The sequence below is a fragment of the Leucopleurus acutus genome (genome assembly GCF_964270905.1).
Source record: "Leucopleurus acutus genome assembly, chromosome: 2".
Classification (NCBI taxonomy): Eukaryota; Metazoa; Chordata; class Mammalia; order Artiodactyla; family Delphinidae; genus Leucopleurus; species Leucopleurus acutus.
In genome coordinates this window covers 22,179,807-22,309,697 of record NC_139143.1, presented here as the reverse complement: position 1 = coordinate 22,309,697, position 129,891 = coordinate 22,179,807, and the positions used below count along the sequence as shown (strand labels likewise).

The following is a 129,891-nucleotide window of genomic DNA, read 5'->3' as shown; positions in this document are numbered from 1 at the left end:
TCCCACAAGCTGTGCTTTGCGGCCAAAAAAAATTTTTTTAAGTGATTATTGATATAGTTGGACCAATATTATATTGGATTCATATTTGTTACTGTTTTATTTTCATATATATATAAATTTATTTATTTATTTATTGGCTGCATTGGGTCTTCATTGCTGTGCTCAGGCTTTCTCTAGTACAGCAGTGGGGGGCTACTCTTCACTGTGGTGCACGGGCTTCTCACTGCTGTGGCTTCTCTTGTTGTGGAGCACTTTTAAATAACACTATACCATTTTGTGGCTAATGCAAGTATCTTATAATAAATTATTCCTAACTCCTCTCTCCTGTCCCTTGTATCATTTTTTTCTTGAGTCTTTTTTATTTTTTATTGAATGAAACAATAGTGCTTTACAATTTTCAAAAGTTTCACACACGTGATTTCATATAATCCCATAATAACCCTTTTTTAATCCCATAACTCTTTATTGCCCCTCCCCCCTTCCATCCCCACTGATAACCCCTAGTTTGTGCTCTGTATCTATGAGTCTGCTTTTTTGCTTGCTTTCCTTTTCCTTTTTTTAACATCTTTATTGGAGTATAATTGCTTTACAATGGTGTGTTAGTTTCTGCTTTATAACAAAGTGAATCAGCTATACATATACATATATCTGCATATCCCCGCCCTCTTGCTTCTCCCTCCCACCCTCCCTATGCCACTCCTCTAGGTGGTCACAAAGCACCGAGCTGATCTCCCTGTGCTGAGCTGCTTCCCACTAGCTATCTATTTTACATTTGGTAGTGTATATATGTCCATGCCACTGTCTCACTTCGTCCCAGCTTGTCCTTACTCCTCCCCACGTACTCAAGTCCATTCTCTACATCTGCATCTTTATTGCTGTCCTGCCCCTAGGTTTTTCGGAACCTTTTTTTTTTTTTTAGATTCCATATATATGTATTAATATAGAGTATTTGTTTTTCTCTTTCTGATTTACTTCACTCTGTATGACAGACTCCAGGTCCATCCACCTCACTACAAATAACTCAATTTCGATTCTTTTTATGGCTCAGTAATATTCCATTGTATGTGCCACATCTTCTTTTATCCATTCATGTGTCAAAGGACACTTAGGTTGCTTCCATGTTCTGGCTATCGTAAATAGAGCTGCAATGAAAATTGTGATACATGACTCTTTTTGAATTATGGTTTTCTCAGGGTATATGCCCAGTAGTGGAATTGCTGGCTTATACGGTAGTTCTATTTTTAGTTTTTTAAGGAACCTCCACACTGTTCTCCATAGTGGCTGTATCAATTTATATGCCCACCAACAGTGCAAGAGGGTTCCCTTTTCTCCACACCCTCTCCAGCATTTATTGTTTGTAGATTTTTTGATGAAGGCCATTCTGATGGGTGTGAGGTGATACCTCATTGTAGTTTTTGATTTGCATTTCTCTAATGATTAGTGATGTTGAGCATCCCTTCATGTGTTTGTTACAATCTGTATGTCTTCTTTGGAGAAATGTCTATTTAGGTCTTCTGCCCATTTTTGGATTGGGTTGTTTGTTTTTTTGATATTGAGCTGCATGAACTGCTTATAAATTTTAGAGATTAATCCTTTGTCAGTTGCTTCATTTGCAAATACTTGTTCCCATTCTGAGGGTTGTCTTTTCGTCTTGTTTATGGTTTCCTCTGCTGTGCAAAAGCTTTGAAGTTTCATTAGGTCCCATTTGTTTATTTTTGTTTTTCTTTCCATTTCTCTAGGAGGTGGGTCAAAAAGAATCTTGCTGTGATTTATGTCATAGAGTGTTCTGCCTATGTTTTCCTCTAAGAGTTTGATAGTTTCTGGCCTTACATTTAGGTCTTTAATCCATTTTGAGCTTATTTTTGTGTATGGTGTTAGGGAGTGATCTAATCTCATACTTTTACATGTACCTGTCCAGTTTTCCCAGCACCACTTATTGAAGAGGCTGTCCTTTCTCCACTGTACATTCCTGCCTCCTTTATCAAAGATAAGGTGACCATACGTGTGTGGGTTTATCTCTGGGCTTTCTATCCTGTTCCATTGATCTATATTTCTGTTTTTGTGCCAGTACCATACTGTCTTGATTACTGTAGCTTTGTAGTATAGTCTGAAGTCCAGGAGCCTGATTCCTCCAGCTCCATTTTTCATTCTCAGGATTGCTTTAGCTATTAGGGGTTTTTTGTGTTTCCATACAAAATGTGAAATTTTTTGTTCTAGTTCTGTGAAAAATGCCATTGGTAGTTTGATAGGGATTGCCTTGAATCTGTTGATTGCTTTGGGTAGTATAGTCATTTTCACAATGTTGATTCTTCCAATCCAAAAACATGGTATATCTCTCCATCTGTTTGTATCATCTTTAATTTCTTTCATCAGTGTCTTATAGTTTTCTGCATACAGGTATTTTGTCTCCTTAGGTAGGTTGATTCCTAGGTATTTTATTCTATTTGTTGCAATAGTAAATGGGAGTGTTTCCTTAATTTCTCTTTCAGATTTTTCATCATTAGTGTATAAGAATGCCAGAGATTTGTGTGCATTAATTTTGTATCCTGCTACTTTACCAACTTCATTGATTAGCTCTAGTAGTTTTCTGATAGCATCTTTAGGATGCTTTGTGTATAGTATCAGTCATCTGCAAACAGTGACAGCTTTACTTCTTCTTTTCTGATTTGGATTCCTTTTATTTCTTTTTCTTCTCTGATTGCTGTGGCTAAAACTTCAAAAACTATGTTGAATAACAGAAGTGAGAGTGGACAACCTTGTCTTGTTCCTGATCTTAGAGGATATGGTTTCAGTTTTTCACCATTGAGAACAATGTTGGCTGTGGGCTTGTCATATATGGCCTTTATTATGTTCAGGTAAGTTCCCTCTATGCCTACTTTCTAGAGGATTTTTATCATCAATGGGTGTTGAATTTTGTCAAAAGATTTTTCTCCATCTATTGAGATGATCATACGGCTTTTCTACTTCAATTTGTTAAGATGGTTTATCACATTGATTGATTTGCGTATATTGAAGAATCCTTGTATTCATGGGATAAACCCCACTTGATCATGGTGTATGATCCTTTTAATGGGCTGTTGGATTCTGTTTACTAGTATTTTGTTGAGGATTTTTGCATCTATGTTCATCAGTGATATTGGCCTGTAGTTTTCCCTTTCTGTGGCATCTGGTTTTGGTATCAGGGTGATGGTGGCTTCCTAGAATGAGTTTGGGAGTATTCCTCCCTCTGCTATATTTTGGAAGAGTTTGAGAAGGACAGGTGTTAGCTCTTTTCTAAATGTTTGATAGAATTCACCTGTGAAGCCATCTGGTCCTGGGCTTTTGTTTGTTGGAAGATTTTTAATCATAGTCTTAATTTCAGTGCTTGTGACTGGTCTGTTTAAATTTTCTATTTCTTCCTGGTTCAGTCTCGGAAGGTTGTGCTTTTCTAAGAATTTGTCCATTTCTTCCAGATTGTCCATTTTATTGGCATAGAGTTGCTTGTAGTAATCTCTCATGATCCTTTGTATTTCTGCAATGTCAGTTGTTATGTCTCCTTTTCATTTCTAACTGTTGATTTGAGTCTTCTCCCTTTTTTTCTTGATGAGTCTGGCTAATGATTTATCAATTTTGTTTACCTTCTCAAAGAACCAGCTTTTAGTTTTATTGATCTTTGCTATTGTTTCCTTCATTTCTTTTTCATATATTTCTGATCTGATCCTTATGATTTCTTTCCTTCTGCTAACTTCGGGGTTTTTTTGTTCTTCTTTCTCTAATTGCTTTAGGTGTAAGGTTAGGTTGTTTATTTGAGATATTTCTTGTTTCTTGAGGTAGGATTCTATTGCTATAAACTTCCCTCTTAGAAGAGCTTTTTCTGAATCCCATAGGTTTTGTGTCTTCGTGTTTTCACGATTGGGTGACCCCTATAATTTGAATGTTCGTGCATTTAATGTTGTCCCAGAGGTCTCTAAGTCTGTCCTAAATTCTTTTCATTCTTTTTTCTTTATTCTGCTCTGTGGTAGTTATTTCCATTATTTTATCTTCCAGATCACTTATCCATTCTTCTGCCTAAGTTATTCTGTCATTGTTTCTAGGTAATTTCTGATTTCCTTTTTGATTTCTTCAGTGACGTCTTGGTTATTTAGTAGTGTACTGTTTAGCCTCCATGTGTTTGTACTTTTTACAGATTTTTTCCTGTAATTGATATCTACTCTCATAGCATTGTGGTCAGAAAAGATACTTGATACGATTTCAATTTTCTTAAATTTACCAAGATTTGATTTGTGACCCAAGATATGATCTATCCTGGAGAATGTTCCATGAGCACTTGAGAAGAAAGTGTATTCTGTTGTTTTTGGATGGAATGTCTGATAACTATCAATTAAGTCCATCTTGTTTAATATATCATTCATTTAAAGCTTGTGTTTCCTTATTTATTTTCATTTTGGATTATCTGTCCATTGGTGAAAGTGGGGTGTTAAAGTCCCCTACTATGATTGTGTTACTGTCGATTTCCCCATTTATGGCTGTTAGCATTTGCCTTATGTATTGAGGTGCTCCTATGTTGGGTGCATAAATATGTACAATTGTTGTATCTTCTTCTTGGATTGGTCCCTTGATCATTATGTAGTGTCCTTCTTTGTCTCTTGTAATAGTCTTTATTTTAAAGTCTATTTTGTCTGATATGAGAATTGCTACTCCAGCTTTCTTTTGATTTCCATTTGCATGGAATATCTTTTTCCATCCCTTCACTTTCAGTCTGTATGTGTCCCTAGGTCTGAAGGGGGTCTCTTGTAGACAGCATGTATACGTGTCTTGTTTTTGTATCCATTCAGCCAGTCTATATCTTTTGGATGGAGCATTTAATCCATTTACATTTAAGGTAATTATTGATATGTGTGATCCTATTACCATTTTCTTAATTGTTTTGGGTTTGTTATTGTAGGTCTTTTCCTTCTCTTGTGTTTCCTGCCTGGAGAGGTTCCTTTAGCATTTGTTGTAAAGCTGGTTTGGTGGTGCTGAATTCTCTTAGCTTTTGCTTGTCTGTAAAGGTTTTAATTTCTCCATCAACTCTGAATGAGATTCTTGCTGGGTAGAGTAATCTTGGTTGTAGGTTTTTCCCTTTCATCACTTTAAATATGTGCTGCCACTCCCTTCTGACTTGCAGAGTTCCTGCTGAAAGGTCAGCTGTTAACCTTATGGGGACTCCCTTTTATGTTATTTGTTGTTTTTCCCTTGCTGCTTTCAATATTTTTTCTTCGTATTTAATTTTTGATAGTTTGATTAATACGTGTCTTGGCATGTTTCTCCTTGGATTTATACTGTATGGGACTCTCTGCACTTCCTGGACCTGATTGACTATTTCCTTTCCCATATTAGGGAAGTTTTCAACTATAATCTCTTTAAATATTTTCTCAGTCCCTTTGTTTTTCTCTTCTTCTTCTGGGACCCCTATAATTTGAATGTTCGTGCATTTAATGTTGTCCCAGAGGTCTCTAAGTCTGTCCTAAATTCTTTTCATTATTTTTTCTTTATTCTGCTCTGTGGTAGTTATTTCCATTATTTTATCTTCCAGATCACTTATCCATTCTTCTGCCTAAGTTATTCTGCTATTAATTCTTTCTAGAGAATTTTTAGTTTCATTTATTGTGCTGTTTATCATTGTTTGTTTGCTCTTTAGTTCTTCTAGGTTCTTGTTAAACATTTCTTGTATTTTCTCCATTGTATTTCCAAGATTTTGGATCATCTTTCCTGTAATTACTCTGAATTCTTCTTCAGGTAGACTGCTTATTTCCTCTTCATTTGTTTGGTCTGGTAGATTTTTACCTTGCTCCTTCATCTGCTGTATATTTCTCTGTCTTCTCATTTTGCTTCACTTACTGTGTTTGGGATCTCCTTTTCTCAGGCTGCAGGTTCGTAGTTCCCATTGTTTTTGATGTCTGTCCCCAGTGGCTAAGGTTGGTTCAGTGGGTTGTGTAGGCTTCCTGGTGGAGGGGACTAGTGCCTGTGTTCTGGTGGATGAGGCTGGATCTTGTCTTTCTGGTGGGCAGGTCCACATCTGGTGGTGTGTTTTGGGGTGTCTGTGGACCTATTATGATTTTAGGCAGCCTCTCTGCTAATGGGTGGGGTTGTGCTCCTGTCTTGCTAGTTGTTTGGGATAGGGTGTTGAGCCCTGTACCTTGCTGGTCGTTGAGTGGAGCTGGGTCTTAGCATTGAGATGGAGACCACTGGGAGAGCTTTTACTGTTTGATATTACGTGGAGCTGGGAGGTCTCTGGTGGACCAATGTCCTGAACTCGGCTCTCGCACCTCAGAGGCACAGGCCTGACACCCAGCCATAGCACCAAGACTCTGTCAGCCACACGGCCAGGTATGTGGGAAGTTTCTTGCCTTTTGGGAAGTCTCAGGTCTTCTGCCAGCATTCAGTAGGTGTTCTGTAGGAGTTGTTCCACAAGTAGATGTATTTCTGATGTATTTGTGGGGAGTAAGGTGATCTCCATGTCTTACTCCTCCACCATCTTGAAGGTCTCTCCTCCCTTGTATCTTGTCATTCATTTCACTTACACATAAGCATGTATATATGTATATATATATATTTGAATACATTGTTGCTATTATTATTTTGAACAAACTTAGAACAATCAAGAATAAGAAAAAGGTTTTATTTTCCTTCATTTATTCCTTCTCTAAAGATCTTCCTTTCTTTATATGCATCCGAGTTTCTGACTTATACTGGCTTCCTTCTCCCCAAAAAACTTCTTTTAACATTTCTTCCAAGGCAAGTCAACTGGCAACGAATTCTCTGTTTCTGTTTGTCTGAGAAAGTGTTTATTTCTCCCTCACATTTGAAGGATAATTTTGCAGGATACAGAATTCTAGGTTCGTGGTATTTTTCTCTCAACACTATTACTATGCTAACACTAATCAAAAGAAAGCAGGAGAAGCTATATTAATTTCAGACAGAGCAGTCTTCAGAGCAAGAAAAATTATCAGATATAAGAAAGAGCATTGCATGATGATAAAAGATCAAATCTCCAAGAAGACACAACAATATTTAATGTGTATGCACCTAATAACAGAGAATCAAAATATGTGAGCCAGAAATTGACAGAACTGCAAGGAGAAATACATGAATCTACCATTACAGTTGGAGACCTCAACAGCTCTCTAACAGAAATAGATACAGCAGGCAGAAAATCAGTAAGGACATAGCTGATCCCAATAATACCATCAATCAACTGGATGTAATTGATATCTAAGATCACTTCAAGAGCAGAATATACATTTGCTTCTCAAATTGAACTGTTCCCTCACTTGCTGGATGGCTTCTTTCAGTAGATTCTGGAGAAAGGATACATGGATGTAAGGATACATAGAAGCATAGTATGTCTAAGGATAGCTTCGTTCTACTCCTACCTTGAATTAGTACAGAATTATAGGTTGAAAATTATTTTCCAGAATAATTTTGACACCATTACTCTACTGTTTTCTAGCTTGTATTAGTGCACACATTGAAAATTTTGTGCCGTTCTAAAATTCTTGATACTATGGATGTATCCTATTTGTTCTCCCTGGAAGATTTAGGATCTTCTCTTAGCCCTGACCTGCTAAAATGTCATGATAACATGTCTTCTTCATTGTGCAAGGCACTCAGTAGGCTTGTTGAATATAAATACTCATGCCTTCCAGTTCTGATACATTTCAAGGGTTGCTTCTTTGATTATTTTTTAAAATAGTTCATTTGTTTTCTTTTTTTATAAATTTATTTATTTTATTTATTTATTTTTGGCTGCACTGGGTCTTCGTTGCTGTGCATGGGCTTTTTCTAGTTGTGACGAGCAGGGGTACTCTTCGTTGTGGTGCGCAGGCTTCTCCTTGCAGTGGCTCCTCTTGTCGCAGAGCACAGGCTCTAGGTGTGTGGGCTTCAGTAGTTGTGGCATGAGGGCTTAGTAGTTGTGGCTCGCGGGCTGTAGAGCGCAGGCTCAGTAGTTGTGGCTCACGGGCATAGTTGCTCCGTGGCATGTGGGATTTTCCCGGACCAAGACTCGAACCCATGTCCTCTGCATTGGCAAGCAGATTCTTAACCACTGTACCACCAGGGAAGTCCGTACTTCTTTGATTATTATTTTTTATTCCTGCTTTCTCCCTTCTAGCTTCATAAAACTTCTTTTAATTATAATTGAGACCTCCTAGCCTGAGGCTATTTCCTCTCCTCTTTCCATCCCTGCGGTATTTTGTGTTTTGTCCTCTGATTGTTCTTTTTTATAGCATCCTCTTCTTATTTCAGTGATACAGAATCTTTTCATTTCTATGAGGGTATAAATTTTAGTATACTTTAAATATTTTGCTCTGTGCTTTGCCTCTGTTTCCTCTCTTCTCTTCCCCCATTACTTTGTTTTGGTCTCTTCAGTTCATGTTGCTGATTACTGGCAAGCACACTTTGATCCTTGACAGTCTTTGCATACGTTAAAAAAAAACCCAAACACTAAAAAGGTGGTTGGGGGAATTCCCTAGCAGTCCAGTGGTTGGGACTCCACGCCTTCACTGCCGAGGGCCCAGGTTCGAGCCCTGGTCAGGGAACTAAGATCCCACAAGCCATGCGGCATGGCCAAAAGAAAAAAAAAGGTGGTTGGAAGCTCAGTGTGGATGGGCAGGGCTGGTTGATTAATGGTTTCATGTGTGTTGATCAGTCATGACCTAGTTGATCAGTGGTTGACTCTCACCTCCTCAAATGTGGATCTTTTCCCTAGGGCCCTGCAGTTATTCCAGAAAAGAATCCAAGCTCTTGACTACAGTAGTATAAGCCAGGCTGCTAGTGTTCTGAGAGACAAATGGGGAAATGGAACTGTGGTTTCATATTTGAAGACTTTCACTTAATCTTGTTTTCAGTGTTGTGCCTCCTTTCTGTTCTCTGCTATGTCTAGTCAGTACAATAAGGGAAGAAAAAATACTTACGGGCTGGAAAGGAGGATATTAATTTTGTCTGTGTAGATTGTCTTATTGACAAGGTTGGAGGACACAAAGTCAATACACAAGAACCAAGTGCATTTTTATATACTACCAATTAACAGTTAGAAATGAAAATTTAAAAACAGTACCACTTACAATATCACCAGAAAAGCATGAGATATTTTAGGGATAAATCTAATAAATTATCTCCAGGATCTTTTTGTGATAATTACAAAACATTCATGAAATAAATCAAACATTTAATGAATAGAGAGATAAAGCATGTTGTGGATTAGAATACTCAAAATGGTTAAAATGTCAATTCCTCCAAAACTGGTCTATAGGTTCAATGAAATTCTAATCAAAACCATAGCAGGGGGACTTCCCTGGTGTCACAGTGGTTAAGAATCTGCCTGCCAATGCAGGGGACACAGGTTCAATCCCTGGTCGGGGAAGATCCCACATGCCGTGGAGCAACTAAGCCCGTGTGCCACAACTACTGAGCCTGTGTGCCACAACTACTGAGCCTACCTACCTAGAGCCCATGCTCCGCAACAAGAGAAGCCACTGCAATAAGAAGCCTGTGCACTGCAATGGAGAGTAGCCCCCGCTCGCCACAACTAGAGAAAGCCTGTGTGTAGCAACGAAGACCCAATGCAGCCAAAAATAAAATTAAAATTAAAAAGAAAAAATAGCAGGATTTCTTTTATAGAAGTATCAACCTTATACTAAAATGTATGTGAAAATGCAAAGGAAATATAATAGCCAAGACAATTTTGAAAAACAAAGTTGAAGAATTCACATTACCTGATTTCAAGATATGTTAAAATCTATAGCAATCAAGACTTTGTGGGACTTCCTAGTGGCACAGTGTTAAGAATCTGCCTGCCAATGCAGGGGACATGGGTTCGAGCCCTGCTCCGGGAAGATCCCACATGCTGCGGAGCAACTAAGCCCGTGCACCACAACTACTGAGCCTGCATGCTGCAACTACTGAAGCCCATGTGCCTAGAGCCTGTGCTCTGCAACAAGAGAAGCCACTGCAATGAGAAGCCCACGCACCGCAACAAAGAGTAGCCTCTGCTTGCCGCAACTAGAAAAACCTGCATGCAGCAGCAAAGACCCAACACAGCCAAAAATAAATAAATAAATAGATAAAATTTTAAAAAAGGACATTGTGATATTAATAAAAATAGAGACACATAGGTAAACGGAACAAAATAGAATATTCATAAAAGACACACATATATGTGGTCAATATATCTTTTTTGATAAAGATGCAAAGACAATTGAATAATCTTTTCCAGAACATGTTATTCAGTAACTATTGGATATCCATAGGCAAAAAATGAACCTTGGCCCATAATCCTCACCTCATTCACAAATTAACTCAAAATGGAACCAGACCTAACTATAAAACCTAAAAGTACAAAAGGAAAAGACTGGGATGAAACTTTTCATTGGTGACCCCATACGCAGTAAAGCAGGAACGCAACATCCTCAGTCTTCTAAGGGAAAAATTCAACTAATATTGATTGAACATTATATCAATTAACCAAGCTGACATATAACTTACATGTCTTCCATCTAGTGCCAAACACAAAGAAATGTCACAGAAAATGAAGCATAAAAAATAAACACTAAGGTAATAAATTAAAAGGTGGGATTACCCTAGTTTCATAAACCCAAATCAGAGTAAAGCACTAAAACAGGGCTGAAAATCTCATGAGAGAATTTTAGCTATGTATAGACTGCAATCATCACAAGCTGAGACGTCAATGTCCAACTAGGAAAGTAAATCTAAGACCAAAACCTCATATGCAGGAGAGGAATGGCATAAATTACAGGAATCCTATAGAACAGCTCCATTTATAAGCAGAGTTGAGGATTAATAGAGACATAAAAAGCATATGGAAGTATCAAGGAAGCTTTACTTTGGATAGAAAAAAGAGTCACCCAAAAGGAATCAGAATTCCCATTCAGGGCCATGCTTGTATTTGATCTCATTCACACACACATTTACACTACACACACAGGATAGATTTCTAAGGTCTGAACTTAATAGGGAAAAAATTTGTTCATGAATGAGGGAAGCACTGACAGAAGCAAACTACCAACTGAACAAAATAAAATATAAAGAAAAGACATTCGAATATCTGAGGTAATGTAATATTAAAAAGGTGCACTCTAAAATAGTGGAGAGGGACCTCCCTGGTAGCGCAGTTGTTAAGAATCCGCCTACCAAGGCAGGGGACACGGGTTCCAGCCCGTCCGGGAAGATCCCACATGCCACGGAGCAGCTAAGCCCGTGAGCCACGACTACTGAGCCTGCGCTCTAGAGCCCATGAGCCACAACTTTTGAGCCAATGTGCCACAACTACTGAAGCCCGCACACCTAGAGCCTGTGCTCCGCAACAAGAGAAGCCACCGCAATGAGAAGCCCGTGTACCGCAACAAAGAGTAGCCTCCACTCGCCGCAACTAGAGAAGGCGCACGTGCAGCAACAAAGACCCAATGCAGCCAAAAATAAAAATAAATAAATAAATAATAAATTAAAAAAATATATATATATAAAATAGTGGAGAAAATAAAAAAAATAGAAATCACCCAACAATTGTGAATAGACAAATGGGTAAGAAAAAATTGTGGTGTAAACATATGATGGAATACTACCCAGCAATAAAAACAACAAACTATTGATATTATGCAAAACATGGATAAATCTCAAAGATATTACATTGAGCAAAAGAAATCAGAAACAAAAGAATACATACTATATGATTCTATTATATGAAACTTGACAAATTAAAATCTAATATAAAGTAACAGAAAACATTTCACTGGTGGCCTATATCTAGGGGACAGTGGATTGACTGGGATGAGGCATAAGTTAACATTTCAGGGTTGATAGAAATGATCTCTATCTTTGTACTGATTATACAGGTCCACATATTGTCAAAACCAATCGAATTTGAGTGACATCAGTAAAGCTGGTGGAGTAAGGAACTCCAAAAATATCTCTCTCCACAAAATATCCAAAAATAAACTGGCAAAAACTGTCAGAATCAACTTTATCAAAACCTCAGAAACTAGTCAGAAGGTTACAGCACTGAGACAAAAACAACAAGAAAAAAACAGCTAAATTTTGGCAGTTAAGAAAATCTCTGTTGAATCACTAGCTGGTCACTAAACTAAAGGAACAGAGACCTTAGTTGCCACACACAACAAAGAATACAGACTTAATAAAATTAGTTCAGAAAAGTACTAAACAAGCAAATAACAATTACAACAAGCTGAAACAATAAAACCTGGGGAGGGAGTTGTCTTATTATAACATTCAAAATGTCCAGTTTTCAACAACAACAACAAAAAAAACGAGGCATGCAAAGAAATAAGAAAGTAGGCCAATACACAAGATGCAAAGAAATTAACAGAAACTGTCTCTGAGGAAGCCCAGACACTGGATTTAATAAACAAAGACTTTAGGGACTTGCCTGGTGGTGCAGTGGTTAAGAATCTGCCTGCCAATGCAGGGGACACAGGTTCGAGCCCTGGTCCGGGAAGATCCCATATGCCGCAGAGCAACTAAGCCCATGTGCCACAACTACTGAGCTTGTGCTCTAGAGCCTGTGAGCCACAACTACTGAGTCCACGTTACAAATACTGAAGCCCGCGTGCCACAACTACTGAAGCCTGTGTGCCTAGAGCCTGTGCTCCGAAAAAAGAGAAGCCACCGCAATGAGAAGCCTGCACATCACAACCAAGAGTAGCCCCTGCTAGCTGTAACTAGAAAAAGCCCGCGCACAGCAATGAAGACCCAATGCAGTCAAAAGTAACTAAAATAAAATAAATAAATTTTTTAAAATAAATAAAGATTTTAAATAAACTATTTAAAACATGTTCAAAAATCTAAAGAAAACCATTTACAAAAACACTAAAGGACACTGTGAGAATGATGTCTCACCAAATACAGAAATTAATAAAGAGATAGAAATTATGAAAAAGAATCAAATAGAAATTAAGGAGTTGAAAAGTAAAATAACTGAAATGAAAAATTCACTGGAGGGTTTTAACAGCAGATTTAGGTAGGCAGAAAAAAAAATCTGCAAACTTAAAGAATAGTCAATTGAAATTACCTACTTTGAGAAGCAGAAAGAAATATGAATAAAGAAAACTAGTCAGCTTATATGAAACCTGTGGGACATTATCAAAGGTACTAACATGTATAATGGTAGTTCCAGAAGAGGAGAGAGAGAAAAGAATAGGAAGTATATTTCAAAAAATACTGACCGGGCTTCCCTGGTGGTGCAGTGGTTGAGAGTCCGCCTGCTGATGCAGGGGACACGGGTTTGTGCCCTGGTCCGGGAAGATCCCACATGCCGCGGAGCGGCTGGGCCCGTGAGCCATGGCCGCTGAGCCTGCGCATCTGGAGCCTGTGCTCCGCAACGGGAGAGGCCACAACAGTGAGAGGCCCGCGTACCACAAAAAAAAAAAAAAAAAAAAATACTGACCAATGACTTCTCAACTTTGACGAAAGACATGAATCTACACATCCAGGGACTTCCCTGGTGGTGCAGTGGTTAAGAATTTGCCTAACAATGCAGGGGACACAGGCTCGATCCCTGGTCCAGGCAGATCCCATGTGCCGCGGAGCAACTAAGCCCGTGTGCCACAACTACTGAGCCTGCACTCTAGAGCCCGCAAGCCACAACTACTGAGCTCACGCACCACAACTACTGAAGCCCACGTGCCCTAGAGCCTGCACGCCACAACTATTGAGCCCACACACTGCAACTACTGAAGCCTGCGTGCTCTAGGTCCCACGTGCTGCAACTATTGAGCCCGGGTGCTGCAACTACTGAAGCCATGCACCTAGAGCCCGTGCTCTGCAACAAGAGAAGCCACCACAGCACGAAGCCTGTGCAACACAATGAAGAGCATCCCCCACTCACTGCAGCTAGAGAAAACCCACATGCAGCAACGAAGACCCAACACAGCCAAAAAAAAATACACATTCAACAAGCGCATCAAATACCAAGTAGAAACTCTGAAAGAAAACTCAAAGAGATTCACACCAAGACACATTGTAATCAAATTATTTAAAGCCAAAGGTGGAATTCCAAAATCAGCAAGAGAGAAGTGACTAGTCTTGTACAAGGGAGCCTCAATAAGATGAACAGCTGATTTCTGATCAAAAAAATCACAGACACCAGAAGACACTGGGATAACATAATTAAAGTACTGAAAGAAAAGAAACAAAACACAACAAAATTCTAAATGAAGAATTCTAGATCCAACAAAACTATCCTTAAAAAGTAAAACATAAGACCTAAAAATATAAAATGCCTAGAAGAAAACATATAGGAAAGCTTCATGACATTGGATTTGGCAAAGATTTCTTGCATATGACACCAAAAGCACAGGGAAAAAAAGCAAAAAAATGGAACTATATCAAACTTTAAAACTTCTGTGCTTTAAAGGAAACACAGTGCATCAAAGGAAACAACAGAGTGAAAAGGTAACCAATGGAATGGAAGAAAATATTTGAAATCATATATCTGATAAGAGATTAACATCAAGAATATATAAAGAACTGCAAATCAACAACACAAAACCAAATAACCCAATTACAAAATAGGCAAGAACTCAAATAGACATTTCTCCAAAGAAGATATACAAATAGCCAACAAGCATATGAAAGGATACTCAACATCATTAATAATCAGTATATGGCAAATCAAAACCATAATGAGATATTTCTTCACACCCACTAGGTTGACCACTGTCAAAAAAAAAAGAAAATACCAAGTATTGGTGAAGATATGGAGAAAATGGAACTCTTGTGTACTGTTGATGAGAATGTAAAATGGTGCAGCCCTTATAAAAAATAGAATGGAGGTTTCTTAAAAAATTCAAAATAGAATTACCATATGATCCAGCAATCTCACTTCTGGGTATATATACAAAAGAATTGAAAGCAAAATCTTGAAGGGATATTTGCACACCACTGCAGTATTTTTCACAGTAGCAAAGAGGTGAAAACAACCCAAATGTCCCTTGACAGATAAATGGATAAAGAAAATGTGGTATACAATAGAACATTATTCAGCCTTTCAAAAGAAGGATACCCTGTCACATGCTATGACATGGATAAACCTTTAGGATATTATGCTAAGTTGAAATAAGCCACCACAAAAAGACAAATACTAAATGATTCCACTTATATGAGATACTCTAGTAGTCAAACTCATAGAAACAGAGAGTAGAATGGTGGTTTCCAGGGGCTGGGTTGAAGAGGAAATGGGGACTTTTTGTTCAATGCATACAGAGTTTCAGTTTTGCAAGAGGAAAAAGTTCTAGAGATGTGTTGCCCAACAATGTTAATATGACTAACACTACTAAAATGTACACTTAGAAATGGTTAAGATGGTAAACTCTGTTACACGTTTTTTACTGAAATTTAAAATGTTTTTAAATGAAGCAAGAATAAAGACATTCCCAGATAAACAAAAACTGAGAGATTTCTTTGCCAGTAGACCTGCCCTACAAAAAAGGTAAAGGGTGTCAGTCCTTTAGGCTGAAATGAAGGACATTAACTTGAAACCATATGAGGAAATAAAGAATTCCGGTAAAAGTAACTACATAAGTAAATTTAAAATTAATTTTTAAAATTAAAATTTAAAATTAAAATTTAATTTTGGTTTGTAATTCTTCTTTCTTTCCTATATGATTTAAAATACAACTACATAAAACTATAATTATAAAGCTATTGATGGGCACACAATGTATAAATATGTAATATGTGACAAGGTAATGAGGGGGACAAAGCTATATATATAGTAGCAGCAAAGTTTATTCAAAGTAAATTGTTATAAATTAACATGTTTAATTGTACTTTCCAGGGCAGCTATTAAGAAATTAACTTTAGGGAAATGCAAATCAAAATCACAATGAGATTATCATTTCACACCCACTAGGATGGCTGTAATTAAGAAAATAAAAAGACAGAAAAAAGGTTTGGGCAGGATATGGAGAAACTGGAACCTTCATACACTGCTGGTGGGAATGTAAAATAGTGCAGCTCCTGTGGAAAACAGTTTGGTTGTTTTTCAAAAAGATAAACATTGAATGCCCACATGACCTAGCAATCCCAATCTTAGGTATATACCCAAAAAAACTGAAACCAGGTATTCACAGAAAAATTTGTATACAAATGCTCATAGCAGCATTATTCTTACAAGCTAAAAAGATGAAATAATCCTAAATGTCAACCAACTGATTAATTGATAAGTAAAATGTGACATATCTATACAATGAAATCTTATTCAACCACAAAAAGGAATGAAAAAAAAAAAAAAAGAATGAAGTACCAGTACATGCTACAACCTGGATAAACCTTGGAAAGAAACTATGCTGAGTGAAAGAAGCCAGACACAAAAAGTCACATATTGTAATGTTCCATGCATATGAAATGTCCATAATAGGCAAATCCATAGAGATAAAAAGTAGCTCAGGGCTCCCCTGGTGGTGTAGTGGTTAAGAATTCCCCTGCCAATGCAGGGGACACAGGTTCAAGCCCTGGTCCGGGAAGATCCCACATGCTGCAGAGCAACTAAGCCCGTGCACCACAACTACTGAGCCTGTGCGCCACAACTACTGAGCCCATGTGCCACAACTACTGAAGCCCGTGCGCCTAGAGCCCGTGCTCCGCAAGAAGAGAAGCCACTGCAATGAGAAGCCTGCGCACCGCAACGAAAAGTAGCCCCCGCTCGCCACAACTAGAGAAAGCCCGCGCACAGCAACGAAGACCAAACACAGCCAAAATAAATAAAATAAAAAAAATTATTAAAAAAAAAAAGTAGCTTAGTGTTTTCCAGGGGCTGGGAAAAGGGAGGAACTGGGAGTGATTGGTTAAGGTATATGGGGCTTCTTTTGGGGATGATGAAAATGTTCTCGAACTGTGTATTCATGATACTGGCCCAACACTGTAAATATACTTAAAGCCACTAAATTTTATCTGTGATATAGTTTAAATGGTGAATTTTATGTTAATTTTACCTCAATTTTAAAAATATTGAACCATACACTAAAATGGACACATTTTATTATAGATAAAAGATACATCAATAGAGTTTTTTTAAAAAAAGAGTAATGATATTGAATTCTTATTCAAGAATCTTTTGCTCTTCTTGACCATTTGTTCTTTCACATTAATCTTAGACTCAACTTTTGAAATTCCTCCAAATTACCCATATCCACTCAAATTAATGTTGGTTGTGAATGACAGAAACCTCAAATACTGGTGATTTAAACAAGAAAGAAGTATATTTTCTCTCTTTCTCTTCCTAGAACAGGTCAACATCTTTCCTGCTTTAGGGACTTTGCACACTCTCTCTATCTGAAATTCTCTTTCAGCAACCAGTTCAGCTATCTTTAAGGTTCTCACATGTCACATTCTCAGAAATTCTTCTGCTAACTACTGCGACTGAGGTAGGCTGCTTCTGCTATTCTTTATCACAGTACCCTGATTATTTATGTCACAATTTTCATTCATTTACTTAGCAATCATTCACTGAAAACCTATATAAAAGGTACAGCTCCAAGGGCTATGAAATCCTCATTATTTTTCATTTTTGTAATTATATGTTAATTGTTTTGCCAGCCCACCGCTTGACCCTCTCACTAGAACGTAAGTTCCCAGACCATATCTGTTTGATCATCACTGTATCCTCTGACTTTAGCATAGTAACTGCTATATAGTAGACAAACGTTTGTAGGTCGAATGCATAAAATGCCAGCTCAGATATTATTTTTATTCTATTCAAGACTAGAGACATGAATGAGGCATTCATCTCAAAGGAGAACAAACTTGATTAGAAATCAGAATTATTGGCCTTTACAAAATAAATCAAATCAAAGATTTTTTTTCTTAACCTCAGGAAACATGGATACAGACTCAGTCTCCAGCTCCCAGCAAGCAGGCAACCTCCTTTTTGAACCTTGGTAAGGAACCTCGGTCATGCACACTCTCACCGTTTTTCTCCATGTTCCTATTATACATTGATGACCATATAATTAATTGTCCAAACTGGAACCCTTATGAGAGATAAAGATGAGAAACTGAATATACAAATAAACAATGGCCAGACCCCGTAAAAAAAATAAAAAACAAAACAATACTCTGACTTATAATCTGCAGCAACCAGTCCAGGAAACCAACCTACTATCTGCAGGTACCAAACCAGGAAGCCAGCCTGCTATCTACAGGTTGGACTTGTAGGAAGTCAGAACGATATCTCTAGCAAACAATCCGGGAAGCCAAACAATAAACCCTGTAGCATTGGCCCCAAATGTCCAGAACTCCATTGACAGCTTCTCTAATTTTCGTCCCTGCTTCAAACTTAGGACTCACCAGAGAAAGCCAAATATACTCCCCTAACTAGTCACATAGGATGCCCTGCTTTTAGTTAGCCCTCCTACAGCTTCCCCATACCAACAGTCTTCAATCAGGGCATATCTGAAACCTTCCCTTTTTCAGCTATAAAGCTTTCCCAATCCTTTACCTGCCTTTGAGTGTCTGCCAAAATGCAAGTGATGGTGGCCAACTCCCTTGCTATTATTGCAAGCTCTGAATAGTCTTTGCCTGTTCTCATTTGGGTGACTTTCATTTATTTCCACAAAAGGAATACAGTGCTTGATCAGGAGGCAAAAATCGGGACTGTCTTGAGTAAATCAGGACATAGATCACCCTAATTAAGAAGCACAATTAGACAAGGGGCTGTTTGCTAGTGAGATACAAAATTTGGGAGGGCAAAGGTATGATGAACAGAAGGTGAAATGTGCCACTACCACTAGGTGGGGTTGCACCATTAAAGAATGGAGGACAATTCAATTACTGCAGGAAGTTCTTGAGATGTATATGCACTCAAGTTACTATTCAGTAATGTTTTTGGTTTAGGTGTATGGTACTGTAAAATCTAAACCCTGGAATTAAGGTAAAATTGTCTTCAGGGCAATGATTACTGGAAATAATTCCAATGGAAAATGTTCTAGCCTACAGTTATTGATGCCTAGTATTAACTTACTTTCAGTTATCGCCTACTGCACCTGATGCAGTAAATAGGTGAAAAACACACTGCTTGCCCTTAACAAGTTTGCATTCTAGAGTACTTAAGGTCCAAATGAGTTACATAATTTTCAGGGCCCAATGCAAAATTAAAATAAGGGGCCACTTGTTCAAACAGTATTAAGAATTTCAAGATAGCAACTGCAGAGCATTAAACCAAGCGTGGAGCCCTTCTGAGCACAAAGCCCTTTGCGGCTGCACAGATCACACACCCATGAAGCTGACCCTAAGTGTAGAATAGTACTCTCCAACAAATTATAGACTAGTACACTATGCTGCTTGGTATATGTTGTAATGCTGCTGGGCCCTTTAGCCTGTTTTATTCTATGTGGTACATTTGGTATGCACAGAATAAAATTACATTTAAAAAGTTACTGGGCAATGAGTATATTTGTGCTATTTGCTGTAAGGAATCTTCACTAAAGTTTAATCAAGCACGTAAATACTTAATCTAATTTAAAATATTATAAAAGTTACAATTATAATTATTTTGCTTTTCCCCACAAGACTCACGGGCAGGGCAGGGACTTATACTGGTAGGTATTCAGTAAATACTTGTTGAATGAATGAAAGGAGGCTTCACTGGGTGAAGATTTTAATAAAAGGAAATGTCAGGAAAGGCTGTAAGGGAATGGTTAGCTAGGATGCTGAAACTCATAGGCTGGCCGGGAAGGACATTGTAGATAAGAGGAAATGTCAGTGAAAGCAAAGTGCTGTGTATAATTTATTTATCTGTTTATCATTATTACCTTCCAATAGAACTATAAGTCCCATAGAAGCAGGAATCTTTTCTGTTTCTTCATAGCTGTACTCAGTGCCTGTGACATAGTAGGTCTTCAGTAAATATTCATTGGCTGAATAAATGCAGGCAATGCTGCTTAGCTAAAAGCAGAGTACCTATATAGTGAAGAAGTAGGAATTGAAGTTGGAGCCACGTTGCCCAATGTTTTGAATATCAGAGTGAGAATCTATACTGCATCCAGTGTACAGATAACAACCATTAAAAAGAACAGTGTTATACTCTAAACTCTGAACAGAAAGTAAGTCAGTGGTACCCTGGCTAGAAGATTATCTGTTGTCGACTGAAAAAATGCATACCCTAAAAGTTGAGGATTATGTTTTATTTGGCAGACTTACTGAGAACTATACCCCTGGGAACCAGCCTCTGCGATAGCTGTGTGATCCAAAGAGGTAAGGGAGGAGCCAGGATGCATAGGAAGTTTTGCTGAAAACAAAAACAAAAACCTTTAGTTGAACATCAAAAGATTACCGCTAATCACAAAAAATAGACATCTCAAGTCAATGATTTTAGTGCTTTTTTATGTACGGGAAGATGCAAGAGTCTGGCCTTATTGAAATTATACCTTTGATATGCACCTTAACTATCTAGGGTCAGTATCCTGTTTTTCTCCATCCTGAATTCCTCTCAGGGTGCACCACTGGGGGCAGCAAGAGTGGCTGATGGCTTTATGGCCACAATATCCTTTGTTTACTAAAATGGCAGGCAACATGCTTTATCCACCCTGTCAACATCTCACCATCTTCTCTTAATTCCATCACTACTTAGGCCACACTTAATATTGTCATAAGCCAAGTAAGACCTCAAATAAGAATACTGAAAACACGATTAAAACAAGCAAACAAACAGAAACTAAAGCCAGTAAATTTTTTGATAATGGTTCCTTTATTTGTGTCTCCTTCGCTGCAAGATGATCTTCTTGCGGGCAAACACATAACGTTTAATAAAATTCTGGGCAGTTTCTAAGCCAAGATGGAGTCTGCCACTGGATGTGCTCAATGAATTATCTGTCGAACATACCATAATAGCAAGTAATTTCCAAATGTAACAGATGGTTTGGTTATCTGGGTAAGCTAATCTTTCCTTCTCTTTTGACACCAAGCCCCTTTGTCGGGTCTCAGTAATGCGCGTCACTGGGTGGGAAAGCAAGCAGCAGGGTGGCGGTGTGTTTTTATCCTGATCTAATCTTCCCAAGTATCTAGTTTTTGTTTTGTTAAGATTCTAAGTCAAGATTAACTTTACATTCGCAAACGGTGCGCCTGGAACGCCTAGAATCTGACAACCGAAACCGGCTACAAACAGATGCGTGGGACCAGGCGCCCGCACTAACCTCCCCGCAGCCGCCTATGCGCTTTCACCTCACAGTTGGGAACAATAAAGTTGAGCGTGTTCAAACGGGTCCTTGTCTTCCAGGGCCTCTCGGACAAGCCTGTAAGATAAGACTCCTAGAAACTCCCTACTGCTTTCAAGTCTTCTCCGTGTGTTTTCGGTAGTTTTTTTCCTCACTCGCCACACAAAACTACTGAGGGGAACGGCACGGGCTAGGCCGGCGTGGGGAGCATATCTCGGGGAAGCCGGCCCGGCGTTCGCCGCGGGCAGCCTCGGGGAGGCCCTCGGTTCACGTGAAGCCCAGGCTGCGGCGACGGAAGCAGAAGCGATGAAGCCCAGGCCCGCGAGGTTTGTGGATAATAAGCTGAAGCAGCGCGTCGTCCAGGTGTGTATCCCAAACGGCCAGGCCTCACAGTGGTCCGCGTTCGGTGCCCAGGGTCACCGCAGGCCCCTTCTCGGGGGGCTCCCAGCTCGAACCCGATTAGCCGCCTGCTCTAGTCTGGGTGCGGGCGTGGAGCTGTTGACAACTCCGCTTCTTTGCGAGCGGTTCGAGGCCTTACCTTCTCACTGCGGGTCGGGGTTTCACGGAGCAGCCCGAGACCGTGGGAGGCTGCGGCTTGATGGGGCCCAGCCCGGATCTGCTTGACCTAAGTGCAGATCAGCAAGGAGAGTGCAGATGGCCTTTGAGTTTAAATCTTCCTGTCTTGTGAAGTAGGGACGGAAACATTCTTCGAAAGCCCGTGTGGGCGAAGCGCTTTGGGGGCCATGAAGAATATGTTAATTTCCATTCTCAGGAAATTTGGGGTCGGGTTGGGACACAGTAAAAACAGGTACTCTGGATCTGACTTTATAATGGGCACTTTACCTACGGTTTTTTTTTTCATTTTCATAATCACCAGTGGAATGCATTGTGTGGTAAATGTCTTGGAATGGTATAGTCAGCACGCAATCTTAGTTAGAAAGAGAGACAGATACTTTAAGAGCTATATACTCTCCTTCTGTCTCTTTTACTTTTCCGGCCACTGTACAGTCTTCTTTTTGGATCTGCCTCTTCCTACCATCTGTTGGAAGTGCCTTTGAGCACCTGTGCTCTTACCTTCTCTTTCGTTATCCTCGTACTTCTCTCTTATCCATCCACACTTCTAGGTGATCTCATGCAGTCTAGTACCTTTAAATACTATTTACACATTCATGACTTCTAAATTTATATTATAATCCAATGCAGATTTTATCTTGAATTCCAGATTGATACGTCTAGCTGCCTACTCAACATCTCCTCTTGAGTGTCTGATAGATATTTCAACTTAACGTATCCAAACTAAACTTTTGATATTCTCCTCCAAACCTGTCCTTTCTTAGTGTTCTTTATCTCAGTAAATAACATCCATTTGTTAAGGCCAAAAACCTTAAGACTCATTCTGACTTTTGCTTCCTGTAACCAATTAATCAGCAACCTATTTGGCTTTACCTTCAAAATATGCTTCAAACCTAACCACTTTTTACCATCTCCTCCAACATGCTAGTCCATACCACACTCCCTATTAGAGTATTGCAGTAGCTTCCTAATTGATCTCTCTGATTCTGGTTTTACTTAAAGTCTGTTCCCCACAGAGCAGCCAGGAAGATCCTTTTAGAGGGAAAATTGGAGTTTGCCAGGGCCCTGCTCAAAACCCTGTGGTGGACTTTTCAGACGTTTGGAGTAAAATCCATCCGAAATAGCCCTATGTACTTTGGCCCCATCTACCTTTTTGTCCCTTTTGATCTCTCCCTTGATTACCTTGTCTTACATACACGGACCTTCTCAAACATGCCAAGCACAGGACTTTCGCTGTTGTAGTTCACTCCGTCTCAATTACTCTTCCGCTGGATGTTTGCAGAACTTGCTCCTTCACTTTATTCAGGTCTCTGAGCAGTGACTCCTAATGGCTAAATCCAGTGGCCTCTTCTCAGTCCTTGCCACACTTGACTGCCCTTCAGCATTTGACATTAGCAGTTTTCCTCTCTTGCTTTTACTTTGGTTCATTATAAAAGTAGTAGGTTCTTATGGTTTAAAATAAAACCATAAGAGGGAGGGTATAAAATGAAAAGAAAGAATTCCTTTCATCTCCACTCCATTTCTCCACAGGTAATCAGGGAGAGTTTCTGTTGTATCTTTCTTAAAATTTTGTATGCATATATGCACTTATAGATGTATTAATTTTTTTTAATCACACACATGGGCTCATCTGCATCTATTCTGCTGCCTGCTTGTTTCACTTAGCAGTATGTTTTAGACATCTTCCCACAAGTAGTACACTTGCCTCCTTTTAACTAGCATATTAGTTATCTATTGCTGTATAACAAATTACTCTAAGACTTAGCAGATTAAAGTGGGTTTAGTTCTGTTGCGTTTTGGTTTGCAGTGGGTATGAGATATACATGTATATGTATAATTCAAGATTAACTGTGGTAAATGACAGCATGTTATAGGCGTTCAGAGAAGGGGAAGATTAACAAGAACGGTCCAGCTGTGGATACCTAGTCTCTTGTCATTGGAGGCATTTATGCAGAGACTGTTCTTATGTGTTAGGGATCCTTGACAAGAAATTGCTGTATGAAATGGGGAACCTAGACTGGATAACTAGCAAGTAGTGAAACTTGAGGGTTGATGGTTAGACATTCCAGGTTTGAAATCTGGCCGTGTAACTTATGTGCTGGTGAGCAAGTAGCTAACCTTTTAAAGCCTCCTATAAAATGGGGGGAGATTGACATCTACCTCATCGCATTGTGAGTACTAAAAGAGACAATGTGTAAAAGGCCCCTAGAACAGGTTTACCAGGCCCTTAGTTTCTTAGTAATTTTTTTCACGATGCTCCTAGGCCCAAAGTAATACCTAATGGGTTTGTTTATTAAGTAGTTAGGTTCAAGCAACTTAATAACTATTTAGTCCAAATAACTTATTAGCTTTTTGAACAAATAATACAAAAAGTGCAAGGAAAGTTAATGCATTTGTATTTCATTCTTAAAATAACCACAGTTATTTACTGGTGGGATTTGTGAGTCCATTGGGCACAGCACAACTTCTCATACCTTCGGATCAGATTGACACTGCTCCTCTCATTTCGTGTTCCACCTTGATTTTTTTCTTTTCTTTTTTAAAATTAATTAATTAATTAATTTACTTTTGGCCGCATCGGTTGTTCATTGCTGCACGTGGGCTTTCTCTAGTTGCGGCGAGCGGGGGCCACTCTTCGTTGCGGTGCGCGGGCTTCTCATTGCGGTGGCTTCTCTTGTTGTGGAGCACGGCCACTTTGATTTTTATTACAGCAAATGCTTAAAAAGCCAGTTTTGCAAAGATATGACATCATCAAAAGGTGATTTAATATTGCAGCTGTGAATTGTTTCAGGCTGGTACAGTGGACCCTGGAACAATCCGGGGGTGTGGTGCTGACCACCTCCCCCCACCCCCACCCCTACTCAGTTGAAAATCTGTGTATAAGTGTACAGTTGGCCCTCCATGTGTGGTTCTGCGTTGACATATTGAACCAGCCCTGGGTCACCCAGTACTGTAATACGTATTTATTAAAAAAAATCTGCTGTAAGTGGACTGGTGCAGTTCAAACCCGTGCTGTTCAAGGGGCAACTGTAGTTCCTGCACTGTTGGACAGATACCGAATATTACTGTGTTCCCTCAAATTTAAATTATCCCTCAGTGCTCTCACAAGTTGAGTGCTTTGTTCTGGTATATTTGGGAACCTAGGGTATAAGAAGCCCTCACCTACTTACTGCCTTATAGCTATCCTAGTTATTATTGTTGTGTTGTCATAGTGATTAATAATGTTAATTAAATTCTTTGATTCAGATTTGATAATTATATGGTGATTTTTATTTATATTTCCAGTATACTTTATTAATGGAGAGTTTACATTAACATATGACATGTTTGAGTAGCTCAGTCGCTTACTTGTCGATTAAAGTCACTGAGTTTGAACTATTGTCTTGTATTTATCATGTTTTCTGTTTTAGTACCTCACCAGTAACCGATGTGGCAAATATGTGGACACTGGAGTCTTAGCATCCGATTTACAAAGAATGTACAGGTAAAGAAATGTAGTCTCCAGATTCTTGCTTTTCTTTCCTACCATTTTTAAAGTTTACATCCTGCCTAAATTTCCAACCGATATTATTAATAGCCGCTGGCAGTAGTTCACCAGTCCATACGTTTAGAATTCAGTTTATCTATACAAACATTTATCAGGCACTTGTGATGTGTAAGGAGCCGTCCTTGTTGCTAAGGAGAATGGCTGCTTCTTATGTTTAGCACACGACTCTCTGGTCAGGAGTATACTGCTTTTCCTGCTTCATTAAAAAATTAAAACCATTAGGCATGATCTCCCTCAGTCTCCTGACTATCTAAAAATGTGTAGTAGTCTTTGAGTAGTCTTTCCACTGAAGATTAAATCCTCCTTTTGTGCCTCTAATCCCACTTCTTCTGCTCTGTTGCCTCTCTAATTGTCTCTGCTTTGTGTATTTCACTATTTCTATTTTCTTGACTTCCTTAGTCTGTATATTAGTTTGCTAAGGCTGCTATAAGAAAGTATCACAGAGTAGGTGGCTTGAACAACAGAAATTTTATTCCCTAATGTTGTGGAGGCTCCAAGTCCATGATCTAGGCATTGTCAGGGTTGGTTTCTTTCGAGCTCTCTCCCTGGCTTACAGATGGCTGTCTTCTCCCTGTGTCTTTACATGGTCTTTCCTCTGTGTGTGTCTGTATCCTAATCTCTTATTCTTATAAAGACACCAGTCATGTTGGATTAGGGCCCACCCATATGACTTCATTTTACCTTATTTACCTCTTAAAAGGCCATGTCTCCGAATGCAGTCACATCCTGAGGTGCTGGGGGTTAGGACTTAAAACATACGAATTTTAGAGGGACACAGTTGAGCCCATAACACTCTGCCCTCTTGCCCCCCACATTCATGTCTTTATTGTTTGCACATATACTCCCTCCATCCCAGCGACCCTGGAAGTCTTAACCAATTTCAATATCAACTCTAAATCCACAGTCTCATCTGAATATCATCTAACTCAGGTATGAGTGTGACTGGAAGTATGATTCCTCCTGAGGCGAAATTCCTCTCCAGCTGTGAACTTGTGAAGTCAGGCAACAAGTTATCTGTTCCCAAAATATGATGATAGGACAGTCATACGATAGACATTCTCATTCCAGAGCGGGGAAATTGGGAAGAAGAAAGGGGTCATGGTCAAGGAAGTCCGAAACCTAGCAGGGGAAATTCCACTAAACTTTAAGAATAATCCTCTTTGACTCAGTGCTCTGTCCTGTGGGCTCACTGGGATGACTGCCCTGCCATTTGGAACCGAGTGGGAGACTGTGCCTCTCCCTGGACCTGTGTCTTCTGGGCACGTGGTATCAGTGGCAACCCTGACACCTTCGGAGCCTCCTTTGTAGCCATTGCTTTTTTTGAAGGATAAATGTATTCGCAGCTGCATTCCTCTTTTGGCCTGCCCTGTGGAATCCAAGAAGTCCAGTGGCCTTCCTTCATTTCATCCCTTCTCTGTCTTCTTCAGTACAAGCTGGCAATGTTGCTGCTGCTATAACCCTATTTCTAATCTAGAAAAATTACACAGTTGTAAAAATATAAACTCAGAAGTTGTTTGAAAATAGGTTTATGGTCAGTGTGAATACAGTGACATAATTATATATTCATGCAAATTTATGTTCTCAATTTAGATTGAGCTTAATGGGAAAATATTGGTGGAGACCACTGTACTAAACTTCTGGTTATGTTTTTCAGTATAGACTATGGTCGAAGAAAAAGAAATGCTTTTAGGATTCAGGTAGAAAAAGGTGAGTCTTTTAGTGTTAGAGCTGCATTATTAATAAAGTCATAGAAAGAATTGTTTTAGCTCATGGCATTTTTCTTTTCGTTTCAGTATTTAGCATAATTAGTAGTGAGAAGGAACTTAAGGATCTACCAGAATTAGAAGATGAACATCTGGCTAAAAGAGCAAGACACGGTGAAGAGGATAATGAGTAAGGATTATAGAACGGAGACATTTTTCCTAAAACATGAACCTGATCACGTTACATTCCTACTTGTAAAACTTCAGTGGCTCTTCATTGCCAGTGAGGCCCAGCATAATACTTACCTGTCCAGACTTTTACCTCAGACCGCTGAATGCTCACTGTTCCCCAGAGAGGTCAGCTTCTTTCTTTGTGCCTTTGTGTGGGTGGTTTTCTGTAGCTGGAGTGTTCATTACCCCCTTTGGAACTTTCATTCAGCTTTCAAGAGTTAGCTTTCTTTTTTGGGGTGGGGGGGTTATAACATCTTTATCGGAGTATAATTGCTTTACAATGGTGTGTTAGTTTCTGCAGGAGTCAGCTTTCAAAAGGCTATGTTATTGCTTTTTCACGCCTTTTTGGACTCCTCCTTTCTCAGCATTTCCTTAACTCCTAGTTATAGATATTTAGTGTAGCGTGTCTATCATATTATATTGAGAGTATTTGTTTACGTGTTTGCGTTACTAACAGAACTGTCTCATTAGCTCTCTTTTTCTCTGCCCTAATACAATGCCACGTACATAAAAAGGTGCCAATTAATTTTGTGTTTAAGAAGTAATATTGTTGGGGCTTCCCTGGTGGTGCAGTGGTTGGGGGTACGCCTGCCGATGCAGGGGACATGGGTTCATGCCCCACTCCGGGAGGATCCCATGAGCCGCGGAGCGGCTGGGCCCGTGAGCCATGGCCGCTGGGCCTGTGCGTCCGGAGCCTGTTGCTCCGCAACGGGAGAGGCCGTGATGGTGAGAGGCCTGCGTACTGCAAAAAAAAAGAAGAAGTGATATTGTTGAGTTTTTTATGACTGTGTTGCAGTAAAATTGACATACAGTAAGCTGTACTTTTATTTTTAAGTTCCTTTACTCTTTTTTTAAAATTTTATTTATTTAGTTTTCGCTGTGCTGGGTCTTGGTTGCTGTGCGTGCGCTTTCTCTAGTTGCGGCGAGCAGGGCTACTCTTCGTTGTGGTGCGCGGGCTTCTCATTGCGGTGGCTTCTCTTGTTGCGGAGCACGGGCTGTAGGCACGTGGGCTTCAGTAGTTGAGGCACACGGGCTTAGTTGCTCCGAGGCATGTGGGATCTTCCCAGACCAGGCCTCGAACCTGTGTCCCCTGCATTGGCAGGCAGATTCTTAACCACTGCGCCACCAGGGAAGTCCTAAGCTCTACATTTTTAAAATGTACAATTTGTTGGGTTTTGACATGTGTATATACTCATTAAACCATCACCATAAGCAAGTTATGAACATATCCAACCTCACAGGTTTTTTTTGCCCACTTGCAATTTGTTTCTCCTTGCATCCCTGTTCCGAGACAGCCGTTGATTTGCTTTCTGTCACTATATGTTTACATTTTCTAGAATTTTATATAAATGGAATCATAGAGTATGTACTTTAAAAATTTAGATTCTTTCAGGATAATGATTTTGAGGTTTATCAATGTTGTGTGTATCAATATTTCATTGCTTTTTATTGCTCTGTATGTGTGTATATGCCACTATTTTTTTACCCATCTACCTGCTGTTGGACAGTTGGGTTGTTTCCACTTTTTGGTTATTACAGATAAAGCTACTGTGATAACTTATGTCCAGGAATTTGTGTGGAAAGTGTTTTCATTTCCCTTCGTAAATACCTGAGAGTGGAATAGCTGAGTCACCTGGTAACCGCATATTTAACTTTATAAGAAACTGCCAGACTGTTTCCAAAGTGTGCCATTTTACCTTTATATCAGCAGTATGTGAGAGTTCCACTAGTTCCACATATTACCAACATTTGGTATGGTCAGTTTTTAACTTCAGATAGTCTGTAAGTATAATGTTAGCTGTAGGTTTTTTAAATAGGTACCCTTTATCAGATTGAGAAAATTTCCTAATATTCCTAGTTTGCTCAGAGTTTTTATCATGAATGGGTATAACATTTGTCTAATGCTTTTTATGCAGGTATTGAAAGATTTTATTATTGGCTTTCTCCCCTTATTAATTTGGTGAATTACATTGATTTTTGAGTGTTAAGCCAGTCTTGCCTTCTTGGGATAAACCCTACTTGGTTCTAATATAGTATTCTTTTTATATATTTAAATTTTTTAAAAATAAATTTATTTATTTATTTTTTGGCTGCATTGGGTCTTCATTGCTGTGTGTGGGCTTTCTCTAGTTGCGGCAGGCAGGGCCTACTCTTCGTCACGGTGCGCGTGCTTCTCTTTGCGGTGGCTTCTCTTATTGCGGAGCATGGGCTCTAGGCGCGGGCTTCAGTAGTTGTGGCACGCGGGCTCAGTAGTTGTGGCGCAGGGGCTTAGTTGCTCCACGGCATGTGGGATCTTCCCAGACCAGGGATCAAACCTGGGCCCCCTGCATTGGGAGCGCGAAGTTTCATCCACTGTGCCACCAGGGAAGTCCCGATTTTTGCCAGTTTTATGGGCAAAAAAATTGATTGTATTATTTTTATTTGTAATTTTTTGAAAACTAGTGAGGTTAAGTTTTTTGTTTGTCTCATGTTTCCATTGTGAATTTCTTGTTTATGGGTTTTATCTCTCATCTGAGAGCTATTTGAATTTTCCTTATTAGTTGTCAGAGCTCTTTGTATAAAATAGCACCTCTTTTTATATGTATTACAAATGCTTGTCACAGTTTGCCATTTGCCTTTTATTTTTGTTTATGGCATCTTTTAATTAGAGGATTTTTGCATCTTTACCTAGTCAAGTCTTTCTACCTATTTCTTTATGGTTTGTTTATGCTGATGTACTTAGAAAGACCTCTGTCACAAGAGTGTATAGAATAATTACCTATACATTTTTCTTGTGTCTTTATGGTATTTCATTTAACTCTTTATAATTAATTTTGTTAACTTATAATTAATTTTATTTGTAGGGCACGAATTGTAGAGCAAAACATTTTTTTCCCAAGTATTTGAATAATCCACCTTTTTTAACTTGATTAGAAATGCCCCAGATTATACTAATTGAACTTAATGAATAACAAAAGAATTAATGTCTTAATTATAAAGGTGGGCGTAGAATTTATATAAATCTTTTTACTTAGGAAAGGTCCATTTCTTGTTTATTTTCTAAAGAAACTATATTAAATGGTAACAGAGTCCTGTAGTTACTTGAAGCTATTAGATATCAGCTGTCAGTTATAATGAACTGAGATTGCAACTTCAGTTTGTAGTTACTAGGATTTATAGGTGTTTTTGGCCGTATTATATGAAAAACTCTTTGTACCTTCATTTCTCATGAATGGACTTGGAGAAGTTGCATTTGGTTACATGGCTTGGTCCTGTTGAATTTGTTACTCAAACTGCTTTACCATGGCTTGCTGGAATATTTCTTCTACTGGCATCTCACGTTCCTAAATGAGACCCTTGGATCTGATGGGAATTTGTATGTCACTTTGCTAGAATAAAGATAACCACAACTTATTAAGCATTTACTATGTGCTAAGGACTTTGCAAGCTTTCATTTAATCCTCTGTTAAGCCAGTGAGATAGACATTATTTATTATCTCCATCTTATAGATAAGGAAGCTGAGACTCAGACAGGTTAAGTAGAAGCTAGTAACTTCTAGAAGCTAGAAGCTAGTAAAGCTGGATTTTGAATCCAGATTTCTCTGATTCCAAAGCCTGGACTCTCACTACCATAGTATTTTGCCTCAGTATATTTTCTTGTTTTGGGAAGTAATTTTTTTGGGATGTGGGAGAAAAGCCTTTACAATGTTTCTTTTCTTCTTTTTACTGAGGTATAATGAAAGCTATTCTGATGATGATTCAAATATGGAAGATTACCCAGATCCACAGGTAAGTCAGATATTTAATGGACCAACTTTGATTTTTAAAAAATCATTATGAATCCTTCTTAGAAAAGATCAATAAGGAATAGAATAAGAGACTTTGAACATCTTCATCAGTAAATAATTGACTGTTTCTGTGTACAGCCTTGATGAACCCTTGGATTGGCCATCCTTCCAGTATTTGTGTGTATAGCCTATTATATAGTGGAAAGAAGGGAAGAGAATGGCCAGAAATATGGGCAGACAAGAAAAGAACGGGTAATTAATAGTAAAAATGGAGAAAAGAATACCTTTTCTGCCAAAGAGCTGGCATTGACAATAAATAGGCTTGGATTAAAGGGAAGTATGGGAATAATATGTGAAATTATTTATAATTTTCTTTTTTTTTCCATTGATAATTAAGCTTTTGAATTTATTAACTAAGTCATGATGATACTGTTATATTTGATCCAGTTTTGAATTGATATTTGATCCAACTCATTTTCATTATATTTCATTCTATTATATTTTTTAAAAACAACCATTCTTATTTGGTTTTATTTAACTGCTAATTATGAATTTGTACATTAACTTGGAGTGGAGGGGGTACATCTTTTTGAATAGTAAATGTTTGTGAATTATCCTATTGTAAACACCTGTATTTTCTGACTGTAGTTGTTTTGAGAAGAGATGTTGAGAGGAAAAAGTAGAAAGCTTCTTAATATAGGTAATCAAACTTTCATGAGTACCTATTGAGTAATTTATGCTAAAATCATGTTTCTACAGTCAGCAAATCAGATGAACAGTTCCCTGCTCTCCTTATATCGGAAAGGAAATCTTGATTCTGTTTCAAGTACTCCTGACATGGAGCGAAGAGAAACCATGATTTCAATACCACGGATAACTTCCAAAACAGGCTCCATTCCTTTGAAGACCCCTGCCAGAGGTTCTGAAGGAGGATGGTTTATTGACAAAACCCCGGGTGGGAAGAAAGACAGTTTTTTCTCAGACCTATCAGATGAGAAAAGTAATGATAAGAAGCCGATCTCTGAGATAGAGGTATTTTTATAGTGGAATTTTAGCCCCACGTAGTTGGAGCACATTATACCCTTTTCATTGAACGTAATATCAGGCAGATTCTTGTGTTTTGTAAAAGACTTAGGAACTTTGAGATACATGTAGAATTTGATCACTTCCCACTACCGTCATCATTTTCATCCTAGTCCAAGCCTCTACTCTTTCTTTCCTTAACTATTGAAATAACCTTCCAACTGGAGTCTGCTTCCATTCTTGTTCCCCTAGTTTATTCTTCACACAGAGATAACTTTTTTACAAGTTAAGTCCGATCATTGTCATTCTTTCATTAAAAACTCTCCAGTGGCTTCATTCATTCTACGGTCAGAGATCTTGCAGTTGCCAGGAAAGCCCTGTATGATTTGGCTGCCCTGCTGCCCTCCTCCCCCACCTCCCAGCATTGCTTCAGCCACAGCTGGGCTGTTTCTAGAATATACCAACCAGGGGACTTCCCTGGTGGCGCAGTGGTTAAGAATCCGCCTGCCAATGCAGGGGACACGGGTTCGAGCCCTGCTCCGGGAAGATCCCACATGCCACGGAGCAGCTAAACCCGTGTGCCACAACTACTGAGCTTGTGCTCTAGAGCCCACAAGCCACAACTACTGAAGCCCGTGTGCCTAGAGCCTGTGCTCTGCAGCAAGAGAAGCCCACAACAAAGAGTAGCCCCCGCTTGCCACAGCTAGAGAAAGCCCGCACACGGCGACAGAGACCCAACGCAGCTATAAATAAATAAATAAATTTATTTATTTTTAAAAAAGAAAGAATATACCAAACCTTCTCTCACTTGGGGCATTCATACTTGTACTTTGTGTTTAGAACATCTTTCCTGAGATTCCTGTGGCTCACTCCATCATTTCTTCACATCTCTTTTCACATGTAATCTTTGCAGAAAGGCCTTCCCTGACATGTAAACTAGCACATCATTGGATACTCTGTTTCCTAACCCTGCTTTATTTCTTTTTTTTTTAAAGTACTTAAAAAATTACTTATTAATCCCTTGAGGGATTAATGACATAAATGGATACACTATGAAAATGGACAAAATAAGTAGACACTTTTTTTTATCTTTTTAAATTGAAATATACCATATATAAAGAAGAGTAAAGCTTGATGGATTATCACAAAGCTAGCATAATTGGACATAATTCTTTTTTTTTAAATTAATTTATTTATTTTGGCTGCACCGGGTCTTAGTTACAGTATGTGGGATCTTTAGTTGTGGCATGCGGACTTCTTAGTTGTGGCATGCAGACTCTTAGTTGTGGCACGTGTGCGGGATCTAGTTCCTCGACCAGGGATTGAACCCGGGCTCCCTGCCCTGGGAGCATGGAGTCTTACCCACTGGACCACCAGGGAAGTCCCCTGGACATCATTCCTACCTGATTCTTTTAATGCATGGCAAAGAGGGGGTTTAAGGTAATCTGTCTCCCGGTAGAGTGGCTGTCTGTGCTCTGGGGCTTGCTGTCCAGTGTGGGAGACATTAGCTACATGTGGCTGTTGAGCCTTTGAAATGCGGTTAGTGCAAATGAGGAACTGAGTTTTTAATTTAAATTTAAAAACTAATAGTTCAGTTATTAGAAAACTTCTAAGTATACTTAGAATAACTTCTACTTTTTCAGCTGTAAATTTTATAAAATCTAAATACAAATCTAAATACAAAGTATTTCCCATGAAAATTTAGTGTCTGACTTGAGATGTGCAGTAAGCATGAAGTATCCATTGGACTTTGACGGCTTACTACAATGTTTTACAAAAACAATGTAAAACATCTCAATAATTTTTATACTGACTGTATGTTGAAATAATAATGTTTTGAATATATTTGGTTAAATAAAATAGATTATTAATTTCCCCCAAAAATTATTTTCCCTTGTTTCTTTTTTCCTTTTTTAAATATGGCTACTAGAATATTTAAAATTACATATGTGGATGGTATTATATTTCTGTTGGATGATGCTGCTCTAAGTGGTTTTCAAGCACCAAGCCCTTTGATTTGGCAAAACCTCTCCCCTCCCCTTTTGAATTATTAGTGGGCCTTTTCCAAATCTATTTACTTTAGTCATTTGTCTCTAAAGAACATTATTATCGTTGGCAAGGTCAAGGGAAAAACTTGACCCTTATGTTGAATTATACTGTTTTATGGCTGTCAGAGCAGTTCTGTCATCATATTTAATTTAGTGATTGATCAGACATCAAATGAACACCAACTGTGTAAAAGGCTCAGTGAGAAATAAAAGATGAACGTTAGTGTCTTAACTCCAACTCCAGAAGCACACAATTCAGTGACGGAGACATAGACAGGTGAGTCACTCAAATACAAGGCCGACTGTGGTAGGCTGTACTACAGTTGCAAATTTAGTGTTCTGAGTGTGAAGAAGAGATTAATTCTAATTAGAAGAATCAGGAAAGGAGGTTTTCAAATGTTAGGATGTAAAATGAGAATTAAGGCTATGGAAAAGGACATCCCCAGCAGAGATCAGCCTTAAGCAAATAGGTTGGGAATAGCTAACAGGTGAAAGTGCTAGGGCAGGAATGATTTTTTTAATAATGCCCATCTTTTAAAAAAATATATTGGCATTATAATTCCAAGCATGGCACATTTAAATTTCCTTCTCCCCCCCACCCCACCCCCAGAATTCAAAAGATTCTTCTCTTCTGGAGAGTAATAAAAAAAGAAAAGGCAGGCTAAACAGCAAAAGAGGCAAAAGGAAGAAAGAAGATCTTCAGGAAGTAGATGGAGAAATAGAGGCTGTCCTGCTAAAGAAAGGTGAGACGCCAGTCTTGTGGGTGGCGGCAGCTGTGTTTGCTCTGAGAGAGGCATCATGATTCCAAGCTATTTTGCATGGGGGACCTTCTGTGTGCAGAGACATTTACTAGAATTGTTTACTTAAAGATTATTCAATGTAGTTCTGATTTGCTACTGAATCACTAATCCTTTCACCTCCTTTTTTGTTTACCAGCTAAAGCCAGGGGGCTAGAATTGCAGATCTCCAAGGTGAAGTTTGAAGATGTTGGAGGCAATGATACGACATTAAAAGTTAGTTCAAATTCAGAATTTCTACCTTAGATGGATATGGCCAATCAGTTATTCAAACAAAGCCTTTCTCTTTTTATCTAATAGGAACTGAGTATAGAAAAGGAAGCCAGGAAGGTGAGAAGGGCAAGCATGGCTGTACTCTTCAGGGTAGTGAGGGATAAAAGAAACATGTCTTCAACTTTTTTCACCATTTTATTTATAGTGTACATAAGATACATGCTTTATAAGGAGTATTACTTTAACAGTTGTAAAAGTTACTATTTTTTGGTGTTTGTTTCAGTTACAATCTAGTTACTATTCACTGTATTTGCAAGGTAGATATTATTATAGCTTAGGAAATGGAAGCTCAGAGAGGGTATTGCTAAAGTCACAGGACAGGTACTAGAGCTGGGATTCAGTCTCAGGTGTAAGCCTAACGCCTGTTCTCTGTCTACTGTACTTTGCTGCTCCAAAGAATAGGTCCTTTCATTCCACATTGATCCTTTCTCTTTGGGGCTGTGAAGATCATCGTTCCTATTTATTCCCTAACAGGAGGTCTGCAAGATGCTCATACACATGCGTCACCCAGAGGTGTACCACCACCTGGGCGTCATACCCCCACGCGGAGTTCTTCTTCATGGACCACCGGGCTGTGGGAAGACGTTGCTTGCACATGCAATTGCTGGGGTGAGGTTTGCTGACACTTGTTTGCTTTTGTAATTTTTGTTGTTACTCGTTTTTATTTTTTCTCTTTGGTCACCTGGAACCACACTTGGCATATTCTCAGGAGGACTGATCCTTTCTTCATTTTTTTACCTCTTTTCATGCTGCTATGTGTGAGATGCTGTTTTAATGTATCCAGTTATTTATATGGCAGGGGTTGGGTGGGAAGCAAAATAATACAGCTGTAAACAACTCTTTTTTTAACCACATAGTTTACATTTTAGTCACTTCTCTTTCTCTTTAAGCCAGTGGTTCTCAAGAGCAGTAAATTAAGAAAACGGAAGATTGTATTGTCCATAGAACTAAATATTCAGAATTTCCATTCAGAGTCATGTTTTTATCCTTTTTAGTGTTAAAATATCTTTTCTAAAATGGTGATAATAGGTACTCACTTGGCAAAATAAAAAGCAATCTTAATTTTAGTCCCATCAGATTTCTTGGAAACTGTGTTGGATGGTAAAATGCAAAATGTCCAAGTAACTTCAGTTTGAAGAATAGCATACTATGCCGATCATTAACAGATAGTGCTCTATGAAAGCAAATTATTTTTATAGGAGAACTTGATTGATTTACCTCATTTATTCATTCATTGAATAAATCTTTTGTGTGACTGCTGCATGCCAGACATTGAAATATAGTGATAAGTAAAACAAACTCAGTTGTTATCTTTAAGGAGTTTTTCAATCAAATGAGAGACAGACATTAAACAGTCTTTCACACAAATAAATGTTGCTCATGATTACAATTACAGTGAGTGAGTGGGAGACACAAGTGCAGAATTCTATGTGGTATGTTGTTGGTATGTTGTCTTAAGCCAAGTTAAGAGTTAGGATCAAAGAGAATATCATTGAGGAAGTGAAATTTCAAGATACCAGAAGAATAGTAGGGTTTAGGCAGGGTTGCTGCCATTTGTATTGGTGGGACAGTGGTAGTTTCTCTTCCTTTACTTTAAGAACCTGCCTCCTCTGACTGGTAACTGGCTATTTCTATGGGTTCAGGGAGGGAGAAACGCCGGTGGGGTGTGTGGGAGACCACTGTGTCACACCCCCCTGCTATTTCCTTTCCAGCAGATAAATAACAGATGAAGTTGTTTTGGCTCAGCTCTAAGTGGGGGCAAATATATTTCTTAAGATTCAAGACCCTTTATTCAGAAGAGATAATAACAGTTTTATAGTGATATCTACAGAGTAAAAACAAGTAGAAGGTATCCAGTCATAAAGAAGATGTGGCACATATATACAATGGAATATTACTCAGCCATAAAAAGAAACGAAATTGAGCTATTTGGAATGAGGTGGATAGACCTAGAGTCTGTCATACAGAGTGAAGTAAGTCAGAAGGAGAAAGACAAATCCCGTATGCTAACACATATATATGGAATTTAAGAAAAAAAAATGTCATGAAGAACCTAGGGGTAAGACAGGAATAAAGACACAGACCTACTAGAGAATGGACTTGAGGATATGGGGAAGGGGAAGGGTGAGCTGTGACAAAGCGAGAGAGAGGCATGGACATATATACACTACCAAACGTAAGGTAGATAGCTAGTGGGAAGCAGCCTCATAGCACAGGGAGATCATCTCAGTGCTTTGTGACCGCCTGGAGGGGTGGAATAGGGAGGGAGACGCAAGAGGGAAGAGATATGGGAACATATGTATATGTATAACTGATTCACTTTGTTATAAAGCAGAAACTAACGCACCATTGTAAAAAAAAAAGAATAAACCATTTCTCTATCATCAAAAAAAATAAAAAAAGGTATCCAGTCAAAGTGTTTGGATTAAATTTTAGATTTTTAGGTAATGTTTTTCATTGGACCAACACAAGATGAGGTTGCTCAGAAAATTGGTCATTTAAAAAATGTAATTTTGAGAGAGGGACTGAGTGAGGAAAAAGTAGGGAAGTGAAAATTTGACAATTTGGTCATTCTTTTATATATTTGTGCATAGGAACTTGACCTTCCAATATTGAAAGTAGCTGCTACAGAGATTGTATCTGGAGTATCTGGAGAATCGGAACAGAAGCTGAGAGAGCTATTTGAACAAGCTGTGGTGAGTCAGCTAATGGCTCTAATTTTAGGTGTTCAAATATAAGGCTATGTGGAAGATCCTGTTTTCTCTTACGCTGGTATTTGTTAACCTGTTCACTGGCCATTCTTTTCTAAACATGGTAGTTTGTTACTCATGGTGGCTAAATGTTTAAAGTAGATTAACTAACATAGACTGTTGGATAAAATAATCTGTTTAATCTGAAAATAATGTAATTGGTGAGACGTTCTGGGCTGTCATACCCAATAGCGATATGCTGAAAGGAGATTATCTTTGTGATACTTTTTTCACTTTTACTTTCCTTAACTTAGGTTTGACCGAACAACCTGTAAGCAGTGTGAACATTTTTAACATTTAAGGATTATCACATTATAAAAGCACCCATGGACATGCCAGGATAAACTCTTCTCTATTTGTATAATTGAAGCTGTGAAAAGAAAATTCTGTTACTAGAGAAATTACAGATTGGATTTTATTCTGATTATAATTCATGTTATCAAAATTTGGATGCTTAAGAACTTATGAGGAAGATGACATTTGTATCTCATGAAAGTTTTATCTTCAGTGTAGTGTTATGGTTTGTTTGTTTTGTTTTTTTGTTTTGCGGTACGCGGGCCTCTCACTGTTGTGGCCTCTCTCGTTGCGGAGCACAGGCTCCGGATGCGCAGGCCCAGCGGCCTTGGCTCACGGGCCCAGCCGCTCCGCGGCATGTGGGATCTTCCCAGACCAGGGCACGAACCCGTGTCCCCTGCATTGGCAGGCGGACTCTCAACCACTGCGCCACCAGGGAAGCCCGTAGTGTTATGGTTAAATGTACTTTCAAGTCAGAAACATGGGTTCAGTTCCTTATGCCACCACATACTAATTGTGTAATCTTGGGCAAGAGATTTAACCACTCTAACCCTTAGTTTCCTTACTAATAAACTGTTAATAATACTACTTAAATCTCATGAGGTTGTTGATTGTATTAAATGAGAGGGTTCATATAAAATCTTTAATGTAGTGTTTAGCACACAGCAAAAGCCAAAAACGTTAGCTATGACATGCTCACTTGAGCAGTCACTAGTCATCACTGGTTGAAAACTAAAAAATAGCAAAAAGTTTAAATTTATGTTGTCATCATTTGCACCCCAATTATATAGGGCCTGGTGAACGTGGCCAATGCATCTGAAATGCAAAGCTGATGGGAAATTAGAAGAGAAAGTGTATTTTATCAGTACTTGAAAATGTTTTTTTAAATGGCAAGAATGTAGCAAAATTCGTTACCTAGTCCAAGCTAGTATTGTTTGCTGCCGTAGGCCAGTAAATGGGGAGACAAGTTGTTGGAGCAAGGAGTAGAGACTTTATTTGGAAAGCCAGCCAACGAAGAAGGCGGCTTCTTTTATTCTAAAATGGGGAAGAGGTAAAGTCCTGGTTCTGGTCAGACCCCAGAAGGGATGTGTTGATTTTTTCCTTCCTGCGGTTATTCACACAGGTGAGCCTGGTCAGGATGTTTCCTGTGACTTAAACATAGACTGTCATTGGAAAAGCTGTGGATGCACAAGGAAGGTGCAGAGGAAGGGTGGGAAGGGTACTGTGCAAAGCTAAATTCTTTCAGGTGTTACCTGTTTTCCAAAATGAGCTTGATTTGATTGTTAATTGGCATACAGCTGGAAGACAAGTAATAACTTTCATGTTTATGGTAAACACAATGATGAATGAGGATAAAAGAGACAAAGGGCAAAATTAGGTTGTTAGTTGTGTGTTTATATCTCTCTGGAACCAGTACTGAGCTGGTACTGTGCCTAACAGCAGATGCTCAGTAAATGTATGGTCTGGCTCCCCTCTTTCCTGGACCCCCTGTTTCCTAATGAAAGTCAGTACAATAAGGTATGTGTGAGTCAGAGAACAAAAAGGTAAAATCAGATCAAATGGCTCTTTGTTGAAAACTGCATGCTTGCTTTAGGCTAAATTCTGATGGCCATCATTTATTCTTTTTTCCTTTTTTTCTCATTCAGTTTTCCAGAACATTGACAAATACTATTGCCCGTGCTTTCTGAGACCTTTGCTGTCTGTAACTTTACTCTTTTGTAACTGGGTAATGTGTTGAGCAGTCAGAGGGTCTCCTTTGCAAACAGTATCATGAAGAGGATTGGAAAGAGAGGCAGCTAGTGGCAGGCCAAATTTCTTTCGCTTTAAAATGCAGTGGTTCACACACTTTTTAGATATCTTAGCCAGGCTGACAGTCTGACTCTTAGCATAATCAGTGTCGCTCCTAACTAAATAACTAAGGATGAGCTGTGCTTTAGATTGTAAATCTACATCTTTTTATTTAAATTTCTCATTTTAACTGATTCTTAATCTGTTTGTTTTTTATTGTGGTAAAATATATTTAACATAAAACGTGCCATTTTAAACATTTTTACAGTTTGGTGGCATTAAGCACACTCATATTGTTATGTGACCATCACCCCCATCCATCTCCAGAACTTTCCATCTTCCCAAGCTGAAACTCTGTACCCAGTAATCACTAACTTTTCATTTTCCCCTGCCCCTAGCCCCTGGCAACTGCTGTGCTACTTTCCGCCTCTGTGAATTTGACTATTCCAGGTAGTTGTTGCTTATATTGTATCTTAACTTAACTCTCTCTGAACTCTATCTAGTTTATTTTTAAAAAAAGACTGAAGGTGATCGTTGTCCACACTGAATGTATTGGAACTTTATCCTCCATTCTTACTCAATGTAGTCTTCAAACTAAGCCTCTGGTAGTTTCAGTTGGGGATGATGAAAACAACGTAAACGTATTTAATGCCACTAAACCATACACTTAAAATGGTTAAGATGGTACCACAATAAAAAAAATAAAAGCAAAGCCTCTGGTGCTTCTTAAATTCCTCTTATAGCAGATTCTAGGGAAAAGCTTGGATGTTTTTATGTTGGTAGGAACATTCATGAAACGTTTGTAGTGAACTTAGTTTTTCTAGTTTAAAATTTATAAACTTACTATTTTTAAATTTCAGAACATAGCAAATGTGCCTAATTTACGAAAGAATTTCAGTAGTTTTATCATCACAGAACATGGATTGATGAGAAGACTATAACATGGATTGATAAGAAGACTATAAATGTGTTATCCTATATGTAGTCTCTTACTGTTCTCTTTTAATCCTTTCAGTTCTCCTAAGTCAGATAAAAATCAGAAGTAAATCACTGTGAACTGCCTTCTTTAGGGTTATTCTTTTGGTGAATGATCCTTGAACTTTAAGATTGAAAAAAATGTATATACTTAACCGTGCTGCAGTACAGGGAATACATTTATGATTGTCTTTTTGTGATATTCTTATTTCTAGTCAAATGCACCATGTATCCTTTTTATTGATGAAATTGATGCTATTACCCCCAAAAGAGAAGTTGCTTCAAAAGATATGGAACGAAGAATTGTAGCCCAGCTCCTAACCTGCATGGACGGTCAGTTTGAAATAATTCATTTTAGGAAAATGAATTTTCTTTTTTTAGTGTAAGATGTGAAGATATGAAACATTCAAGTAGCATAAAAGAGTAAAAGCAGAAATCTTTCTTTTCATAAAAGATTGCATCGTTAATTTTTGGAGTATATCTTACAGTTATTTTTAATGCATTTACACACATGTATAAATACAGTAACGTTGTTTTGCTTTTTACAATACTCTGATTGCACCATACACACTATTCTATAACCTGCTCTTTGTATCTTAATATTTCTTGGAAATGTTGCCACTTTAATGCATTTGTATCTACCTCTTTTTAATTGTTGCTTGGTATCCTTTAGGATAAATTTATCACATTGTACTTAAATATTTCCATTTTGATGGATATTCAAGTTGTTTTGGTTTTTGCTTTACAACAAGTTGTAGGGAATATCCTTAAATGGTCCTTTTTGATACACATGTATTTTTCTAAGACGAAGCAATGGTTAAAGAGTGTACATTTAAAATTTTTATAGGAAATGGCAAATTGCCTTCCGAAAAGACTTTGCCATTTACATCTTTACCGGTGCCATACTAGAATCACTCTTTCTCCAGATCCTTCACAACATTGAATTGTTTTAATTTTTGCCAGTCTGAGGGATGAAAATTGGTATCTTTGTTGTAATTTGCATTTCCCTGATTACCATTGATGTAGATCATCTTTCCATACTTTTTTGCCTATTCATATTATTTCCAAAGTCCCTTTTCTCATCCTTTTCCCATTGTTCTATTGAATTTTAAAAAATATTTGAGTGAATATTATATTTTAATATATTATGGAAACAAATCTTTTGTTAAATATACTGCAGTTACTTCCTATCTGTAACTTGTTTTTCAATTTTGTTTAATGGTTTTTGGATACAAATTTGGAGGAGAGGACTCAGCACGAGTGGAACTTTTGGAACTAAATCTTACCTACTGTGAAATAGCATGTTTTATGTACATAAGAAAATTTGAAGTAATACATATTTTGCATTCCTTGGGATGCTAGGTTGTAGATTGCTTATTCTGCTGTTTTGTTTTTATGTAAAATTTTCTTGCCATGTTTTAAGGACTATGTTCTTTTTTTAAAATATCTGCATCAATTCTTTTTTTTTAATTAATTTATTCATTTATTTATTTTTGGCTGCGTTGGGTCTTCATTGCTGCACGCGGGCTTTCTCTAGTTGCGGCGAGCGGGGGCTACTCTTCGTTGTGGGGCGCGGGCTTCTCATTGCGGTGGCTTCTCTTGTTGTGGAGCACGGGTTCTAGGCAAGTGGGCTTTGGTAGTTGTGGCACGTGGGCTCAGTAGTTGTGGCTTGCAGGCTCTAGAGCGCAGGCTCAGTAGTTGTGGCGCACGGGCGTACTTGCTCCGCGGCATGTGGGATCTTCCCGGACCAGGACTCGAACCCTTGTCCCCTGCACTGGCAGGCGGATTCTTAACCACTGCACCACCAGGGAAGTCCCAGGACTGTGTTCTGAATTATCATTATTTTATTGAAGCTAATTTGTTATCAGTTATAAGATACACCATTATTTTATGTACCTCTGAGAAGGAAAATGGCAAAACACCAATCAAAGTATGACATAATGCTTATCACATTGATAGAATAAGCATTCTGATTTCAGAGATATTAAAATGTGCAAAAATGAACAAGTACAGGAATTAAGCAGACTACTTATTACCAGAACATTACTGAAAGCCCTGTTAGTTGGGATTTTTGGTGTGTCTTTTAAGTTTCCCCTTTATAAACCAAAGTAAGGAAAACAGTAAATAATTCAACTTACATAGTCATCCTTTTACTGAACTGAACTTGGATCCAGTTGCCCAATGCCCAGCAAAGCCAGTTTACTGACACTGGGTTGTGGTGAAGGAAATCACAGTGTTTATTGCAGGGCACCAAGCAAGGAGAGTAGGCAGCTAATGCTTAAAAGACCCGAAGTCCTGATGCTTTCAGGCAAGGTTTTTTAAAGGTGATATTAGGGGAGGGTCTCAGGGTATATGATCAGCTCCTGGGCATTTTTCTGATTGGTTGGTGGAAAGGTAACAGGGTGATGTTTTGGGAATTTTAATCACCAGCCAGTCTGGGGTCTCTGTGCTTGTGGTCAGCATGTAGTTACCATCCTCCCCTGGGTGGAGGGTCTTAGTTTCTGTAGAACTACTGAAAGGTATGCGTCAGATTGTTACCTATATATCCCTTCTGGAGGAACTACGAGTCCTGTGACTCTGTTGTTGTAATTGTTAGCTGCTTGGGCTCACTTTTTAGAACTCTGCAAAGGCCAAACAAGAAGCAGAGGACACAGAGGGGCTTGTACGCAGGAGGGCTCTGCAGAGTCCTGCTCGCTCTCAGTTCTCCCTTTTCTTTGATACTCCTTAATCCTGAGGGGAACAGGGGTGGGACAAGAAAGGGAATAAAGTTTTGCATAGAGATGTTAATCATAAACTCAGTGGAGGAACTCGGTTTTGAGGGGACTTGTTTCTTTCTCTCTCCCCAAATAGCCTGTACCATGTGGTCATTTTTTTCCCTACGGTTTGAGAATTTTATAAAACCTTATTATTAAATCAGAGTTTATAAATCTGAAATTGTAAGAAGTTAACGCTTTTAGGTAAATTAATATGAACAAGATAATTAAGGAGACCACTTAAAAAAACTAATTTCACCTCATTTTAAAAACTTAAACTCAGACATAATTCTAATTATTAAGAGCTGCGAAGGATCTTAAAATATCATCATTTGTTTATGAGGAAACTGATGCACAGAGAGCTAAGGGCCAGATACATACAGTGAGTCATTAGCAAAGCATAGGCCAGAATCCAGATGTTTATTTATACATATGCAATTAATGAGCTACCACAAATGCTTTATTTATGAGAGCTATTATCCCAGAAACACATTAACTAGTTTCTGTTTTTGTTTTTTTTTACTCTGTGTAAAAACAAGTAAAACTTCATTTTTTTAATAATCAGAAATTCATACTTTTGACTAATGTAACTTCAATTTAAAATGATCACATCCTCTAAAAGTGAGAAAAAGAATGGGATTTATCTTGTAGTAAGTGGCCAGTCCTAGCTAGGGTCTGATGTTTATCTTTCTAGCTTTTGAAACAGCACTTGTGTTACTAAGTATTGACTTCCTGTGGAAGGATATTTTCATTACTGAAGATTTAACAGATTTCCATGATTGTTCTTGTTGAATTCTGTTATTAACCCTTGCTATGTTCAGAGCATATCACCAAGACTGTAGTGTCTGAGCAACGTGAACTAGAAAAAGGAAGCAGACTCCTACCCTTGGTCATTGTTTTAGCTGTGAGACGGAAAGCATCCCTGAATCAGCAGTGGAACAGCTTTGGCTCTATACCAGCATTAGTGCAGGGAGGGTTCAGCATAGGAACATCTTCCTGTGACTGCAAGTTTGTAGCTCGTGGTGCTACGTCAATTCTGAGGTGTCACCTCGTTTTCTGTAAAGTAGTTCTGCTTGTTCAGGGATCTCCTCTTGTAGCGTGAGTCTCTTTTTTAAGCTGATTCCTTTTATTCAGTTTTCAAAAAGTATTAAAGAGCTTTTTGTCTCGCTCAAACGTATACCTTATGCCTCTTTTCTTTTCAATCCAAATTTATCCAAAGAGTAGTCACTGCCAATTAAATATGTTTCTATTTCAGTTCTATTCTGTAACCCCACCCCTACAGTTGTCTCTCTGCCTCTACCATTCCACTGAAACAGTCATAGAAAACCCGTTGATGATCACCGTTGGCCACATCTTTTGGTTTGCTCTTAGCCCTCACCCCTCTGAACCCACCTCTTACAGTTGTTATCTGGGGGTAGCGATTGTACCTAGAGTAGTTCCTGGCACGGGGTGAGCACCCAGTGAGTGTTACTGGTGGTGGTTGAGAGCATTTGATACTGTGATCACCTTGTCCTTGTCGTTGTTATCACACTTGGCTTGAGTAACACTCTCTGTCCTTCTGTTCTCTGACAACTCCCTACTGCTTTCCTTCACTTACTTGCCTCCTTTTCTCCATCCCTTAAAGAAAGATATCCCATAAGCATTTACACTTGATCTTCTTTTCTTCTTGCCCTCACCACTTCCCAACTATCTCCTGTTCAGTGCATTGAAAAACCGTCAAATTACATTTCTAATCTTCATTTCTGGTAGGCTTGCAACCCATCTTCGCAGCTGCCTGTCAGATACTTGCAGGTGACTGTCCCACGTGCCCTCACACTCGGTGTGTCCAGAGCTCCACTGGCTTCCCCTGTGGCCCTTTCTGCATGTCTGACGTCCCTCCTGTATTCCATATTTAAGTTAACAGCATCCAAACTGAGTTGTCTTTGTCTCTTCCTTGTCTTCCGCCTTCACATTGAATCATTTGCTTAGTGCTTTTGATTCTATCTACAACTTGGACCTTAAACTGGGCTTTTCGTTTTCATCTCCTGTTCCTGCCTTCACTCATCTCTCACCTGATTATTGTATTCAAATCACAACAAACTCTTTTTGCATTTATTCCTCTTTAGTCGATTCAAAATTATTATTAGAGTTATCTTTCTAAAATACAAGTGTTACCAGAGGAACCTTTCATGGCTTCCTGTTGGCAAAAGAATATACTCTAAATTCCTCACTACTTAGGCTGATAGAGGACTTAGTTACCTGTGAGGAGGTGTAACCTCAGACTCTCTGCTAGTCACCCCTGGTTCAGTTGAGAGAAATAATACTTGTGGAAAATACACTTTAGGCCCTGCATTCTGTCCATTAATAAAAATCTGTATCTGGATTAGGCCAGAGCAACTGGAGACTATATTGTATTCCCTGATCTCAGTGCTGTGAGTCTGTTTTGAGATACATACTACTCTGTCTTGCCAAGGCTCCCTTTTGGTGGACCACTCACCTTGTCTTAACATGCCACACCTGTTTGTACCTCTGCACTTTTTGCTCATTCCATTTCTTCCATGTAAAATTGCATTAACCTATGTTTCAGCTCATCAATATCCTATTTACCCTTCAAGCCTTTTCTAGAATGTTACCTCCTCCCTAAGTTCTCCCTGATTCCTCAGTCTGAATTCATATCTTCCATTGTATCACTGTGGTGCTTTGTTTATGCTTACTGTGCTTCAAATAGATTGAGCTGCTTGAGGACAAAGTTTGTATTTTCCTTACATCTTTCCCATACTAGACATTTAGTGAATGTTAGTTTTATATACATATATATATATTGCTATCAGTGTGTAATACTCTCTCTCTAACCACGTAAATGACTTGTGTAAGCATTATTATCCTTAATGTCAAGTGTCTTGTTCACCACTCATCCTGTGTCTGGTTCTTACTAGATCTGAATGACATGGCCGCTACAGCTCGGGTCCTAGTCATCGGAGCTACTAACCGACCAGACTCCTTAGACCCTGCTTTGAGACGTGCAGGAAGGTTCGACCGAGAGATATGCCTAGGTATCCCAGATGAAGCATCCAGGGAAAGGTATACTCTTAGAGAATGAAGTTTATATGCCACTACATCATCTGAACTGAATGCTTTGAAAATGAGGGTTGAGAAATATGATGTAGCCTTTTCTTTCTCTCTCTCTTTATGTGTCAGTGAAATTGATTTGGAAAGGAAAAAGCCCACATTAAATTAATGCTTAAGAAAACAATTTACTCATTAATACGGCAGTTGTTTCAGGCTGCTTTTTTCAATAGTGATATTGGACTTGTGTATCCATACTCATTTATCTGGTCTTATTAGAAGTGTCTTGTGTTTTTTAGGTGGCCGATCAGCCTAGGGAGCGTGTCTAGAGCTATGGAATAGTGCTCACTGGTCCACATGCAGGCTAAATCTGAGTTTAACAAGTACTTTAACTTGTTGCACTAATCTGCCTAAGGTCACAGGTTCCCTGACAAATAATTAAATGGTAGCCAGAGAGTTGAAAGCTGTCTGTTTGCTCTAGGACCAACCTTTCCTAGTAATTGGGGTTGAATGTCCATAGAGCAAAGAAACACCCACCAATATCTCAGTAACAAAAATATCTCGGGAGGCACTGTTCAGGCAATGGAGTAAAGAAAATCTAGTAATGTGCTGAAGTACCGTATTTTTTTTTTTTTTTTTATTAGCTGAGTTGGGTCTTCATTGCTGCGCGCGGACTTTTTCTAGTTGCGGTGAGCAGGGGCTACTCTCCATTGCGGTGCGCAGGCTTCTAATCGTGGTGGCGTCTCAGATTCTTAATCACTGTGCCACCAGGGAAGCCCTGAAATACCGTATTTATAATGACTTTCGGCTTAAGTTAGACACTGAGTTGCTGTACACGATCGCCAGTGGCTTTTAGAGAAAGTGGTATGTAGTGAAAGGATAGTTAAGGGGACAGTGGAGAAGGGAAGAGGTGAAGGACAGGAGACTTCATGAATGCAGGACATAAAAGTGATCAGAAGACACTTTGGACAGGAGAAAGCATTCGAAAGGAACAGGTCATCCTTACCTTCTTCCCAGTGATTAATGTGACTTCAACTTTTCATTCATTGACATTTTCTTCTTAAGCTGTTGTATTCAGTGTCATCTATAGGTAGGCTCATTGCATTCTCACATATATAATCTTTAAATAGTTACTCAACCATTCAGGTTTCTTTACTAACGTGTTTATACCCACAGCAAAATAATATTATTTAGTATTTAAGTTGTTTGTATTTATTCAGCAAACATGTATTGAGCATATAGTATATGTATATACCACTGGGGTAGGTAATATGAGGAATATAAAAAATTGTAAGTCCTTGCTTTCAGGATGCTTACAGTACAGAAAGAGAAATAAGGCCTGTATCCTTTATCAAGCCTTTTTTTGATTAAGTGCCAAACTTAATGGTAGAGACATAGACACAGTAGAGCCCATCATCCCTGCTAGATAAAATCCTTTGTCCATTGATCACTATTCCATCATCAACAAAGTTCTTAAAGGGCTTTCCTAGATAGCCATATTTTGAAAATTTTCAAGCCTATGGAAAAGTTGAAAAAATAATACAATAAATATCTGTCCTTTAGCTGAATTTACCACTTGTTAACATTTTACCATATTTACTTTCACTCTGTATATAAAAACATCAGGGCTTCCCTGGTGGCACAGTGGTTGAGAGTCTGCCTGCCGATGCAGGGGACACGGGTTCGTGCCCCGGTCCGGGAGGATCCCACATGACACTGAGCCTGCGCGTCTGGCGCCTGTGCTCCGCAACGGGAGAGGCCACAACAGTGAGAGGCCCGCGTACCACAAAAAAACACAAAATGTCATATATTTGTGTGTGTGTGTATATTTTATTTTATTTATTTTATTTTATTTTTTTATTTTATTTTTTGCGGTACGCGGGCCTCTCACCGTTGTGGCCTCTCCCGTTGCGGAGCACAGGCGCCAGACGCGCAGGCTCAGCGGTCATGGCTCACGGGCCTAGCCGCTCCGCGGCATGTGGGATCCTCCCGGACCGGGGCACGAACCCGTGTCCCCTGCATCGGCAGGCGGACTCTCAACCGCTGTGCCACCAGGGAAGCCCTATTTTATTTTCTTTGCCAGCCCATTTGAAGGATAGTTGAAGACATCATGACACTTTAGCTGTAAATACTTCTCCTGTGTAACTATCATACCATTTTCCATACTAAAGCAATTTAACACTGACAATAATATTATTTAATACACAGTCTATTCTAATTTTCCCAGTTGCCCCAAAACTGTCCATTGTACCTTTAATCTTTCATTTTGTTTAGCTTTTTTTTTACCCTAGATTCAATAAAGAGCAAACCTGCTATGTAGTTGGCATGTCCCCTACCGAAGAGTACAGTTCGGTAGTGTTATGTATACTCACATTGTAGTGAATCTCTAGAACTTTTTCTGTCTTACAAAACTGAAACTCCATACCCATTAAACACTAATTTCCCCTCCTAAGGAAGTGTGTCTCTCTTTTTCTTTCTTTTTTTTAATAGTTTTAAAAAATTAATTTAATTTGGCTGCGCTGGGTCTTTGTTGGGGCTCTCGGGCTCTTTGCTGCAGCGCACAGGCTTCTCTAGTTGCAGTGCGCGGGCTCAGTAGTTGTGGTGTGTGGGCTTAGTTGCCGTATGTGGGATCTTAGTTCGCCGACCAGGAATCGAACCCAGGCCCGCTGCATTGGGAGCGCAGAGTCTAAACCACTGGACCACCAGGGAAGTCCCGGAAGAGTATTTCTGATTGAGTCTGACAAAGGCAGAATACAGTTTTCTTATTTTTATACTTTTGTCTAGCTCTGAAGGCAGAAGCAAACTAGTTATATTATTATATGCAGATGTTAATGAGTTAAATTCTAAGATGGGGAAATTATATAAATAGAATTAATATATTAGTAGAATTACATCAGTGTTTATTTTATCAATAATTCTTAGAAATAATAATTCTTAGGAAGTCATTAATTGAAGAAATATTTAAGCACCTGTTGTTTACCAAGGAGACACAATGGTTGGCACTTCAGTCACCACTTTAAATAATCAGAAGTGTGATGAGTACAAAAAGACAAAGACAGGGTCTTAGGGAGGATATATATATCAGGCAAAGCTAACATGGTCTGGAGGTTCTCTTTTTTTTTTTAATTTAATTTAATTTAATGTTTTTTTAATTTATTTGTTGTTTATTTGGCTGCACCTGGTCTTAGTTGTGGCATGCAGAATCTAGTTCCCTGACCAGGGATCGAACCCAGGCCCCCTGCATTGGGAGGGCGGAGTCTTAGCCACTTGACCACCAGGGAAGTCCCGGTCTGGCGGTTCTTAGGTTCTTAAAGGCGTCTCTGAGGAAGCTGAGACTCAAAGAATAAATAGCAATTAACTGATCACATGGTGAGAGTGATGAGAGTATTGGTAGGAATAGCATGTGTAAAGGCCCTAAGGTGACTGAGAGCTCAGTGTGTCCAGGGAACTGGAAGAAGAATATGGCTATAGAAGTAGAGATAGGATGTGGAAAGGCTGCAGAGGTGTACAGAATCCAGCTCACAGATACCTTGGTAAGGGTTTTGGACTTATTCTCTAAGTGGTAGGAAGCAATTAAATTAAGCAGGACAGTGATAGAAACAGATTTTTGTTTTGAGAAGGTCGCTGTAGCTGCAGTGTGAATAAGGAATGACAGGAGAGCAAGATGGGTTGTGGTAGCCCAGTGAGGGAGCTGTTGTGATATCCAGAGGCAATGGTGGGTGGGCTTAAAGAGGTGGGAGTGCAAATCGAGATAACTGGAGACATTTAGGAAGTAGAATCAATAAGTTATGTTTATCAATAGAATATATGTGTGGAGAGGTGGGGGCTATGAACAAGAGGGAAATATTCCCAGATTTCTCGCTTAAGCACCTGATGGTTTTCAGGTGCTTAAGGGGTAGGAAATACTGGAGGATAAGCAGATTTTAGAAGAGGATTTAGGGATAGATGGAGTTTAGAGGCAATTGCAGGATGTCCAAGTAGAGATGTCAAGTTGGCAATTGGACAAATGAGTCTGGATCTCCACAGAAGCCAACATTTAGGAATCATCAATGTATTGATGGCAGTTGGAGTTAAGAAAGTAGATGAGATTGTCCAGAGATTGTGAAGAGAACATGTCAGAGGTTCTGGGACAGGCCTGAAGAGGCTAACAGGCTCAGGATGTAGGAAGAGCAGCCAGAAGCATTGGGAAAATGAAGAGAAAGTTGTGTAATGGAAGCCAAGAGAAGTCTGTTTCCAGAGGGAGGAATGAGAGGTCCAGGGAGAGAGGGCTGAAAAAGTGTCTTTGAATTGAGCAGCCTAGAGGTCACTAGTGACCTTAACAAAAAGCTGTTTGAGTGGAATGGTAGAGGTAAACTCCAGGTTGGAATGGTTGAGGAGTAAAGGGAAACTGAAAAAGCGAGAGCAGCAGACTTCCACGGTTCACTCAGGAGAGTCTGCAGCGAGGGAGAAGGCAGAAGGTTGTGGTGGCTTCATGAGGTGGTAATGGGGTGTCTAGAGAGGACTTTTCTAAGGTGGGAGAAGCTTGAGTGGTGTCCTTACGGGTTGATGGGAAGGAGAAATGGGAGGAGCAGGGAGTCAGAGCTTATGTATCTGTGCTGGCCTTAGAATGAGGGTTAATTTGTTTACATGATAGTAAAGGGAGAAAGAATGGATATGCAGGCAAGAAGGATTATCAGTTTGGTACTAGAAAATTGAGGGCGTTGTCTCTATGAATTAAAAAGCGAGATCTTCAGATGAAAGTGAGGCTCATGATGGATAGGTTAGAGGTTTGAGGAGGATGAAGGTCTGAAGTTACTTCCTTGGCTAATTTGAGATGAACTGGCTGGGGTAACAGGATTTTCAGGCAGTGTTTAGGATTGGGGTATGGAATGGTACCAGTAGGGCTGATTTAATGATTTTTTTTTCCCATAGCAATGCTCAACATTCTAGGTTCAGGCACAGAGAAAGCAGAGATTTAGAATTTAGATTAAGAAAGAAAAAAAGAGACGATGGACTCTTAATTGTAAAAATAGGACTATTTGATGAGGCGGTGGTGAATCCGAGAACCTACTGAGGTTTGAAAACAGGTGTGTGGGAGACTGAGCAAAGAGGAGATGCTGGAGCTAGTGATTTCAGAGGTGGGACAGATCCAGGTGCTGATAAGGTCCAGGGCATGACGGTCCATGAAGTGGAGAAGAGGGCAGAGGCAGGTGAGACGGGGGTGCAGAGGCCTTCAGTAGGTGCTGGAACTTTGAGTCATTGAAGGAAATTATCTGGGAATCCAAGCGCTGCCCGTATGTCCTGTGCTTTTTTCTAGATGTTTAACATTTCCCAGCTTTAGTTTATTTATCTGAAATACAGTAATAGTAATAATAACAAGACCTTACTTGATCTGTAAAATGATAATAATACTTTAACTTGAAGGCTTCTCGTAAGAATTAAATCAGTGGACCTAGCATAACATTTGGCACATAGCAAGAAAAGAAGTTTTTGAGGTAGTTATTGGTATTTTTCTGAACTTTAAAAGCATTTTATTATGTAAAATGTGTACACAGAAGGAGTCTAATATAATTGTTTCGGTTTCTCTTCTTGCAAAACAAAGCACCCCCACGTTTATTTTTATTGTTTCTCACCATTTCTGTGGATAAAGAATTCAGAGAGGCTCAGCCAGCTGGTTATGTCTCAGGGTCTCCCGTGGCTGCAGAGACTCTAGCTGGAGCTAGAACATGTGGAGGATTGGGGCAGCGGGGCTGTGCTTGTCTGCCTACTTAGCTATCTGTATACCTATCATTTGATCTTGTCTGTTCCTTGCCTCCTGCTCCCCCTCCCCCCAACCCCTTTCTCGTCTTGTCCGCTGAAGGCCTGTCACGTGGCACCCTTTACAGGGTAGTGTGGGCTTGCTCAGAGTCGGGCAGCCTCAGGGTGGAAGGGTTCGTCCATGGCAGGTTAGGGCTGCAGCATGAGGATTGCAGGAAACAGGCTGAAGTGACACTGCTGTTCATTTTATGTTATGTTATGTTTTGTTATGTTTCGTTATGTTATGTTATAGTTGTGCTGGGTCTTAGTTGCAGCTCGTGGGGTCCTTAGTTGCGGCTCACCGGTTCCTTAGTCATGGCATGCAAACTCTTAGTTGCAGCATGCATGTGGGATCTAGTTCCCTGACCAGGGATGGAACCCGGGCCCCCTGCATTGGGAGCTTGGGCAGCACTGCTGTTCTTGACCTCAGGATTTGTAAAACATTACATCAAAGAGAGGAAAAAACAGCAGTCAAAACCAGCCACTCTTAACACACCCCAGCCCTGTCACCTGGGCGTGTGACTCTCCCCCAGGAGGCCCAGGAAGAGGCAGGTCCTGGGAGCAAGGATCTGCATCCTCCGGTCACCAGTCCACCCGGGGCCATGCCGGAGGGGGTGGCCTGGACTTGGACATTGAGGTCTAAGCTCTTTCTACAGCAGATCTTCTAGCCTTGGAAGCGAGGTCACATAGCGTCAATTCCACTATTCTCTGTTGGTTGATTGCTCACTCAGGTCAGCCCAGATTTGAGAAGAGGAGTCATAGCCCCACCTCCCACTGAGAGGAGGGTCGAGAATTTACAAACATGCTTTTTAGAACGGTCACAATAATGAACCCCCATGTTTTTATCACCCAGTTTCAATAATTATCAACATTTTCACAGTTTTATTTTATTTATCCCCCACTTTTTTTTTCTTGGAGTGTTTTAACGCAAATCCCAGGCATTATATCATTTCAGGTATAAATACGTCCATATCTAATGAATAAAGACTTTTTATTTAGCATTGCACAATGCCTTTATATACCTAACAAATAATAATTTATCTGATATCCAAACGTGTTCATATATTTGTACTATGTAGTTGTATTATGAAGTTTGACTATATCCATATTTAGCATTTTCATTTCTCATCTTTATAAATATTGTTCCTATATGAGGATCACATTTCATTTATTCACCTTTGTAACTTTTCTGAAATTCATGATTGCCAATTTTTTTTCATTTGCTAGCCCTCTTACAATTTTTTCTGCACTGTTTCCTCCAAGTTTTTTTTTTTTCTTTGTGTATGTATATGTGTTTGTTTGGGTCTGTATATTATACTGCAGTGAGAAATGCTATCTTTATAAAGTCATAATAACAGGACCTGGCATGTGGTAAGTCTTGACAGTTGAGAGCTGTTAATATTACTATTTCATGCTGGCAGCTTAAGAGTGAGGCTGATTGCATGTGTGCAATACAGGCTACTTTGTTGAAGTGTGAGTGCCATTGTAAAGCAGTCATATGACCAGCTAACTTTTGAGCTAGAAAACTCCAAATATCTATTTCTGTAGATTCTTTTTGTTGAACCAATTCAGATTTTTCAGAAAAAGATCTTCAGACAACACCATGGGGCTGTCCATCTAGCTGCTGGTCTTCTGACAGGGGCAGGGGCAGGAGGTTGAGCGACTGGACACAGACTTTGACCTTTTTTTCTGATGGAGTTGATCTTACTGTTGTGCACAAACCTGGGGCTTCCCTCTCCTGGTTCAGTTTCACCAGAGGGTACATTGCTGGTCTCCTCCTGGTTGACAGGGTGGAGGGTATGTGGCGTCTTCAGACTTCTTATGCAGATTTTCAGATAATTTCTGTGTTTTGGCTCCCTGCTGTGGCCCTGGTTTCTGTAGTTCAACACTTTGGTGCCTCTGGTTCATGGTCTTTGAGGTTCCACCAGACAAATATACTTCCTTCTCAATAGCGCACCTTTCTGCAAAACGTTAATTTTGACTTTGTGCCCTCTGCAGGGTCATTTACCATTCTCCACAAGTTTCTTCATAAATTTTGGTTCAAGATTACAGATAGTCAAGTATTTGTTAGTCTATACTGATAGAAATAAATGATTGAATAAATCAATGGGTGAGAATAGGCAAGTCTCTGGTGCAAAAGAATTTCAAATAATTTATGTGGTTGCATTGCCCTTAAGGAGGTGGAGTATAGCTCCCTATTTCTTAAATGTGAGCCAGACGTAAGTGACTTACTTCCAGAGAGTGTAGTATGGAAAGGGAGGGAAGAGTAACTTCAAAGTGAAAACCCTTTCAAACACTGTCTCAAGGTAGTCAAGGTTCACATCTACAACAATAAGTCGTGTTGACAGTATGTATCCTTGATAATGAATGATATGATGAGAATGACACTTTACCTCTGTGGTCTTCTTCCCAAAAATGCTTTACTCTAGTCTAATCATGACAAAAATATCAGACCAATCCCAGTTGAAGGACATTCTACAAAATACTGGGCCAGTAATCCTGAAAATTTTCCTTAATGACAGGAGAGGTGTATGAGGTGTACAGAGTTCTCTGAACTATCTTTGCACTAATTCTATAAATCTAAAACTTTATAAAATAAAAGGTTTATTTTTTAAAAATTAGTTAAAACTCATCCCATTTACAGTCAACTATATTATTAAACCTGAGTTTTTATTCTGGGAATTCCTAATACTTGAATATAGGGATTTATAGTTCTTAGGGCACCAGCTAGAGCTGACACAGAGAGACCCATGTTGGGTGGCCTTTGTCTTCTTTGGTAGTAAAATATGCATATATCAGCACCCCCCCCCCTCCACAAATATCTGTTTCCTTCAATATCTCACATCAGTGTAGATACCTGTCTTTATTATAGAGCCATACTGAAGCCTATAGCCTAAGACAAGTGTTGATAGCTTTTTAAAGACCTCATGGAGATAAAGACTGATGCTCTGTTGCAAATTCTTTGCCGTACTTCCAGGATAGGATGGGGGGGTTTGGGGTGAGGGAGTAGAGTACAGATAATTTCCTAGGTTCTTTGACCATGGAGTTTGTGTTCCTGTTTGTTGTTCTTGTTTTGTTTGTTTGTTTTTGTTTTGGAGGTGTGGTGGGGAGGAAATATTGCTGAAACACTTTTACTCAACCGTGTTGAAACTGGAAATCTCTTACTGGTTATTTTCTCCTCCTGTGGAGTTATAGTATGATGACCAAAATTACATTTTTTCAGGAGTAGACTGTAACTGAAAAAAAGGATGATATTTATTTTATCTTAGCTAGTTTTCTTAACATTCTAAATTTCTTAGTATTCTTATGCATAGCAGAAAATCAGGTCTGTATCTTTAGGAAGTAGTTCTATAATGGGACTTCTTCTTGGCTCCTATTGTTTACAGTATCAAAGTGAAGTGTTTTTCATTTGTCAGAAATGTTTATCTGCTTCTATTCTATTCACTTACATGATCCCAAATGACATTTGTATAGTAACTTATTCTCCAGTAACTTGACATTTGAAAATATTAGTCTCCTACAAATTTGGAAATTTCAAAATATATTTTCTTGTCCAAGTTAATTTATAATATCACAATATGTAATTAATAATAATAATAAACATTTATTGGGCACTTATTGTGGATCAGTCACTGTTCTAGGAGCTTTGCATGTATTCACTTAACATCCCTACTATTAAGTGCTACTGTAATATATATTTAACAAATGGAAAAACTGGAGTACAAAAATGAAATAACAGAGAGTGACAGAGCTGGCATTCAGACTCAAGTGGTCTGGCGTCAGACCTTTTTTTTCTTTTTTTTCCGCTGCCTTGGGTCTTAGTTGTGGCATGTGGGATCTTTCGTTGCAGCGTGTGGGCTTCTCTTTAGTTGTGGCACATAGACTTCTCTCTGGTTGTGGCACGTGGGCTCTGTAGTTGCGGCATGCGGGCTCTCTAGTTGTGGTGCATGGGCTTAGTTGCCCCATGGCCTGTGGGATCTTAGTTCCCTGACCAGGGATCGAACTGGCGTCCTCTGCATTGCAAGATGGATTCTTAACCACTGGACCACCGGGGAAGTCCCTGGCATCAGACCTTTTGTCCTGAATATCTTTACTACTTTTAAGTTTTATTCAGTAGATCTTACCAGAAATTGTTTAAGATATTCCTTTAATAATAATAATTATCCAGAGTCCATATTTCATTGACACATACCATGTTGCCAGTTCAGTTGAGCAAAATTTTTCACACATAAGTACAAAGGATGAGCAGTAAATAAAGATGAAGTTGGAGAAATAACTGTCCTAATATAAAATTGGATATTAAAGTTTGTATCAGCATAACTTTTCATGATGAATAAAATTAATGGTTGATTTTGAGTTTAGAGACTTTTTTATTGCTGGCAGATGTCCATTTAAACTACTCTAAAAGTAGAATTTATCTTATATCCTCATAAATCATTTGTCTTATTTCCTCTGTAATATTGTAAAATTCTTAAAGGCAGAATATTTTTTAAAAACCAATTTTTTATTCTTCACAGAATTTAATATAGTTTCTAAAAAAGCAGGTATGTGTATATATTAACCCCTGTTGGAATAAGGTAGGATATATTATAGCAATTTAGCATTTGCTGAATGAGTGAGCTATTTGATCTTATTACCTGTTATGATACCATTGACAGAGAGGAAAGACTTCAAATAAATATATTCCGTGACTTGTTTTTACTAGTAGGTTAGGAATCTGAATTTCTTTTCCTTGTCTTTTCTACAGAATACTTCAAACTTTGTGCAGAAAAGTAAGACTTCCCGAAACTTTTCATTTTCGTCACTTAGCACACCTAACGCCGGGCTTCGTTGGTGCTGACCTGATGGCACTCTGCCGAGAGGCAGCCATGTGTGCAGTCAACAGGGTCTTAATGAAGCTGCAGGAGCAGCAGCAGAAGAATCCTGAGATTGAAGGTTTGCCCTCTGAAGGAGGCCAGGAAGAAAGGATTGGAACTGAGCCCACTTCTAAAACACAGGTGCTTTCTCTATAGGTACCTTAAACTGTCATTTAAACATTTTTAATATGTGTTATCTTACAAGCAGGCAAGTGTCAATATAGTTGAGGTTTATGATTTTGTTTCATTGGCATTGTATCTTTAGAGTAATTATCAGTTACACCCAGAGTGTCTATAATTTCAAAAGTACAAGTTGTTTTACTTTTTTCAGTTGATTCTGAATAAATTCTTTTTATAATAATGATTATGAAATCTACAGCAAGTGTTGGCAAACTATGGCCCACCTGCTTACTGCCTGTTTTTGTAAATTAAAGTTATATTGGAGCACAGCCATTCTCCTTTATTTTTTATTTTATTTTTTAATACTTTTTTTTTTCTTTTTGGTTGCACCAGGTCTTAATTGCGGCTTGCGGGCTCCTCAGTTGTGGCATGCGAACTCTTAGTTGTGGCAGGCATGTGGAATCTAGCTCCCTGACCAGGATCCAACCCGGGCCCCCTGTATTGAAGCGCAGAGTCTTAACCACTGTGCCACCAGGGAGGTCCCCATGCGCCTGTATTGACACGGAGTCTTTTTCTACTTTCACACTTCACAGCTGAATTCGCATAGTCGTCCATACAGCAGAGACCGCATGGCCCATAAAGCCTTTGGTGTTTACTCTAATTCTTTACAGAAAATGTTTTCCAGCTCTTATGAGAACATTGGCATTTTGTTATATTTCCAGGTTACCTTTTGGTTTGATACTAAGATAGTCTGCTGATGCAACCGTATCCTTGTCCCTACCTGCAAATGGTGCTGGAGGACAGTGCTGAGAATGTGAGAGGGACATTTATTATCCAAGATCTGTTAAAATTTTGAGTTTTGTGAGTCATGAAAACTCAGTATAACATTTATATAGCATTTTATAGCTGGCACAGGGCGCTTTTACATATTATATAACTTGCTCCATATAACTTTGTTAAGTAAATATCATTACTTTTCCCATTTCATAATCAAAGAAACTAAGCTTAAGAGATTGTGACTTGCCCGAGGCTACACGGCCTCTACTTTCCAGAGCAGGAACTTAGATCTAAGTCTTTTGTTTTCAGATCATTTGTTTGTTCCGTACTCCTTTGGAACCACAATGATATCTGTTAAAAATAATAGTAAACTCATTCCTTTTATAATATTGCATGTAAATTAGGCTTTTATAAGTTGAATTATTCAGAGTTACTTTCTACACCTGTTCTTTCATTTTCCTCGCAAAGCAAGAAATCTGCCTTTGAAGTTCCAGATTCATTCGTACTAGGAAAATTGCCTGCTTTCTGTTTAGTTGATAAACTATCACGGAGCCATATTATGAAATTAAACTGCCAGCAGAGTAACTTTGTTTTAATTTCATCAAAATTCAGCTGTTTCATGAATATTTGTAAATGAAGAATGGAAGTAACATGATTGTTGAAATGAATATTTGCCAACTGCTTATGTTTGCTATAGCTAGCCCTAGTAGAGTAAATAAAAATCATTCTTCTATAGTTGATGATAGTCGATGTATTTTTGCTTGACTAAATCAAATAATCCATTTGGAGCAAAATAAGTGACCTCTGTCAATAGAGAAAATTATTTTAATGCATAGAAGTTTGTGTAGTTTACAGAAATATTGGAGTAATAATTTTTTAAAGTACAAACAATAACGTTTTCAACAAACTTTGTGGTTTTTCATTTTTTCCCCCTCATTTGTTCCCTTTCAGGATGAATTGCAAAGGCTCTTGGGGTTGCTGAGGAACCAAGATCCCCTCTCAGAGGAGCAGCTGCAAGGGCTGTGCCTTGAGTTGGATGATTTCATTGTTGCTCTATCCTCTGTCCAACCCTCTGCTAAAAGGGAAGGCTTTGTCACTGTCCCTAATGTGACATGGGCAGATATTGGTGCCCTGGAAGACATTAGAGAGGAGCTCACCATGGCAATATTGGTAGGTATATCTGCCGCTAACTGTTGTTGGCGTGTGTGATGGGTAAACGACCATGCGTGTGTACTAGGTTGTATGTCTAAATTGGCTTAACTATATGTTTTCTTTTATCTGTTGTATTATTATTAAGCCCCCAATGATGGTTTTTCATTCTTCTGAGATCTGCTTTAGATTTTTTCTTTTGGTTGTGCTTGAATTCTATGGCAGTGAGTTTAAAGAAGAAAAGAAAAGAAAACATTTTAGGTTTTAACTGAGAATAAATTATTTGAGAAATACTTTCTGAACTTGATCATGCTCATAAGGGTCAAAGCAGTTTTAATGCCCGTGAAACTTTGGATTTTCATTTACTCTTACTTTTCCACTTCCCTGATCATTTCATGGTTCATTAATGATGTATGATCCATTTAGAGGTGTGTAACTACTGAAAGAGAAAATACGTGGAGATGATAGTGAACAGGTGTCTCTTGCTTTCGATTACACAGAGTACCGCTGCTTCTGATTTCTTAAAGGGGGCCATTGCTTAAAATCTTTATAACCTAGAAATCTAGGTTATAGATTTAGATTATAGATTTAGAAAATCTACGTTTTCTAAAAATTGAGTTTAAAATGTTGAAATACTGTATCTAAAATGTTTTCAGAACTTACATTTAAGTATGAATTTTTCAAGAGCAGGGATTTTAAATTTATCACCACTTACCTCATGCTTGAAACAGAGGTAAGCACTCTGTGGCAGGCACTGTTCTTATCTTCAGGCCTCACAATCAGTGTTGAAAATAGGCATCTAGAGATGATTTGAGTATGCAGTAGAAAGTGGACATTTGTAACAGATTGATGTTGGGATTGTTTTTTCCAGGCACCAGTACGTAACCCAGATCAGTTCAAAGCTTTTGGGTTGGAGACTCCAGCTGGAGTCCTCCTTGCTGGTCCCCCTGGCTGTGGGAAAACTCTGCTGGCAAAGGTATGGAATAATTCAACTGCATGTATTTTATTTCTTACTATCAGTTAGGATAACATGGATTTAACTTTAAATGTTACAGTGAGATATTTTTGCATATTTTCATATTATTAGAATTTCATTTTGGAAAGACTGACAATTTTCTTCAGGAAAGTTTCCCACTTTAATTTTAATTATACAAGGTATATCATTGCAAATTTGGAAAAGAAAATTTTAAATCTACCATAACCCCATTGATTTTAACACAGAAATTTTCATGTTTTCTGTGTATTACATTCTGAGTTTTTAATGAACATCATTGCATAGTTGTAGTTTATAGCTGACCTTGTTTCCTGCTTTGATATAGTTATTATTTATAAGTTAAGTATTTTACATTCCTTATTACAAATGTTATTTTGAAAAATTAGTTTTTTACAATAGAAAATATAGATAAGCAAAAGGGAAAAGCATTACTTATAATCCTCTCACTATTGCCTACTAGTAACCACTGTTTCATTTTGTTGTTAGTCCTTCCAGATGTTCTTTTGTACATGTATATCAAGATAATATGAATAACTTTTATACATATATTTACAACTATAAGGTTTTTTAAACATGCATTTCTCACTTATCAATATTTCTTGAACATCTTCCCATGTCAGTATATGCAGATACATATCGGTATTTTTAATGCCTGCGTAGTATTCTGCCATAAAGATGCTCTATCATTGGGCTTCCCTGGTGGCGCAGTGGTTGAGAGTCCGCCTGCCAATGCAGGGGACACGGGTTCGTGGTCCGGGAAGATCCCACATGCCGCAGAGCGGCTGGGCCTGTGAGCCATGGCCACTGAGCCTGCGCGTCCAGAGCCTGTGCTCCGCAACGGGAGAGGCCACGACAGTGAGAGGCTCACGTACCGCAAAAAAAAAAAAAAAAAAAAAATTTGGATTACTTGTAAATAAGAAATCAAAATTAATGGCATTTTTAATAAGTTTCACAGCAGCCGAATAATCTGCGGCTCCTCAGTAAATACCAAATATCCACAGTGCCATTTGCCCATGTATATATATACACCTATATAATATACATGTACATTTTTAAAAACATTTTTACTTATATTACGAAATTTCCTTGCTTAATGCTTTCAGTACTCTTACAAGGCATTGCTGTAAAGGAGTTTGGAAACAAAGGAGGGAAAGGAGAACACCACAGTTGCTGGCCTATGTTTTTTCACAACAGTTTTAGAAAATCGTAGCCAGAAAGAAGGTCCTGCAAGCTAATATGTGAATTCACTGGGTGGATGCAGTTCCCTTGCCTGAGAGCCTTGTAATGTTTGTTTGTGTTTTAGTTATATCTACCTTTGACTAATTCTGCTCACAGCAGAAAGGAGATAGCTTAGATCATTTGAAATCCCTGAATAATGTTAAGGCATCATAGATCACATTTTTCCTCTTCTTCCCACCCTCTGCCTCCCCAAATTGCCAACATTTTGGTCCCTCTCTGTTCAGTCAGATTTCTGGTATCTGACCATTTAGAGCAGGGAATCTTACCTAGGACTCCATGGATGGACTTCAACAGCTCACTGGATCCATGAGCCCAGGCAATATATTATGAGTATATGTATTTTTTCCAGGGAGAGAGTTCACACTTTTGTTAGATGCTTCAAGAGATTCATGACTACATGCCCTAGAATCTAGAAGTAATAGAAAATGTCCTGGAATGGCAGAAGCAAAGTGTTACTGGAGTAAAGTTATGGAACCACTTATGAGTCAGAACCTGGCAACCTAGAATTGGTTATAAAATTAAGATTTTGGATGACCTTGGTTGTTTTGTTTACTCATGATAACAATAACATAATGAAAAATTTCTAAGCACTAGCACATATTATATAAATAGCATCAAGTAAAGGCATGTGATTGCTGGGGGCCAACACACTGAAAATTGGTGACTAATAAGAAGGAAACTGGAAAGAGAACAGTAAAAATCATTCATCTGCAACTATATAGTATGGAAGCAAACAGCTCCTAACACTGAGTACAAGATTCATGATGATATCCATGAAAAAATTAAATTATATTCACTGTATTTCATTTATCAATAGAAGACAAAAGATTTCTGATAATTTCAGGAACTCTGTTGTGTGTTTTAATGGGTGAAATCTTAGTTATCTCGCGTATGGATGTTGAAAACCTAATGTAGATGAATCATGCTTTATTAGATGTGTATCCTGACTCTACTTAGAACGTGAGAGGTAGGAAAGTTAAGAAATTGGCAGCCGGAAAGACAGAGATTTCGAGATGTGGATAAGCTACATATTGAGCAGTTCTTGCCTGGCAGCGCCTGCATGCATTCATTTATTCAACCAGTATTTGTTGAGCTACATACACTTTGCCAGAACTTGTGCAAGGTGCTAGGGATAAACTAGTGAACATGACACCTACTCTAATGGAATTTATTGTCTGTCTTGAAGAGGCAGGCAGTAAACAAAACAATAAAATTGCAGATTCAGCTAAGTTATGATGGAAATAAACAAACTGTTGTGGCTATTTTAGGTTTGGTATTCAGGGGATGGTGATATTTAACAGAGTCCTGAAGTGCTAGATAGCCACATGAAGAGGCAGGGAAAGAAGGGGAAGAGTCTTCCAGATAGAGGGAACAGCAGTTGCAAAATCTCTGAAGTGGGAAAGGGCTTGGTGAATTCTAGAACCAGAGAAAGATCTAGTGGCTGGGCTAAGAAGAAACTGTCATGTCACAAAATATAGGCTTGCAAGCCATGGTGAATATTTCAATTTGTACTTGAAGATAAATGAGAAACATAGTAAAACTATATGATCTCATTTACATTAAAAAAAAATCTTTTATTGGATTATAGTTGATTTACAGTGTTGTGTTAGTTTCAGGTGTACAGCAAAGTGAATCAGTTATACATATATATATATCCACTCTTTTTTTTTAGATTCTTTTCCCATATAGGCCATTACAGAGTATTGAGTAGAGTTCCCTGTGCTATACAGCAGGTTCTTATTAGTTATCTATTTTATATATAGTAATGTGTATATGTCAGCCCCAATCTCCCAGTTTATCCCTCCCCCCTTCATTTACATTTTTGAGTTAAGTGGAGAATGGATTGGAGGAAAGCAAAGAGAGAGAGGAAACCAGTTAGGGTTTTTTTGGTTTGGTTTGGTTTGGTTTTTTTGCATGTCCAGGCAGTAGGTGATGCTGGTCTGGATGAGGATTGTGGTATAGTGGAGAAATAGGAAGTATCAAACTCACCTACATTTTAGCATTAGAGCTGATAGAACTTACAGATGGATTGGCTGACCTGACAAGACAAGAGATCAAGGGGAGACACTGGTTTTGGCTTAGAAAATATATTTACTGGGATAGGGAGAAAAAGAGTTTGGGGTATGGGATTTGGGGAGAGTTGGGAGAAATTCAGGAGTCCTGCTTTGGAAACGACAGATTTGAAAATCCTATGAGATCCAAATGCGAAATGAAAAAAAGAAAAAAAAAATCCAAGGGGAGATGCTGAGGAATGCGTTGAACATAAATCTTGAGCTCAGATATCAGGTTCTAAGAATGGGAAAGAACTTTATTCCCTGATCATTTTGAAGTTGTGAGTGATTTTATTCGGGTTTCATCTCTACATTCTCAGTGTAATTTTTGTATTCTTCTACACATATAACCATATATTTCTCCTTTGTTATTCTCTTTGGCTTTCAGCCATGCAGTTTAATCTTTATTTATTAAACAAAATAACCTGTAAATACTGTAAAGACTGGTACCGATGCTTTTGACTTCTGGTTTATGAATGAATGAATGAATGATTGCTTTCATTGGGCACAGCATTTGTTTATATAGAGATTATGATTTCACTAGAATTCTAAGCTAGGGCTACAAATATACTTACATATACCATGTTTATGTAAACAAAACATTTACATAAATGTTTCAAGTCATTTCCATCTGATTTCTAGTCTGATTTCTAGTCTGTGGAAAGTTTTAGGTTCACATTTACTTCCTTTGATTTTCTTTTTATTCCCATTTGTCTCCTCTCCTTGAGAAAGAGGCAGCTATAAAAAGAGGAAACTAGAGTATAAGCCACAAAAAGTCCTTGCATTATCACAAATTATTGTTATTATTATTTTATTATATGTTTGTCTTGTGTCTTTTTTCTCTTACTAGGCTGTTGCAAATGAGTCTGGGTTAAATTTTATATCTGTCAAGGGGCCTGAGTTACTAAATATGGTAAGTTGTTGTGGCATTAGCCATTATTTTTGATTAGGAAAAGTAATGGTCTTTCAAATTACAGGGTCCTCAGATCATTGAAACAGTCGAGCTTTTTGGTAAAATCACTGCAATAGGAGTGAAGAGATTGAGCTTTGCTCTGCTGTACTATTTACTGTGTATAAATGCTTTCTTAATTAAGTCTGTTAACCTCTAAGCCTAAGTTTTCTCACCAGCAAAATGGAAGTAATCAAAATAGTCAACATTAAAAGTGTTAACTCTGAATTTGTCAAGCCCTTTATATATATTATTCTTCAACACCCTGTGAGATACAAATTGTTTATTTTCTCTGATTCACAGATGAGGAAACTTAAGTTTGGAGGGGTCGTATAACTTGGCCAATGTCCAACAGCTTGGGGATAGTGGAGCTGACATTTGATCTGCTTTCCTTGTCCTGTTGTTGTATAGCTCAAATGAGTTAAGGATTAATAAATAAAAATACTTGGGAAAGAAATCACTAAACTACTATATAATAACTTCTTTCTGCATTTAAGCAGCTTATATCTTAAATTTAAGAGACTTTGAATTTCTTATTTCTTGTTCATGCCTATGCAGAGTAAAATGCCATTCCATAATATTCAAACAAAGAAGAAATGAAAGTGGTATCATTTGTTTTAAAAGGCTTTTTCAATTTATCCCCCCTCTAATTTTTTTTGTTTCCTATTAAATATGTTACTTTGCTCCTAAAATAAGGATTTGTACTTTTATCTTGACTCTTCTTATACTTCATTTTGGCTTTCTAGTGGAGGAGGTACTCAAAATAAGCGCTGAGGGGAAGGGGTTGATGGGGGGTGAAGGGTGAGGCTGAAAAAAAAGTAATAGCCAGGCAGTGCAGGGCCTTCATACCAAGCTAGAGTCAAAATGTTACCTTTAGCATATTAGAGAGCTAACAGAGTGTAACTTTTTTTTTTAAGAGTGTAATATTTTTAAAATTTTACTATGAAATATTTCAAGCATATAACAAGTTATAAAGAGTAATATAATGACCGCTCCATGTATCTAACATCCAGCCTTAAAAAAAAAAAAAATGAAATATACTCAAAGCCCCCTGCAAACCTTCCCTAATCACGTCCTCCATTCTCTTTCCCATAGAATTTACTATAATCCTGAATTTGGTGTTTATTAATTCTGTACACTTCTTTCTACATTTACTGTAAATGTTATATATTTATCCGTAAATAACATGTAGTATTATTTTACATGTTTCAAAACATAAGTTTATGAGAATTGGAAATGTGAACACCTACTGGACACTTTATATTAAGAAAATAACTTTTAAGTGTGATAATGATGTAGTTATGTTAAAACCATTATCTTTGGACTTCCCTGGTGGCTCAGTGGTTAAGAATCTGCCTGCCAATGCAGGGGACACAGATGCGAACCCTGGTCCGGGAAGATCCCATGTGCCACAGAGCAACTAAGCCCCGTGTGCCACAACTACTGAGCCCACGTGCCACAACTACTGCAGCCCATGCACCTAGAGCCCGTGCTCTGCAACAAGAGAAGCCACCACAATGAGAAGCCCACGCACCACAACAAAGAGTAGCCCCCGCTCACCGCAACTAGAGAAAGCCTGCACACAGCAACGAAGACCCAACACAGCCATAAATAAATAAATAAATACATTATAAATGATGGGATTTTTAAAATATATATATATTTTAAAACATTATCTTTTAGAGACAATAAAATATTTACAAATAAAGTTATGATGTCTGGGCTTTCCATCAAAATATCAAGTAGAAAGAAAAGTGGACAGAGTATAGATAAAGCAAGTTGATCATGAATTGAGCTGATAATAATGAAGCAGGGTGATGGGTATATCTGGGGTTTATTAAAGTATTATATCTACTTTTATTATATGTTTGGAACTCCTTTTATAAATGGTAAAGCAAAAACAAAGCCACTTTATATAAATGGTATGTGTTCTTTTGTAACTTGATTTTATTGTTATTTTTGTTGAACATTATATTTATAATATTTATCTTTATTGATATATTTATCTCTAGTTATTAATTCTTTGTGCAATAGTCCATTGAATGAGTATAACCACACTTCTAAAAAAATCAGTTTTTTTTCTTTTTTTTTTTTTTAAATATTTATTTGGTTGCACCAGGTGTTAGTTGCGGCAGGCGGGCTCCTTAGTTGCTGCTTGCCGGCTCCTTAGTTGTGGCATGCGAACTCTTAGTTGCAGCGTGCATGTGGGATCTAGTTCCCTGACCAGGGATGGAACCCAGGCCCCCTGCACTGGGAGCACGGAGTCTTAACCACTGTGCCACCAGGGAAGTCCCTTAAAAACATCAGTTTTTTTCTTGATTCATGTTTAGGTTGAACATTATACACATATGTCCTTACGCATATTTGTGAGATATTTTCACCCTAGGGTATGTACTCAGCAGTAGAATTGCTGTATCTTACAGTATATACACTTTCAAAAATATTAAGTATTGCCCACTTTTTTCCCAAAGTGGTTCTTACTGAGTTTTACTTTCACCAGCAGTGAATGAAAGTTACTTACGTTTTTGCCAGTCTGATGAGTATGAAATTTTATCTCATTGTCATCTGGTTTGTTTTTTAGAGGTAAATGTGGGAAGAGTTCTGTGGAAGAGTCCAGAATGACTCTGAGAGATTAAGTGATCTAATGAGGAAGATAGACATCTTGGGGTTAGAAAATGAGTTTGCTCTAGGACGTTTTAGATTTAAAGAGCCATTTGGAGGGATTCAGCAAACTATAGGAAATGTGAATCTGGAGCTCTGAAGAGATTTGGGAGTAAGTATCAATCTAAATGGCACCTAAAACCTAGGGAATGGGTAAGGTTGAGTAGTATTGTAAGGTGGTCTCTGACAGAACCTTGGAAGACACCAACATTTACGGGCCAGGAAAGGAAAAGCTGGCAAAGGAGACTGTTCTGAAGGTGGAGGACGCCCGAGACTTTCTAAGCCTGAAAACCTAGGGAAGATAATTTTTTCCACCTGTCAATATAGCCATACAATAGAAAAGAAATTGAAAGAAGGGCTCTGGGTTTAGCAATTAGAATGTCACCAGTGACTTTAGGGAAAATATTTTCAATAATTATGTTTGCAAAAGCCAGATTATAATGGTTGAAAACTGATGGCAAGTAAGGAATTAGAAATAATAAGTATAGGATCCTTACTTGAAATAGCTCTTAAAGGCCAAGGTAGTGGGAATTTTAATCATTGTTACATTTCTTAAGATGAATTGATTTTAATCTGTCCTTTTGAAACTTTAGGTTTACCTTCCCCTAAATTAAATTTCCTTTTACTTAGTCATTTTGGTTAGCTATATCCAAAGTCCCTTTGCCGGCTATATTGATTCTTCTCTTTCATCCCTGTTTGAAACTCTCTGTCCCAACCCCCTGATACCTTTTCTTTAAAAATATCTACTGAATGTCTTTTCAGCATTCCAAATATAATTTTTGCTGATTTAGATTTTTCAGGAAACTAAATAGGTGTGCTGTATTTGTACACTGAGCAGGATGTTATGATCAGAGAAAAATTTGAAACTGTCATGACTTCTGCTTTCCAAGGACTTTATGATGTAATATAGTGAAGGTAGAATAGCTCAGAAGTTATAATAGTAGGAAGTGCTGCAAGAGCAAAGAAGAGAGGGTGGTAGGAAGAAAGACTAGTGATCTTGATCTAGAATGCAAGAGCTGTTTTAGAGGTAGGTTGGAGAAGCAGTTCAAGTGAGAGAAGCAGAATAAGCAAAAGTACAAAGAAAAGTTACAGGACAGATCTGAGGAAAAGAAGTTCTACTCAAATAGAAAATAAAAGTAATCATTGTCATCTGTGATGTATTCTATGCCTTAATTACTTTATTATGACCATATAGTCATAACATAAAAATAACCTTATGATATAATTGGCACCATAAAGACATTTTCAAATTGTCTTATTTAGCAGTATTATTATGAGAAACAAAGCTTTTCTTAGTTAACTAATTTGAAATTTTACAAGAACAATTTCTTGTGCTTAGCTGAAAGTAAAGCTGTATTTTTACATATAACTTTTTATACTAATTAGTCCTCATGTTATAGCTGCTTGTGAATTGCTTTGTGTTTTGATTTTACCATACATTATGCATTATGAAACCTGGTAGCTGTCTCACTGGCTCAGTTTGCCTCCTCTGGTGTTGTATGACCGTTAGCTCTTCCTTTAGCAAGATGACTTGTGTAGAAACGGCAGTAGAACAGTAAATTGTCTTGTTCACATTTAAAATACTGTTGAATTAATGAAGATTACTGCTGGGTATTTTATATGCATAAAGCTTTGATCCGTTCTAAAATACCGTATAATTGTGGAATTCTTTTGAGCTAGAGGAGACCTTTCATTCTATTTAGTCTTCATTTTATAAATGAGGAAATTTATAATAAGCTTAAGTAATAGCTAATCTTACTAAGTTGAACCACATATAACTGGCTATTTTTGACATAATACTTTTTGGACTCTGACATATAAATGTCATTTAAAACTAGTACTACTATAATTTGGCCCAGACTCCAAAGTTGAAACATCTCTACATTTTATTTCCTTTCTGTATTTGGCTAGTATGTTGGTGAAAGCGAGCGTGCTGTGCGACAGGTTTTTCAGCGAGCCAAGAATTCAGCACCCTGTGTGATATTCTTTGATGAAGTGGATGCCTTATGTCCTCGAAGATCAGTCCGAGAGGTAGGTATCATAGTTTGGTGATTACAGATTTTTTTTTTTAAGCACCATAAACCTTTTGTAAGTTCTTACAAAGTTACGTAAAGTTCAAATAGTTCTTATAAAGTCATTCATTGAGAACACTGAGACTCTTTAAGTGAAGAAACCTAGTAATTTGAAAACAGGGCCTAGGGATAACAATTGTATTTTTATTAGCCTCTGTATCCATTTTTCCTTCTCTGTATTATTTTGCTTGCACATATCTGATTCACACAAATGAGTTTTTGGGAATGGAAATGATTATTAGTTTTGGATAGCCTACCTTGTAATCGTATGATTGTCTTCAGAGTTCTTGGAGAAAATATAATTTAAGACACCATGCACTCAAAGTAGGGTCAGATGATATGCTTTAAGACGCAGCACCATTTCTGTCTGGGGAAGATATAAATTGGTGTGCATTAAAGACCACTTGCATTACTACACTGAGTCACCATTCTTAGAAATTTTGGTACAGTGATTACCTGGAAAACAGTTATCAGGAATACTGTTTGAATCATAGTGAAGCATAATATAAAGAATATATTTTAAATATATATATAACCTTTTGAAGAGGATAGCAAAGACTGTGTAGTAAGTACATTTATTACAAGATGATTGAGGAAATGATTATATTTCTTATGTGATTTGTTTTCACATAGTTACTCTGTGTGTGTTCTTGGGTTGTGAAACATTTATTAGGTGCCTCGTTTTGCTTAGAATTCCCAGCATTCAGAAGTTGCAAAACAAAACTTGACTAGGATAAGTGTGCTTTATATCATAGCAATTTTGTTTGCTCACCCAGCAGTCAGCAATATCACAGAAAATCCTTATTACAGTCTTATCTCTGATAGTGATGTCAGTGGCCAGGGCAGAGATCCTTCCCGGGTTCTCCTGCCGGCCGTCACGTTCCAAAATCTATTGTGGGATCCAGAGCAAGATCCTACACACTATATCCAGCTGGTGGGGGCATGGTATGCTCTGGAATTTACTCCTTTTTATTTATTCCCTTTTGCTGTGAATTAAACCCTTTGTTCATTGATAGCCCATTTCGTTGGTTTGCATCTCTCTGTTATCAAGTGGTAATTTAAATTAGGAGGTATATCCAGTCAACTCCTTGCCCTCAGAGAAGTCTGCATTCTTATGAACTACATTTCTAACTTCTAGGTTATCTCTCTTGGGTGTCAGCTACCACACATCCCTGTAATCAGATATATGTGTTTTGCTTTAACATTTTCACCTGAAGGGGATTCTGAAAATATTTCAAAATTGAACATATTCTTTTTTTAATGATGCAAGTTATTCATGAATACATGCTTGTGAAAAATGCAAATAAATACAAGTATAGAGTCAAGTCTTTCTTCCAGTTCTCCTCCCTGTTACTCTTCTTGGAGGTTACTTCTGCTGACAGTTTAGTGTTTTGCATTTGTGGTCTAGAACTTTTTCTATAAGCTTAAAAACATGTGTGATTTAAACTTTTTTTTTTATATAAATGTGGTCATTCTATCTGACACTTTACCCATGTACTTAATAACTTATTTTGTAACTATTGAATAAATATTCCACAGTCTGGATAGGGAAGAATTAATTCAACAATTCCCCTGTTTTGGACATTTACATTGTTTCCAGTTGTTTCCCCTATAAACACAACTGTATTAAACATTCTTATCACATATTTTTGTGCACCTGTGGGAATATGTGAGAGTTTTGGAAGTAGAATTTCTGGGTAGAAGATGTATACAAATATTTTGAAAGCTAAAACAGTCATTCTTTGCAAAAACTACCAGTTACATACACCTACCAACTAAAAATAACCATTTTCTACACCTTTGTCAACAATGGGTAATACCCATCTTTTTATTTTTCTCAATTTTATTGGCAAAACATGATGTTAAATTTTAGTATTCATGTCTCTGACCCTTTTGCTGTTGAAATGTTTTTCTGTGCTCACTTTGGCAGCACATACACTGAAAATGAAATGTTCCCCCCTCCCTTTTTTTAAGATTTTTTTTTTTTTTTTTTTTGGATGTGGACCATTTTTAAAGTCTCAATTTATTGAATTTGTTACAGTATTGCTTCTGTTTGATGTTTTGGTTTTTTGGCCCCAAGGTACGTGGGATCTTAGCTCCCGCACCAGGGATTGAACCCACACCCCCTGCATTGGAAGGCAAAGTCTTAACCACTGGACCGCCAGGGAAGTTCCATCTTCCCCTTTTTTTGTTGTTAATTTATAAGAGCTTTTTATATGTGATGGAAATTAGTCTATTGTCCAATTATGTGTGTTGGTACTATTTTTCCCAGTTTTATCACTTATCTTTTTTTATTATATAAAATTTTATACATAGTAAAGTCTGTCAGCCTTTTCCTGAATTGATTGTGAGGTTTTTGTCTTGCTTAGGTAGGACAGTGTTTTGGGGTTTTTTTGTTTTTTTTAAAACCAGTACTTCTTTATTTTTTTGAGTCCTGATTATAATTCTTTTAAGCTCCTAACTGTTAATACTGTATCTCCAAGGGGTGATAATAAGGTGCACCAAATTTTTTTTCTGGAGAAATCAGTATGTTAAACTCATTACCACCTCTGTACATGAAATTTATGTTGAAGAAAGGCAATTAATGACAAAAAGAAACACAGCACCACTTTTCTCATTTCCTACATTGTGCATTTTAAAAATTTCTGCATTTAAGGGATAAACATCCCCCTATTCACCAACTCCTTGAACGTCTTGGATATTGCCCTGAGGTAGTTCAACTTTGTACTGCATGCTTCAAGGAAAAGAGAAAAGGCCTCAGTGTCCCAGCTGAAAGCTCTGGAATATCCAGTATCCTGGGGAGTCTGATCTGGCATTCAAAAGCTGAGTCTAGATTTGCCCAAAAGGAAATTCGTTGTGGCTATTAGATCTTTTTTTAAAAATTTATTTTATTGGAGTATAATTGATTTACAATGTGTTAATTTCTGCTGTACAGCAAATTGATTCAGTTAGATACATATATATTCTTTTTCATATTCACTTCCATTATGGTTTATCACAGGATATTGAATATAATTCTCAGTTCTTAGATCTTTGGATAGCTCAGAGGCATAAGACTGTGGGATCAGCTAAGCCTGAGATTGAATTTCATCTCTACCCTTATGTAGCTTTGAGACCTTGGACAAATAGCCTCTCTAAGCCTCAGTTTCCTCATCTGAATTGTGGATGATAGCAGGATTGCTGGGGAAGCACACTGATGAGAATATGTTTTGCACAGTGCTTAGATATAGTGACTTCTCAGGAAATAATTGTTCTATCTTTTGACAAAAGCTTTCATTCAAGTTAGCAAATGTATTATTTTGCATGGAAAAAAAAAAACCGGTGATGTATTTTTCTTTTATTGGGAGCTGATGTAGCTGTATTTATTTGTTTTTAGACAGGGGCAAGTGTCCGGGTGGTAAATCAGCTACTTACAGAGATGGATGGTCTGGAAACACGTCAGCAGGTTTTTATTATGGCAGCCACTAACAGACCAGGTAAGAAAGAAGAATATAAAACAGATGAGTCTAAAAACTTACAGCGTTTACGAACAGTATAATTTATATACGTCCTAGTAAAGGAAGAATAAGTTTGGGAAATCCCTTTTTGGTTCATAAGTTGGAATAAAACCTTAGAAAGCTTTTATGTAAGCTATAGTAAAAACAAAAAAAAACCAGTATAAGATTATTGCTTGGATTCTGTAAGATTTTTTTTCTGTGTTGGTGCATAGAAAATTGTCTTGTTAGCAGAGAACCCTTGTAACATACACTTTTGACCACAAAGTATTATCAGTATTTATGTCCTATGGTTTCTCTCAAGCTTATAGGAGACAAGAACCAGTCTCTTTTTCAGTGTATCTGAAGGTTAAAGATAGGTTTTTAAGGTTTTATACTGGAAGCATGTCCATATACCTGCACTTAACTATTTTTTTAAATTGTTAAAAAGCCTAAGTACTAGTGAGGGATTTAGAAAAAGTCTCAGAACTTCGAAAGTACTGAAGGTGGCTTTTACTTTGGGTCCTCAGTTCTCTTCATATTGTTTAATACTTTGCCATCCACATGCGCCGCTGTATCATAGCTGCTCCTGCATTGATATCTGTGTTGACTATGTCTACCGGCAGTGACTTGGGACTTTAATTGCTTAAATGGATTTTTCAGTTTTCAAGCTGATGTAATTTTTCTTGTAAGTTAGTACAGATACTAAAACCTTCATGAATTATATACCATTTCATTTTAAAATGAAAAATCGAAAGGTTTGAGTTAGACTCTTATCTTTGAATTAGAAATACTCTGAGTTAGGCAGAACTGGGTTTGAGTCCTGGCTCTAGCACTTCATTTCTTACTAACTGTTCTCTTTCAACCCTAACTAGTGTATACCAACTGAGTAGATTATAATTCAGGTCTGACACTAACCACCTGAAGTTAATGTCAGAACCTGCAGGTTAAGGGGTCAGTTGTCTACAAGACTGCCCTACTTCAGATACCAGATGCAAGTGGTGTCTCCAGGACACACGCACTTCTGACCAGCCTGCTACAAACTTGGGGATTCCCGTCACCCCTTTCAGGTTCACTAATTTGCTAAAAAGACTAACAAAATGAAGAAAAGCACTATACTTACAATTACAGTTTATTATAAAGGGTACACTTAGGGCTAGGTCTCAGAGGGAGTGCAGAGCTTCCGTGCCCTCTCTCCATGGAATCAGGGCACATCACCCTCCTGGGACATCACTGTGTTCATCAGCGAGGAATCTCCCTCAAGTTTGATGTCCAGAGTTTTTATTGGGATTTTGTTATGTATCCATGATTGGCTGACTCATTGGCCATGTGATTGAACTCAGTCTCCAGCCCCACCCTACCTCCCCAGATGTCTGGCTCCAAGTTCCAACCCTCTAATCAGATGGTAAGTTGTTCTGGTAACCAGCCCCATCCTGAAGTTATCTGCAGGGCCAACCTTGAGTCATCTCATTAGCACAACAAAGACACTCCTGTTACTCAGAAAGCTCTAGCCAGGAACCAGGGGCAAAGACCAAATGTATTTATTCCTTATTATGCCACATTAATCCTGGGCATGTATTACTTCATCTTGCTAACCAGTACTTCTTCATCTATAAAATGAGGATAATAACACCTAATAGGCAGTATTGTCCCAAAGCTTAAGTGATATTGGTAATGTATCTATCATAGTGCATGGCAAGTAGCTGTTTAGTATTATTATCATTATCATGAGCACTTTTGGTATTAGCAGTAGGAGCAGTCATTAGGTCATAAAATCAGAGAGTCATCCTCGAAGAAACCTTGAAGGTCTGTCAGATTTGGATAGAATCACATCCTACCTTTCCTGAGCAGCTACAGATTTTTCTAGTAGATTTCAAGAAGACAGTCTTTGGTGTGCTCTAATAACCTATTCTGTCTTTAACCGTACTCACCATTTTTCATATTTGTTTATTGTAAACACTCTTATCTTTTAGTTTAATCTCTGTAGATTAGAAAATAACAGGTCCTTCAGTGTTACTCAAATAACAGGTCCTTAAATGTTACTACTAGGTTTTACTTAAAGCCCTTCCTTCAAAAGGGTTCAGGTACGTTACCTTTCCTCATGGGTTTTTTTTTTTTTTCCCTCCGATCTCTTTATTCATCTTTGAATTCCTTAGGATTCTCCAGATTCTCCTTAGTTGTAAAACCCAGAACTGAGTACAGTAGTCTCTTGAGTTTAGCCAGTGAATGACAGGATGAATATGGTACCTCTGTTTTGTTCTTTCCAGTGTTCTTGAGTATTGTCTTCCTCTCCACTGTACCTCACCCATCCCTTTCTCCCCATAACAAACCCCATTACGTTGAGGATCGACATAAATTTAAAAATAGATGTTTTAGATCTTTTCACTTGTATTGATGCCTGTTTGGCAGTTCTGTTCCATTGTATTCTATCCTGTGACATTTTGTTTGATTGTTTATAACTTGGATTCTGCTCAGCTTTAAGAAACCCCTTCTTGCCCGATGTCCTGGTCAGCTCTTGCTGCATGGTGAACTACTGCAATACTTAGTGGCTTAAAATCACCATTTTTGCATTTTTCATAATTTTGTAGGTCAGGAATTCAGGGAGGGCTTGTCCAGGTGGTTCGTCTCTGATCCACATGCCACCAGCAGGCATGGCTGGGCCAGAGGATCCCCTTTCAAGGTCACTTCTTTACTCACATGTCTGGTGCTTTGGTGCGCCTCGGCATTCTGCACACCCCCTCCCCCCAGCCCATCCCCACCACCAGTTGTCATCTTCCAGGGCCTCTCCATGTGGCTTGGCTTCCATTGGAATGGTTCTCTGAGTACTCATATTTCGTACTTGACAGCTGGATTCCAAGAGATAAAGGTGGAAGCTGCCATTCCTTTGAAGGCAAGGCCCAGAATACACAAATTCTCTTGGTCAGGGCAGTGACAGGAAGGGCCAGAAAAGAAAGGAGAGAAGTAGAAAGGTAAAAAAAAGGGGAGTTTTCTTTAATCCTTCTTATGTATATTTTTCTTTTATCACATTCTTTGTTTTATGGTGCAAGTTATACATTCCGCCTTACAGCTTGGTGTTGTAGGTCAGTCATACCAGTATAATTTTCTTTAGTCTCTCAGGTTTACTCCTTCACTCATCAGATATTTATTGAATTTTTATTATATACCTGATCCTACTGAACTTTGGGAATTCAAAAGTTAACAATTCAGAAAAATTCTTTGCCTGCATGTATTCTGATTTGGAGCTGGGGAACAGGGGGTAAATAATAGACAATCAAATAAATAAAATAAAACAGAGTAAGAGGATGGAGAATGACAGGTGTTTGGGGAGAGGAATGCTACTTTAGATATCATAGTCCGGGAAAGCTTCTTCTTCAGAAGTAATGTCAGCACGCACCCAAATAATGTGAAGTATCAAGCCATGCAAAAATCTGGGAGAAGGCATTCCAGGCAGAGAACAAACAATAAAGGCCCTGAAGTAAGAAGAAGTTTGGAGAACCAGCAAGAAGGCCAGTGCGTCCAGAGTGAAAAGAGTTGGGGGACAGTGATGGAGAAGTGCAAGGGGCCTTTTAGGCCACAGAAAGGGGTGTGGATTTTATTCTGCCATGAAGGGTTTTTAAAATAAATTTATTTATTTATTTATTTTTGGGCTGCGTTGAGTCTTCGTTGCTGTGCTCGGGCTTTCTCTAGTTGCGGCAGGCAGGGGCTACTCTTTGTTGTGGCGTGCAGCCTTCTCATTGTGGTGGCTTCTCTTTGTTGCAGAGCATGGGCTCTAGGCATAACACGGGCTGCAGTAGCTGTGGCTCGTGGGCTCAGTAGCTGTGGCTCGTGGGCTCTAGAGCTTAGGCTCAGTAGTTGTGGTGCACAGGCTTAGTTGCTCCACGGCATGTGGGATCTTCCCAGACCACCTGTGTCCCCTGCATTGGCAGGTGGATTCTTAACCACTGCACCACCAGGGAAGTCCCATGAACGTTTTCTAAGTGGGGGAGTGAAGTGATCTGATTTTCTTTTTCTTTTTATAAAATATGTGACTTTTATTTTTACTTTGTATTTTGAAACAATTATAAATTCACAAGAAATTAGAAAAATAATGCACAGAAGTTCCATGTACCCAGTTTAACTCAGTTGTTACATTTTACATAACTGTGGTACAAAATCAAAACCAGGAAATAGACATTTGTGTAATTTGTCTATTTTGTTGCCATTTTAGCACACGTGTAGATTCATGTGATCACCACTGCAGTCAATACAGGAACTATTCCATCACCACAAAGATCTCCCTCATGCTATCCCTTTATAGTAACAACCACCTCTCTCCCACCATGTCTAACTCAAGGCAACTGCTAATCTGTTCTCCATCTCTATAATTGTGTCACTTTAAGAATTTTATATAAAAGTAATCATACAAAATGTGACCTTTTAGGTTGGCTTTATTCACCTATTCTAACGCCCTTGAAATCTATTCAAATACTTGTGTGTATCAGTAGACTGTTCCTTTTCAGTACTGCGTAGTATTCTGTGGTGTGGAGGTTCTAGTTTGTTTAACCATTCTCTTCTGGGGGCATTATGATCATTTCCAGTTTTTGACTGTTTCATATAAAGCTACTCTGAACATCTACATATAGGTTCTTATGCGGACATAAGGTTTCAATTCTTTGGGATAGATGCCCAGGAGCATGATTGCTGGGTCGTATGTTAAGTATATGTTCAGTTTTTTAAAGAGGTTGTCAAAGTCTTCCTGAGTGGCTATAATTTCTATCAGTAATGCTAAGGGAGATTCAGTTTCTTTGCATCTTTGCTGGTATTTTGTATTGTCACTGTTTTTATTTTACCTTTTCCAAGAGATGTATAGTGATATCTCATCATGGTTTTATTTGTATTTCTCTGATGGCCGATAAGAACTTCTTTTCATGTGTTTCTTTACCATCCTCATATCTTCTTCAGTGAATTGTCTCTTTGTGTCCTTTGCCCATTTTCTAAAATTGGAATGTGTATTCTTTTTTATTGTTGAGTTTTAAGAGTTCTGTATATATTCTAGATGTGAGTCCTTTGTCAGATATGTAATTTGCAACTTTTTGTCCCAGTCTGCATCTTGTCTTTTCATCTTCTTAATCACAGAGATCCAAATTATTAATATTTCCTTTTATTTTAAATAAAATAATAAATAATTTAAGGTTATTTCCTTAAGAACTGAGGTGTCTTCTGTTCTAAAGTATCTCTAAAAGGGGGTGAAAGTGAGTCCATCCCATTTTCTTTACTTAAAACTCATCAAATCAACTATACTCCAGTAAAAAAAAATTTTAATTAAAAAAAAAAACTCATCAGTGATAATAACTGGAGTTCATGGAGCCTTGCTAAATAAATGCTAAGCACTTTGTTAACACATTTTTGACCAGAGATGTATTATGGCCACAGGCAGCAGTTTCTGCAAAAATCCCCCAGTCAGTAATGTGTTAAGTGTTCACCTTGTTAAACCTCACAACAGCCCTGTGAGGAAAGTACCATGATGTATATACTTACTGTTGCAAAAGTTAAATTATTTTAATTTAATTAAATTAGGTTAAATTATTTGCCCAAGTAGAACTGACAAGGGTGGAGCAGCAATTTGAATCTCAGTCTGCCTGAGTCCAAATAATCATAATTATCGTGTGAGCACTTGTATTCCAACCACTGCAATGAGTGCTTCCCATGTTCTGTCAGGTAATCCTCACTGTAAAGCTCACAGTAATTAGTAGATTCCAATTAGTTTGCCACCAGATAAGTTAGCAGTGGCAAAACCAAGATTTGACCCTCAGGCACCCACCGAATTATATTTTCTTTAAAGCACAAGTTCATTTCCTCTACATTCTGTACCATAGTCACCTCTGCATACTGAAGTTTGTTTTGTTATGTCTCAGATTTTGAACAGTGTTTGTTTTGTGTGACACGGCTCTGGTAAATTGACAAACTCCGTAAGAGAATGGCCATAATAAGCCGTGAGGTTGTGGATCCAGTTGGTGAATGGCATGAAAAAGAAAAACCCACACAGGGAGATATCAGTTAAACATCAAATGACACCGAAAAGCTGGGCTTCCCTGGTGGCGCAGTGGTTGAGAGTCCGCCTGCCGATGCAGGGGACACGGGTTCGTGCCCCGGTCTGGGAAGATCCCACATGCCGCAAAGCGGCCGGGCCCGTGAGCCATGGCCACTGAGCCTGCGCGTCCGGAGCCTTTGCTGCGCAACGGGAGAGGCCACAACAGTGACAGGCCCGCGTACCGCAAAACAAAACAAAACAAAACAAAACAAAACAAAAAAAACCAAATGACACCGAAAAGCTTATAACAAAAACTGTTGGTCCTCTGTGTCCCCCAGCCCCCATCCCAGAGGCTTCTACTGGTAAAATCCTTGAGCTGTTTTTTTTTTTGCTGTGTTTCCTCCATATTTTCAAATAATATGCTCATACTGCTATGTCTTATCAATTTCACACACTACCCATTAACTTCTTTTCAATGAATGAAGATTCATTATCTTACATTCACCCTTTCTCCACACACATAGCCCAGCCCACCATCACTGCCACACCATGCCCACCATCTGTTCTCGCCACTCCAGCCTCCCAATATTATAATATAGATTTATTATAACTTCTGGTTAAATCACTAGTCAACACTTACATTACCATGACTTTGAAAAAACCTCTCTCCGCTGACCCAAGAATCACAGCATGATTAGGTTTCCTTCTCCTAAAACCTTTTTTATTCTTAGATTTAGTGACCCTCATTTTTTTCTTTTGCTTTGTTTTCTGTGTTCCCATTCTTCATCAACTATGTTATACATCAGTCAGTATTATTTATCTAGATGATGTATCAATTCCATTTGACGTTTTGTTTGCTTTTGGAGGTCTCCCTTCTGGAGCTTTCTGTCATGCTCCAGTCTGGACTGGTGCCATCTAGGTCTGTGATATAAATGGCTGTCATTTCAGGACTTCCCTTTCCTGCTTTGCTTTGTTTTGTACTGTTTCTGATCTTATGTTTGTCTCTTGCTTTACTCTTAAATTTTGCTAGAGCTTATCTTTCAGTGGCTTTCTTAAGAAAGGTCATGTAGGAGGTAAATTTTTTTTGAATCCTTATATATGTGAAAATATCTTTATTCTAGTCTCATTATTGATTGGTAGCCCATGTAGGAGGTAAATTTTTTTTGAATCCTTATATATGTGAAAATATCTTTATTCTAGTCTCATTATTGATTGGTAGCCTGGCTGGATATAGAATTTTGAGTTGAAAATTTTGTTTTTTTGTAATTTGTAGGCATTGCTTTTTTTCTTTTAAAAGTTCTATGTCATTCTGATCCTTTTTATGTGACTTTTTTGTTTGTTTCACTTGTATGCTTCGCACTTGGTGGGTTTTAAACCTCTTGAATTGATCTACTCAAGTTCTTCTTTTCACCTATTTTCCATCTCTGTCTTTATCCTTTTTCCCTAATTTTTGAGGTACTGATTTTTAGGAAGTAAATTAAAATCCTGTCCTCTCACCATTCTACCTCTGGTTGTTCTGAGAAACTGTGACAGCCTTCTTCTAACTTGTGGTATACCAAAGTCCATACCCTCTTCTGGAAATAAACCAGTTCCCTGTGCTCAACCAAAGGAGATGGAGCTCCTGGTGCAAATTACATCTTGAGCACAGATGCCCTAAATTTAACTCTCCTGTACACATCTGTGCATTGCATTTTTCAGATACCAAGTCCTATAAAGGATGTTCTCATTTGAGGAACAGTTCCCACTTAACCCCTGTCTAGCTGGTTGAAAACACTCCTGAGCAGCACGCATAGGTTATGTAACCCAGATGGCCACACTAGCTTATTACTTTTTCTTCTATTGAGTAGGTGTCTATTTCTTACCAGTAGCAATTCAGTATCTAGAATGAGTTTCTGCTCTCCATCTATGGTGCAGTCCAAAAAATAAATAAGTAAATTATGGTGTGTAAGCTTCTTCTAGGCAAGGAGTAAGTCTGCAGTCTTATATTTGAGAGAGAGCTTCAAGTTCAGGGTTTCTACCTATTGTAAGCCCACAGTTATTTGTCAGATGAAAGAGTGGGTGACTTAAAAGAAGATACTGATTTTATTATAGTAAGATATTCAGCCACTTAAGTACCAAGTCAAATGCAATGCTCCCTTACCTATTTATTCTGAATGGCCTTGGATTATGGTTGAATGCTTCTTGAAGGCAGTTGAACAATGACTTGGTGCCATGGTCAAGCCAGTATATCTTGCCCTTTGGTAAGTACTGCCCTTATAAAATTAACGTAGGCCCTGGCGTTACTTCTGCTGATATACAGGTACCCTGGTGCATCCTGGAACTCAGTAAATATTTGTTTATGAATCATAAGAAGAGATCTACTTCTGATTCATGAAGGCTGTATGATCTTATAATAACTTTTATTTCACTGGACATACTGATAATCTCTTTAGTCTGAGGATCTAATTTTTTTTAAAAAAACAGCTTTATTTAGATATGTGGTGTACCATAAATTTTCCCCGTTTTAAGTATACAATTCAGTGGTTTTGCGTATATTTACAGAGTTGTGCAGCCATACCAATAATCTAATTTTAGAACATTTCCATCACCCTAAGAAGAAAATCTGTGTCTGTTAGCAGTCACTCCCTATTTCTTCCCCCACTGCCAGCCCTAGGCAACCATTAGTCTACTTACTGTCTCTGTAGATTTCCCTATTCTGGATATTTTATGTAAGTGGAATCATACAGTATGTGGGCTATTGTATCTAGCTTCTTTCACTCAGCATGCCTTCAAGTTTCATCCATGTTATAGAATGTATCAATACTTCATTCCTTTTTATTGCTGGATAATATTCCAGTGTATGGATATACCACATACTATTTATTCACCAGTTGATGGACATTTAGGTTGTTTGTACTTTTTAGCTATTATGATAATGCTGCTATGAACATTCATGTACAAGTTTTTGTTTGGATATATGTTATAATTTATCTTAGGCAGATACCCAAGAGTGGAATTGCTGAGTCATATGGTAACTCTATGTTTACCATTTCGAGAAACTGCCAAATTCTTTTCCAAAATGCCTGAATCGTTTTATATTCGCACTAGTAATTGTGACAAGGCAGTGTATGAGGCTTCCAGTTTCTCCACATCCTCACCAACACCTGTTATCATTTGTCTTTTTTATTATAGCCATGTAGTAGATGTGAGGAAGTATTTCATTGTAGTTTGATTTGCATTCTCCTGATAATTAATGATGCTGAACATCTTTTCTTTTGCTTGTTGGCCGTTTATATATCTTCTTTGGAGAAATGTCTGTTTGAATCCTTCCCCCAGTTTTTAATTGGGTTAATGCCTTCTTGTCATTGAGTAGTAAGAGTTCTTTATTTATTCTAGATACAAGTCCATAATCAGATATGTGATTAGCGTATATATTTTCTCCCAATCTGTGAGTTGTCTGTTTACTTTCTTGATGGTATCATTTGAAGAACAAAAGTTTTAAATTGGTAAAGTTCAATTTATTTATTTTTTTTAATCACATGTACTTTTGATGTCATACCTAAGAAATCACTGTGTAACCCAGGGTCATGTTTTCTTACAAGAGTTTTAAACTTTTAGTGCTCACATTTAGGTCTTTGGTCCACTTTGAGTTAATTTTTTGTATGTGGTGAAGAAGGTGTCCATTCATCCTTTTGTATGTGGATAGTCACGTGTCTCAGCATCCTTTGTTGCAAAGACTGATCTTTTCCCCATAGAATTGTCTTGGCACCATTGTTGAAAATTGAGGGTTCATTTGTAACAAAATACTGTTTTCCTAAAGTTGAAAGTTGCTACCATTAGCTCTTAAATTTTAGCGCTTTTTTGGTACTTAATAGAATAGTAGTTGCTTTTTAATCAGCAGATCTGAGGGAGAGTTCCTCCTCTTCAGGCATCTGTCTCATTTGTAAGTGAATGGATTTTGTCCTTAGATCTTTGGAATTGTTGGTGACTTCTTCATTGCAAAGATAAGAATTGTTATCTTGAGTCTTCCACCTAAAATTCTGACACAATTAGGTAGGGAACCACTTAGGAAGCTGTAAAAATAATCTAAGTGCTGCAAGATACTTTGAACCAGGTGACACCTGGGAATGTAGAAGGAATCTGAATATACTGTGTCATACAGTTGACAGGATTTGCTAATGGATTGGATATAGATGTGGGAGAATGAAATCAAACATGACTCCAAGTTTTAGGCCTGAAAAACTGGAAGGATGAATTGCCATTAACCAAGATGGGAAGAACAATGGTAGGGCCCTGTTTGGGGAGGTGATGGGAAAAGATCTGGATCTCAGTCTTAAATATGCCGTGTTTAAGATGCCTGTTAGTGGGCTTCCCTGGTGGCGCAGTGGTTGAGAGTCCGCCTGCCGATGCAGGGGACACAGGTTCATGCCCCGGTCCGGGAAGATCCCACATGCCACTGAGCCTGCGCGTCTGGAGCCTGTGCTCTGCAACGGGAGAGGCCACAACAGTGAGAGGCCCGTGTACCGCAAAAAAAAAAAAAAAAAAAAAAAAGATGCCTGTTAGTGAAACAGAATTGTTGAGTATGAGCCAGCTTTTCTTTGAGAAAAGATGTAATACGTAGAATTTTGTAAGAGCTTCTGGTAGAGCATAGTTTAAATCATCTAACACATATATACACACACATACTTTATGGTATATAGATTGCTCAGGATGCTTTTTACTGTAATTAAAATAAGTAAATAATTTCTTAAAATAATAAACAACAAAATACTAAATGTGATGTTGTCAGAGAATTTAAATGATTATAAAAGTCCTAAACTAAGAATGTTTTCTAAGTACAATTGGGATTCTTTATATCAAGCTTTATTTTGGGGCATGCAGATCTGGCTTTAAGATCTCTGTTTGTATATTTAAGATAAAAGATGTTTTCACAGCATGGTATTGGCATAGACATAGACATATAGATCATTGGATAGTAGAATTAAAAAATGTTCCCACAAATATCTGGACAATTGATTTTTTTTTATAGAGCACAAAGGCAATACAGTGGAAAAAGGATAGCCTTTTCAATAGTTGCTGGAACAGTTGGATATCCATAGGCAAGAAAAATGAACTTCAATCCCTATCTTTTACCATATGCAAAAATTAACCCAAATGAATCAAAGACCAATGAAAACCCATAGCTATAAAACTGCTGGAAGAAAACACAGGAGAAAATTTTTTCTATCTTGGATTAAGCAAAGATTTCTTAGATGGATAAATTGAACTGCTCTTCAAAAGATGCCACTAAGAGAATACAGAGACAAACCACAGGCTGAGAGAAAATACTTGCAAAGTATATTATCTCTTAAAGAATATGTAATGAACTCAACGACACAACTCAAAACTCAACAACAACAAAAAAGGCATTAAAAATAGGCAAAAGAATTGTACAGACACCTCACCATAGAAAGTATACAGGTGGCAAATAAACACATGAAAAGGTGCTCAACGTCGTTAGTCATCAAGGAAATGCAAATTAAAGCCTCAGTGAGATATCACTGCAAACCTTAGAATGACTGACTAAAATGAAAAAGACTAACTATAGGTCATTTCATGGACGCTGGGTTTGCGAGAGCATCTGCGGGTGTCTGGTGGGAGGGGACCGGAAAGACCCAGCTGAGGGTGTGTGGATTTGAGCCTCCGCGTTTCTAGCCCAGGATCTCGAAATCCATTGTGATTCCTGTCCATTAGACTGTAAGCTTTATGTAGGTAATCTTAGAAACAATGGTAGTGACCGAATTGGAACAAGCTTTTGGCCATTGTGGACCCATCCAAAGTGTGTGGGTTGCTAGAAACCCTTCTGGCTTTGCTTTTGTTGAATTTGAAGATCCCAGAGAGGCAGAGCTAGATGGGAGAACACTTTGTGGCGGCCGAGTAAGAGTGGAACTGTGTTTGTTCGTTTGTTTGTTTGTTGCGGTACGCGGGCCTCTCACCGCTGTGGCCTCTCCCGTTGCGGAGCACAGGCTCCGGACACGCAGGCTCAGCGGCCATGGCTCACGGGCCTAGCCGCTCCGCGGCATGTGGGATCCTCCCGAACCGGGGCACGAACCCGTGTCCCCTACATCAGCAGGCGGACTCTCAACCACTGCGCCACCAGGGAAGCCCAAGAGTGGAACTGTTGAATGGAGAAAAGAGAAGTCGAAATCTTGGCCCACCTCCTTCTTGGGGTCGTCACCCTCAAGATGATGATTGTTTTTATTTATTTATTTTTGGCTGCATTGGGTCTTCGTTGCTGCGGGCGGGCTTTCTCTAGTTGGGGTGAGTGGGGGCTACTCTTTGTTGTGGTGCGCAGGCTTCTCATTGTGGTGGCTTCTCTTGCTGTGGAGCACAGGCTCTAGGCGCGCGGGCTTCAGTAGTTGTGGCACGTGGGCTCAGTAGTTGTGGCTCATGGGCTCTAGAGTGCAGGCTTAGTAGTTGTGCTGCATGGGCTTAGTTGCTCTGCAGCATGTGGGATCCTCCTGGACCAGGGATCGAACCTGTGTCCCCTGCATTGGCAGGTGGATTCTTAACCACCGCGCCACCAGGGAAGTCCCTCAAGATGATTATTGAAGGAGGAGGCCTCCCTCGCCACAGATCCACAGATCTCCAAGACAAAGAACCTTCTCCTACAGCTGGAGCAGGTCCCTTTCTAGAGATAGGAGAAGAGAGAGAAATCGCCGTTCTGGGAGAGAAATCACAAGCCGTCCCGAACTTTCTCTAGGTCTCGTAGCCGATCTAGGTCAAATGAAAGGAAATAGAAGACCAGTTTGCAAGAGGAGGAGTGTTGTACAGGAAATAACTTCATTTGACAAGAGTATGTACAGAAAAGTCAAGTTTTGTTTGAGAATTCATAAGCTTGGTGCATTTCTTTCTTTTTTTTTTTTTTTTTTTTGCGGTACGTGGGCCTCTCACTGTTGTGGCCTCTCCCGTTGCGGAGCACAGGCTCCGGATGTGCAGGCTCAGCGGCCATGGCTCACGGGGCCAGCCGCTCTGCGGCATGTGGGATCTTCCCGGACTGGGGCACAAACCCGTGTCCCCTGCATCGGCAGGCGGACTCTCAACCACTGCGCCACCAAGGTGCATTTCTTTTTTAATAAATTTATATTTGGCTGCATTGGGTCTTCATTGCTGCGCACGGGCTTTCTCTAGCTGCGGCCAGTGGGGGCTACTCTTCGTTGTGGTGTGCAGACTTATTTCGGTGACTTCTGTTTTGCGGAGCACGGGCTCTAGGCGCACGGGCTTCAGTAGTTGTGGCTCGCGGGCTTAGTTGCTCCGCGGCATGTGGGATCTTCCCAGACCAGGGCTCGAACTCGTGTCCCCTGCATTGGCAGGTGGATTCTTAACACTGCACCACCAGGGAAGTCCAAGCTTGGTGCATTTTTAAGATGTTTTAGCTGTTCACATTTGTCTGTCTATTGGCACAGTGACGCATAAAGGTGTGATTCTCTGTGGTTTGAAATGGACTATATGAGGCATGTAATATCAAGAATTGTTACTTTACAATGTTCCCTTAAGCAAAATTGAATTTGCTTTGAATTTTAGTCTTGCGTAGACTGATAATAAATCTCCAACTCCTGCCCAGCTAAAGTATGATGTTTAATATTATGGAAACAAAACTGGCAAAAATTGAGAAGACGTTTTCCATAGCTGGGATATGGTATGCAGCTGTAGTTAAGCAAGCAGTCTTTAAAACCTACTGTGAACACAAGCCAGCAGGTAAAAATTAAAGCTGCACCCTTAACCTAGGTTAGAGGTTTAAAAATTCCACTAGTGTTCACACTGAACAAGAGGTTGTCCAGTTGGTGTAGAATCGAAGAAGTTTCAAGAAATTAGTTTACCTTTGCTTTAGGTCAGAAGTTCCTTCTGTGATTGCTGTATATGAATACATAGCTCTTTGTAACATGATTTCTTTGGAAATTTGAGACTATTTAAGATACCAGTGTCCTGCCAGTTTAAGGGTACATTGTAGAGCTGAACTTTGAGTTCCTGTGCAAGATTTTTTTTCATGCTGTCATTTGTTATATGTTTTGTGAGAATCCTTGGGATTAAAGTTTTGGTTACAAATTGTTGTTTAACCTGAAAGCCTGGTTTTCCTTGCAAAACTAAAATTTGAGCTTGGTACCAAGTCCAGGTATAACATTCCTTTTGGAAGCCATACTTATATTTTCTTGTAAAGTACTTCTGAAAATAAAATATTAGCATAACTGTGTAATAGTTGAACCCACCATTACCATAGATAGTTCTTGTCCCATAGAAGGCAGTTGGTTACACAAATCTTATTTTGTAAGAAACAGAGTTGCAGGTTTTGAAGTGAAGGGAGTTTTTGGTTGTCCACCTAAGTGATGATACACTTTCAGGAGTAGAAGCCAGTTCAAAGTCCATGATATTCAGTGATCAACATTTTAAGGTAGAGCCACCTGATACATTATAATCCAAAGTTGCCCATAAAAAAAAAAGGCTTTTATGGTTAGCATGAAAGCTTTACACAAAGCTTTAAAAATTGCTTCCATTTTATATAATTTGAGGTGTTTCATGGGAATTCGAAGTTGATCCATCATGATGTAAAATTCACTATGTGGTTCAAATGTAACAGTGCAGAATTGAATAGGGAGGTATGCATAACCTTGCTTTTAGAAATCTAGAGGAGGTGTAATTTCAAATTTTTGTGCCATTAGATTAAATCATAATGCAGCAACAACAACAAAAGACTAACGTATTGACAAGGATATAGAAGATCTTGAACTCATATACTACTGCTGTTGGGAGTGTAAAATGGTACAACTCATTTGGAAAATAGCTTGTTGATTTTTTAAAGTTAAATGTACACCTACAGGGTGTTATAGTCGTACGCTTTGCATCCCACACTTAGGTATTTACTAAAGAGAGATGAAAGCATATACAGAGACTTGTACTTGAGCGTTCATAGCAGCTCTATTTGTAGTAGTTCAAAACTAGAAACAAACCAAATGTTTGTCACCAGAAGAACTAAAAAACAAATGTGGCATACCCATACAATGGAATGCTGCTCAGCAATAAAAAAGAATTAAGTACTAATACAAATAACAACCTAGGTGAATCTCAAAATAAGTATGTTGAGTAAAAGAAAGCCAATAGTATATGCTGTATGATAAAGTACAAAGGTTTCCTGAGACCAGAATTTTGAGAACCTTTGCCCTGTAGAGTCAGGTGACCCTTAGACTTTTCGGAGACATGAGGGTGCAAGTGTTAGGCTTCAATCTGCAGTGGGAAGCGGGAGTTGAGAGAATTGAATATGTATTTTAGGAAGATAACCTTGGCAGCATTCTGAGGGGTCCCAGAGAGGGGAAGTTTAGAAATACTACCAGTTAGGGGGGCATTACATTTGGCCTTGACTTAGGGTCTAGGTAATGGGAGGCGGACTCGATAGAATTGATAGAATGTATCTCCAGTTAGAGGGAAGGGAGAAACCTGCCTGGTATGTGGAGGGGCAGGTGGGGGTCTTCATCTGAGATTGAGAATCCTGAAGGAAAAGGAGGTTTGAGGCAGGAAGGAGGCGGGTGGACTTCACTTTCTTAAGGATGAGCAGAATCTTTTAACTGTAAAAAAGTCTAAATTATCAACTTTTTCTCTTAAAAATGTACTCTTCCTGTCTCTCATGTTAATTATATTTTGTAAAAGATTCTGTTTCATTTATTTAAGCCTTTTTCCTCCCTTCGTCTCTAGATATCATTGACCCTGCAATCCTGCGCCCAGGCCGCCTGGACAAAACACTCTTTGTGGGTTTGCCACCCCCAGCAGATCGTCTCGCCATCTTAAAAACTATCACAAAAGTGAGTAAAGGAAATGGTACATTTTTGTGTATGTTTCTTGCATTTTAAATACAGAAAACTAATCATTTACGGTACCTAATCACTGTCTTTTCTGTAGCTTTAAATATTTGCCCAGCCTATAAGATCTTTGTTACTTTAAAGGAATTGTTCTCAGAGCATATTTGAAATGGAATAGAAGCTTTTGGAGATGAAAAGTAAATAGATAATAGGCCCATTTTAAATATCCAGAGAAAAATTGAGTTTTGAAGCCACAATGTTGAATTCTGTCCTCCATGTTGGTATATGCCAACTTTTAAGATGCCTGTACAGTATTGACTTTGCTCTTTTTATAAAAATCATAAGTAGTGCATACAAAATACAAAGAAGAAAGCAGATCACCCTAAATTGAACTACTGCAAAATAATCTGCATTAACATTTAGTGCAGACATCGTTCCAAACATCTTTATACACAGTGGGTTGTTGGATGGCTGGATGGTTGAGTGAATGAGAAGGAGGAAGGGGAATAAATTTAACACATTATTTAAATAAAGTTAAATTTATTTGAAATTTAACAGAAAACAAAACTAAAGGAATTATTAAACTTCCAAGTACACGTTTCATTTTAGATGGCATCAGTTTAATTTCTGCTCTGAAAGTTAGATAATTAGCATTCTTATATTTCCCTTTTTCCACTTACCAGCTTTTCTTCCCTGTATATTTTTTATTTGCCCAGTGTCATCAAGTTTACATTCTGTTCTAGAGTCATATTCTTAGTTTCACATTTATATAGATACAGTACTCACAACCAGCACTTTTGCCACAGCTTTTATGTTTTCTAGTTTAGTTCATTTCGTCATTTAGTTGACTGTATTTCATCATCCGGTTTATTCCATTTATTAATAGTTTTTTCAACTGTATTCCTCAAGTTCATGATTAAGAATGTCTGCCTGTTGTCGTTATAATTAAATGATATATTAGCTTTATACTTAAATGATATATTAAATGATATAATTTTTCCTTGGTCACACAGTCTTTCTGGTCTTTGTAGAAATTGCAGCATGAGTTTGGGCATTGAATGTGTTTGTAAAATGTCTGAGGTCAGTCTGATCTTTGTTTTCTCTTTGGTAGGTGACTTGCTTTTTCTGCTTGGATCCCTGAAAAATTCTTTATCTCTGAAGTTTAATAACTGAAATAAGATATGTCCCTGTCAATTTTTTGTTGTTGCTGTTGCTGGTGGTGGTGATAGTGGGGTTTTATTTTGACTAGTGAAGAACTAAAGTCTGGTGTGCCTTTTTATTTTGTAGGTGCAATTCTTCCTTCATTCCAGGGAAATGTTTCTGTGTTGTATGTATGAATACTTTTTCTGTATCATTTGTTGGATTTATTTCTTCAAGGTCACTGATTATTCTTATATTAGATACCCTTTGTCTTCTGTATCTTTTGTCTACTTGTTTTATTTTTTATTTACTTTTTAAATTAATTTATTTATTTAATTTTATTTTTGGCTGCGTTGGGTCTTTGCTGCTGCGCACAGGCTTTCTTCAGTTGAGGCGAGCTGGGGCTACTCTTCGTTGTGGTGCGCAGGCTTCTCATTGCGGTGGCCTCTCCTGCCGTGGAGCATGGGCTCCAGGTGTGTGTGTTTCAGTAGTTGTGGCACGTGGGCTCAGTAGTTGTGGCTCACGGGCTCTAGAGTGCAGGCTCAGTAGTTGTGGCGCAAGGGCTCAGCTGCTCCGCGGCCTGTGGGATCTTCCCAGACCAGGGCTCGAACCCATGTCCCCCGCATTGGCAGGCAGACTCTTAACCACTGCGCCACCAGGGAAGCCCCAGTCTACTTGCTTTAATTTGTCTTTTTCTACTGCACTCACTGTGATTAAACTTGAAGTCTTCTCTTTTTTTCCTTTTTTCCTTCCTTTCATTGGAACCCCCAAGTTCATGAAATGAACTTGATGGTTACTTCATCCATACCTTCTCTTTGTCCCAATGTAGAGTGAATGAGTTCTCTCATCACCCTCTCACTCTACCTGGAACTAGTTTTCTTACACTTCCCACATTACAATTTGAGGTCCGGTTAATTGCTTTCTGTCCACATTTTTGTAGCCTGGGGGTGGGAAAGAGAGCTAAGCTGGTACTGATTTGACCATTATAAGGAAGCCTGAACTTATTCTCTTCTGAAAGAGACCCTGTGAAATGCATGATGCCTGGACCTGCTCTCTTCATGCAGAGCGTGTCTCATTCCCATGTGCTTGTGCCCCCAGTGCTGCACAGCTCCTGGGGAATGGCATACCTTGGCGTTTCTTCCTGATTCTGCTGAAATCCCGATAGTATATCTGAAGGTTTGTGTTCAGCTTTTCCCAGGGATATCTGCTCCAAAGACTGCTTCTCTCCAGATTGGAATCTTAATGGACATTCATAAGATTTTGTTAGCTTCTTTCCTCAGTGCTGCTTCCCAGGAATGGAGGCCTAATTAATAGCTACTCCAGAATGATCTCTTTCCTTGGAACCCACTTTTCAACATTTACAACATACGGTTTACCCCCTTTCTTTATGTGGTTGCCACTGGTAAATTTTTAAACTTAACTTTTTTTTTTTTAGTATTTTCTTTCTGTGTTGGCAAAGAAAGATTCTGTGTTCCTACTTCACTGGGCCACCCTTACTTAAAAGTGCATAGAGCAGTGTTCATAACTGTCTCCCGCAGGAGGGGAAACAGGAGGATAATCAGCTCTGTGGGTTAACAAGACCCCACTGCCAGCAATATGGAAGCCAACTTGGAGAAAGGTGAAAGTCAAGGTTGTAAAATGAGGCATGCCGGAACTAAGGCAGTATCAGGGGAATAGCAAAGAGGACATAGATGTGGGGACTATTTAAAGGTTTTAGTTAATAGGACATTGGATTAACTATAGAGTTAGGGGGGTAAAGCAGAAGGAAGATGATTTCTCAGCTTGAGCAGCTGAATCGATGGTGGTGTCTGTCAACACAAGAGATTGAGGAATGAGGAGGTGATGTCATTTGAGTTTCAGGTGCTTGGGCACTATCCACGGGGAGACGTGTAGCAGGATGTTAGTCCTGTGGTTGGGAGTTCAGAGGAGTCCTCTGGCTGGGTTATGGTTTCGCCTGTCATCAGCACATAGCTGGTGGTCAAAGCCATGAAAACACATTGCTTTAGTTCAGTGGCTCTCAACCTAGGTCAGTTTTACCATCACCAACAACCCATCTCACCCCAAGGGCAATGTCTCGGGACATTTGTTTATCACCAAGGCAGGGGAGTGATGGTGCTACTGGACATCCTACAACATACAAAACAGCCCCACAACAAAGAATTTTCCAACTCAAAATATCAATAATGCCAAAATTAAGAACCTCTTCTTTAGTTATATGTACTTATTTCTTTGTATCATCGAGTTTGATGATGATGCATCAAGGCACTTCTCTCCCTTTCCTTGGCTCTGTCATTAGAGACTATGATAGTGAGATTCTGTTTGCTTTGGTTAATGTCTGTTTAGATCTTCTGCCCATTTTTTGTTTGGGTTGTTTGTTTTTTTGATATTGAGCTTCATGAGCTGTCTGTATATTTTGGAGATTAATCCCTTGTCGGTTACTTCATTTGCAAATATTTTCTCCCATTCTGAGGGTTGTCTTTTTGTTTTGTTTACAGTTTCCTTTGCTTTGCAAAAGCTTTTATGTTTAGTTAGATTTGTTTATTTTTGTTTTTGTTTCCATTACTCTAGGAGGTGGATCAAAAAAGATCTTGCTGCAATTTATGTCAAAGTGTGTTCTGCCTATGTTTTCCTCTAAGAGTTTTATAGTGTCCAGCCTTCCATTTAGGTCTTTAATCCATTTTGAGTTTACTTTTGTGTATGATGTTAGGGAGTGTTCTGATTTCATTCTTTTACATGTAGCTGTCCAGTTTTCCCAGGACCACTTATTGAAGAGACTGTCTTCTCCATTGTATATTCTTGCCTCCTTTGTCATAGATTAGGTGACCATAGGTACGTGGGTTTATCTCTGGGCTTTCTGTCCTGTTCCATGGATCTGTATTTCTGTTTTTATGCCAGTACCATATTGTTTTGATTGCTTTGGTTAACGTATGTGTGTATGTATACACACACAAGCACATTTATGCAATCCTAATTTGTTTCTGTAAATTTCTTATAGTTATAATGATATAATGATGATACTTTCACACTTGTCTGTGGGAGATCACTAATTAAAGGCAAAGATTGGAGTAATAATTCATGAGGTATTTGGTGTTGAGGGCCTTAGAGATTTGGACCCAGAAGAATGACTGGCTCATTCTTCCAAACGTGTGTCATCCACTGTATGGTACTCAGCACTGTGGAACAACTTTACACTTCCTTCATCTAGAATTTCAGCGCTATTTTCTAAAATTGTTAGCTCTTGGACACTTCAAAGATAAAATTATTAGGAAAATAAGATACTAGAATATTAACCTAAATGAATGATCTTCTAGTCAGTCAACAAGTATTTATTGTAAACTAAATATATCCCTGGTTGTGTGTATACCATGGGGAGACTAAGACACGGAAGACATAGTCCTTACATATAAGGAGCTTTTCTTCTAGATGAAAAGATAATATGAATGTTTCTAAAACAACAACAGGCATATTAATTCATTCCTGAGAAAGGGAGAAAAATGAAGGCAACTGAGTAACCTAGAGATTTCAACTATATAAAGAAATATAAAGAAAAAAGTCAAGAAGAAAACGTAGCAAAATATGAACAGTGCTTGCCTCTTGGGGATGGGCTTACAGGTTACTTCTTCTGCCTTCTCAGTGCCCTCCAGTCAGAGACCAGGAACACACTTGGAGTTGAACAAGCAGGGCTTGTTTCTCTTTGAAGTGAGGGAGGACCCGCACCACAGAGAACTGTAGGAGTGGGGTGTCTCAGTAAGAGGATGTTAGAAAGGACTTCAGTGATTTGTGTTTGTGTTAGGTTTGGGAAGAGTTTAAGGGGTTTTGCTCTGAATTGCTTTCAAAAACCAGGCATTATTCTGTGATTGAGGGTCTTAATAAATCTTACCAAGAAGGAAGGCTAGACCAAGGCTAAGGCTGTGATTGGGAAAGAAGCAGCTGTCATTTACATTAGCCGGGACAGGCAATGTTTGACCATTCTGTGGTTTGGACAGTGTTTATGTTTTATCTGTGTTCAGACATGATTATGCAGGAATCTTGTTTTTCCCTTGATCCATCCTGGTCATGGAGTGGCCTTCTCTGATGTTGATGTTCTGTGAAATTGTTTATATTCAACAGGAGAGCAGCACTGCCTAGCTGTGAGGGCCCAGCCAGCTCGTAGCAACACCAAAGCCCACTTGCTGGATGTCAGGGCCTGCTTGTCTCTGTCTCAGTGGCTTTATATTTCCAAATTTTCTATCATGAGCATATATGCATATAGCGGGGGGAGGGGTATGGAGAATGTTTTGTGGTTTTTTTTTTTTTTAAACAAAAACATAAATGTTGAGGTTAAGGAGGAAGGGCCTAGAATTAGATAGAAAGGCCCTTTGGGCAGCCTCCATGCACAAAGTTGTGACTACAGAATGAAAAGAAACCAGAAAAAGACATGTTGATAAAAATCTATTTGACTTTAAAAGCAACTTTTGTGAGACTGTGGTTTAGACTGTTATATAGTCAGTTCTCAGCATCTGTCTATGCTAAAGGCAAAGGAGGGCTTTTGGCTGTTTAGACTATTTTTGCAGCGGTTATGGGCGTGTCGTGTTCTCAGACCCGCTCCAGAGGAAGGGGCCCACACAGGCCTGAGTGACGGTGCACTTGCTGTTGCCCTCTGAGGAGAGCTGCTTGCACTGCATTTCACATCCTTATCTTACTTTTTCAAACCTCCAGAGGCCTTGAATGTTTTTGCTTAAAGATCTTTGTTGATGGCTAAAGCTAAAGCAGGGTAGAGGGAGAGGAAGCAGAATCTCTAATTTCAGGGCAGAGTCCACAAGGCAGACCTCCTCCTCATGGCAGTCTTTATGAAGACTCAGCCAAAAGTGAGAAAAATTGGCCTTTTTAATGTTTAATAAACCTTTCTGTTTCAAAGTTTGCTGGCTTTTTACTTAAATTCCCCAGATTGTTTTATATATACTATTTCCTCTTTTTCCAATTAATACTTGAAATATTTTGGGGAGATTAGAATAAAATTCTTTAGCCTTGGTCCTAAAAATCTAAAGATCTGTGGGTCAGAGCAACTTCTCAGTATCTTTTGGAGTCTAAGTTTCTTAAAAGAAAAACGAGCAATGACATACTACTTTTTTATATATTCTATTTGGTGTTTCTGGTAATGTTGTGGTAATAAGAGGTTTATCACTAAAAACCCCTTGGACAAGTAGAACATTTTTTTCTTAATTTCTGTTTCTTCCTATAAATGTCATTAAAACTTGCCCTTATCTCAGAAAGCCAGAAAGGTTATTTGGTGTCTGCCAAGTGCTTTGAGGTAATATGCAGTCTTTAAAATAGTGATAAAAATTCCACTAAGAGACCCCAAATTCTCAATATGTTTTTTAAAATGTGCCCTGTAAGACTAAAACATATGACATCTCACCAAGAAACATATCTGTTAAATATTCATGAGCTAAGATAAGAATATCTGATATAATAAAAAGTGATATTTATTAAGCACTTACTGTGTTCTAGGTACTTTACAGATATGAATATGCTTAATCCTTGCAACTGCCTTTTGAACTGTTTGAATTGAATATTTAAATATTCAAATGAATATTATTTCCATTTTACTGATGAGCAAACTTTATCTCACAAAAACAGGATCAAAGATGTGTTTTTTTCTTTTTTCTTTTATTGAAGAAATATAGTTGATTTACAGTGTTGTGTTAATTTCTGCTATACAGCAAAGTGATTCAGTTCTTTATATATATAAAAGAATATATATTCTTTTTCATATTCTTTTCCATTATGGTTTATCACAGGATATTGAATATAATTCCCTGTGCTATACAGTAGGACCTTGTTGTTTATCCATTCTGTATATAATAGTTTGCATCCGCTAATCCCAAACTCCCAATCCATCACTCCCCCACCCGCCTTGGCAACCACAAGTCTATTCTCTATGTCTGTGAGTCTGTTTCATAGATAAGTTCATTTGTATCATATTTTATTTTAGTATTTTTTATTATTTTTATTTATTTTTAAAAAAAATTTTTTTTTCTTCTGTACGCGGGCCTCTCACTGTTGTGGCCTCTCCCGTCACGGAGCACAGGCTCCGGACGCGCAGGCCCGGTGGCCATGGCTTATGGACCCAGCCGCTCCGCGGCATGTGGGATCTTCCCGGACCGGGGCACAAACCCGTGTCCCCTGCATCGGCAGGCGGACTCCCAACCACTGCGCCACCAGGGAAGCCCCCATTTTACTTCTTACTGCCACATTTCAGTTAAGAATAATTAGATTTTAATGATACAGAGATTCCTCAGCCCTTATTTCTACTAATTGGAAAGTAATGTTGCTATTGAAACGTTTGGAAGTATCCTATGTAGACCACACTCCCCCAAAAAAGGCAGTTTGTTACTTTCTTTCAATTGATAGTATTTTGGGGGTTTATTTTTCTAAAAAACTAATCTTCTAAGAATTAGAAAATTTCTGAGAATCTAAATTTCTAAGAATTAATTATTTTTCTAAAATATTACTTTTAGATAAGCATTTGTTTATTGCGTTCCTTTATATATTGAGCTTTCTCAAAAGATTTAACTTAAAGAGTGCCCTAAATATGGCAAGTTGTCAATTGCTCCCCGTATGCAGTTGTGAGAAAAATTTCTCCTCTGGATTCTCATAAAGAAGACACTCAGTTGTGATAGACGTTTTTACCAATATCCCTATCATAAACACAATAATAAGCCTTTCAGGACTGAAGCTGGTGGTTCTCCTAATGTAAGCTGCGGACATAACTAAAAGCTAGTTCATTAAAAACAACTTCACGAGAGGTCAAAGAAATGCACTTCGAGGATGTGTGAGCCTTTATGAAAGTCCGGCTTGACCCAAGAATAGAATTTAGATATTGAGAAGTATAAAAGAATTATCCTCAGGCAGTCCTCCATGAATCAGTTTCTTGTGATTGAGCTTTTGATTAAAACAGGACAGTAGGGACTTCCCTGGTAGCACAGTGGTTAAGAATCCACCTGCCAATGCAGGGACACGGGTTTGATCCCTGGTCCGGGAAGATCCTACATGCCGCAGAGCAACTAAGCCCATGTGCCACGACTACTGAGCCTGCGCTCTAGAGCCCACGAGCCACACTACTGAGCCCACGTGCCACAACTACTGAAGCCCACACGCTCTAGGGCCCAAGAGTCACAACTACTGAGCCCGAGTGCCTCAACTGCTGAAGCCCGCATGCCTAGAGCCTGTGCTCCACAACAAGAGAAGCCCCCTCTTGCCACAACTAGAGAAAGCCCGCATGTAGCAATAAAGACCCAACACAGCCAAAAATAAATTAAAAACAAAAAAAAAACAGGACAGTAGATAGTTTGAGGTAAAATTCTCTAGCAGCACAGGGAACATCCATGTGCTGGGTGACCATCAAGGTAGGGTTGATAGTTTCTTCCTTCCTTCCTTCCTTCCTTCCTTCCTTCCTTCCTTCCTTCCTTTCTCATCGCAGCGGCTTCTCTTGTTGCGGAGCACGGGCTCTAGGCGCATATGCTTCAGTAGTTGTGGCGCGTGGGCTCAGTAGCTGTGGCTCATGGGCTGTAGAGCGCAGGCTCAGTAGTTGTTGCACACGGGCTTAGTTGCCCCGTGCATGTGAGATCTTCCCAGGCCAGGGCTCGAACCCGTGTCCCCTGCATTCGCAGGCGAATTCTTAACCACTGTGCCACCAGGGAAGCCCTAATAGTTTCTTAAGAACATTAAAGAATCTCAAAAGGGTTCATGCCTAATGAGGCAGCCTCTTGCCCCACCTCCTACCTCCTCCTACCAGTAGATTGAGGGACTCAACAGGGCAGTGTCCTCAGGCTTTCCCACTTCCGACATAGCTTGGAAAGTCCAAACATTTCTGTTCTGCATCATGATAAATCCTTATTACCTGTTCATCATCATTATTTAAACAAGACGTCCCCTCCCCCTCCCCTTCCCCTCCCAAATATAGCACCAAATTATCTCTCCTTATCTGGAGATAAGATACTGGGTTTTGGGGGGAATTCCCTGGTGGTCCAGTGGTTAGGACTCAGTGCTGTGAACTCGAGTTCAATCCCTGGTCAGGGAACTAAGATCCCACAAGATGCTTGGCCAAAAATAAAAATTTTTTTAAATTAAAAAAAAAGATGCTGGGTTTTTTTAATTATGAAAATACACAATAAAGATTTGGGGCCTTACCAACTGTCCATTCAGTTGCAGATTTGAACTTCAGAACTCAAGTTTTTAAATTCCTGGTTCAGTGTTATTTCCACTTTTCAGACCTTTTTATTAAAGTATAATGCACGTACAGAAAAGTGGACATATCATTAAATGTCCAACTTCATGCGTTTTTATAAACAAAACCTTCAAGAAAGAATATTAGCAGTTAATTTCATGGAGACAGAAAGTAGAATGGTGGCTGCCAGGGGCTGGTGGAGCTGGGGGTGGAATAGGGGAGGGTAGGGTTGTCCCTTAACACAAACAAAGTTCCATTTTGGGAAGGTGGCTGGTTATGTTTCAGAGATTGATGGTTGCACAGTAACAGTGTAATTAATGCCACTAAACTATACATTTTTAAATGGTTAAAATGATAAATTTTGTTACGTAAATTTTACCACAGTAAAAGAGAGAACATTACCAGAGCCACAGAAGCTGGCCTCCTGCTTCCTTCAGGCACTGCCCACCTCTTCCCGCACAAGGTTAACTGATGAGATTGAAGGAAACTTAGGGATCACACAGTCTGACCATCTAGTTTTACACACAACCAGAGGGAGAAAAGAAAAAAGCACAAAGATTGTTTCCTAAGGTCGCACAGAAAGTTTATTTTCCCATGTTTATTTCGCAGGTCGAAGTGGATTGAATGGGAAACATAACTGTTTCTTGAACCTGTGTTAGATGAACATTTGCATTTTATCAAATAATAGCAGCTAGCAGATGTACAGTTGATTAAATTCTTAAACATGCCCAGCTGGGAGGACATGAGAGGACACCCTCTGAGCATGGACCAAGCAGGTGATAGCTCAAGGTGCTGGGTTGTCTGACCCTCTGTTTGGAGCACCTGCCGAGCTAATATTTACACTTGAGGCTTAATGACATACGTTTATTTACTTTTTTCCTGTGTGTTTCTTCTTAAACTGTTTATTTCCATGTAATATTTGCTACCAAGGAAAGACAATATGCAATGTAGATTTAAGTTATGAATCAGAATAAGTCAGAATAATAAAGCAAATACTCACAAACCTACCATCTTAACAATGTCCTGTACTTGAAGTCACTAAGAACTGTTTTGTTTGCCTCTGCAGTTTAAGTCACTAAAAATGTTATTAAGTGTGTACTGTATGCATGCATTCTGATACTTGTCCTTTCTAGCATCTCTTGGTATGAGCTGAAGGGGAATTGGCACCAAAGTCAGGGTTGAGTTTTAGTTAAGGGTTAGGAAAGAACACATTGAGCACAGAGGGCTTTTGGCTTTTTTTTGTAGAACACTTTGCTGATTGTTCTCTCCTGGCCACGTTCAATGTTACTTCTCCCTTCCTAGCCAGCCTCACACCAAAACTAAGCACATATGCACGTCAAAACTTATCACTGCTTATGTACTTGCCATATTTAATCAGGCAAAGGAAATGTGATTCTTCACCATTGGAAAGATTGAGGGTGGTGGGTTTTGTTCTTGGTGTTTTGTTTTTGCTGTAGTACTTACAAATTCTTCAGACTTCACCAGCATAAATTGTTTGCCTTCAGCTTTCCCCAGTTTGGGATCTACTTCTTAACCTCATTTCTCAAAATTGAAATTTGTAAAAATCTTTTACACTAGTTTGGGAGTCAATTATATTCATTTAGTCAAGCAGCCATTACTATTTATTTAGAACCTATTATGTGGGAAAATATAGATCTTTAAAGCCTCAGTGAAAGTGGATTTTTCTCTCTTACTCAGAATGGCACCAAACCCCCACTGGATGCAGATGTAAATTTGGAAGCAGTTGCTGGTGACCTTCGCTGTGATTGCTATACGTGAGTATCTCCATCTCCAGTCAGTTAACTGTCTGAGGCTCAGTTTTCTCATGTGCAAAATGAGGGAGAATGATGTTGGGAGGGTTAAATTAGGAATCCTGGAAAGCACCCAGTGTCTGGCTTTTCCTCCTTCTTCCTTCTTAGAGAAGGGACTACCCGTTTTGAGGCTCTGAGGAGTTCCCAGGAGTACGGGGAGTCCTCTCATATGTTCACTCTTGGTACTCAGCTACCCTGACCACCATCACTGCCTTTCACAAATTGTCTCTGTCGTTCCAGAATATTAAAGCAGACATTTCATTACCAGCTGCCAAATTATCGAGGTGCTTCAGCACTTAAAAGAAAATAATCTACAGGTTTTTCAAGACTCAGAATGCATTTTTCACAGCACACCTGTTAATATTCACACAGCCTGTAGTAAAAGCAGGAGGTCAAATATTTCTGCCTTCAGCTTTCATATGTGTGTGGTGGTTGTTGATTTTGTTGTTTCCTTCATGTGTTTTTAAGTAAATTTGTTAACTTTCCTCATTTTGGTTCACAGGGAAGAAAATGAAATTCACGTTGGACTAACAGGGGACATCTCTCCCTCTGGCTTATTTAAAAAGCCCTGTTGATTGTCCACAGTATACTCGGGTGTTCAAGGTCAAATAATGTGCTTTCTGAAGCTCAGTCAGTCAAGGAGAGCAGTGTTTTAATCTTTGAGGTCTTCAGGAGTCTGTTGTTCAGCAGTATAAATTTACATCCAAGGAACATAGCCACCGGTACTGATATAGGCACTCAGTTCTTTCCAGTTCTGGTTGAAGAATTTCACATAACTGTCTGTCTCTTTTTTTTTTTTCATAAATTTATTTATTTATTTATTCATTTTTGTCTGCGTTGTGTCTTCGTTGCTGTGCGCGGGCTTTCTCTAGTTGTGGCGAGCGGGGGCTACTCTTCATTGTGGTGTATGGGCTTCTCATTGCGTTGGCTTCTCTTGTTGTGGAGCACGGGCTCTAGGCACACAGGCTGCAGTAGTTGTGGCATGTGGGTTCAGTAGTTGTGGCATACGGGCTTCGTTGCTTCGCGGCATGTGGGATCTTCCCGGACCAGGGCTCGAACCCATGTCCCCTGCATTGGCAGGTGGATTCTTAACCACTGCGCCACCAGGGAAGCCCACATAACCATCTCTTATTAAGATGATTCCACTTGAAACCATGCTGGTCATTTTTAGGGCGTGTGGCCAGGATCCAAAATTTAATGTCCAGTTTTCTCATATATGAACATCTAGGGATCTGAGTCTTGATCTTTGTTCTGCCAACCTCAACCCCAACGCACCTGAGAGATTTGCCGCACTCTGGTCAGGACTCTTGGCTCACTTAAGAAAGCAGTGACTGTCTCAGTGAAAGGGAAATGGTCCCCCAGGCCGTGGTGGTGAGGGGCGTATGTAAAAGCCCTACCTTAACTTTAAGGAGAATGTCTCTCTTCCCCTCATTGGGAGTCAAATGCATGCCAGTCTATAATTAATGAACTTACTGTTAAAGAAAATAAGACTTAAGTGAGTAGTTTACATGTTTGAGTGCTAAAATCTGAAAAGATTTTCATTTGGTAGCAGAGGCAGTTTTGATGGCAGAACCTTCTCTGGGCCAAATCTTCTGGATTATACCACATAAGGAGTCAGTTAATAAATGGGTTAGGGTTAAAGTTGAATGTTGTATGTTTTGAGTTTTAATGCCACTGTCTTCACAGTTTGAAAGGCAGTATAATACTACAGTCTTCAGCTACTTGTTACATTATTGGTTAATGTGTGTGATTATTAAATAATGTTACAAACCTAACACATAACCAACAGAAAGATTGGATTCAGTTAATAATTTAAACTCTGTGGGTCTTTAATTTTATTAGTTATGTGTGTTGTCACATTATATGTTAAATGTTTGTCTAGAAATGAGGTTCTTATCCCCCAATTCAAAATCTTTCTCAAAGCATCTGTAAGAATCCTGTTAAAGATGTAATGTATTGAAACACCAGTCAGCCCCAATGTCTTTCATTGAACTCAAGAACCATGCTGACTCAGCATATTACACAGAACCATTAAATGAAGGTTTGTTAGTTCTTGTCATATTTTAAGTAATTTATGATGTATCCATTCAGCTTGAGCTTGAATCAAGTGCATCAAAGACTTTTTAGCCTTTGTATTTTCCTTTTTTGAACTAAGGGTCATAAATGATTTCTTATATAAGCTCAGTTTAGACATTAGGTAATATACTATTGGTATATACTGGTAATGGGCCAGTTAGCACTTTAGCATGGGCCTTGTGAATGAAAGTCTTACAATAAATAATGTATAAGTTGCTTTCTACTGACTGGTTGTTTTAGACTTTTTATATTATCATTAGTATCTATAGTGATTAGCATGGGAATATTTATGAGTCATTGCATTGTTTCCTTCATAATTTCCTTTCTTCTGAAAGTTAGAAATATTTTAGGTGAAAGCTAAAAGCTCTTTCCTACTGACCATGATCAGTTTATCCCACCGTTATTGGTTAGTGTCTTTCCTGATTGTTTAATATGTGACTTAAAAAGAAATTGCTGTCAGACTTTTTTCTGGGCTTTTGCAGTGTCTAAGAATAAATGAATAAGAACGGTTCTTTTATTACAGGGGTGCAGATCTCTCTGCTTTGGTACGGGAGGCTTCTATCTGTGCCTTGAAGCAGGAAATGGCAAGACAGAAGAGTGGAAGTGAAAAAGGTACAGTTCTGTACAGAATCTCTCAGTCCTAGTTAATTATGACTCTGGATACCTAAAATCACTGTTAACCTGGAAAATGTCCATTTTCTAACATCTATCATCTGTGATATTAAAACTGACATTTTTCTGATGAGACCTTTAGCAGCTGTTCTGGAATATTACATAACCTCTGTGGCTGACAACTATAATAATAGCAAAGTTATTTGGTGCCTAATAAAATGTTTTCTATCTTTCCTTATCATCATATACAAATGTTTAGAGTTAGGCAAGTAGGTCCATTTACTGTCTTCATCATGAGTTTGGTCTGTTTATCAATACTGGAAAACTTTCTCATTCTTTTTCTAAGGTGATATCTACTTTCCTGTTAAAATGTAGCCTAAATTGAAGAGCTTAGAAAACACACAAACAAGAAGTAAAAATTGAAATAACTTTCCATATACTTACATTTTCCTTTGGGGCCATGTCAGCAGCTTTGCATTGTTCTTCACATTTGACAGTGTCTTTGATTGTATTATTTGGGTTACAAAACAATTCATTTGTGATCTGCAGGCCGACCATGCCAAGTACAAAAATAGCCTCTACTTTGCTTGGTTCCTGGGACAGTTGTTTGATCAGTTGCAGTGTGTGGCTATCTTCCTTACAGTACTGTCGAATACCTTCTTCAAAAGACCTGCCTTGTCCTCAAAACCTGTACTTTGATCTGAAGTTCAAGTCTAGGTTGATCTCCTTTTTATTCAGTAGATTTCCCAGAAGATGTCTTTCTTTATTCATATTTCTTTCTTTTATTCTTTTCCCTTTTTTCTTTGGCTACCAGGAATCTTGGAGCTAAATTTTCTGTACAGTTGCAGCAGCATATGCTTAGTTTAGATTTGTCAACACATGTATCTTGATTGTGAAGTCCCTCATTTTTTTGGTTGTTTAAGATTCAGTTATCTGAACTTCTTTTATTGTAAGCTATTTTAAGTTCATTTTGGAAGTGGGTGGGATATAATTAGCAAAATTAGTATGTCTTATAAGAAATCATTATGTGGTAGTATGCTACCTGAGAGCTGAATCTGATGACTATCTTTGGATTTGTTTGTCACTAAAAATTAGCAGATCTCTGTATATGTATTAGCTGCTACTAACAATTCTGATTGGGGACTTCCCTGGTGTTCTAGTGGTTAAGACTCCATGCTCCCAATGCATGGGGCCCAGGTTTGATCCCTGGTCAGGGAACTAGATTCCACATGCCGCAACTAAAGATCCCACATGCCACAACAAAGATCCCACACATGGCAATGAAGATCCTGCGTGCCGCAACTGAGACCCGGCACAGCCAAATAAATAAATAAATGTTTTTTTAAAAAAAAATAATAATTCTGATTGGATGTTACTTTATAAACATGTGTAACAAATTTTGACATCCCTGCTTTGCTACAGTTTGCATTTGCAGCTGCCTGTCCTTCAGGGACTTTTTTTTTTTTTTTTTTTTTTTTGCAGTACGCGGGCCTCTCACTGTTGTGGCCTCCCCCATTGCGGAGCACAGGCTCCAGACCCGCAGGCTCAGCGGCCGTGGCTCACGGGCCCAGCCGCTCCGCGGCATGTGGGATCCTCCCGGACCGGGGCACAAACCCGTGTCTCCTGCCTCGGCAGGCGGACTCTTAACCACTGCGCCACCAGGGAAGCCCCTTCAGGGATTTTTCATTGATATCTTACAGAACTTGAAATCAGTAATGCCATTCAACTTCCATTTGACCTGTTCAGCAACACATTGTATTTTACTTTTAAATACACTATCTTAATATCTGTATAAAAGTTTACTATTTTAAGTATAAATTGTCATCACTTAAGTTGTCATACTAAAATTGTAAACCAAGGCTTATTTAACATTTAGTTATTAAATTTCTCTTACTGTGTGATGGCATAACCTTTTAAGGAATTAAAACACCCTTCTATTCCAGTGTTGTGATATGACCTATATATATTATGTATTATGATATAATTCCATAGCATCTAATTACGTGTATGCGCTCTTGAATACTATGGAATTCTACTTTCCATTCTTAGTTAAATTTATTTGAATTATCCTGAAAGAGAACAGTTCTACTTCTTCTTCATGAACATTGCCATTAAGTTAAAGTAAACAGTACAAAGATAACAAAGGATTATCTGTTTATGAGTGATAGTTTTCTTTGGGTGGTACTGCATTAAAATCTGAGGAGCAGAATGTGGGGAGAAAATGGGGAGATACTGGTCAAAGGTTACAAACTTCCTGCTACAAGATGAGTAAGTTCTGAGGATCCAGTGTAATAATTAGCAGTACTGTGTTATATGCAGTTAACCCTTGAACAACATGGGTTTGAACTGTGCAGATCCACTTACACGTGGATTCTTTTCAGTAAATGTGTAGTATAGCACTACACAATCGACAGTCAGTTGAATCCGCAGATAATGGAACCGCAGATTCGGAGGGCCAACTTTAACATTATATGCAGATTTTTGACTGAGGGTCACCACTCCTAACCCTGGCATTGTTCAGGTGTGAGCTGTACTTGAAAGTTGTTTGGAAAGTAGATCTTAAAAATTATCACCACAAAAATAAAAAAGCTATCATGAGGGGATAGAGGTGTTAACTAACCCTACTGTGATAACTATTTTGCAATATATTCACCCATCATATCATCATGTTGTACTCCTTAAACTTGAATGTGTTATATGCCAACAATATCTCAATAAAGCTGGGGAGAAAAACAAAGTAACAAAACACATGAACTGTTTTCTTTAAAGGATAAGAATCTTTAATTAAGTCTGGACAGAGTACTTTTTGGTGTAATTTGTTCCACAATAAACTGTTTTGACTGCTGGGGGAAAAAAGATTACAAATAAAAAGATTACACTTTTTAATATAGGATATTGTAAACATTACACATTTATGTAAAATTAAATGTGGTCAGGTATTTGTAAATTAAATTAAAATTAAAAAGTGTCTAAAAACTTGAGCAGAATATATCTGGCTTGAGTATTGTTCTGAAAAAGAGTAGAACCAGTGTCATCATTAATTTCCTCAGTGTTCCCCTTGAATGCTTAGAAGTCTCTCAAGAGAAATTAAGTTGTAAATCACAATTAGCATACTGTACCCAGATATGTATATTTATGCATTTGCTCCACAGGTGAACTCAAGGTTAGTCAGAAGCACTTTGAAGAAGCTTTCAAGAAAGTAAAGTCATCTGTATCAAAAGAGGTAAGCAGTGCTCTTTTTTTTTAACATCTTTATTGGGGTATAATTGCTTTACAATGGTGTGTTAGTTTCTGCTTTATAACAAAGTGAATCAGTTATACATATACATATGCTCCCATATCTCTTCCCTCTTGCGTCTCCCTCCCTCCCACCCTCCCTATCCCACCCCTCTAGGTGGTCACAGACCACCGAGCTGATCTCCCTGTGCTTTGCAGCTGCTTCCCACTAGCTATCTACCTTACGTTTGGTAGTGTATATATGTCCATGCCCCTCTCTCCCTTTGTCACAGCTCACCCTTCCCCCTCCCCATATCCTCAAGTCCGTTCTCTAGTAGGTCTGTGTCTTTATTCCTGTCTTACCCCTAGGTTCTTCATGACATTTTTTTTCTTAAATTCCATATATATGTGTTAGCATACGGTATTTGTCTTTCTCTTTCTGACTTACTTCACTCTGTATGACAGACTCTAGGTCTATCCACCTCATTACAAATAGCTCAATTTCGTTTCTTTTTATGGCTGAGTAATATTCCATTGTATATATGTGCCACATTTCTTTATCCATTCATCCGATGATGGACACTTAGGTTGTTTCCATCTCCGGGCTATTGTAAATAGAACTGCAATGAACATTTTGGTACATGACTCCTTTTGAATTATGGTTTTCTCAGGGTATATGCCCAGTAGTGGGATTGCTGGGTCGTATGGTAAGTCTATTTGTAGTTTTTTAAGGAACCTCCATACTGTTCTCCATAGTGGCTGTATCAATTCACATTCCCTCCAGCAGTGCAAGAGTGTTCCCTTTTCTCCACACCCTCTCCAGCATTTATTGTTTTTAGATTTTTTGATGATGGCCATTCTGACTGGTATGAGATGATATCTTATTGTAGTTTTGATTTGCATTTCTCTAATGATTAATGATGTTGAGCATTCTTTCATGTGTTTGTTGGCAATCTGTATATCTTCTTTGGAGAAATGTCTCTTTAGGTCTTCTGCCCATTTTTGGATTGGGTTGTAAGCAGTGCTCTTAAAGGTATAAGAGAAAAGCGACTAGAATTGAGTGTAGTAGGTATGTGAACTCATGAAAACGAGCAAAACAGTTGCCTTTGTGAGAGTGTTCTTGAGAGACTGTAATGTTGAATGTTTTTAGAGACTAAACACAAAGAGAAAATGACCTCTTGTGTCTGTTTCCACAAGCTCAGAATTTTTAATCAGTCTCATTCAAGTATTATTGGACCTGCTTCATTTCACCCTTTTAAACAAATAATTTCTTATCTTCTTCAACCTAAGCTGCCCAGACTAAGCACTATGGACTTACCCGTAGTTTCAGGAGACTAAAATACCTTCACCATAAGGTCAGAGAAGGGTTAAAAATCACTGTGACTTGTCCTTACAAAAACTACCGGACTTTCCCATATTTATTTCTTACTGTGTTGAGGTATTCTGTTTGTAATAAGTTAAGTATTTGCTATTAAGGGAAGTCAGGTTACTATGACACTTACAAGGAGAGCAACAAAATATCCAACCCTAAGAAATGCATAAATTGAAAACTGTTGTGATAAGTTTTGTTCACTTGGATATCTTGTGTTTCTGAACTCCTAGAATGTGCCTTAGCCACGAGATCCTGTTTATTGACTATACTAAAAGTTCCTTTAAGTCGTTTGCCATTTATTACTCCAGGCTCAGTGTTTATGATTACTCATTGAAAACACTTAAGTCCAAGTTCAAACACTTACTGGGTTGGCCAAAAAAGTTCGTTCAGGTTTTTCCATAACATCTTACAGAAAAACCCGAACGAACTTTTTTGGCCAACCCAATATATGCGATGGGTTGCTTTGTTCCAGTGCCTCCGGTTTTGGTGTAAATGCTCTAAGTTAGTTGACCATCTTATCACTTTTAACTAAAATAATCAGTTAAGGGGTTTGGGCTGGTGGTGGTATCTTTTAGGCCTATGACTTACTTCTTTTTCTGCTAGAGTAAAGTCAAGTCTGCTGAACTTGGACTGGTTCTTCTACCATATTTGGAGAAACGAAAGTCTGCTTTGACCTCTCAGCCATTTTTGTATACTAGAGGAAATGTTTTTATTTTATTGAATATCTTTGAATAAGATAATCTTATTAATTAAAATCAGAAACAGTTTTACAGTTAATCTTACTGGAAGTTTTCATTCTGATCAACAAGAGAGTACTGATATGTGTCCTCCCAAAGATTTAGTCATTAAAAAGAATCTTTTTAATTGAAATTGTTTCTTATCTACAGCCAAGTTTTGAGGCTTTTCAGGAATTAGGACATACTGACATAGCTCTGCATTTGGCACTCTCATGCTGTAACCTTTTTTTAACTGAAATTTAATTTACCTATGTAATGCACAAGTACAGTTCTGTAAGTTTTGGCAAATGTAACCAGCACTACAATCAATACAGAGGACATTTTAATCACTTCAGAAAGTCCCTTGTGTTCTTTTGTAGTTGTCAGTCCCTTTCTAAACGCTGCTCTAGGTAACCCCTGATCTGACTTCTGTCATCATGCTCAAACTTTGCCTGTTTTAGAACTTTATGTAAATGCAGTCATACATGCAGTCATACAATATATACTCATTTGTCTGGCTTCTTTTGCTCAGTTTATTGTTTTAGAGACTCACCCACTTTGCTCTGTTTTTCACTAGCTTGATGTATCCTCTTGCTGAGTAGTTTCCCATTATATGAATATACCACAATTTGCTTATCCTTTCCCCTGTTGGTGGACACTTCAGTTGTTTCCAGTTTTCGGCTTTTATGGATAATGGTGCTCTGAATGTGTGTGGGTTTTTTTGGGGGGGGTGGGGGAACATGTGTTTTTATTTCTCTTGAGTAAATAACCAAGAGAGGGGACTTCCTTGGTGGTCCAGTGGCTAAGACCATGCTGCCAACGCAGGGGGCCCCAGTTCGATCCCTGGTCAGGGAACTAGATCCCACATGCTACAACTAAAAAATTTACCACAACTAAAAAATCCCAGATGCCGCAACTAAGTCCCAATGCAGCCAAATAAATAAATAAATACATATTAAAGAAAAAAAATGACCAGGAGAGGAATTGGTGGGTCTTATGGTGAATTTATGTTTAACTTTATAGAGAACTGCCAGCCTTCTTTCCAAAGTGGCTGTAATACCGTTTTATATTTTATGAGAGTTCTAGTTGGCTCACAGTCTCACCAACACTTAAATATTTTCAGTCTTTTAATTTTAGCCATTCTACTGGATGTGGAATAGTATCCTTTTGTGGTCTAAATGTGTGTTTCCCTAATGACTAAAATGTTGAGCATTTTTTTATATGCTTATTGGTCATTTGGATATCTTATTTTGTGTCCTCATCTTTTGCTCTTAAAAAATTGAGTTGTTTCCTTATTATTCAGTTGTACAAATTCTTAGTTCATCTTAGATAGAAGCCTTTTATCAGATATGCATATTGAGGATATTTTCTCCTAACCTGTTGTTGACCTTTTTATTTTCTAAAGGCATCTATTGAAGAGCAGAAGTTTTTAATTTAGATGAAGTTCAATTTATCTTTTTTTTTTTATAATTTGTGTGCTTCTGTCATAAGAAATCTTGACTATCCTAAGTTTGCAAAAATGTTCTCCTTTGCTTTTTTTCTAGTAGTTTAATAGTTTCTGCTTTATAACAAAGTGAATCAGCTATACATATACATATATCCCCATATCTCCTCCCTCTTGCATCTCCCTCCCACCCTCTCTATCCCACTGAATCAATTTACATTGATACAGTGGCTGTATCAATTTACATTGATACAGTGGCTGTATCAATTTACATTCCCACCAACAGTTCAAGAGTGTTCCCTTTTCTTCACACCCTCTCCAGCATTTATTGTTTCTAGATTTTTTGTTGATGGCCATTCTGACCGGTGTGAGATGATATCTCATTGCAGTTTTGATTTGCATTTCTCTAATGATTAATGATGTTGAGCATTCTTTCATGTGTTTGTTGGAAGTCTGTATAACTTCTTTGGAGAAATGTCTTTTTAGGTCTTCTGCCCATTTTTGGATTGCGTTGTTTGTTTTTTTGTTATTGAGCTGCATGAGCTGCTTATAAATTTTGGAGATTAATCCTTTGTCAGTTGCTTCATTTGCAAATATTTTCTCCCATTCTGAGGGTTGTCTTTTTGTCTTGTTTATGGTTTCCTTTGCTGTGTGAAAGCTTTGAAATTTCATTAGGTCCCATTTGTTTATTTTTGTTTTTATTTCCATTTCTCTAGGAGGTGGGTCAAAAAGGATCTTGCTGTGATTTATGTCATAGAGTGTTCTGCCTATGTTTTCCTCTAAGAGTTTGATAGTGTCTGGCCTTACATTTAGGTCTTTAATCCATTTTGAGTTTATTTTTGTGTATGGTGTTAGGGAGTGTTCTAATTTCATATTTTTACATGTACCTGTCCAGTTTTCCCAGCACCACTTCTTGAAGATGCTGTCTTTTCTCCACTGTGTATTCTTGCCTCCTTTATCAAAGATAAGGTGACCACATGTGTGTGGGTTTACCTCTGGGCTTTCTATCCTGTTGTATTGATCAATATTTCGGTTTTTGTGCCAGTACCATACTGTCTTGATTACTGTAGCTTTGTAGTATAGTCTGAAGGCAGGGAGCCTGATTCCTCCAGCTCCATTTTTCGTTCTCAGGATTGCTTTGGCTATTGGGGGTCTTTTGTGTTTCCATACAAATTGTGAAATTTTTTGTTCTAGTTCTGTGAAAAATGCCAGTGGTAGTTTGATAGGGATTGCATTGAATCTGTAGATTGCTTTGGGTAGTACAGTCATTTTCACAATGTTGATTCTTCCAATCCAAGAACATGGTATATCTCTCCATCTGTTTGTATCATCTTTAATTTCTTTCATCAGTGTCTTATAGTTTTCTGCATACAGGTCTTTTGTCTTACAGGTTTATTCCTAGATACTTTATTCTTTTTGTTGCAGTGGTAAATGGGAGTGTTTTCTTAATTTCAGTTTCAGACTTTTCATCATTAGTGTATAGTAATGCCAGAGATTTCTGTGCATTAATTTTGTATCCTGCTACTTTACCAAATTCATTGATTAGCTCTAGCAGTTTTCTGGTAACATCTTTATGATTCTCTATGAATAGTATCATGTCATCTGCAAACAGTGACAGCTTTACTTCTTCTTTTCCAATTTGGATTCCTTTTATTTCTTTTTCTTCCCTTTGCTGTGGCTAAAACTTCCAAAGCTATGTTGAATAATAGTGGTGAGAGTGGGCAACCTTGTCTTGTTCCTGATCTTAGTGGAAATGGTTTCAGTTTTTCACCATTGAGAACGATGTTAGCTGTGGGTTTGTCATATATGGCCTTTATTATGTTGAGGAAAGTTCCCTCTATGCCTACTTTCTGCAGGGTTTTATCATAAATTGGTGTTGAATTTTGTTGAAAGCTTTCTCTGCATCTATTGAGATGATCATATGCTTTTTCTCCTTCAGTTTGTTAATATGGTGTATCACGTTGATTGACTTGCGTATATTGAAAAATCCTTGCATTCCTGGAATAAACCCTACCTGATCATGGTGTATGATCCTTTTAATGTGCTGTTGGATTCTGTTTGCTAGTATTTTGTTGAGGATTTTTGCATCTGTGTTCATTAGTGATATTGGCCTGTAGTTTTCTTTTTTGTGACATCCTTGTCTGATTTTGGTATCAGGGTGATGGTGGCCTCGTAGAATGAGTTTGGGAGTGTTGCTCCCTCTGCTGTATTTTGGAAGAGTTTGAGAAGGTAAGGTGTTAGATCTTCTCTAAATGTTTGATATAATTTGCCTGTGAAGCCATCTGTCCTGGGCTTTTGTTTGTTAGAAGATTTTTAATCACAGTTTCAATTTCAGTGCTTGTGATTGGTCTGTTCATATTTTCTGTTTCTTCTTGGTTCAGTCTTGGCAGGTTGTGCATTTCTAAGAATTTGTCCATTTCTTCCAGGTTGTCCATTTTATTGGCATAGAGTTGCTTGTAGTAATCTCTCATGATCCTTTGTATTTCTGCAGTGTCAGTTGTTACTTCTCCTTTTTCATTTCTAGTTCTATTGATTTGAGTCTTCTCCCTGTTTTTTCTTGATGAGTCTGGCTAATGGTTTATCAATTTTGTTTATCTTCTCAAAGAACCAGCTTTTAGTTTTATTGATCTTTGTTATCGTTTCCTTCATTTCTTTTTCATTTATTTCTGATCTGATGTTTATGATTTCTTTCCTTCTGCTAACTTTGGGGTTTTGTTGTTCTTCTTTCTCTAATTTGCTCACTGTAATTTTGAAAAGCTTCTGTGTTCAGTGTTCAAGTAATTTTATTACAGATGGCTACAAAAATGTCATGCAAAGTTTGAAAATTGTTTGGCCTGTCCTTAAATTTGGCCACGTTTTCATCCTTGCAGGTATAATAATTAAAGATTAAATCTTTATTTTACCACCTATGCTTACTCTTTGCAGGTAAATTTGAAACCAGTGTTACGTTATGTTTATTGGGGGCTCAGTCCTTTCTTGTTCTGGTTCTAGTCCTTCACAGTTCAAAGCTGTACCAAAGAACTTCTTCCTTCCTTAAATTTTTTTTTTAATTGAAGTATAGTTGATTTACAATGTTGTGTTAGTTTCTGGTGTTCAGCAAAGTGATTCAGATATATATATATGTATATGATATGTATGTATATATATTCTTTTTCATTTTCTTTTCCATTATGGTTTATTATAAGATACTAAATATAGTTCCCTGTGCTACACAGTAGGACCTTGTTGTTTATTTTATATATAGTAGTTTGTATCTGCAATCCCAAACTCCTAATTTATCCTTCCCCTTTATAGCCCCTTTGGTAGCCATAAGTTTGTTTTCTATGTCTGTGAGTGTTTCTGTTTTGTAAATAAGTTCATTTGTATCATATTTTAGATTCTATATATAAGTAATATCATATGGTATTTGTCTTTATCTGACTTACTTCACTTAGTACGATAATCTCTAGGTGTATCCATGTTGCTTCAAATGGCATTATTTTATTCTTTTTATGGCTGAGTAGTGTTCCATTGTATATATATGCTACATCTTCTTTATCCATTCATCTGTTGATGGACATTTAGGTTGCATCCGTGTCTTTATTGTTATAAATAGTGCTGCTGTGAACATTGGGGTGCATATATCTTTTCGAACTAGAGTTTTTTTCTGGATATATGCCCAGGGGTGGGATTGCTGGATTCTATGCCAGCTCTATTTTTAGAAGAACTTCTTCCTTCTAATTTAGGAGAATTCAGTTGAAATTAGAGGAGTTGTATGGTCAAATAAAATCCATTTCAAAAATCAGACCAAAAGAATAACATATCAAACCAAAAGAAAGGTGTGGCATTTGTTGAGATGTTTTTCTGAACATAAGGTTGAGCAGCTCATTTATCAGCCACCTCTTTCTACTTTTAATATTAGGGCTCTTTTAGTTGTAAATGACAGAAACCCAACTCAAACTAATGTTAAGTGGGAAAAAAGAGGAACTCATTGGTCCACATAACAAGGAAGTTGAGAGTACTGCTGGCTTCAGGCATGCTAGATCCATAAACCTCATTGCTTCATCTCATGGGGGTAGATGGCTGCCTGCAGGCCCAGACACACAGGGGGGGTTTATTAATCCCCAGAGCAAGAGAATTCCCTGATAGCTCTGGCAGGAGAGTTCCAGGGAGCCTGTGATTAGTCCAGCTCAGGTTAGAGCCCATGACAAAACCAATCACTATGACTCACTAGGAAATTAGATACTCTGGCCAGGCAGATTCTAAAGGGCATAGTTTTGTAAAGGTCATGACTTCAAGCCCTAGAATGAAAAGCTGTAGATAAGACACTGGCATCAAGTTAATTGACTTGTTAGCGGCAGGGTAGTCTTTTCACACTAAAAGAGAATCACTAGATTTTGTTAAATGTAAAAGGAACACTTACTACATTTTAACATTTCAGACATACTTACAGAGATAGCAGTTGCTTTGAAGTGAGTTAACATTAAATAAATAATCAGGAGATGTCAAAAAAGGAAAAAGAAAACTGAAAGAAGAAGGGTGTGCACATTCTCTCCCAAAGTCCGCAGAGCTGGTCTTTACAGTTCTGAAATATTCATCATGCTCTCCTGCCAGGTAAATCATTCCTACTAGCTGGTGCCTTCTTCCTTGAAGCAGTTGGCTCCCAGGTGCCACATGGTTGTTAATTTGAGGTTGGGCAACAACGGCATGTGAAGTGGATTCCGTGTCCAGCAATTGGCTGACATGATAGTAGGGTGTAGTTTAGAGGCCAAATGCAGCAACGTGTCACCTGACCCAGTAAATCCTTGGTAACCAGTTGAGGGTGGAAAGTGAACACATGAGCAAATATTCCTTCTCTGAGTCTCTACCTGTATTCCTCATTCATTCCCACTTCATTGGTACCAAACTTTTAGGCTCCATCTGAAGATACCTGCCCTGTCCTAGTTTCTGGTGAGAGGCCATGTCCTATTGTGGTCCTAAGAAGACTTAATAGACTGGTAATTTGTTATGAGATATCCCAACAAAGAAGATTGAACTCTTTTTGCCAGTTGCTTCTCAGTCACTGTTAATTCTCTCCCCTCAATTAAGTCAAATTCTCTTGTCCAACATGTGTCACTTCATAGACCTATGAAGCATAACTTATTTTGCTGGTTTGGTTTTTTCAGTAATAACTGCTCACCAGAGACCTGAGGCTAGGTTAACTATTAATAAATGTTGAGACTTTGAGATTATTTTCCCAGCTATTATCTCAAATTATAGCCTTTTCACTCTGCCTACTGTTGCATTGTTCAGATGTCAGGAAGGAAACCTTACTCAAACATAAATTATAATTTTTTTTTCCTCCTCTACTAAAGCCACACCATAGAAACTCTCCTGTTTTATTAACTCGTTTTAGTGTTTTCCACACCCACTGGCCGGAACACATTGATTCTCTTCTTCACACTCAGGATTATATGGTTCATCCATTTGCTTGATCAAGCCTGTCACATTGACATTTATGAGAGAAAAACTTCCCAAGTATAGTCCCTCTTGCCTCTAGCTGTGTATTGAGTTGCCTAAGATCCCATCCATCCATAAATATCACATACCTACTGTACGTATGCCAGCCTCTGTGCTAGACGCACAAGCTATATTTAAAATCACATAAGATGTGGATTAGGAACCATTTTGAGCAATTAAGAGTTGTATGGTAAGCACTACCATAGATGTGTACATAGAATACATACTAACCTGGTCACTCAATTCTGTTAATGTTAGAGAATTGTTTGCAAGCAGCTTTTGCTTCAGAGGTATCAACTACAGTATGACAAAGGCCATATGACTGATTTTATTAAAAAACTGGACCTATAATTCCACACAAGGTAGAATTTTTTTTATCCTCTTAGGGACATCCCTTGGAAGGCTACATGTATGCCCTAGTGATGCTACTTGATTCTGATATATTCTCTTTAATATTTTTGGTGATCATAAATCTTTAAGTATTTGATCTCTGGAAACTACACTAGTGAATAAGAAGATATAACTTCTCTTTTGGAGGTAGGCATGGTATGAATTTTGAGTAAATGATAAATGAGACAGATGACCAAGCTGATTATTACTTTGTTTGATCTTTTAAAAAAATAAGGCACAACATTAAGGTAAAGAGACTACTTTCCTTGTTTGGCATATTAACTGGCCCTTATGAATTATTACTTATGAAACTAACAGTGGTTGCTTGTGGGAAAAGAAACTGGGTAGCTGGAGGACAGAGGTGTGAAAGTTGACCTTTCATCCTGTTTGAATTTTGAACCATGTGAATGTATTACCTATCTTTAAAAATTAAATACTTAAAAAATAATAATTTAAAAGATCTGTAAGGCCAAAATAGTAATAATAGTTATCTTTGGAAATTAAGGATGAATTTCTTTTTTTTTTGCTTATCTGTATTTTCTTTACATTTCTACAAAAATATTGTTTTATAACTTAAAATGTTATTTTATTATTAAAAAGGAATTGCTTTAATCTGGCTATAAGCAAAGCATGCTTAAAATGTCTTTACATATATTATTTAGCAGTGGTGTTGAAATACAGAGGCCCTTTTATCCTATTTCAGAGTTAATTCAGCATTTCACTAATACCTATTTTCTGTTCACCTTTTTTTTTTCCTCTGTTTTTTTTTTCCTGTTTTTTTTTTTTTTTTTTTTTTTTTCTGTTCACCTTTGACACGGTTTGAGAGGTGCTTGAGGGGAGTCGGTCCAGTGGTTAGGACTTGGTGCTTTCACTGCCGAGGGCCTGGGTTCGATTGCTGGTCAGGGAACATTACATTTATCGTGCACTTTATTGTTATATATAATGAAATAATTATACAACTCACCATAATGCTGACAGGAGGCGGAGCTCAGGCAGTAATGCGAGCGATGGGGAGCGGCTGCAAACACAGATGAAGCTTTGCTCGCTCACCTGCCACTCACCTCCTGCTGTGTGGCCCAGTTCCTAACAGGCCACGGACCAGTACCAGGGGTTGGGGACCCCTGTTCTATGGGATTTGACAAATACGTAATGACATAAATCTACCACCATAGTGTCTTACAGTATAGTTTCACTGCTCTGTGCTCAACACTCCCTCCCCCAACCCCTGATATTTTTACTGTCTCTATAGCTTTGCCTTTTCCAGAGTGTCCTACAGTTGGAATCATACATTAGTGTTTTCAGGTTGACTTCTTTCACAGTGATACGCATTTAAGGTTCCTCTCTGTCCTTCATGGCTTGATAGTCCACTTCTTTCTAGCACTAAATAGTCCATTGTCTGGATGTGCCATAATTTATCCATTCACATACTGAAGGCCATCTTGGTTGCTTTCAGGTTTTGGCAATTATGAATAAAGCTGCTGTAAACATTTGTATGCATGTTTTTGTGTGGACATACATTTTCAACTCAATTGGTTAAATAACATGGAGCATGATTTCTGGATTTTCTAGTAAGAGCATGCTTAGTTTGGTAAGAAACTGCCAAACTGTCTTCCAGAATGGCTGTACCATTTTGCATTCCCACCAGCAATAGATGAGAATTCTTGTTGCTCCACAGCCTCACCAAAAAAAAAAAAAAAAAGTTAGTGTGACCACAGTGAGAATCCACTACACATCTACCAGAATGACTAAAATTTAAGGGACTGACAACAGGACTTCCCTGATGGTTCAGTGGTTAAGAATCCTCCTGCCAATGAAGGGGGCATGGGTTCGAGCCCTGGTCCAGGAAGATCCCAAATGCCGCAGAGCAACTAAGCCCGTGTGCCACAACTACTGAAGCCCACGTGCCTAGAGCCCGTGCTCCACAACAAAAGAAGTCACCGCAATGAGAAGCCTGCGCACCGCAACAAAAAGTAACCCCCACTCGCCGCAACTAGAGAAAGCCCGCGCACAGCAACAAAGACCCAACGCAGCCAAACATATATACATAGATAAATAAAAGACTGACAGCACCAAATGGTGGCAGGGATGTGAAGCAACTAGAACTCTCATACATTGTTACTGAAAATGTAGGATGATACCACCAACTGGAAAATGCTGTGGCAGTTTCTTACAAATGTTAATGTAGTATAAGATGCCTCTGCTTCTGCCTCCCATTCTCATCTGGACCCAGTACAGTTTAGAGTTTTGCTTTCTTCATTAAATAGATATAGACATAAGAATCTTTTAATCTGATTTTTACAGCAAACTTTAGTCAACAATTATAAGAGTCGTGGGCATTCCCTGTAAAAAGGAGTCTGTATGGACTTTAGATCAGGGAGGTAAGGCCACCTCTCTTCGTTTGCTCCGGTTGCTATAACAAAGTACCACCAACTGGGTGGCTTAAACCACAGAAATTTATTTTCTCACAGATCTGGAAATTAGAAGTCCAAGATCAAGGTACTGGCAGGGTTGGTTTCTTCTGGGCCCTGTTTGGAGATGACGGTCTTCTCCCTGTGTCTTTACATGGTCTTCCCTCTGTGCGTGTCTGTGTCTTAATCATCTCTCTTTTTTTTTTTTTTAATTTATTTATTTATTTATTTTTGGCTGTGTTGGGTCTTCGTTGCTGCGTGTGGGCTTTCTCTAGTTGTGGCGAGCGGGGGCTGTTCTTCATTGCCGCACGCGACTTCTCATTGTGGTGGCTTCTCGTTGCAGAGCATGGGCTCTAGGCACGCAGCCTTCAGTAGTTGTGGCACACAGGCTCATAGTTGTGGCTCGTGGGCTCTAGAGCACAGGCTCAGTAGTTGTGGCGCACGGGCTTAGTTGCTCCGTGGCATGTGGGATCTTCCTGGACCAGGGCTCAAACCCATGTCCCCTGTATTGGCAGGAGGATTCTTAACCACTGCACCACCAGGGAAGTCCTTAATCATCTGTTCTTATAAAGACACCAAGTTGTATTGGATGTCGTAGAGCCCACCCTAATGACTTCATTTTAACTTAATCACCACTTTTAAGACCCTGCTCCAAATCCAGTCACACTCTGAGGTACTGGGAGTGAGGACTTCAACATCTGAATTTTGGGGAACACAGGTAAACCCATGTCAGTGACCAGCTCTATATTCTGTCCTCTCCTCTCAGGATCAAGCGATGTATGAAGCTCTGCAGTGGTCCCTCAGCCGGTGACTTCTCCAGCAGCAGGCCTTGAGGGAGTCCAGTGCATCGAGCTGCCAAAGATACCCACGTGCTCTGAGCTGTCCACTTTCAACTTGTCACAGATGTGGTCTCACGTAAGCATTTTATGCTCAAATTAATGAGGCCAAGTCAGAGCTAAAGATTCTTCCCATCTGGCCAACCTTGTATGGAAACACCCTATACCTCCTGTTTAAGAAAAAGAAAATAATTTTTAACTGTCAAAATAAAATAAGATACCTTTTTTAAATAGAATGTTTATTTTGAAACAACCTTGACTCTACTACAGGAAAGTTGCAGTCACAATAGAAAGAACTCCCCCTCCCCCCAAACTGTCTGAGGGTATTGGCCAACCTGATGCCCCATCACCCCCAAATACTTTAATGTACACTTCCTACACACCAGGTTTCCCTGCATAACCAGCCAACAACATCAGGACATCAGCTGTGATACTTTGCTACCATGTAATCCTCAGGCTCCATTCAGGTTTCTCCAGTTGTCCCAATAATGTCCTTTATAACAAAGGGATCTAGTTTAGAATTAGCCATTGCAACCGGTTGCTGTTTCTCTTTAGTTTCCTTAAAGTCTAGAACAGCTCCTGTCTTGACTTTTGACACTCTTGAAGGTTATAGGCCAGTTACTTTGTAAAATGCCCTCAATCTGGATTTGTCTGATGTTTCCTCGTGATTAGACACAGGTTGTGCATCTTTGGCAGGAATATCATGAGGTGATGCTCTTCTCACTGCGTCGTGTCAGGTGATGTGCAGTTGTGATTTGCCCCAATACTGGTGATGTTCACTTTGGTCACTTAATTAAGGTGGTTCTGCCAAGCTTCTTACACTGTGAAGTTACCCTTTTCCTTTGTAATTCATACGTGTGTTGTGTGGAGGTACTTGGAAACTATGTAAATATCCCATTCCTCATCAAACTCAGGTATTACTACTTCTGCAGTGTGTTTTCCATTACTCTCATTATATGATGTTCAGATTGTCTGAGATTCAGCCAGTTGGGAGCCCCTTCACACTGTCCTCTGTGCACCTTTCACAGGTCTCTAGCTGATACTTTTGGGAGGGTTTAATTTGTGTCATGTTTCATCTCATCCCTCATTTACAGTGCTGCTCACGGTGTATTCTTAGATTGTATAGATGGCCTTGGTTACCTCCTTTTTTCCTTCCAAAATTTCTATTCCACCTCAGTCTATAAAAATGTTTATGCTACTTTTTTTTTTTTTTTTTTGCGGTACGCGGGCCTCTCACTGTTGTGGCCTCTCCCATTGCGGAGTACAGGCTCCGGACGCGCAGGCTCAGCGGCCATGGCTCACGGGCCCAGCCGCTCCACGGCACGTGGGATCTTCCCAAACCGGGGCACGAACCCGTGTCCCCTGCATCGGCAGGCGGGCTCTCAACCACTGCACCACCAGGGAAGCCCTGTTTATGCTACTTTTAAGAATGTAATTGATAAGATGGAAAAAATATTAATAGATCAAAGCAAGTCAGGTAAGTAAGACACAGTCCTTTTTTTCAAGGAGTTCACAGATGGATCCAGACATCTAAACAGAATATCACAATGCCCAAGGAAGGGGCATGGAAAGGAGGGTGCTATAGGACCCCAGAGGAAGGAAGACCAAAAGAAAAAGCAAATCAGGATCATGTCCTAGGCAGAGATGATTAGGAATGAAAGTTAAATTAGAAGGTGGGCCAGAAGGTCTTAAACAGTTATGAAATTTGAGGAGTAGATTTGATGGTACGTGATATCAGCCAGATCAAAAGAGAAACACACAGAGTTCCCTGGTGGCCTCGTGGTTAGGATTCCGGGCTTTCACTGCCATGGCTCAGGTTCAATCCCTGGTTAGGGACCTGAGATCCCTCAAGCCACATGGTCAAAAAAGAGAGACACAGTCTGGTATATCATATATGTAGGTTATGAGGGATTTTCTTGACGATTGAATTTTCTTGACAATTTCTAGACAATTAGGTCTACCTACCGAACTTTCTGGTAGTTTAGCTTAGCCTAAACATAAAATGTCGACCGCATCAGAGATCAGATGGGCTGCATGTCCATCAGCTTTGCAAATCAGCTGCTGTGTAGGTTGGACAGCGGCAGTTATTGGGCAGAAAGCTAACCAACTAATGTCACAGTGGATATTGCCAGCCCTTCTCCATAAGGAAGGAAAGATAACATGTTCTAAGTACCATCTGTGTGCTAGACACTGTCATACTCCCCAGACAGTGGGGATCGGATGGCATCCCCATTAAAAAGAATAAGGTTCAGAGCTTGTTCAAAGTCACCTGTGTATATACATGCATAAGAGGAGTCAGAATTCTGGTCTACAGCTGTCCAGCTTTTCTTTCTTTTGTGAACAACGTCCAGTCCTCTGTTGAGAAACATCTGGAGTTGTATCCTCTGTAGCATTGTGAAAGATTAGGCAGTTTCATTAAATGCTTTGTGCTGAGCACTGATAACATAATGGTCAACAAACTCAGAACTTACTGCCTAATTTGGCCTAGTTTGTTGCCTAGTTTCTGCCTAATTTGTTAGCAGAAATAGCTGATTGTCCCATACTATCCGTTCATCCCTTCTTCCCTTTAGTAGGAGAGTGATTAAGTTCTGGCTAGTGTAATGTGAACTCAGGTGATGAGTGCAGCTTCTGGTCACATCCTTACAAAGAAGCAGCAGCTTGGAGACTTGGCGGTCCGGTGGTTAGGACTCCGCATTTCCATTGCAGGGGGCATGGGTTCAATCCCCGGTCGCAGAACTAAGATACTGTGTGCCGCCCAGCGAGGGCCACGACCCCCGCCCCCCCCCAAAAAAAGAAGCGGCTTGGACTGCGAACCCATTATTAACTGGGGGCAGCCTGCCTTGAACTCATGCATCTTAGCCCATAGGCAGACTCTGGGAATGTCCTCAGAAACCACAACTGGTTTAAAAAAGAGGAAAACTCTACTTGCTCTCTTAATTCCACTTTTCCTTTTCCAGGGCTAGAATGTGATGAAGTGATGATGAACCAGCTTTGACCATATAAATGGAGACATTCTAGGGGGTGACAGAGCAATAAGACATAAAAAGCCAAGGTCCCTGGACACTTGTGGAGCAGTTTTCTCACTGCTCAGACACAGTTGGCCTAGACTTTTATATGTGACCTTTATCGTGCTTAAGCAATTATATTTTGATCTCTGTTAAAGCAGCCAAATTAATGTCCTAATTAATACAGTGAAACAAGTAAAGAGGCAGTTGCAAAACAGCCTGAGAATGACTGTGAAGGGATAAGAATAGATGCCATTCATTAGGAGGAGCACAGAGGAAGGGCAGTGGCGTCCAGGGAGAGTTCTCCGGAGAAAATGATGCCTCAGCTGAGTCCTGAAGGCTGAGAGGGAAATGCAGGAAGGGAATACATGATCTAACTGACAATAGAGACCTGCAGACGGGAGAGGGGCTGGTGTCTGAGAAACTAAAGACAGGTGCGCTCTAACATTCATCCACAGGATATTGCTGAAAACACATCAAAGTTGTGTTTACAGGAGCATCTTATTTCCAAAAGCTAAAATAGTTAGAAAGCACCTAGTTACATGTTAGGCACAATCTTTAGTCATTGTTAATATCTCTCACTGTTGAAGTTCTCACTGCCTGAACTCAGGAACTGAATGGATTTGGATACATTTTTGCACTGCCCATGTTCCAGAGCTGAGAGGCCAGATAGATTTGGGATAAAATGGAATCCCACATCATTCAGAGGCTACCCTTTACTCCATTGCTTTAGGTCCATGAGACCTATGCTTATCACTGGCATCAGCATTTTTAATTTTCAACTTATTTTTACAAAATAAGGACAAACAAAAATATTCAGTTAAATGTGCAGGCATTATAGTTGTCTGACCTGGGGTGTCCTGCTAAGTTTCGTGAGGAAGGGATCCTGTTAGTCTTGTCTCCTTAGCATCCAGCCCAGTGCCTGGATCACAGGAAGCATTTAATAAATGTTAAATGAATTACCTTTCTTAGACAACAGGACTGTCAAAATTAGACTGCTGGCTGTGCCCAGCCCCTCCCTCCACGTGAGAACTAAAAATGTTGATTCATTGGGTAATAGAAATCTCACTTTGTCCTATGAGAAAAGATAAAGGGACATGTGAATAGCTTATAACCCAGCAGTTCCACTCTGACATATGTATCCAGCAGAAGTGCACACACCAAAGTAGCAAAATTCATAATTGACCAAAAATGGAAACAACCTAAATATCCATCAGCGTAGAATGGATAAACATGGTGTTTTCATGCACTAGAATACTACACAGCAATGATGAACTGTATGCAACAGCATGGGTGATTCTCACAGATACTGAGAGGAAGATGCCAGTCTTGAAATCATCTCGTGTGATTCTACTTATTAATGTATAAAATTCAAAAAGGCAACTGATCGATACCATTAGAAGTCAGGTTTATGGTTAGTATTGGAGGGCAGTGCCTGGAAGGAGCACCAAGTGGGCCAGCCTCTGGGATGCTGGCCACGCCCTCCTTGATCTGGTGATGGCTTCATGCATGTGTTTTCTTACTGATGATTCATTGCACCATGTGCTTATCATAGCTCTTTTCTATAAGTATGTTCACTTCAGTTAAAAAGATTTTTTAGGGCTTCCCTGGTGGCACAGTGGTTAAGAACCTGCCTGCCAACGCAGGGGACACGGGTTCGAGCCCTGGTTTGGGAAGATTCCGCATGCCGCGGAGCAACTAAGCCCGTGAGCCACAACTACTGAGCCCACGCACCATAACTACTGAAGCCCACGTGCCTAGAGCCCATGCTACGCAACAAGAGAAGCCACCACAACCAGAAGCCTGCGCACCGCAACCAAGAGTAGCCCCCGCTCGCCGCAACTAGAGAAAGCCCACACGCAGCAACAAAGACCCAACACAGCCAAAAATAAATAAGTAAAAATAAATAAAATAAATTTATTTTAAAAAAAGGTTTTTTAAAAACTTATGAAAATTTTTTCTGTAATTCATGATTCTTCATCTGATTTTATTTATAATAAACATTTCAAAAATTTAAAACAATAGGAGTATCAATATTGAAAACATGGGTCACTTAAAAGTGAAGAGGTGCATAGAGGATAAGCCAGCCACTCTTTTCTCTTTCCCCTTAAAACATCAGGCGTTTTGCTCATACTATCCTCCCATCTGGTCAGTGGTGAGAAAATAAAGTTGAAGAGGTGAGTGGGAGTGGAATTTTGTTATTTAAATTAGCCCAACACTAATATTCTCTCTTCCTGGGAGAATATGAGCTTCAAAGATGCCTGCAGCCATCGAGGTTGTCTGGGCCAATGCTGCCTTTGGGAATGTTTCCTTAGATGGCATGTTGCCCATGCAGTCTGGTTCCACTGCCAGGTAGGCCTTGCCCCTGAGAGGGGGAGGGAGGGAGGAACTCACCAAAGTGTGTTCCAAAGAACTTCTTAGGTGTGGAGATAAGCAGTCCATGTTACATCGCAGCCAAGGACGTTCTGTTTTCCAAGACCACAGTAAGTGTCAAGAGGGAGAAACTCGACAGCTCCTTAGCTTCCCTTCCCTCTATCTGAACACCTGCTCTGTCTCCCACAGTCCTCATCACCCAAGCTAGGAAGGTGGAAGGCATCTTCAGTTCTTCTGTTCAGTGATCAGGCATTTATTACTTAGATGTACTTATTCTCACAGACACCTAGCTCAAGCTGTCTTTGTCTTTCATACGTTTACTTTGGCCTCCTATTTAATCTCCTATTCCAATCTCTTACACACTGAAACTGGGGTTGCCTTCAAAAGATACTAATTAATCATGTCACTTCTCAGCTTAGCATCCTCCTGTGGCCTAAACACATTGGTCTAATTATGCATGGGCCTTTGTAATCTGACATCAATCCACCTTTGGCACCTGTCCTGGCCCCCCTCCCCTGACTGGATATATTGGCATTCCAGTGGAACACCATGTTCTTTCACATCTCAGGCCTGGCTCACGGTGTTCCCATTACCCACCTCCTCCCTCCACCCAAACACAAGACCCACTTCTGGGCTTGAAATACCCATGGTGAGAAGCCCTGCCCAATCCCTCACTCCACTTTCTGCTCAGACTGTGCTGACCTGGACTGTGGCCATTAAACACCCTCTGCTTAAGTACTAGCTTCTCAATGGCAGAGTCCTTAATTCATTTTTGCATTATAGCACTTGACACATCATAAGAACAAAGTAACTTTTTAATAGCACAATTGAATCACTTTGCCCTATGGCACAAAGCACAGCTAACATAGGGGAGATTTGCTGGAGATTTTATGTTGTTTCCACCCCAGGAATCCGCCAAACTGGAACTTCACGGCTCGTGGCTCTCTGAAGAGAAATCAGCAAAGCTTTGCAGGTGGGGCTTCCTCAGGCATTTAGTTATTGCTGATCAGAAGTCCTTTTAGCAGTACTTCTCCGTGGCTAAGGAGCCCCTGAATGTGCTCAAGGCATTCAAAAGAAACTGGTTCTAAGAGCTTGGCCCACACAAGCATTCTCTCTCTAAAGCAGAAAGTTTTAAGGAGGAGATAATATATATTTATTGCAACCGAAATTCTAATTACCGTCATTGCACAGACAGGAAAACCTCTGCTACTCTGGCTAACTGTGAGTGAGCCTGGTAAATGGACAATGGGTCTTCCTTACAGACTCCAGGAAGTTTTGCTAGCTTGAACTTTCTCAAAACTAATAATGCAGAAAGCTAAATGAGTTTCACGATAACCGAGGCCTTTAGAAGTGGAGATACGGGTGACGGAAATAGATTAGGGAACTGTAGAAGCCCTGTTTTGCAGCGTACGTATAAGGAAGTCTGTTTTTCAAATAAAAAAGCCCCATCTGAAAAGGAGGCAAAAGCAAATTAATTAATTCAACAAATACTTTTTGAGCATCTACTTCATATCTGCTTTTTTCCAACTGCCTCCTTTATTACTCTCAGCTCACTTAGAACTTGGATGTTGAAGCAGCATTCAGATTCTCTGACCCTTCATTGCCAAACTCAGTTTATAGTCCAGCTTAGATTCATTTATTAAAAATGACATTGTTTGTGCCACTTTACTTTTGCACCTTGCACGGCACAGGTTTGGAGCATCTGTGCCTTGACACACAAAATGTCACAGGCTTTGTTATTGCTGGTGGCATGGGATGGGGGAAGAAGAGGAAGGTGGACTTACAGACTGTATACTAATACATTAAAACTCAGACATATAGTATCTTCACTTTGTATTTGAGAAAACAGGCTCAGAGAGGTTGAACAACTTGTCTTGGTCACACAGCTAATAAGTGGCATCTGGAAATTCAAACCCGAGACTGTCTTAACTCTAAAGACTTTGTCCTCCTACATCCTGCTGGCTTTGGGGGCAGGAGATGGACTTCTGTGTCATGTCCCCTGGGGAACTACCAAAATGCCTTCTAAATCATTAACTAGTGTGAGTTGTAATAATAATAATCTTTATTAGATAGTGAATAACATTTTTTTCTTTGAACTCAAGCAACTAGTATCAGAAACCTCTCTACACAGTTGCCGCTCAGTAAACTCTGATGTTCTGACAGACAAGATTTTATTTATTTATTTATTTAATTTTTGATCGCACCACATGGCATGTGGAACTTCCCTGACCAGGGAACGAGCCCTTGCCCCCTGCAGTGGAAGTGCAGATTCTTAACCACTGAACCACCAGGGAAAGTCCTGTCCATGTATATTTTAAATAGTGATTTTTAAATGGCTAGGGTGGAGGCAAAGAAATAACTATTGTATTGCCCAGCCTCGGAAGTAAAAGATTTAAGAAAATGGGCAAATGTTTAACTCTAGGAACCTTACAGTATGCTTCACATCCCTCCTTGGTCATAATCAGAAGCCAGTGTTTGCATTGTGCTTTTCAAATGCCTTTGAATCCTAGAGAACAATGGGTATTTCTCCACATCGCAGGGGATCTCAGTTTATCCAACAACATTAGCATGTGTTTTATCTTGCAAAATATTACCTACAGTTTACTTATAGTCTCCTTCTCAAGACTATTGAATCGTAATGCTACAAAAGGCCTTTGAATCCTCTGTCAGGATTTCTCAACTCGATGAATCAACTGAGGCTCTTAAAAATAGGCTACCTGGCAGTCTCCCAAGTCAATAGAAATGAAAGCAAAAATAAACAAATGGGACCTAATCAAACTTACAAGCTTTTGCACAGCAAAGGAAACCATAAACAAAGTGAAAGACAACCTATGGACTGGGAGAAAATATTTGCAAATGTTGCAACCGACAAGGGTTTAATTTCCAAAATGTATGAACAGCTCATACAATTCAGTAACCAAAAAACTCAAATGACCCAATCAAAAAATGTGCAGAAGACCTAAATAGACATTTCTCCAAAGAAGACATACAGATGGCCAATAGGCACATGAAAAGATGCTCATCGCTAATTATTACAGAAATGCAAATCAAAACAATAATGAGGTACCACCTCACACTGCACAGAATGGCCATCATTAAAAAGTCTACAAATAATAAATGCTGGAGAGGCTGTGGAGAAAAGGGACCCGTCTTACACTGTTGGTGGGAATGTAAATTGGTACAGCCACTATGGAATACAGTATGGCAGTTCCTCAATAAACTAAAAATGGGAGTTGCCATGTGATCCAGCAATCCCACTCCTGGGCATATATCCAGACGAAACTATAATTCAAAATGATACTTGCACCCCTATGTTCATAGCAGCAGTATTTACAATAGCCCAAACATGGAAACAACCTAAATGTCCATTGACAGATGAATGGATAAAGAAGATGTGGTACATATATACAATGGAATATTACTCAGCCATAAAAAAGAATGAAATAATGCCATTTGCAGCAACATGGATGGACCTAGAGATTGTCATACTAAGCAAAGAAGGTCAGAAAGAGAAAGACAAAATACCATATGATATCACTTATATGTGGAATCTAAAATACAACCCAAATGAGCATATCTACGAAAATGAAACAGACTCACAGACATAGAGAACAGACTTGTGGTTGCCAAGGGTGGGGAGAATGGGGAAGGGAAGGATTGCAAGATTGGGATTAACAGATGCAAACTATCATATATAGATGGATAAACAACAAGGTCCTACTGGGTAGCACAGGGAACTATATTCAATATCCTGTGACAAACCATAAGGGAAAAGAATATGAAAAAATATATATAACTAAATCACTTTGCTGTACAGAGAAATTGACACGACATTGTAATTCAACTTCAATAAAAATTTTTTTTTTTAAATGCTACCTGGGCCTCACTGCAGACCTATTGAATCAGAGTTCCTGGATGGGGCTTGGGTGATTTTTTTCTTTTATTGAAATATAGTTGACATACAATATTATATTAGTTTTGGGTGTACAACATAGTGCTTTGACATTTATATGCATTATGAATTGACCACCACAATGTCTAGTAAGCATCTGTCACCATACAAAGTTATTATATTATTGACTATATTCCGTGCTGTACTGAGGTAAATTACATGACCAGCTAAAGCTTCAGTCACGTTGAAAAAGAGAGGAAGCAGAAGCGAGATCTGCCAACGCTGGCTTCCTGATGATCTTGACTGAGCAAACGAGGCCGCCCTGGAGATCACGTGCAGTCCAGATGTGCCTGCCACCCTCGTTCTCAAGGTGAAGCCTCTGGAGAGTCGTTAGCCCAGTGACAGCTCTGGTGCCACACTTTCCCCCCTCCTTCCTTTCCTTCCCCTGCAGCCAAGTCCAAGCAGCTGGCTGTGGGATGAGCTGACACACAACAATGAAAATTTGCCGTGGTGGAACTTCACAGGCTCCTTCTATCCCTGCTGGAGAGCAGTAGAGGCATTTGAGGTCAAGAGGCTGAGCCGGGTAGGGAGCACAGCATGATTAGCAGCAAAGGGGATGAGGGACAAATGCCAGGAACGCTCCTTCCCGCTGCTTAGTGTGACAAAGCTGGAAGAAAGGGAAGACTTTGGGATTCACGTGAGGTCTCAAATCTTGAAGGATGCTAAATTTGTTCTCCCTTGGGACCTGTAACAGGTTCAGATGCCAGATGAAAATCAGGTTCATTTCAGGTGAGTCTAAAGATTGATTTTTTTTTTTAATTGGCATCAGGGCACAATAGATATAGTAGTTTGCAGTCCATAGTCCACTCGTAACTTGAAATTAGAAACTGAAAAGCAGTCATGTAAGTGGGAGGAGAGATTTCATTAATTCATTCAACGAATATTTCTTAACCGGCAACTGAGCAGGTTCAGTGCTAGTTGCGGACAGTACAGCTCAGAGCAAAACTCAAGTCCCTCCTCCAAGGGCGTCTCCCCCTCCCACGGTGGGGGAGGGCATGGGGAGAAGAAAAGGGCAGAGTCAGTAAGTCCAGGTATGTCTATGTTATGCACACACACACCAAATAGAACAAGTGGTAAGTGCTGTGGAAAAAAAGGAGGGAGAGGGCTGGCGAGAGCTGTGCGTGGGTCTGTGCGTCGGTGGTTATTTTATGTGGTGGTGGGGGGAGAAGGAGTGAAAGAGAGGCAGGTAGCCTTTGGGGGAGAGGGTGCTCTGCCCCACGAGACCACAGAACCTAAATGTCCGTCAGTCAAAGGCATCTACACCTAGCTGTGCCACCATCCCTTCATGTGCTACCAGCCTCTTCATCAGATCCATGACACCTGGTCAGCCTCTTCCAGGTTGACCGGCAGACCCTCGGGTACTTTCAAGCCCCATAACAGGCCAGGTTGGTGGTCTGGTCTTGCCTCTGTCCTCCTCACTCTCCAGGGCAGGGCGTCGCGTCGCAGCATTGCTCCTGTCTCAAGCTCCATCTGTGACATTGATGACCCCTAACCTCTGCAGAGGAGGGGCCGTGCAGAGCCATCATACCTGCACTCCCGGTGGCCTCACGGGTCATTACCTCGAGGCTGAGGGACAGTGGCTGTGAGCTGCCAGCCTTCCCACATTTTAACTCATTCACTTCTCACTGTAGCCCTGGGAGGGATGTGTGACTTTATCATCAGTTTGCAAATAAAGAAACTTGCCCATGGCTAGAGAGAGGCAGAGTTGGGCAAGTCTTATCCACTGAAAACCCCTTTCTTCAAGGAAACAAAGCACAATTATGGGAAGTTTAAACGTCTAGGGTTTAAATAACGCCCCAAGCGTAGTCACAAGGCCAAAACGGTGACTCAGGAGAGAGGACTTAAGTCCTCTTAAGTGCTGGCCATCGGTTGGCACAAAAAAGGATTAAGTGCGGAGCACTTCGCTATGGGAGAGCCCTTTAATACACGTGTGGATAACTTCGTTCATTTATTTCTCTGTTGCTAAAGGAATTTGTAGAAATTTACAGCAAGGCAGCAGAAAGGTATATGAGTCATCCATAATCTTGCTTTTCAGAGGCTACCACTATTAACAGCTGTCAAACATCTGCCTCTAAGATTTTCTCTCATCCGATGGATTGGGGTGATTTTTGTCCCTGGTCAGATGTTAACATTACTTCCCCATGAAGCAGG

General features: G+C 38.9%; 1 protein-coding gene and 1 pseudogene across 3 annotated transcripts; both read left to right on the top strand.

Moving 5' to 3' along the window:
- The first annotated feature begins 21,497 nt into the window (after positions 1 to 21,497).
- On the top strand, positions 21,498 to 118,621 carry NVL (nuclear VCP like). 2 transcript variants are annotated; one of them, XM_082833775.1, is made up of 23 exons: positions 21,498 to 21,566; positions 25,187 to 25,260; positions 26,978 to 27,030; positions 27,117 to 27,216; positions 30,968 to 31,025; positions 31,784 to 32,056; positions 34,706 to 34,838; positions 35,032 to 35,108; positions 35,640 to 35,774; positions 37,760 to 37,861; positions 41,188 to 41,305; positions 46,641 to 46,785; positions 57,293 to 57,542; positions 59,250 to 59,468; positions 60,319 to 60,423; positions 64,582 to 64,644; positions 69,253 to 69,372; positions 72,790 to 72,889; positions 88,599 to 88,705; positions 99,750 to 99,826; positions 102,462 to 102,550; positions 105,703 to 105,773; positions 118,341 to 118,621. In XM_082833775.1, the coding sequence occupies exons 1-23, from the start codon at positions 21,510 to 21,512 to the stop codon at positions 118,383 to 118,385; spliced, it is 2,571 nt and encodes an 856-aa protein (XP_082689901.1). In that variant the 5' UTR covers positions 21,498 to 21,509; the 3' UTR covers positions 118,386 to 118,621. The 2 variants fall into 2 exon arrangements, with proteins under 2 accessions (XP_082689901.1, XP_082689902.1); XM_082833776.1 differs by lacking the exons at positions 99,750 to 99,826; positions 102,462 to 102,550; positions 105,703 to 105,773; positions 118,341 to 118,621 and adding an exon at positions 89,990 to 90,170.
- On the top strand, positions 81,095 to 85,654 carry LOC309958002 (serine/arginine-rich splicing factor 3-like; annotated as a pseudogene). Its single transcript has 4 exons — positions 81,095 to 81,136; positions 84,575 to 84,797; positions 85,027 to 85,118; positions 85,469 to 85,654. The product of its transcript is annotated as a serine/arginine-rich splicing factor 3-like (transcript).
- Positions 118,622 to 129,891: the final 11,270 nt, after the last annotated feature.

Bases quoted from the DNA above. Each gene is read 5' to 3' on its own strand.
- NVL (XM_082833775.1), top strand. From the start codon at position 21,510: ATGAAGCCCAGGCCCGCGAGGTTTGTGGATAATAAGCTGAAGCAGCGC. The intron at 25,261-26,977 runs GTAAAGAAATGT...TATGTTTTTCAG, and splicing joins GATTTACAAAGAATGTACAG to TATAGACTATGGTCGAAGAA. The intron at 34,839-35,031 runs GTGAGACGCCAG...TTTGTTTACCAG, and splicing joins GGCTGTCCTGCTAAAGAAAG to CTAAAGCCAGGGGGCTAGAA.